Raw genomic sequence first — 144,179 nt, 5'->3', positions numbered from 1 at the left:
ACGATTACTAACATCAAAAGAGAACATTCTAGGAGGACTTCAGTTCCTCTGCAAATTAAAAAAAAAGAAGTCAGGTGTGTTTGATGAAGGATGAACATCTATATCAAATGATATTTTTGCTAGTGTTTCTCTAATTTTAAAAAAGATATGTCATTCCTATTTTAAAAAAAAAACCTCACTTGGATTCATTTTTTTCTTTTTTGAGATGGGGTTTTAAATTCCACAATCCATGTTGAGCAGCATCTTAGCATTTGGCATCAGGCTCAGAGTCTTGAGTAACTGCCAAAGTCCAAAAAAAAAAAAAAAAAGACTTCCTAAGACTCCTTATATTTTTCTCCCTTTCAACACAAAATAAGCCTGAACTTTCATTCGGGCCCAAATTTAAGCTCATGGTATTAATGATATAACATCCTGCTGGAGAAGGTGAGCAAACACCAAATCACCCAGTTTTTTTATAGAGCTCTGTAAGGTCCAGATAATTTAATTTAATTTAATTTTCTCTTAAACGAGGCTCAACCCTGCATTTGAAATAGGTTGTTTTCCATGGAGTCCCTCTTGCGTCAGTGGGATTACACCTAGTAACATTTTGGTATCAGGATAGGATTGGTGGGGCAGGGAGAAAAGCACAGAATAAATGGTAGTTGGAAATGATTTATTAGGCTATTGTCCCAATCCAATTCCACTGAACAGCAGAAGGATGCACAGATGCTAAAGCATCTGTGGAGCTGCTCAGTGGCAAATGCCAATTGTGCAAAACTGCTGAAATGTACAAGTAACACTTTAAGATCTACATGTGTTACACCACTGGATATGGTCTGTGGTGTTCCAAAATATACAACTACATTCTGAACACATCTGAGCGAAGCACCTGGTGCAAATCAGAGTATATGAATAGTGCAAAGAAAAAAAATCAGAAATCAGAAGAGAATCAGATCATTCTCAAAATAAAATTTGATATGCAACACATTTAACACAAAAACAGCCAGATTAAACTTTGCTTAATAAAGATGCTGCAAGGGCAATTTGATGTCTATGCTTTGAATTACCACTCCTGGAAGGAAGAAGCTTTATCACAATCTTTATAATTTGACAGAATCAGCCTCTATCTTGAGAGAAGAAACTATCTTAGTCAGAATATGAACTTTGAAGATCAACAAGAAGGGCTAGCTATAATGATTGCAAAACATTGCAACAAGGCCTTACGCACCATTGTGTGTCAGTGGGACAAAAACCATCAATCATCTATTGGAACTTATGGAGGACCCAAAGCTGTATTCACTTTAGCATGCACTGCACACATACACCAAATATATATATGAGGTAGAAGTGGGTTACTCCCGGTTTAGCCCGGATCAGACAAAACAGTAGCGGCAGTGGTGGGAGGTTCCGCCTACCTGCTTGGATGCTTTTGTGCATATGCAGAAGCATTGCATGCGTGCACGCACATGCGCAGGAGCAAACCAGTAGTAAAAACAATGGAAAACCACCACTGATATGAGGGACCTAAAACTGATTATTACCTTTCACGACCATTACATTTCTCACTTTGAATAGAGTTAGTAAATATTATGTACAGGGACATAATGTTTATATAAACCTGCACCTAAAGCTAATCACAAATTGCTCTAATCCATGGGTATCAAACTCGTAGCATCACGTTGCTGTCACATGACGTTTCACAATATTTTTTCCCTTAGCGGAGCTGGGATGGGTGTGGCATGAATGTGACACATCTGGCCTGTGGGCCGCCAGTTTGACACCCCTGCGTCTAGTCTATACTATTTATCTCTTTGACTGAGATGCATAGTTGCCTTTGAGATAAACATTCATTCAACTCATAATCATCATCTTTGTGTGATGTACAATAATACATGAAAAGAATTACAGATAAAGAATAAGCTTCGGTTCAGTTCCTCCTAAATAAGAGAAAATAAACCTGAGTTCTCCCATATAGTCTATCCATCCAACATGCTGCAACATTAATGACTTCCTACATTTTGAAAATCTTATGATGTGAATCCCAATTGTGTGTTACTGGGGGAAATGTTTTGTCCTCTGCCTTAATACCCCCTTCAACTGGGAACTGGGGACAACAAAAGCCCTAACCACCTATGAAGCAAGGGCAGGGCAGAGGAAATCCAACAAATATTTGGTGATCAATAGCACTGTGCAACAAAATGCAAAAGAAAAGGTCTCCTCACTTTATCTTAAAGTTGGAATTATATTACACTGAGAGTTGGGGGTTGATAGGTCTTTAGAAAAATTAATAAGCCAGCTTTCAAAAAAAAAAAAAATCAAGGGGAAGCTGAAGCGGGGAAGCTGGTTTCCAAAATTGAAAATGTCAGAGCTTGATGGTCTCTCCAGCTTTCTGATCACATCAGGAGGAAAGACTGTATTTATTCCCATTTACAGAAGATGCTTCCTGCTCATTTGCTAATAAATAGATTCCCTTGTCTCACCGAGAAAGGGGGGGGAGAAAGTCCTCTAATTTAAATTTAATGAGCCTCTAAAGCTAGAGCCTCCAATAACCTTTGCTCCAGCTTATCCAGAAAAGCAGCCGCTTAGAACAAACACCTAAGTCAAATCTACCATGCTTAGCTGTTAACAGGGAAAGAGAGCTAGCACAGCTGCCCACGCTCACTGCAACCATCTGCCTGGCTGAACTCCTTATAAAGGACAAGGAAAAAGAACAAAAACCAAAAATAACTGGGAGACCAAAGGGGAATATGTTTGTGTACAAGTGGGGAAAAAAACAGTAATTATGTGAAATGGAAAATTGGGGTTCACTTCTTTAAGATCTCGTACTTCTATATTCACAGCATTAAAGAATCAGCTTCTACTCTTCATGTCTGCATCCGACTAAAGAGGAAGACCACATCTGATCAAATCAGAGTGCTCCAGAGTGATTAAAAAAAAACACACTTTCAAGGTGCTCAGCCCAATGGGGATGAATTAAATTACTTAGAATTGGTATGGCATACAATTAGGTAGAGCTGCCAACCCAAAGAGGTAAACAGAAAAAAAATGTAAGACCACCATGACCAAGACAACATGTCTACTTTGCCTAATACTTTTTGATTCAGGAGCGGGTATCTTATTTTAATCTGGGATTTGCATTTTCAATTTCTTTCTTGCCTAGAAGATGCAAGGAGCTTGTCAGATAAGGAAGTGAGACCACGAGAGTAGGGATGAAATTTTTCAGCCCAGTTTTGAGCAGCATAAATCAAGGGTGAAGAACCTATAGTCCTGCAAATATTGATGAATTGCTATTCCTAGTAGCCAGTCAGCATGGCTAACAATGAAGGATGCTAAAAGTTCAGCATTATCAGCTCAACAACACTAAAAACATTGTTCCCTAATCTTTGTTCGGTTCCAGCTGACACAGTTCTACATGGTGCAAAAATACTTGTTATCCTTTGGCAAATTTAACTGCTTGCTTTCTATTTATGTATAGCTGTTATGCATTCAAATAAGAAAACAATATAGCTATGAAAAACTTCGGATAACACTCAGCCTCAACTGGTACTTTGTAACAGTAACTTTGTTTCTGCTTGTGACACCTTCCAATTTTTCCCTGTATCCTTTCTAATCTTGTTACTGGATTTTTCCCACTCTTCCTTGAAGAGCTCTTCTTGCTCAAAAATATTCTGACGTCTTCTTGCATGCAGAGTCTGTCAACCATGTCCAAATCTGGGAACTCTGAAAGCTATTCCCAAACAATTATTTTTCTTTCCTGTAAAAATTCTATGGTTAATTTGAAGACATGTTTTGGATTGTTGCCTTGCTGAAATATCCAATCTTTTTTTTTCATTTTCAAGTATTTGCTTGAAGATTGTGATAAAATATTTCCAAAATTACATGAAAACTGGTCAGAACTGCAAAGCAGAACCCATAGAGTAATGCAAGTGAGCTTCTGAAAAGTTTGGCTGGTGTTGGAATATGCTGTACGCAATTGCACAAATACTGTTTGTACAATTCTGCTTGGGTGAATCGTTATCAGAAAGAAATATTTTCTCTGACTTCATGAGAAATGTGACTGTCTAAAATATGCAAAGAAAAAATTCAAAACACTTGAAACAGTTTGTTGAAGAAATCCTTTGAACATATAGAACAAAAATGGAACTGCTCAGCCTCAACGGTAGAAGTTATATTTGGGGGGGGGGGGGAAAGGTGATGCATTTGAAGAAAAGAAATCTTGCCAGTTGTTAAGCATAGGGGTGGCTCTATTATGCTTTGGGTTTATGTGACAGCCTGTGGCACAGGAGATATTGGGTGGGTGGAAAGAAAAATGTGTTCAACTAAATATCAACATAACTTTGAAACTAATGTTCCAGAGTTAGGGAAGAAACTGAAATAGAAAAGAGAGTGGATATTTCACTAAAACAGTGATCCAAAACATGCCTGCAAATCAACCATGAAGTACTTGTAGAATATTCCAGCCTGAATATTATTGAAATTCTGGAATGATCTCAAACTTGCAGTGCATGCAGGAAAAACTACAAAAATTGAAAAATAAGATTAGAAAAGGTTTTAGCTGGTTACAGGAAATGTTGGAAGCTGTTAATTTTGCCAAAAAAAGGTATTACAAAGTATTGACTGAAAAGATTCCAAACTTTTGCATCTGCTATATTCACTCATTTCTTATTATGGATATGTAAACAACTGCACATAAATAATAAATATGCATTTGTATTTGCAAAATAATGTCACTTTATCATCTGGTGGTTGTGCTAGCTATTGTTCATACATAGATTCACTGAAACATATTGTACAATTTGACAGGGGGAGCCTAAAAGTTTACATATAACTACATAAGCTTTCTGTCATAATTAAACTAAATATAAACTTAACTTAGCGGAGTGAGATTTTCAAGAATATTTTTCTATAAAGCCAAGTGGTAGAAGATAGATTTCTGAATGTTAATAGTTTCAACATCCCCCAGCTAGCATGGCCAATGTTTCACAGATGAAATATGTTGTATTCCTATGGCCTTTGCAGAGCCATCATTTCCCCATCTCTGATGAAAAGCTTCCATTGATGAAATGCTATCAGCCCATTCAAGCTTGCAAGTTTAATAAGCTTATTAACCAAGTACAGAGTAACACTAAATAAAGCCCTAGCACTTCCAGGCAACAGTGTTATGATATAATTGCTCAATGTCATGCAATGAATTTTATGAACTAGTAATGTAGATAACCCCACCTATTTCCAATATTCTAATATTTTTTACAATAAATTCATTAAGGAGGAAGAAATATAATGTTATCTATTATTGTTCTGAGTGTTAGTATAGACACAATGGTTCTTGGAATTGGCTACATGGAGGGATATTTTTCCTCATTAGAAGATAAAATCTTTTATATAATACTACCGTATATAATATTTTGCAAGTGAAAATAGACCATCAGAGACATGCAAGATATTTATCCTTTTCTATAATGGAGAGACTCCATCCTCATTGGTGCTGAAACTCCCTCACACTATGGTAGGAGATTTATTTATTTATTTACATTTATTTTATTTGATTTATCATATTTATTTCCTGCCCATCTCTTGGCTCAGGTGACTTAATGCTCAGCTCCCAATATTATACAGTCCTTGACTTGCAACCACTCACTTTGTAACTTGAAAAAAAGGACTTCTGTCCTGGTTCCAAAGTTCCAATGGTCAGGGATCCATCCAGCAGTCACATGAGCACACATTGAGCACTTGACTTCACAACTGCATTTACGGCTGCTTGTGATGTCATGCTGTCACATGACTGCATTTTGTGGTGATTTTGCCATCAAAAACTGGCACTTATTTCTTGTTTTTGGCAAAACTATGTCATAGGTAACAATGGGTTCACTGAACAATTTCTATATTTGCATTTATGACTATAGTGTTCGCAGCTTTGACCATAATGATCACGGAAAAAAACATCATGAAATTGGGTAGACTCCATTTATGGTCATACAACTAACAATTGTAAATGAAATCACTATGTGCAGCTGTTCTGGGGGCTGGGAAGAAATTTGAGGTATGAGGTTGTGTAATTGGGCCTTCTGATCTGTCAAAGGACTGCAAGAGGACATATGATGACATGACATAATCACCAAAAGGGATTTTTTTTCAGTCTGTGTTTGGATATTATTATTATTTTTCCTTTAAGGGTGGGAATTGGAAAAGGAGACTTTGGTGAGGTAAATACTGTACCTCCTGAGCTCACTCTTAATACCCTTGCCCCCCACCCCCCAAATGATCCCATGAGGCACTTATTTCAGGTTGCAGTTTTATTGGTTTTTTCCCTGGCTTTTAAGAGAGTTTTTAAAGAGTGCTTTGCTTCCCAGAGATCTCCCGCTCACTTCTGAAATCTTGAGGGAAAAACACAATTGCCACAACAAAAACAAGGCTTCCATTGACCTGGAAAATAGCAATTTAGGGATTTGGGGGGAGCAGGGAATAGGAGTGATCTGAGGGAAGGAAAAAAAAAACTATGCAGCTGAAATGTGGACATTTTACCACCAAACTTCAGTAGTGCAAACTCAAGGACCTAGGGAGCTATCTGGAGATCTGGCACTAAGGATAGTAAGTAGCTTGTGGGTTGCCCACTTTTATGCTACTTGGATCTTTTCCTCTTTAATAGAAGTTTCTGCAATAGGGAAAAGACAGAGAAAGCAATGTCAAAATATTTGCTAGTAGAAGAGAGTATCTTATCTCCTCCATCATTGAAGTTGTATGATTGAGGCTGGGCAATGGCATGATAAGATTTCTAATCCGGAAATAATCCACCTGTAGTAATTATTTGATCCTATTACAATAGTGTGTTGTGTTGTGCACTTGTTTCTAAAGCAAGGCATGTTAATAAGGTTACCATAGTAGCATGGTTTAAATTTTCATAGCAGCAATTTGAGGGAAAGGGGTAAAAGAAATCTATGCCATATTATCAGTTTTATTTTATTTATATTGATTTTTGCTCAGATTTCTCAAAAAAATCTTTAATAAGGCAGTTTACAATAGCAATTCTGTAGTAAATTAAGCAAAGTGCACAATACAACAGAAGTAAATAATAGATTAATTATGATTATGTACCACGACTCATCTCCTAACATCCACATAAATAAGATTTTCTCTGTGATGTCCTACTCCTAACCTGGTCCTTCGGTTTATTCATTCTCATTATAATTTAGTCCATTGCCTTGCTGTAGGTCATTCTCTTCTTCTCTTTCCTTTCATCTTTCCCAGCATTAGAACATTCTCCAGAGAGCTGGATTTTCACATAATATGTCCACAGCAGGATCATTTGGGCCTGCTCAATTGGGCCTCAAGTGAAAAATCTGGGTTGATTTGTTCAGTGGTCCATTTGTTTGTTTTCTTGCTGTCCACAATATCCCCAGGAATCTTCACCAATACCAATGCTCCAAAGATGAGCATTCATTCTATCCAGCTGCTTTAAAAGGTTCACTTTCATAGACTGCCACTGAAAATACCATTGCTTACAGTGTTCTGATCTTTGTAGGTGGAGACTTATTACAGTATCTGAATAATTTTCCCAAGATCTTTCTGGCTGCTCAAGCAAGTGCTAGTCTCTGGTATATGTCTTGACTACTTATTCCTTTAATGTTGATGATTGATCTTAAAAGCCAGAAAATATCCAACATTTTGATATCTTCATTGTCAGTTCTAAAATTAGTTGTTATATCTGTTATTGTGCGTTTGGTTTTCCTTATATTTAATTTTAGTCCCATTTTTAATTGGACATCTTGATTTTTATTCTTAGTTTTACTAGATTATATATTTTAGAATCCGGAATGTTATATTAATACATAGCCTGTTCATTTTATATTTAATTTTCTCTGATTTTCCTCTTAAGAGCATTCTTCACCCCCAAGTGACCAGTAGCACCACCATCATCATAGATTTATGATTACTTAAAAACAACAGCAGCAACAACAAAACGTGGTGAAAGAGAGGACCAGCCTGCCAGTTTTCTTTGAGGTAAAAATTATCCCCTGTAGATCAACAAGATGGGAGAAGGAATTTCAATGTCTGGATTTCAATTCCCAGCATTCTCCAGCCATGCTGAAGCCCTCACATCTTAAAGTTGCTGAGATTGAAAAACACTGTCCTGGAATTCTAATGCTGAAAAATTCTGTGCACTATGTGTACACGTGCAAAATTATTTTAAAAATAAGGTAACACCATGATGAACAGGAAGAGCAGGAGACAATAGGAGCCTTCATTTTGAATATACCTTCATAGAAGAGACACTGGGAAGCAAAGTCTGCCTTCATTGTGACCTGTTCATTGTGAGCTATTTAGGGCCATCTGGCTCTCCACAGTTTGGAGGCCAAGTGCTGGCATATTCTGAGTCTTCATCAAAAGCAGCAAATAAACAACTACAAATAAAATAAAAATAAATCTCACAGGGAAAAAAAAAGCAATTATTGGGCAAGCGACTTGCCGAATAAGAAACTACTGCCAAAATAATATGTCATATTGCAGGGGAAAAGTTGAAGAAAAAATTATTCACCTCCACATCTGGGACCCTTTCATTTCTCTTCAAAGGCCAAAGAAGAGCAGGACAGAGGTGGGGGTGCCTGCACAAGTCTCCATGTTGACCAAAAAAAGAGTCATCTCTCACAGAGGGGGAAACTGGATAGCTGCCACCTCACTGCTCTCAGATTCCAATTTTGGCTGGTGCAGTTTGACCCTTCAAGAGTCACTTTCCTGGGGTGATGCAAAAAATAATAAATTCCTGTCGTGTCTCTGACACAGTGGTTTATTTTTGCACTTGTAAATGGAGCTTGAAGATAAGCAACAGCCATGTTGAATACTAGCTCTAAGAGATATGGCCACTGGTTAAGCTGACTGAAGAAAGAATATTTTCTCTTCTTACAGAACACTATTATGAACCGAAAGATATGTATTTTTTCAAAGCAGTTGCATCACACTCTTTACTTCTGAGACATTAAAAGTCTAAAAATGTCCTAATTTCCTTTGAAATGATGCTATTCTAGGCTGGTGGTGTTTCTGTGAGGCAAGAACTTTTATTTCCATGTATTATGCTGGCAGTGGGGAAGAGGAGGGATTCATATAAAGAATAGTTGTTGGAACTGGGTATGTCCAGTCTGATGAAAAGAAGGACTAGGGGAGACAGGACAGCAGTATTCCAATATCTCAGGGGCAGCTACAAGGAAGAGGGAGTCAAACTATTCTCCAAAGCACCTGAGGGTAGAACAAGAAACAATGGGTGGAAACTAATCAAGGAGAGAAGCAACCTAAAACTAAGGAGAAATTTCCTGACAGTTAGAACGATTAATCAGTGGAACAACTTGCCTCCAGAAGTTGTAAAGAAAAGTTGTAAATGCTCTAATATTAACACTCCAAATAGGTCATTTCTCCCCAGCAGTTCTCGTACGATGTTGGCCAAGTCATCGGTGTCTTTTTCCTCTTCCAACACCTTTTTGTTTTTCTATCATAAGCACATTGCTCAGCTAAAACTAAATATTGCTGACATCAAAGTTCAAGTGAATGGCTGGGACTATCAACACCTAACTTAACCCTCCCTCAACCCCAACTTACGCCATAAAGTTGTTATTGTGAAGATAAAATGAAAGCAATCCCCTGTGTGCATCATTTTAGAATTTTCAAAGCAAACATAGACTATGAAGGTAAACTTAGAATTAAAATAATAAACAAATAAATTCTGGAAGCTTCTCTTTATACACACAAATGTACAGGGATTGGGAAATACTTGTAAAGCTTATTACAATATTATATTATTTTTAGACTTCTCTAAAGAGGAAGCAAACAAGGCAATTAAAGTATTGATTCAAAGTCACGTCGAGAGGAACCTACTCCATAACTTAGCCTACAAAATTCACACCATGTTTTCCTTGGTTTTTTCCCTCCACGTTCCCATAGTGGCTAATTCACACAACATTCTCAGTGCAGTAAAAGGCCTAAAAACTACACCTGTACAATTTAAGCTTGATTAATTTTAACCACACAATACCATTTGATTATTTAATTATTAAATGTGTCTTAAGAACCTAGAAAATGATTTAATTCAGTAACCAAGTTAAGTCATTGTGGTGCAACCCCCGACAGTAACACAGAGCAAAAATCTTCTTTTTTAAAAGATAGCAATTAAAAAATGCTGTTCGAGCCAGGGGGAGTGTCTGTCCCTGTTTATCTACTGAGTTATCATTATTGTATTGGAGTTGAAATTAGAAAAAGGTTTTGCCTCCAGCAAACCTAAGCAGATTAATCCACACATAGATATTACAGAACCACCAACTGAGTTTTCTAATGTGTTTCCTTATTGCAGAGATGGATAACCTTCTGTGGCTTGGAGTCTGTATTTACATTTTTGAAAGGAATGGAGATCACATAAGTCTGAGGAAATGGTTACAGCATGAGAAACATCCTCACCAGGATGTTCGGCATTTTTCTGGGTTTCAGAGAGGGACTTTCTGAAGTCTTTTTGTGGCCATTGGTTAGTTTTCTAGCAATTACTTTAGGCAGTTTGGGGGATCTTCCTCCATATAGTTTTCGTAGCATCATTGATGCTATGTAGTCTTTATAGCATCACTGATGTTATATAGCCTTTATAGCATCACAGAGCCATTGTTGAGATTATACAAATCCTGTCTTCATTTCTGTCCTAGCGATACATTGATAGTTGCATGATACTAGACAGTATAACTCTCTGATGAGGAAATGGCTCGTTTTCATGCAACATAGTTAATGTGTCAATAAAGACAATGGGGCAATTTGGAGTTATGCACCCACTAAGTACAACTTAATTGACACATAGGTTGATGCAGCAATAAATCAATGAGGAAAAAGGCAATGTTTGATCAATCAGTAATAATTTAAATAAGAAACATAATTAAGAAATGCTAAGCTTGTTAGTGTTAATTGGACATATTTGGGGGTTTGGGCATATTGTGATAACTTAGTGCAGGGGTGTTAAACTCGATTTCATTGAGGGCCGCATCAGGGTTTTGTTGACCTCAGAGGGACCAGGGTGGGCATGGAGGCGACTGTGGTGGCCTGACACTCTGCCAGCAAAAATGGGCTTCCGAGCTCCATTTTTGGCTGTGACTTCCTCCTGCAACCATCTGCTAGCGAAAATGGAGCTCGGGAGGCCATTTTCACTGGCAGAGATACTGCAGGCTGGTCCTTTGCTGTTTTCAGGATGGCCCTACGGGCCACATCTAAGCACCCTGTGGGTCAAATCCAGCTCACTGGCTTTGAGTCTGACATCCCTGACATAGGCCATTCAATTAGCTTATGGTTTAAAGTAATGTACATATTCAGAACATGGGTTAATGCAGAACTAATGCCGATTCAATCACAGTTTGAGTTTCTCCCTCAAAATGGCAGAGCTCCATGCCATTCTTCTCAGCCCTCATTGCTGGAGTGGGTGGCAAGGTGTCAACATGAGGCTTTGGGGACATAGGTGACACTGTGTCCCCAGCTTCTCGACGGGGGAAGAAGTGGAAAAACATCATCATCATGCAAACAATGTCATTTATATGGTTTGTCCTCGGCACTTCCTACATCATTCCCTTAAAAATTATCTTCTTCATTCATCAAATAAATCACCCAAACCAAAGCCAGGGCTTATAACTCAAATTAAAGTGAGGCAAGAGGGCTATTCACCAAGTGTACAAGTACCCAAGGCACACTCCAAATGCAAACTGTAGCCTGTAATTACTATATAACGAGTTCAACTCAGCATGCTCTTTTCCTCCCACTCCTAATATATTAATAAGAGTCAGCAACACTGAAATGTTGATGGGGAGGAATGTGTGCACTCTCAGTGAAGGAACGGAAGCAAACAAAATCAAGGCTTAATTTGTATATAAGCTATGGGTCCAATATGGAATTCAAAAAGTGTAGCCCAACAGCCTCTAAACATGTGCAGAGTGGATTTTTTTACCATCAGGGAGTAAAGGAAAGCAGCCAGTCAGGCACTAATATATATATTTTTAGGATAATTACCCCAAGCTTGACATACAGAGATACAAATGGGCCCCGTACAATAAGTAGATAAATATAATCAGGTGTATTTTTATTTTAAATTCAAGAATTAACTAATCAGTACAACCACAAGTTATTTTTATATTTTGGTTGCCTTCACATACACACTTTTATTGAATATTTGACCTTAATAAAGAATAAGCAAGGAAAAAAAACTGATAAGTCTCTCAATTTTCAAAGGTCTCTTACTTAAACTTATTTTGGGCTTCCACACTGTGTTTTTTATGAAGAAGCTAAGAAAGCAATGATGACCTTTAGGATTGCTTATGATTTGGTCTCATAGCTCAAGTTTTATGAAATTAGGTATTTGTTACAATACAGGAGGCAGGGGAGGAAAATGTATGAGTGTATATATACATACACACTCTAGGACAGTGGTTCTCAACCTTCCCAATGCCGTGACCTTTTAATACAGTTCCTCATGTTGTGGTGACCCCCAACCATAAAATTGGTGTCTTGGTTCCTAAGACCATCGAAAACATGTGTTTTGCGAAGGTCTTCGGCGACTCCTGTGAGAGGGTCGTTCGACCCCCAAAGGGGTCCCGACCCACAGGTTGAGAACCACTGCTCTAGGAGATTGTGAAAAGGAGAGAATAATTTAGGGGGATTACAAAAAGCCAAAATCATTTAGCAACCATTCAGAATTATGTTACACCTCCCAAAAGATATTTATGACCTAGTTTCAAAGTTCTGATGGCCACTTCTCATGATCATTTGACAGCATTTCAAGCATTCAGCAAACAGCTCACATTTACTTTGTTTTTGGCAAAAGCCCATGTCAAACAATTGGCTCGCTTAATGACTATGGCATATGCCTAATGAACATGGCATGGCATATGTGGAATTTCTTAATGACCACGGATTCTTTAACGACTGTGACATTTGCTTAATGACTGCCACCAAAAAAGATTGTAAAATCAAGTTGATCACAAGTGGCTTCTAGATGGTGTTGAACTTAATTCCTGGCACCCCATTGGAACTGGAATTCTGGAAATTGTGGTTTAATTGCCTGGGGATTTGAGGTGTTGAAGTGCATACATCCCAAAGTTGTCAGGGTTGATCTAACAGATCACAAATGCTCTATTCTTGGTCTATTCTTGTTCCATTCTTCACCCAAAGCCTTAAAAAAAGGAATGAATTAAATAGCAATAGCACTTAGACTTACATACTGCTTCATAGTGATTTACAGCCCTCTCTAAGCGGTTTAGAGAGTCAGCATATTTCCCCCAACAATCTGGGTCCTCATTTGACTGACCTTGGAAGGATGGAAGGATGAGTCAACTTTGAGCCTGGTGAGATTTGAACTGCCAGATTCCAGTCAGCTGGCAGTCAGCAGTAGTTTGCAGTACTGCACTCTAACCAAATGGCTCAAATATCCCAAAGATGCAGCTACAAAGGACAGTTCTTTTTTCCAGGTAATTTGTATTCTTTGAGTCACCCATCTGCTCTACTACAAAAAACTTTCCCATTGCTAAAGAGGGGGGAGCTGAAATAAGGAAGCCTAACTGTAATTTCTGCCTTCTCCTTTCCACCCTAGCAGTGCTCCCCAAACCTTTTCCTTCAGTACTGAAGACTACTTATCAGAAAACACTTTTTACAGTTTGTCAAAAACTCCATTTTTAAACTATCCTGTTGTGATAATTGATTCATATATCATTATCCCCCCCCCCAAAGAAAAACACCCCAAAACAAACAAATCCTACTTTTACCCATTTTAGCCAATTTTAGAAAGCATGGAGTTAAATAGAAAAATGGTTAATTATTTCTTTAAGATATGCATATGAATGTCAAAGAGCCATTATAAATCTGGAATTATAATTGCTACAATTTTTTTCTGAATGAAGACTGAGGGAATTAATGGAGAAGAGAAGGGCAATGACAGATTTTGGATTGTTGAATAGACTATTTCTTGGTAATATTGAGAACAGATCTTTAAAAAAATGAATATGCTCAAAGAGAAAAGAGGTGAAAAAACTAAAGCAAAAGTAGAAGAACTATATGAAGACTAAGTAAGAACCATGAATTTATTATTTATTTATTTACCAGATTTATTTGCCACCCATTTTGTTTTGAAGAGACTGAGCAGCTTACAGCGTTAAAAGCATTAAAACCATAAAAAATGAGTATTCTTCAAATGATAAAGTTACTGAGTTACAATCAAAGATAGAATTATAGTTTAAAAATGTGGAGGGAAAGAGCAGGATGTGCAGGGGGAGGCAGAGCAATGGTACTTAGACTTATATACCACTTCATAGTGCTTTACAAAACTCTCTGAGCAGTTTACAGAGTGTATTGCCTCGAACAAGATATTAGAAGACCAATAGCTTAATCTCACAACAAAATGAAGGGAAGTGGACATAGAGAAGAAGGACCTGGAGGCTGTTTGGACAAAGCGAGAAAATATGTTCTACAATAAGAATGTTGTGAAAATGAGCAGATTTATGCTAATGGAATGAATGAAAAAGAAGAGTTCATGAAATGAGGAAATGAAAGGCAATATGAATGAAGAAATAATGCAAATAAGAGAATGCTGCAAAAATGAGGATGAAAGGTATTTTATAATATGTGTAAATAGAAAAAGGTACAGACCTGTATACAGTGGACCATTTGCACTTGATCAAACATCCACAGTGGTTCATGTCATTTGCACCTTGACATTATGCAAATGCAAATTACATCATTTGTATTGTGTAAGTAGCATAAAAAGATCCAAAACATATAAACTGTTGGTATGATGCAAATGAAATAAAAGGATATAAATGCTATAATTGTGTCTTTTGCATAATGAAATCATTACTTTTGCATTTAATGGTCATTTATAATGGACACACCTTCTTCTAGTTTACTTGTTAAAACAAGGTTTTATTATAGCTGCATAAAATGTAGTCAAAAAGAACAAGAAATTATTATTAATATTAAAAGGGCAGAGAAAATGCAACATATATTTAATGGAAATAAAACACTGCTTGGAAATAAGTAAAAAGGTCTAAACAAGAAGTCTTCAGCAGAGAGAATAAAATTAAAAACAATAACAAATTATTTGGGGTGAAACTGAAAGGAGAATTCTAAAAAAAAAACCATTTGAATTGGAATTACTGTCATACATCAAAATATAATTGCCCAAGGGGGAAAAACAGCAAATAAATAATACTCTGATTATTTTGAAGAATGGTAAGGCTGTGGATATAGATAGTATAACTGGAGAATATTAAAATATAGATGTATCTTGCTTATGGCTGCATGACTTTCCAAAATGTTTCTGAAGATTAGTGGTATGCATGAAATGATACATATGTTTATTCCATGCATGGAACACATATATAGGGATTCAGAATCATTTTAGAATATAGTCATTTCCAACTGAAGTCACAATTCAGCCAAAGAAACATTTGGGAAGATTTCTCCAGACAGGATTCATCCTCTGCCAATCTTAGTTGTTAATACCATTCCCACTCCTTCAGGGATGTCTAGCTTGCCATGTCCTCACCAAAAGTATTACAATCAAGAGTATAGAGATGGATTTGAAAAGGGAATTCAATGTCTCTGGAAAATGTCAACTTACCTGGATAGGCAGCAAAGAGTGAGGACAAAACTCAAGATTACCCACTTTGATTGTCTATATAGCATAAGAAAGGAGAGAAAGAATCCCTGGCAGATCGTCAAGGTTTTATTATTATAACCTAAAATAATAATCAAGTTTCAGTAATTCATACCATGCCTATTTCCTGATATGGTTCACCTCAAAGGATTTACATGTGGTATAACTAAATTTAAGATTTGCTTTTTTGTTTTCTCATCTCATGTATTTAATGATTTTGGGAGATCAGCTTCTAGAATATTTTTAGTTAAATTCCTTCATCTTCCACCCACACAATATTTCCTATGCTCCTGCCTACCACACAATATCAAAGCATTATAGAGTCACCTGTATGCTTAACAGCCAGCAAGATATCCTTTTATTCAAGTCTTCAACATTTTTGCCTCAAAATTTATCTTGAATAGTTGGAGCCTAAAACTTTGATTTTTGTCCCATCAATTCAAAGTATTTCATTGTTCCCAAATGTTTCACGTTTATTCTTTCTCCACATACTTTAGACAGTCACTTTTCTCATGAGGTTGGAAAAAAGATCTTTTCCTGACAATTCTCCAGAGCAGAATTATTATTGTATAAGCAGCTCTGTTTTTATATTTATAGTGTGCAGAATTACTCTGGGTTTTCAGGTCATTTGGAATGATCTAATTTGGAGATCTGACCAATTTTCACAGCCATTCTGAGAGATATTTTCTTGGTCTTCACTTTAATGTCCAACAATCAGTGAAGAAATTGACGTTGATATTGGATTGGTTGGATATTTTAACAAAACAGTGATCTAAAATATACTTCCAAAACAACCCACAATCCTTATAAGATAAACATTATGGAATTGTTTTTATTGTTCCTAGACTTCAATATTATTGATCTCCTGTAAGAAAACACAAGATCTAAGAAGATTCCTGAGCTAGAAGAATTCTGCTAGAAGAAAAAAATTCAATAACAAGTTTTAGCAGGCTTCAGCTAGTTCCAGGAAATCCATATAGTTCTCGACTTACTTTGATTTATTTAGTGGCCGTTCAAAGATAGAACAGCCACTTATGACATTTTTCACGCTTACAACTGTGGCAGCATCCTCATGACCAAGTGATCAAAATTTCAATCCTTGGTAACTGATGCATATTCATGATGGTTGCAGTGTCCCTGGGGTCATGGCGTCATCTTTTGCAACCTCCTGACAAGCAAACCCAGAACTAACTTAATAACTGCAGTGATTTACTTAACTTTGGCAAGAAAGATCATAAAATGGGGCAAAACTCACTTAACAAATGCCTCACTTATCAACATAAATTTTGGGGCTCAATTGTGGTCATAAGTCAAGGGCTACCTGTATTTGGAAGCTGTTATACCTGCCAAAGGAGATATTTCAAAGTATTGACTGAAAATGAGTCCGAACAGTTTATAAATGATTACACATAAATAAGTATATACGTTCACATTTGTAGAAAGATGTTTAACTTTCTGCCATTGTGGGCTGTGTCAGTATTTGTTCTCTTAGGAATTCATTGAAACAAACAAGTTTACCAGAAGTGTCCACATTTTGCATAGAACGATTACGTTCATTTTGGCTGAAGGAAAATTAGATACAGGAAATATTCAAAACATGGTTATGCTAAATTTCCCGGGCCATATTGATCCAGAACACAAATCCTCACTTTAGGGTGGGATTATTCTGAAATGCCTTTCACAAAACCAGATAAAATTAAAAAGAAAAGGTCAGGAAGTAGTAGCAATGATTATCTATCTGAGCCAGATATAAAGCCAAGCTGCCTTTGTTGCTGCTGTTTGTTTTGTTTAGTTTGTTAAACCATTTCAGCAGCTTCAGAGATTCATTCCTTGGCACATCCTTCCTCACTGGCTGAGTTATCTCTACTTACCTTTTCAGCAATCAAGCCTTCTGCTCCTAGCCTCCATTATGGTAAACACAGTATCTTAATTAAAGGACTTGGCTGGCTTGCACAACTCAAACAGATGGAGTCTTAATTTAATTAGTATACTTTAATTACCTATGATAATAAGACCTCCACCTGTGTCCAGGCCTCCCCTGTCCCCTAATTTTCCTTAAAATCAGCTATCATAAGCAAGTGATCTCATCAGCAATAAACTGTAAAACTGTTGTTAAAATGTTTAAAGGAGGCCTCCTGCAGGCAACAGCTTTTTCTAGCATGGCATCTTCCCAGCTGCGGTTTTCAAAAGGTGATGGGAATTGTAGTCCAACGCTACTGTGGATGCAGATTTCAAACTACTTCTTTCTTACAGAAGAAAAAAAATGCTTTTGCCCAAAGAATGTACATTCTGAATTTAAAAGGAAGAAAGAGAACTAATGGAAGAAGCAAAACAAGGTGTAAATACAATTATCTCTTGAATAGATTGATTTGTGGCAAAGGCTTCCTCATTATTAATTTCCAGTTCCAGCAACAAATTATTGCTTCAGTTTCTTATTCCTTAAATTCTATGCTCCATCTTCCAATCCCTCTGTATTTTATATCTCCCAAGGATGCCTGCTTTCCATTGGAGTATTTTGAGAAAGATAACTTTCCAAAGATTTCCCCCCCCCCCTTAACTTTTAATAAACCTTGAACTTCTGAAATGTTGTTATCTTATTTTTTTTTACCCCTCCTCCCATATCAGCACTCTTCTCCCATAATCAGAAACAGAAGGCATTACCAATCTGAGAAGTTTGCCAAGCAATGTGAAACTATTTTATTAAGGTAAAATTACTTCCCCTCCTTCATTTTTATTTTCCTTATAATTGTGTGAAACATTCAAGATGCAATGGCACCCATCTGTCCTCTGCACGTCTAATAACTTGAAGTTTAGAAAGAGACCAGCAAGTACAGGGCAAATGAAATCTGAAATGATCCAGTTTTAGCCAAGGTCTGTGAATCAATACAGGTAGTCTCCATTGAGCAACTGCCTCATACAGCAACCATTTGCAATTACAATGGTGAAAAAGCAACTTTGCAACCAATCGTCATATTTACAACCTTTGAAGGTTTGCAAAGCAAAAGAAAGCCAAAGTAATAATATTATAATTTTTAACACAACTATAGTTTTATTTAGCAACTGCTTCACTTAATGATTGAGATGCCAGTCCCAGTTATGGTCACAGTGAGAATCAGCTGCATTTCATTGTGCCTTGATGCAAATTGCTATGGCTATCACAGCCCTTTAGGACTGGAGAGAGATGACTACCAGTCCTATTCTAGCCACAAAGGTTCCCGTTTGGTCTTAGGCAATGGTGGGATTCAAATAATTTAACAACCGGTTCTCTGCCCTACTGACCAACTGGGTAGGCGGGGCTCGGTGGTCATGTGACTGGATGGGTGTGGCCAACTGAACATCACTCATGTCAATGAACGCTTTGCCTTAGCTGTTATAATGTAATAAGGGTTAACCGGAGAGGCAGTTTCTGTAGGCAGGCCAATAAAGATTAGGCTAGAAACAACCCCCGAATGTTTCCTTCCTGCCTTCCTTACAGGATTATCCCTGTAAAGTGGAAAATAACAAAATGAGATTTCTTCCAACAACCGGTTCTCCCAACTGCTTAGAAAATTAACAACTGGTTCTCCCAAATAGGTGCGAACTGACTGAATCCCACCACTGGCTTAGGCTAGTTTCTCCTCTCTGCTTAATACAGATAGTCCTCAATGTACAATATTTTGCTTAGCGACCATTCAAGGTTATGACTGCATTGAAAAAAGTGACAACTGGTCTTCACATTTACAATAACCGTAGTATAGCATTCCATTGACCACAGGATTAAAATTCAGGCACTTTCTAACTGGCATGTATTTATGACAATAGCAACACTCCAGGGTCATGTAATCACCATTTGAGACCTCTTTCCAGTTGGTTTCTGACAAGCAAATTCAATGGGGGAAGCTGAATTCACTTAAAGGCCACATGATTCACTTAACAACCATGGCAAAAGAGATCATAAAATCAGGCACAACCCACTTAACAACTGTCTTGTTTAATAATGGAATTCCTGGTCCCAATTTCTGGTCCTATTAGCTGAGGACTATTTGTATACAAAAGGCCAAAGGGATGCTGCAAAGATAATATGGGCATAGAAACATGAATGCTACTTTGAGCTCCATGAAGTTCATTAACTTTCATTGACTTTCAGTCAATGGCTCCTGCAGCCTAATTTTCCAGGTGAACAGTAGCAATTACGCTGAAGGAGAAGTAGAACGGTTAATCTTAAGGGAAATACTAATCCAGAAAGCAAATAATGATATTAAATAAACCAGAAAAAACAAAATGGAAGCCAAGTAATCTTGTTCTTTGTTTTGTATTGCAAATTGCCTTCAACCAGCCTTAATAGGCTTCATTATTTCTTTCTGATCCAGAAGTAATATATATATAATAAAATAATAATAGAATAGAATGCAATGGAATAGGAATGGAGTTGAATATAGTGGAATAGGAGTGGAATAGGAATAGAGTAGAGTAGAAGAATTGGAAGGAAGCTTGGAGGTATTCTAGTCCAGCCCCTTGCTTAGGCAGCAAACTCTATACCATTTCAGAGAAACAGTTATGCAATGTCTTTTTAAAAACATCCAGTGTTGGAGCATTCACAACTTCTGGAGGCAATTTGTCAGCTTGAAGTAGTTGTGTCATAATTCACTTCATACTTTAAGCATTGAAATATGTCTTAAATTGCCATAAGATTTAAGAGACCCATTTTGCCCATCATATTCCACGTACCCCCAATTGCAAAAAAAAAAAAAATCTGAAAAATTGGATTGATTAATTTAATTAATTAATTAATTTGAGGGTGGGTGCCCAACATAGAGATCTGTGAAGACCATGCAGTTTGGGGGTCACATCTTAAGATACTTTTGTCCCAATCATCAGATGGTAGGATGGAAGGCCAGGATTAGCCAGAGATTCCTCTGAGGAAAGGCTTTTCCCAGTTCTTGTTTCTTTCCCATGCTTCCTGCAGGATGATGAGACTAAGGATAAAAAAAACAGAGAAAGTGGGTGATAGTGAAAAGAGAGGTTTGGGGGGAGGGGGCTGGCACTGCCTGAGCTGTCTTGCTTTTGAACTTTCCATAATTAAGCCAAGTTGTCTCCTCCGTTCTGGAGAGACATCTTTTCAAGTCACATAAAAACCACAGAGAGCGCAACAGGGTGAAGCTTATTAAGGATCATTTCGACCTGTATTTGGGCAAACGTGCCCTGGAAGCATCAACAAAAGGAGCTATCCAGTGGCAGCTGCAGTAATCTTGGGGGTGGAAGGGGGGAGAATATATATCTGTCAGCCGCAAAGACCACCAAGTTATTCTCCAGAAGTCATTCAGCAACCCAACAGATGGTTAGGCCTCTCTGCTGCCACCAGGGGATTGAGGCTATAATAAAGTAATGAACAGCATACAAATGAAGGGTGTTATGTGTGTGCGCGTGTGTGTGTTTTGTTTGTGTGTGTGTGATGTATGTATGTGCGTGTATAAGTGAAGCCTTTTCCAATCATTCAGCAATCATCACTATGGCAATTTTTTTTCTTTCTGGCCAGAGCAGCTCCTTTTGAGAGAATCCAACCCATCTGTCAGAGATAGGGGTCTCATTCAACAATAGCCATCATGCCAGCCCTGATCAAATGCCACATACAATCCAACACGTGACATGCTATTTTCTATTAAGCCTGTGTACTCTTCGCTGGGGAAAACTTTTCCAGAATGCCAAAGAGCCGTGCCAAAGATCACAGAGAGCTATCTACAAAAAGAGGAATTTTTTCTCTCTCTACTTAAGAACATCCATTGTGGAACATCTCCAAATAGGTCTCTTTTGGACAGTGCTGACTGGGCAATGGGAGTTTCAATCACCTGTATTAAGAGTAAGAAAGGCTAATATACAATGACTGGCAGCAATTTTAATGTTGTAGGCAATGGCCTTGTTGAAAAAATCAGGTAGTAAATCTGGAAAGTTTTGCATCGTTTCACAAAATTATGATCCTTCTCACCAATAATGACCTCCTAGTGTGTTATGGGCACAGAGATATTAATTATGGCGTGCCTGACAACGAGGGAATTTTATTTTCTCTTAGTAGAGAAAAGGCAAAAATCCAGTACCGCCACCACAAGCTATTATTAGGAAGGGAGTCTCTGCAATGCTTTTGAATCCAATATGTCTGAGTTGAGAAATAGGTAGTAGCCAGCCTTGGAGAAGAGGGCAGGCAGGTCAAAATACCATCTGCAACAGCCAAGCATAGTCTGTTTCGCACAGAACCTTTTCCCAACCTATACTGGCACAAATATATAAATACACTTCACTATTTACCTTTCCAAATCTTCTCTACTAGAACAAAAGCAGCTCTGTTGCCTTTTGTAAATATGCAGACGAATCGGAGCTGAACCAAACAGCTTTCAGACATTTGGCAGCTTGGAGTAGAAATAGCAGCAAAACTCCATCTATTGGAGTCCATTGTCTCTTCCTCTCCTTCCCTCCCAGGTATTATAAGGCCTCCTGCAAATCTGCTCATACAAAAACATAAGTCACAGCACTGACTTTCAGGAGTTACATTCATTCAGTTCAGAATCTGAGGGCTCTCTATCCCCCTCATTTCTCTCTCTCTCTCTCTCTCTTGGGGGGGGGGGGCATTTCTGGTTTTCTACAGTTCATATGGGGTACAACTCCATATAATTTTGTCATGATTACTAGGATGACTTCTTCAATGTATATCCTGCCAGTCTACCTAGAGGAGATCATTGTCCTGGTTTCAAATACAATAATCATTGTATTCCAAACAAAACGCGCACACACATATTATTTAGAAAAGGGGTGGTATAAACGTAATTAATTTGATTAAAAAATGAGAAAAACTACTACAATCACATATATAATGTAGGTTAATCCTATGTTTAACTTTAGGAGCATCAATTGTTATTTAAACCTAAAACCCATATTCAATTTACTTGTTTCAAAAAATCTGGAACAGAATGGCATCAGGATTTTAAGACAATTCTTCCTTATAGCAGCTTTAGGAGGTTCATAATGGCTGAAAACTTCTCTGACCATCTGAAATCAGTGATATCACTTTTCAACAAGAAACATACCTGTGCTACCAAAGTACATGTCTTAAAAGAGACTTGTAAAGCAGAGATGCAAAAAATAAAATTTCTGTCTCCACTAATTTTTGTGACAAGTTCCTGAATCTTTTGTCCTCAGCAAATGTGAAGTATAGCCCTCAGCTATCAAAGGATTGCTCATTTCAAGGTCTACCCAAAATGTTTTGCTACCTGACCCCAGGATAAGAAGCCAACCTTTTCTATCCAATATGCAGAAACCGGGGGAGGGGGGGAGTGGAAATTACTGCAGACAACTCAAGGGATAATGTGTTTTGCAATACTGGATGAGAATCAGATATCCTGGAGTGGCAGATCAGGCATTTTATTTTATTTTTTACAAGCAGTATCACCTTCTGCAGTATTGTCCTCTTGAAAAGGCAGAGCTGATCTTTTAAGGCTAGGGTGATCATAGATTTTGGACAGAATGAACCATTCTGAAATTATCTACAAGAGGTTAATTGCTGAGATCGAGCATCCGTGTGCAAATGTATAAACACACATGGGATACTCTGCAATTAACGGAGTTCTTAGCCTTGGTTCATAAATCATGCTAAACTATGAGTTGCTTAACTATAGTTTATTGATTCGGCCCTAATTAGCTGGGTTCACATTAAACACTATGAAAAAAAAAGAGCATGATTTAAAAGCCACTATGAGCAATTGCGTACAAGGTCTAAATCTAAAGCTGAGTTATGCAAAATGCAACCCTCCAAATGTCATTGAGATCTAGCCCCTATCAACACTAATCAGGGGCTGACAGGGAGGCATAATTGGAGCTGTAATGCAGAAAATTCTAGAGGGTCATAAATTGTCCAAATTAAATATTCTTTTATTTCTTAACTCCATAGTTTCTTCTTTCTTATCCCTATTTTCTGTAGCATATCCTTTTATTTCCTTTTTGATTGTTCTAATCAAAGGTATCACTTAGTTGTGCATTCCTTCCATCCTCAGGAATTAATGTAATTATTATTGTTTTTATGTGCCTTGGTCTATCTATAGGGCTTGCATATTGTTTTAACAAGAGACTATTAGCAGGGTGGTTGTAGATATAATGCAGAGAAAAAAGTTATGCATTCACTATTAAGCTTAATTTTCGTACACACATACACACTGCCAAGGCAATTAGCTTGGCACTGAAGCCTGTGTTAGAAATTCCAAATGTTTTTCTTTTGAAAATGAAAAGAAACAAAAGAAGATAACAGTATTTTCTATTTGTAGATTCATGCAGACAAATGAAATAGGGTTCGCTTTTAAAGCATAAGGCAAAAGCTGAGGCATTTTAAAGAAAAACAGCAACTCCCTCTGCTTGGTTCGTTGTTTTGCTTGTGAACAGACAAGCTGTTGTCTTTCATAAGGTGAGAACAAACTGCTGAAAGGGAAAAAATAAAATAATCTCTCACAATAAAATGAGAAATATCTTGGCAGAATCCACCACCAATAATAATTTAAAGCCCAAGGGAGATTGAATGAAAGATCTCTTTAGTCAATAACGGTTGGTTCACTGTTAAGACTGATAGTTGGAAACAATCCACAAAGCTTCTGGGGTTTGAAGTTTGCTGTCCACATTTATTGTTTGCCTCGAGGAGGCAATGGACAACTTTTTCATTTTACTGGCAAAGAGGAAACCAAAGGCCTCTGAGTTAAGAACTCATATGCATAGATATGGGTTTTATAAAAGTAGGCATGGGGTGGAGAAAGTGAGTCATTCCTTTTCCGTTTACCCCTCTCTCATCGCACTAGAACTCATTAGTAATAGAAATTGATGAGCAGTAGGTGCAAGACAGAGAAAGGAATTTAACACAATCTAACATTCATTTATGGAATTCATTGCCACTCAGGAAGATGATTATGTTGCTTTAAAATGATATTAGATTCGGCAGAAAAAAATTGTCAAACGTCTGAGTGTCTTTTTAGAAAACCAACATTTTCTAGTCAATTCACTTCATAGAATAAGTTAACTTGAGGACAAAGGGAGAAGAATGTTGCTTTTGTGAATCTGGGAGAAACTTTTCAGAAATGGGTAGTTGGAGCACTAGCTCCACAAAACAACTGAACTTCACTTTTAGCCAGTTTTTAAATAAACTACAGCTGGTTGTTTGATCATGCTGATCCATATACATGGTAGTTGATTTCACACAAAATATGAAACCCAGTGAAGTCCATACTGTTTATAGAAATACAACAACATGACTTAATATTAAAATAGAATATTATTGCATTATTACTATTTCTTAATATTTATTTTTATTGCATTTATTATTGGACTGTGAACCACCAAGAGATGATTGCAAATGAGGCAGTATACAGTCTTATAAATAAAACAAAACAAATCACATATTACTTAGCATAATATGCAAACCACAGAAACAGAATGCCAGATGAAATTAAACTGGTCCAGTCTAGTCCATTTAAGGACTGGTCCATTTAAGGGGGATCTCCTTAAATGTGTGATTATTTCCTATAAAACAAATATAACATTTCCTCAAAAAATATTTCATTTGGAATAGCCAGCTTAAAGTAAGAGCATCTCTATTGGCCATAAGAACAAAAATCCATATTGTGGCAACATTTTTATGTGGACAACTAAAATGCATAATATAATGAGTGAGTAAAAATGGAGAAGAAACTATGGTTGATATTCAAAGGAGTGTCTAAGGTGGATCAAAATCTCAAAGTTGTAACCACAACTAAATCCACGAAGTATCTTCCTGTTCATATGTTGCTTCAATTCCAGTGTTTGGCCCATGACTGTATATTTTAATAAACTAATTTCCAGTCACACCTTTGCAACCATCTTGATTTTTTTTATTCCCTTGCAATATCTAGCCTCTATTGCAGTATCATTCTATTTGCCTATTTCTGACTTGACTCTGTCTATATTTTAAATTTCCTGCTTTTAAAATGGTGGCTTGATTTTGTTTGAGACACTGCATGGAAGGAAATAGAATTCTAAAACTTTGGCTAGCCAATTGCTACAGAAATTCAGTTCTGAGTTGTCTGAGTCATCTTGGTTACTAGTGATATTTGCAGGGATTTAAGGTTTAGAATATCTATTGGTTCCTCACCCCTTGTATATTGTAAGCTTTTTATATGCCAAATGACAATTTATATTTCCATGATATGTCTATGTGATTAACTTAGCCAGTGTTAATACTGGTACACTCTGCACAGCTCACAGGGGCTGAAATATATCACAAAACACTTCCAAAATAGCTTGGCATATAAAAGTTAGGCAGTAATACATGTTAGGCTCCAAAGTTCCATGGATACCAGTGTTTTCGCTAGACCTCCAAAAATATTACAGATCACAAATATAATTACATTCAAATTCTACTTCAAGACATTTTTCTTTAGCCAACAAAACTGCCATATATTTGTCAAAATAGGCTCTCTCTTTTTTAAAGCAGGCTTTTAAAAAATAACTAGAATTGAAATTAAGATTCCATTTATATTCATATTTGCTTCTGAACTGCCAAAGATCAAATCTGTGGACACCCACAGGGTTATTTTTGACAACACAAATTGCAAATGTAATATAAAGATTTGTTGGATTCTAATTTGGTCCTGATTTTACAAAATGAAAACCTGAAATCTGAGTTCAGTATATTCTCTTGGGAAGCAGAATTGGAAAAGATGAAAACTATTTTTACCGAATATCGTAGACTAGTTGGAAGAAAAGTGCCCTGAGTTTCCCCAAAGAATCAAATAAATAGAAAGAACATTGCTTATTACCATCTTTGGATTTACAAGTGGGTTGTTTGTTTGTTAGGTAGGTAAACAAATAAATAAGGAACTAATTTATGCTTTACATAAATAAACCCTCCCTTTGTTGTGGGATTCAGCTCTCCCAACTGTTCATCTGGCTTACACCACTCCATGGTAGCACTAGCACAACACAAGCCATACAGGGAGAACTGCAATTTGGCTTTTGAAGGCAGACAGGAGGGGCATTGGTGGGAGGTTTATGAACAGTTTGCTGCAGCCCTGATCCTATCATTGCCAGATGGCTTCAGCTGTATCAATTACTGCTTTTAAAAAAAGGTAACGAATCCCACACTCTTCAGTTGATAAATGAAGCTTAAGGATAATGCCACCACCAAATAATTATCCCTCTTCAAGGTAACTTTGATTAACCATTTAAAGGGATTTTGCAATAGTCAAAATTGTGCAGTGGGCTGCTAGAGTTTGCTTTGGCCATAAAGGCACATCCTTCACCATCCACAGATGTATTGTCCCCTTTGATGAGGCTCCAAGGATGATGGGCAAGATGATTAGATAAAATTTATTTCCACATGTGGATCAAAGGTAATGGCTATAGCACTTTTTTTGTATTTTTAGGGTTGGAATGAGCTCCAGATTTTTGGAATGCAGCTCCATCATCCCTCAGCACCATAGCTATTCACTGAGTATAATTAACACTAGATCAGAAATTGCCAAAATATGCTTTTATTGTTCATTTATTCTTGGATATTTAAGAATCTCCTTTCAAATTTATTTTGATGTTCTTGAACTTACTTATGGCTGGAACTACTACTTCAAGCATTGTTGCTTTGTTAACACAACTTTCTAATATTTGGAAACCTGCCTGCCTGCCAATACTTCTCAATCAGAAAAACTGCATCAAAATATATTCTTTTAATATTTAATTTGAACATGGAAAGCTAAAGAGCCTATGAACTACCAGAGAGGAGAGGTGACTGAAAAAAGTGAAATGCAGTATTTGCTCTTTGGTCAGTGCAGCAATGTCACACACTATATACGAAAAATTCTCCCAAAGTACTTTTTAGAGACATCTCGGAGTAAAAAAATGTATCAAATTAATTAAGCAGTATTAACAGAGAATTTGTTTTATGTGACACAAGCACAGGCAACACTGGGTTGCAGATCTATTAGAGTACATACATTATTCAAAGAACTCAAATATCTTTTTTGCTTGCTTTGTTGAACATGTCCTCCTTTCTCACTTAAATATTGATCTGGAGTTGTCCATGAGCAGTTCCTAAGCAGCTCGCTGAAATATAAAGATGCCCAGATGGATGTTCTCAGAACTACTGTACTGAACTTCTCCAACTTTGGATGCATTTTTCTCCAAAAGCTCAAAGTAATGCTACTTCTGGAAATATATCTCAAGGGTGAGATATTTTGTGATTAGGGGTAATAAACAGTTTACAGGAATTAACTTGTTTCTGAATGATATATTAAAATGTTAATCCTTTTAAGATGTGTGTGTGTGTGTGTGTGTGTGTGTGTGTGTGTGTGTGTGTGTATTCCTCCAGGGATATGGAAATTCTAATTTTGGCTGCATATCTTTTTATCCAGGTTCATCAGTATTCTACTGAAAACAAACCTTCTTCCGCAAGTCCCATTACTCGAGCTGTTTAAAGGAAAGGCTTAAGTTCAAGGGCAGAATCAAAAAGTCAGGATGATTTCTGTTTGTTCAGCCTGAATCTTTCACAATGGTACTTTTATCTCTAGAGAATATAGGAAATGTTGGCCTCCCATGATCTCATGGAGAGTGTTTAGGCTGAACTGACCTTATCCTTAAACCTCCCATTCCTGATACTATCTAACATGCTAAGTCAGCAGATGGGTGGTGCCACTCTTTCCCAATTGATTGATGAGGGATGAAAACCAACATGGGAAGAAAGGTACCAAGTTTGGGGAGGTTGCACTCTACAGATGTGATATCTTAAGATGACTTTACCAGAGTTACTGATCACTGCATGTTCCAAAGATCAAATCATCAAATGCCATCTTCCAGATGTCCTTACCAACTTGCTGTTTTGGTATATTTATTTTGCTTTTGGCTATTTGTATAATCTTGGATTGCTTTCTGACATTCTCCATGCCATTTAGAGAAGTTTGATTATGGATTGAATAGAAACAGAGTATAAATAAATATATGGAATGTGATCTAAGTAATATCTTTATATCTCTTCCTTCCCCCTTGCAAAAAATATATATCTATGTATTTTAACACTTAAGACATAAAACATCTGCCAAAGGAAATAGTAATACAGTATACAATTACTACTCAAAATTTGCCTTTTTGCCATATGAAAATGTATCTTCATCTATTGCCAGAAATGAGCCATAGAGCCACACTAAGTTCTTAGTGTCCCATGATCTGTTCATAGCTAAAATGAATAACATTCAATCCTTAGACAACACAATTTTTAAGATGGCTTTAAATGTGATTAAGCTTCCTGGAAAAGATCCATATTTTTTTAACAGAGGTCTAGATGGTACAGATAGATTTGGTGCACTTTGGTCAATATTAAAGCTATTGTCAGTCTTGAGTGATTTTTCTATTTTTTTCCTAATAACAATTGTAATATGAATAACAAAACCAAAGAATAGGGCATTCTATGTATCAAATATAAGCACAATCATATATACATACGTTATGCTATTGTTCTGATAATATGATGGCATAACTCTGGACAATTCTTGCCCTCCAACAGCCTATTCTCTATTTTCTACTTTAAATCTGGAATATCTTTTAGAAAAAGTCGTTTTTGTCATTTTGTTTGGGTTTTCATAAACATTTCTCTACAATGTTTAAATTTTAATTGCACTCCTTAAATTTGGTGAACAACTCTTAATATTTAAGTTCATTCTTCAAGAGCTAGAGTTCTAACAGTTCGATGGGGAGCATTTGTAGACAACAATGAATACCAGGTTTCCTTATTTTTACACTAAGCAAAAAACAAGCAAGGTTTTCAAGTCCTTCCCTGTGGCAAATTTCTTATACATACTTATGTGCCACCGACCACAGGTCCAAGGAAAATGGAACATCTCAAAAGCCTAAATGCACTATGAACAGTGAATCAGATATATTCTTTTTGTATGTTCCACTTGGCTAGTAGGTAGTTTCAGCTCTTATTTTTCTGTATGTTCCCTTAGAATAATGTAGCTGGAATAAGCCATTTAGATAGCAGAATCTCATTCTCTATCCAGCATCAGTAACAGATGGTGACCAGTCTCTGCTTGAAAATGAGTCCACCATCTCCTAACATAATTGGCTCTATTGTCAGACTGCTCTGATTGGACCTTTTCCCCCCTCCTGAGATCAATCATGTTTTTGCCTTCATTGTATATTATAATTTTAGCATCTAAAGTACCCCATTCATAAGAAACATTCTACTTCATAAGGAATATTCTACTAGATCATTGTTTTGTTGTGATTGACTTGGGATTATTAATCAGGACACAGCTTTCCTTATTTTGTTTACTAAAAATGTAGTTCTAAATGATGCCCCCTCCAATTCAGTGTTTGTTGCTACATGTATCTTCCCCTGGTACTTGCACAATGCACCCCATCAAGCCTTATTCCTGGTTAGAACACACAAAAGTATCTCATGCTGTGAATTAACAGAAAAGAGAGTTCAGAATAGAGCAAAAAATCAGCGTGAGGGCGCTAAAATAGCACCAGACTTATTTAAGCTTTGACTGCTTTACTTCCTAGTGTATTTTGTTAATTTTTTATGGCTATGACAATTTTCTAAGTAAGAGTCATAATGGGATAGGACAAAAGGTTACTTGTCCTAGGCTACAGCAGAACTGAGAAAACCAATACATTATTCTTGCTTGCAATTTAAGCATTTTATATTTTATGACACAGGGCATATTTTTTTTGGATATAGAAAAATAAGAAGCCTGGAAGCCTACAATTATTTTTTCCCTTTCCTGATTTTATCATTTAACACTCTTTCTTTATAGACAAGCTCCTGCCAGAACAGAAATAAGTGTCATTAATGAATCGGTGGACATGTTTGGTAGAATAAAACAATTTCTCCTCCTGTTCTGAATGTCATCAAACCCTTGCCATCTTAGCTTTTTCTGATTGAGAAATGGACTTAGGTTAAGAGAAACAAATATGGATTCAAAAGTATATTTTGGGCTATTTCCTATACTAATTGTACTTCTATTATCCCAGGCTCCTATACTTCTGTTAAATGAACCATCCATCACTCTCCCTGATTAAAATGTGTCTCTTCGCTTGAAGTCACAGAAATAAAATTTTCCTTCCTTGCTTGGAAGCAGTCTCCTAAGCTACTGAGGATGCACATTCTTGGTCTTCTTTCCTCTGGGGAAGAAAAGGCCACACAGGTCCCTGAAGAGGTTGCCTTTCTTGCCCCTGAGCCTATGGCTCCCCCAGGGAGGTGATTGCCAAAACCAGCCTCGCTTTCCAGTCAAACGCCTCCCTGAAGAGAAGGCAAGGCTGGTGATGTCAAAGTCCGTTTAACTTCTTGCAAGAATGTCTGCATCTTCCAAGTAGAAGCTGAGGCAAGAGACTCCCTGAGCAGTTATAGCTGCTCTTGCAAATCCAATGGGGATGAAATCTTTGTCAAGTAACAGCAAACCTTTTGGTAAACAACCCAGCTTCTTTTCTTGGCGTAATTACAGCAACCTTTTTATTCATACCTAGAGAAGCAGATGTGATGCATCACTAACAAATCTTGCTTTCTTATTCAAAATGCTGTTTAAGCAGGGAAACTGGGCTTACTGGAATCTTGTCGAACACGAGTAGTGCAAGCCTAATGGATAGGGCTTCAAGCAAATTTAAGATCTTAAAAATTGCTGTGATACGTAAAGTTTTCTTTCTCTTCCAAGGTCAAATGCAGTGATTCCATGTTAATCTGTCTCTTAGAATGGAAGATCCATAGTTGTAATCTAAACTGTTAGCCAAAATGCAAAAGCCATTAACTATTCCTTAAAATGCTAACAAGGGCAAATCTATTAAGAAAGATGCCAGGAAAAATGGTATTTTAGCTGGCTACTAAAGTCAGTTTTTAGGCATCTTTGCTGTGACTGTGTTGATCAGCCTGTCATAAGTGTGACAATTACTTTAGGCATCTTTTAAAAAAAATATTATGAAAAGGAAGTTGAACATTCCCACTTGAGTCACCACCACATATGTGTCATTTTTGGATCAAATTTTTTGCTGAGAAAGAATAAACAGTACAGAGCTATAAATTTGTGTGGGTGTGTGTGTTTAAGAAAAATCCCAGAACTCCTACAACACTGCAGGATAGATCAATATTATCCTCATCCAGTTCACAACAGGGATGATGGAAGGGTAATAAAACATAGCACATTTCTGTTAGAGGCAAGAATTTGCACAGGTTTCCAGAGTCTTAATCTACCTCTTTAACACTTTAACACTAGTAAGGATTATCATTTCACTCCTGTTTCCAGCATGGGCTACCAGTTCCAGCCTAAGTTAAGTTCAAACTGCTCTTCTTTCTTGGTATTTTCTATCTCAAGAATCTCCTTTCTCTCTATACTTCTGCTTGTTAGTATATAGATCAGTTGCTCATTAACTTCTTTTCTGGTTTGCTTTGCTTCATGATTAAGACTTGTCTGTTTTCACCTTCTGGAAAACATCTGCCAGATATAGGACCATTAACTGGCACAGTTCTCTATTAAGACCGCTTAAAATTGAAACAGTTCTACTTGAAGGACTGTCCCATTTATCTGAACATAAAGGTATCAGAACACTGGGCTCCACTTTCACTAGAGTTTACCCCCTATTTCCATTTTATAAGGCAGCCACAGTTTCTCAAAAGAAATTGACATTTTCTAAAGCAAAGTCAAGGGAAGAGCGGAATCAAAACTTAAAACCAAGCCACTGGTAAAATAAAAGGGAGATAACACAAAGGAAAATTATTTGGGACCAAAAGGCTAATTAAAGAGTCCAGTGAAAGCAAAGCATGTCCACAAGCTATAAAAAGTTTAATCAGCTTGAAAAGAAAGACTGAAAACTGAAGTTGGTGAGCGGAGACATTAAATGAAGCCCTAAAAAAGGAGCAAATTTAAATTTCTGTTCAGGTCCTCCTCATCACTGTGCCAACTAGGTGGCAGTATGTAACTGGCTGAAAAACTAGGTAGATTAAATCTGGTCAGTATTTGTGTGAAAGAATATCACAAAGCCAAAGTTTGTGCACAAAAAAATCTCCCAGAAACCATCTCTGTAATGGAGGGATATTTTACCTTTACTTCATTGCTGTAGTGTGGCTAGACAATATTAGGCAAAGGACTTTGAGGACATGTCCAAAAAAGCGCTGCATCAACTGCACTCCTGTTGTCTAAAATGCAAATCTTATGCTTATCAACAGAGTAAATTGTTATTATAATTAAATTGGGAAAGTGTTCCTCCATACCATATTACTTCTCTGCTTTTCTTTAGGGATTTTTTTTCCTCAAGCTTAAGAGATAAAATGAGGATCCCATAGGACAGACTCTATTAATCCCAAGTGGTATGCAGTATCTCTACTTGAGGTATCGATAGGTTGAGAGATTCAGATACTTATCTCTTGAGCCAATTTCCTTTGTAGAAAAGGAAAAAGATAAAAATACAAAAAATAAAATACTGAAGAACTAATACCTGCCTTCATGTCCCCAGAGAGGGCAACCCTCAGAGCAAGATCTTACCAAAGTATTAAACCAATACCTTAGCAGCTGCTGCTATCATCCCTTGGTGTGAAATATTTGCATCAATAAAACAGACACATAGAACTAAATCTAAACTTGGAGAAAACGTGTTTTAAAAAAAGAAAAGAAAAGAAAACCCATGAAGACAAGACATAGCAACACACAGTACAAAAGAGTAATTATACAGCCCCCTCCCCCCCCAAAAAAAAACTCAAAAGGAGAAAAAAAGCTTTACCACAATTTTGGAACATTTTACCTGTAACAGAAAATGGGCTTAAAATGAAACAGGACCAAATTTTCTACAAACCAGTAGATGAATACAAATACTCTGTTGTTTTTTAGCAACTCAGAACAGAAATCTTTGACACGAGTACTTATGAACATTTTTTTTTAAAAAAAAAAGATTTGTATGTGGAGGAGGAAGTTGAGAACCCCCCCCCCCAAAAAAAATTAAGCAAGGAAAAATAGGAGAGGCACAAAGCTCCCACAATATCTAAACAATTAACCATTGTTCTTGGATATCCCATTCCAAGTGAAGAGGAACCACAATGGTTCCTGAAAGCTGATAATGGCTGTCTCCATCCTACCCCTGTCTTCCAGAAAGTGTATCCTGGAGCAGTCCCTTTATCAGCATTTTTAAGAAGCTGTCATTTAGACAAGATTTATTCATATGCTTCTTTCTTTTCCATCCCAATTCATGTACAAGACACAGCAATCATCTCATCATGGCTGGACGGTAAATGCAGAAATCTCAGTAGGGTTGGAAGGTCTGTCCTTGTTTCAAAAATCTTTCAACAGAAATTCCACTGATGCTTCCTTTCATGGGATTTGGTTTGCCATGGCCAACTCATTTCCCCCATTCCCCACAATTGATTTTCCAAGAAAGGAAAATGTCTTCTTTGCTCCACGCATGCCAATTTCTTCTGTGCTATCAGATGAAGAAGCCTCTTGTTGTTTTTTTCACTTTAAATTCCATTTAAGATTGTGGAATTGTATGCCTAGTCAACTTTTAAGTTCTTGACTCAGCCATTCAAAGGAAAACACACAGAAAATGCAGCAACAGAAGGTTGAACAATCCCATTTCCCAAAGCGTATCCCTCCCGTTTGCCCCAAAGTTGACTTGGTACTGGTTTTTGTTTTGTTTAGAAGTCTGCATGTTCCAAAACACTCTTCCTCCCAACCCTCCCTGACCCACCCAAAACAAAATAAAAAACTCCACAGGTTGCATCATCTACCTGATGGTCAAGTTTGGAGAAGCAACTGCTTCTGTTGCTATTTCAATTTTTTTTTTAAAGAAAAAAACAGACAGAGGGTTGTGCAGTGGGGACACAGCCTTAGGATTGCTTCAGTCGTTTGCGTGGGGGTCCCAGAAAGGGGCACTGTGCAGAGGCCAGTGAACGATATGCCTCTGCTACCAAATGAGGGTGAGATACTACCATCGACTTCCAGCCTGCAGTCTCCATGACATCAGAAGCATGGCTGAAAATAATAATTAAGAATTCAGGATTACCAGACTGAAAAATGTTAATGAAAATCAACTATATCTCAGCTAAATATTACCTATTTAAAAATGTCTCTCGACACAAGAAACTGTATTTTGCACTACGCACCTTTGGACATTATTCTTTAATAAAGATGTTTCTATTCCTGTACAACTATTTTTGAGGCATATTTATTTATTTATTTATTTATTACATTTTTATGGCCATCCAACTCAAATATTTGCGACTCTGGCATACAATAAAACAAGGTAAACAAAAAAAGGCAAATAATCTCAGTTAAAAAGGATGAAAAGAATTAGTATTATTGCTGCTGCCATCTTCCTTGGCAAAAACAGTTGAATAAAAATGTCCCTTTCCAAAAAGGAGCTTCACTTATACGTGCAGTAAAGCTGTTGGATGATAAATCCTGAGAGCTGCAGCTCTGACACAACTGGACAGAACCATCTTGAGGAATGCTGTAGTAAGAATCTGTTTATTCAAGACAAGAACAAACATTCGAACATCTGCTGGCTATTTGCCATTTCTCCAGAGTTGACATCTTTAGGGTAGGAACAAATCTTGACACAGAACTTTTAGCTACTCTTAGACACAATCCTTTCCCCTGGTAGCCTGCAGAGGATCTGAATGCAGATTTCATCATCCCCCTTTGCTATGCTGAGAAGAAGAATAAGAGAATTCTAAGGTATCTCTAGGGTGCAGACTCTGGAAAGACATCTTAATTTAAATAAATAAAGAAAAAAAGGTTAAGGGTTTCCCCTGTCCAGTCGTGACCGACTCAAGGGGGTGGTGCTCATCTCCGATTCTCAGCCGAGGGAGCCTGCGTGGTCTGAGAGACGCTTCCGTCATCATGTGGCCTGCATGAAAGTACGGAACGCAGTAACCTTTCCCACCGAAGTGGTACCTATTTATCTACTCGCATTTGCATGCTTTCGAACTGCTAGGTTGGCAGGAGCTGATGTGAGTAATGGGAGCTCACCCCATTGCGCGGTGCTCAGGTCTTGAACCCAAGCAATCAGCTTTCCAGCTGACAACCCCAGCATCATAATCACTGAGTCATCGCTCCGCCCATCCTAACTTAAGTAAAATGCCAAACTTTGCTTTGAAGATTATCCTTGCTAGATTTAACTCACTAGAGTCAAAAAAGAAAGCCCACTTACTAGTTTATGAAGTCAACTGCCTGAGTTTTTAGCTGGTCAGCACTGTGTAGATCAGCCAGAATTAGGATCTCTGCTGCGTTCTCCACTGACAAATTGCTGCACAAAGCATCTTCACACATCACTTTCAAACGTTCCAAAGCATACTGCAAAAAAAAAAATGGACTGTTTAAACATGCATGCCAAGTTTTTAATAACTTTCTGGCAACATGAAACAGCATCAGAACCCAGGCCACAAAGCACAGTGAATTGGATAATCATACTTACAATATAACTAGTGTATATATATATATGTGGATTTAAGTGGGGCTTCAGTAAACATCCATTTGGAGTTAATCCCATGCCACATTATATAATAGGAATCTCTAAGAACTAATACATGCACAATCATACATGGATGCTAGGCATCAGTCAATGTTGCTCGTAAAGAATGAGAAGCCACATTTCTTAAAACAAATGACAACAAATTAAAAACAGAAACAATGCTGCACTTCCTCCTTCACATTGCTGTGTTTCTTTTTAACCACAAAATATTCAAATTAGGGCCAACTCTCAATCCCAGAACTAAAATTTTAAAAAAAACACTGATTAGTTAGCAGAAATTATTTTCTGGGCTGAACTTTGAAGAACTGAACACAGGGAATATGCATGCTTGCATGTGAACCTATATTAGTTTTTTAGGTACCACAGCATCTCAGGATCTCTTCCCATCCTCCTCATAAACATTGGAAAGACAAAAATGAACTCTCTAATCATATCTTCACCCAAGAGCCCAATGGCAGATCTCTGGGGTTTCAGATAGGCATTGCATTTTGTTTATAGAATAATTACGTATTTTTCCCACGAGATTGGAGGAAGACAGAACAAACTGTTCCATAACCTCTTGGGCAAGTATTAAGAGGTTTTATGTGCTGCCATAAAAGGTTTTGCTTTCTGTTTTCAAAAAGACACCCAGAGATGTTTAGAAAAGGGAACTATATAAAAAGTCACAAAACCTCTTCAACAATTAAAGCCCCATTCAGTACCACCACTCTACTCGCGTTATGTAAGTGTTGCTGCAGCTAAGTGGGTGTTAAACATATTTATTACAGAACCATACTGAAAAACCAAGGTAGCTTTTGCTGTGCAAGTACAAATGGATGAATGGTGGAAAAATATGTAGAAGGAAGGTAAGGGGGTGTTTGTGTTAAAAATGTTAACACCTCCACTGCCATATTCTAAATTCATGTGTGCTTTCTTCTCTTAAAATATGGCTTGGATCTCCAGGTTTTTTTTTTAACTGATTACTGGAGAATACGCAAATAATTCATGTTTTTGGAAACCATCCTTCTTAGTTATATCTGTGCTTCTAGCTCCATACCTGCAGCCTGGCTACTTCCTGATGTGCTGGGATACAATTAAGTATACAAGTTGGAAATTAAGGGAGAATATTAGATTGGAGGCAGATAGCCAGCGTGGATCTTGATTGGAACAATTTTAAGTTATTCACTGAAGTATATACAAAGAAAGAGAAACATAACTTGGTTTCACTGATATCCACCAATTTAATCTTAGCATCAGAATATTGTGCTACGTGAAACAATGGTTAAGTGGTTGCAGACCAGCACAGATGATTTGGAGGTTAGAATATGCTGTGATGGAAATTTTACATGTTTTTTTTTAAATCCCGACTGGTCTCTTCTGCCTATGCTATCCTCTCTGACAATAGACTTATGGGTTTGCTACATTCTACTTCAATAGGGTCAGCTTGTAATATTGGGGTTCCAAAAGATAAAAACATAAGACATGCCTACTCAAGAATATGAGCAGGTAGAGTTAAACAAGAGCTAAGATGGGTAATAGAGAAATACCCCAAATACATTGACATCATGATGTCTATTCTAGTCTCTCCCAATTTTTGTTTTTCTACAAGATAACAGCTAACTTTTCCTTTTACCTTGTCAGCAGCTGCAAGCAGATCGTCAGCCATTTTGTCAAGATTAGGTGCCTTCCCCGTATAAATGAAGCACATCATTTCTTTAAAAACTTCAGGTTCCACATCATTGATTTCAACTCGATTCTGTATCAGAGAGGAGAGGAAAATCATTCTCAGCAGAAGAGCAGCTTTTCCCCCAAAGTCACTTTGGAAAGGGAGATGAGCAGCATATAAATTTAATAAATAAGTAAACAAAATAAGTACATTTCCAATGTGTTATTTTATTTAGTTGCTATTTTAAAGAATTATTTGCATTTTTTCTTTTCTCAATTTCCTCAAGAGTTTACACCATAAATTATATTATGCTTATCTCTACCATATCCTATATATAACAAGGTAAATGTTTATATATTTATTTAGACCCTGACTCTATTCAGTTTCACAGAGACTACAATCTCAGATTAGCATCCACTGCTTCAGATCTAACTGCTCGAAATAAAGAACTTAAAATCAATTGCCCAATAACACTGACAGTTTGTTTTCATGGGCAATGATGGATCTCTTGTCAACCCACTATAGAAAACTAACTATCCAAGTTGCAATCTAGATTCATATCTTTTCTCTGTTCCCAGAGCAAAATGCCTTGTCAACCTTGACACGTTAACAAGACTATATTTCATTGTGCCTCTCTTGTCTGAGCGGGACCTTTGTGGGTTGAGGTCAAAAGTCTGCAATACTTTTCAGTTATTAGCTAAGGTTTTCCTCCACAATATCTTCCTGTCTGGGCAGCTCTTCTTCGTGACTTACCTTTTTGCTCTCTTCCATCTCATGTTCAAACATTGCACTGAAAACTGGAGAGCGGGCTGTATGCATGGTGGATTGGCATAAGGAAAAATGGAAAAAAATACAGTGTTAAACAGATATTCTTAATTTCTAGAGAGAAACTGATATATACCATCAGTTCTTCTAATTCAAGTAATGTATAAAATGGACAAGTAAAAAATAAATTGTATGGTTGCAAGAGAATCAAATCAAAATTTCTGCCCAAGGTAATATGCATATGCTTTCCCAGCAATTTATTCCCACCTTTGCAATGAGACAAAGAGGAACCCTGGAATTCAACTATTTCAATTTTCAGGTTTCCTCAATTCCATTTCTTCTTACTACAATATTAGAGATCCTTTGCATGGCTTTTGGATTGTTGTGCATTTATCACCATAAAATATAAAGGCTTTGTGATATCTGTACTAAATTAAGAAATAATCAAACACAATAAACATCCATATATATACTGTACCACAGTGATCCCCAACCTTTGCAGTTTGGCGGCCAGATGGTGGGAGAGAGGGGAACTGGGACACGCTAGTGGTGGGCCAACATACACGTGCAAGTGCCCGTCAGCCTGCTGCTCATGCAAGTTGAGCTGTGCATGTGCATGCATGTGCTCCATCCAGCCAGTCACACGGGCCGATTACAAATAAGCCATGGTTTAATAATGGGCCGTGACCTGGGAGTTGGGGACCCCTGCTGTACCAGGTAGAGATGGATTCTGCAATCTACATAAAATATGGAAGCTGAAACATCTATCTTGCAAAACCCATTCTTATTTTGCAGCCACAAGGATAAATTCTATATAGAACCTAGAAATCTTCCAATAACTACAAACCTTAATCTTTTGATCTGTGGAATTTCAGAAGAATTTAAAATACAGAATTTAAAATAGTTATGGCCAGTCCATAAAACTGAAGTGCATGTGTGATCACATAATCAAAATTTGAGTGCTTGGCAGCCTGCCTACACTTATGACTATAGGGGCACTTCAAGTCCTACCACCTACTTCCCTCCCATCTGTGGCCCCTGCAATCCGTGCTTCCTATAGTCCTGCACTCTGCCACCCTCAGTTGAAGTTTGCTGACTTCTTGCTCCTGCTGCTGACCATGCATGCCTGGCCTGACCTTTTGCGAAGCAAGTGTTGGACATGTGAGGCCTTCATCTTGTGATCACGAATAGTAGTTTCTACACGAATCCTATTTTTTTCTTCTGTTCAATTATATCCAATTCTCAGAGACTGTTGGACAAGCCCCTGCGGTTTTCTTGGCAAGGTTTTTCACAAGTGGTTTGTTTTCATGGGCAAAGGAAGCCATTGCTTCCTACTTAGGGTTGAAAAAAGTGACTGGCCCAAGCTCACCCAGCTGCCTTTCTACTCAAGGTAGAAACTCACACTCTCATGGTTTCTAGCCTGATGCCTTAAACACTATAACAAATTGTAGTCAATACCAACCTGCTAATATGGCTTTGTGAGCTTGAAACTCTTGGCCTGCTACACACAGGGAGCAGTCCGTGAAGCGAGAGTTTTCCCAGAGGCCTCCCAACTCATCAGCCAAGCGGCATTCAGGTACCTTCACCATGTTCATGGAATTCTGGCCGGAGATATTGACAGAGTCCTGTACTACACTCACCTGCAAGGAAGCATAGAAGACCATGCCCTTTATAAACATACTGGTAATAGCAGTAAAAATATATAGAAAAACTGAGCAAAAAAAATCCCCTATCAACAACAAATTCCAGAGCGATACAGACCTTTTTGTAAGAGAACCCAGGAACACACAGGAAAAATTTGAGTTTTCCTACCCCACTCTCCAAACCACACTGAAATGAAGACAAATTATCAACCACTTCAAGACAATATATGAAATAAATCTACGTTCATACAACATTGGGAAAAACTCAGAGGCAGCACAGAAAACCTATTTTATAGGTTTTACAACAACATATTCAGTTTGCTATAATCCTCCTCCACCTCTGCAACAGAAGACCTATCAGGTCTTCTATACTCCACCCCTAAATGGTCACTTAAAAAATAGGGGATTGGTTCACACAATGCACTAGGTTAGGCAAAATGAGTTCATGTAATTTATGGTTCAGGGTATTGTGGGAACCTACCTATTTATCAATCTGTGTGAAGAAGCCTTTCAATTTAAGCTATAATATAGTCTGTATGAGCAGAGCATTTGGAGAATATAGCTGTTTCTACTGCAATCTTGGATTTAGAATGTTGTATGAATCTAAATAGTAAACTATCATATGTGCAGATAAATGAAAATCCAATTTTATGCTAGTTTGGGCCAAATCTCCCAAATGATTGATCAGATGTGGATGTGCATATCTTAAAATTCTTCTCTATTAGGCAGTAAGTTAAAACTATAACAGCAGGCTGTGTTTATCACTAGTCACATGTCTTTCTGAGCTGGCGTACCATCTGATGGTCCCCAAGAAAGAACAAAACCCAGGCTCCAGTAATGGAACACAGATTCACAAATTAAAAGCTAACTCATTTTTTAATATACAGAGGAAAAAATATTACCTCTAATCAAATCAAAAATCCATTTAGTCAGAAATCAATCTGATATTTGGTTCTTTTACAAAAGTATACCCAAGAAGCAGATCTGAAAGTTATTGAAAAAGGTACCCACCTTGGCAATTGCAACTGAGACCAGAATTTCTCCAAGTAATGCAGTTCTAAAGTGCAAATCACTTGAATGTATTGCTTAGCCAAGGCAATCCCAGCAGTCCCTTATTATTTTAATTAAAATGGTTAGGCCAACTTCAAGTCATCTCCATGATTTTAGAACCACATCCACATAGTTTCCTAACAGCAATGTGGAAATGGCTTGCCACTGTATTCTTCCAGGATACTCTATCATTTTCCTTAGACTGGCATTCTCTGAATGAGTCCCCTTCAGTGCAAACCAGATCTGACCATCAGGGTTTCTGATGTTAGCCTTTATTTTTCTTTACTGGTTGAAGTTGGGGAAATGTAATTATTAGAGAAAGTATGAAAGGAATGATATATATTTATTTAGAGTGGCTGCTTAGACTTTCTAGGAGTGGGGCAATTTGTTAAGAGTGCTTTTAGAAATCAATGAAAAAGTTTTGAGTAGAGGGGAAAAAGCCTTAATGTAGAACATTCTTCTCCATCTTGATAAACTGTAGATATACTACTAGCCTGATATCTAATTCTGAGGCAGCATGAAAGCTGCCTTTGTTACCTTGGAAATTTTGGAAGATGCTATCCCATATATTTGTAAAGGGCAACAATAAAATATTATAAAATATTATATACTTTAAAACAAGCAAAATATAAAATATTTTGCTTGTTTTAAAGTAAATTTGTGCTTTAGAATACAACTTACTTATTTACTGCATAATTTACTTACGTGGCATGTGGAAACCTTCACAGAAAATGTATTTTTAAAGTTTTTTAATTATATATTTCAATATCTCAAAATATTCTGTGAGTACCACAGTGATGTAACTATCTTAAGTGTTTTGATTTTCATCTAAATATAGACAAAATTCAGCACTGAGAGGATGGTGATTCCAAATAAAAGTTGATCCATCTCAACACAGTGGAGATATTTGAAGTTCCATCGCCCCACCACCAAAAGCCAACTTTATCATGAACAAGTTAGATTTATGATAGGAGTTAAGACAACAAATCTTTTTTTATGAACACCTTCCCAAATGAAACCATGAAGTTCTACATCTTTCTTTACCTCACAGAAGAGAGTGAGCTTGTCATCTGGAAGGAGCCCATTCGCCTCATCTAGGAGAAAATCTCTTCTGATAAACTTCTTGAATCCCCAATCTTTGCCTTGCACAAACCGATAGGCTCTCTGGCTCTCTGGCAATATACAAAGAGGTTAGCAATTAAAAAATAGAATAAAAAAAAGAAATTTGAAGACACACCAAACAGAAGTCTTTATTTTCTGCTCTGTTTGGGTATAAGTAAAATATAAGTACCCAGTTACTGGCTATGCATACCCATTGCTTTTGTTTCTTCTCCTTTTGCATTCAAAATAGAGAACTTGAATTTGGCTCGGACTTCACTCTTTGGACAACTGACCAGTAACAGATAGAGTGAAAGATAATCTTTACTTTCTTCATCCAAGCCCTTTGGGTTCACACGCAAACACCTACAAAATCAAAAAAATCATGTTTAATCTCTATATAATAAATGATTCAACTACAGTGAAACAACTTTCTATCTACAGATTTTCTTTTCAAAAATTGTATCATGAATTATGATTATGCTTATTAAATTTTAGTCTGCATTTACTAAAGACTATTGAACAATGAAATTTTGATTTATTGCAGTTGATCATAGAAAATTGCTAAGCCACAGTTACAAATGGGTAACTAAAATTCAAAAATAAATGCAGCACTTTCTTTCCTCAACTGTTTCAAAATCAAGTTCATCAATCCAGTCTTTTACTGACACATTTTTACAGGTGACAGTTCTGAAAAGTAACATTAGTAAATTCAGCAATAGCTGTCAATGAATATGAACCTAAAGTATAACTTTAAATCTAGCTTTGAGAACCAGTGAATCTTCTGCTGCACCCTTCTGGCATTTAACTGGTCCTTACCATTTCAATTTATCATTAGCTCCTGATGAAAATGTTGAACTTTTGATGACCTCACCCATTTCCTCTCGACAAAAGCTGAAGTTATTGATGGTCCACATGTAGGAAAATTTGACCACTTTAATCTTTAAAAAGAATGGGAGAGAAGGGAAGTACTGGTTAGAAATTTACATACACTGTTACAAAAAGCAAGATCACCAAAAAGAACTCCAATGTTTGAGAATGAAGGAAAAATAAATTTTAAAAATCCATCCTCTTGAAATATCATAAATACCTCTTCAAGAAAATGTTATTTATTAAAGGCTTTCTACAATATTTCTATTCTTGTCCTTCTCTATCAGAAGTCTGGAGGAAAATTTACAAGGTTATTAAGTTAGTATATTTGTCTTGCACCAATTTATGTGGAAAAGGCAAGAGTATGTCCACTTAGAGAAAAGATTTGCTACTACTGAATTCTTTTGCAGTAGCCCTTTTTAATGACCTGTGATTTAGTGGCTGTTCAAATTTATGATGGCACTCCTTATAGTTGTAGTCATCACAGAGTCCCCATGGTCACTTGACTGCAATTCAGGTACCTGGTAACCAGCTTGCAATTATGACAGTCACAGTATCCCAAGGCCCCGTCCCAACTGGAGATGCCTCCTAGTCATAACACTCCAGGTGCAGGGCAAGATGCCCTTGACTCTCTGAGAACGGAATATTATTTAAACTATATATCTCCCATACTCCATATAATCCCCTCTCATTTTCCCACAGCATTTATTGTGGCAGGCCTGAAGGCCCAATGCAAAATATGGCTTCCAGGCCTGACAGGTCACATGATCACCAATTGCAATCTTCACTACCAGCTTCCAACAAGGACTAAGTCCCATCTCTATGGGACCTAATGCCATGTGGGCTTTACCTAATAACAGCAATTGGGACTGCCATAATAGTTGATGGGGTCAGATGTTGATGCATTTTATGATCACCTGTCTTAACAGAATTCCCAGTCCCTATTAATGTCAGTAAGCAAGGACAATCATTCATGAGGAGTACAATTTGATGAGTTTCATGTATCTTGATTCCAGAACAGAATAGGAAAAGCTTCCGTTCTGCCTGTCTCTTCACAACCTTTTGGTTAACTCTGTGTTAAGAGGAGTTCTGATTACAATGATTATTAATATGTGCACAAAAGATTACAGCATAACAATTGCTAACATAACTGCAGGTAGTCCTCAACTTATGACAACAATTGAGCCCAAAATTTCTGTTGTTAAGCAAGACAGTTGTTAAGTGTGTTTGTCCCATTTTATGACCTTTCTTGCCAGTTGGTCAATGAATCACTGCAGCTGTTAAATTAGTTACATGGTTGTTAAATGAATCTTGCTTCCCCAATGATTTTACTTATCAGACGATCGCAAAAGTTGATCACGACTCCGATACACTGCAACCGTCATAAATATGAGTCGGTTGTCAAATGTTTGCATTTTGATGATGTAACTATGTAACAACAATCATGTGTGAAAAACAGTGATAAGGCATTTTTGAGTGCTGTTATAACTTTGAATGGTCACTAAATGAACTGTTGTAAGTCAAAGACTACCTTGAACGTATTTTTAATGCTAGGCTTAGTAAATGTCAATGATAAAGAGGAAATATAAAAAGCAAACCTATCACATTGGACCTTTTCTGTTTCAGTGTAAAGTACATTTGTGTAATATTCTAGTTATAAGGCCCTCAAAAGTTGCTACCCAAGACAAAGATGGGCACAAAATAACCTGATCCTCATTTGATTTTGTTGAGTGGGTGGATGACTTAGCTATTCTAAACCTTATATTGTTGTTGCTCTGCAAGTCTGTTTTTTTGTGTGAATTTCCAACAATTTCATATGCCAGAGATTCTTTGAATTAGGAGCATCACTAAAACCTAACATAGCTTCTAGATGATCACATGGTTACCATCTATCCCTGAGAAATCTGGCAAGAACAATATATAAATTTGGGAGTTCCACACTTTCCAATTACAATTACTGTACAAATTACAATTATGTACAAATATTTCAATTTATCAAGTTCAGTTATTTTGAAATCATGCCACTCTGTAAAACACTTGCTTGAATCCAATTGAAAGAGAGGAAAATAAATGCCAGCTGATCTAAAGTCACTAGTTGATATTCCAAAGTGCAGGCATACTTGAGTATAACACCAGCTCTCAGCAACAGGTCCGCTTGACATCTCTGCCGGAGGAGGAGGACTCGGTACCCTTGACATCGCCAGCTTGGAGATCAGATAGGATTTCACAGGTTAAAGAAATATGCCTATGTAATCTTCACCCTGATTGCACAGGAAGTAGGAGGGGGAGAGAAAGAGTTTAAATATGCAGCAATTTCTGTTTATTTCTGTTTACCCAGCAAGATACCACACTTAGTTTATGGTGTTTCAGTTATGCAATACCTAATCACCTCCTTCTTGCTGTGTTTTTGTATGAAATGTACACTTCATTCTATAAATGCCCTGTCAAATTGTTACACTTAATGAAATATCATCAAAATCTGGTTGGCTGTTCCCCAGGCTTGGGACATTTTCCAATTTCCTAGTCCCTAAGGTTTTCCTCTAACTTATTTCTATGCCATATTTACTATCCTCATTTAAAGAAAAAACAGAATTTTTGTCCAAATAATACCATTAGAACTGAGGGCCAGGAAGTCAACTGCTAATTGCAAAAATTGAGAGAGACTATTTAAAGGAAGTGTCACTCTCACTTAAGAATGATGAATATAGTAAAAAGAATGTGGAATTGGTAGTGACCAAGGATGGAGTGGTTTGTCCACCCTTGGTCACTACCTAAGTCTTTTTCAATTCATCAGAAATGATGGTGACTTTTCTTCCATTCAGTTATCCATTTCCTTATTCTTCCATTATCAAATTCTCTACTCTCCATTACCAAATTCAGAATTATCTTCCTTTGTTGCAGGTATTTCCATGATGTAAATCCATGATAGGAGGGAAAACTTTGCAGTATTTACTCTGACACATTAGAGGTCAGAGTGACTTGGCCTTAAAAATGAGGTGATACAGAGATTCAGCAAGATTGCAGGATGTAACTCATTAACTGAACATAGAACACAGAATAATAGCATTGAAAGGGACCTTGGAGGTCTTCCAGTCCAACCCCCTGCTCTAGCAGGACACCCTGCTCCAGTTATGAAGCACCCACAACTTACAGAGGTAAGCAATTTTACTGATTGTTCCCAATGTCAGAAAATTTCTCTTTAGTTTTAAGTTGGATCTTTCTTCTAGCCGTTACTTCTTGTCTTGCCCTTAGATGCTTTGGGAAATAGATTAGCCACCTCTTACCTGTAACAGGCTCTCAAATATTGGAAGACTGCTATCAACCCTAGTTTTTCTCGTCATTAGACTGGACATACCTAATTCCTCAATCGTTACCATACCATTTAGCCTCCAAATCCCTTATCATCTTTGTTAATCATCTCTGTACTGTTTGTAGGGTCCCAACCTCTTTTTTAAAGAAGAAAATAATTTGAAAAGAAAAGAATAATATGAGTAAAATGAGTTTGGGAGCACATAAATGTTGGGCAAAGACTACCCTTCCTATGTATATATGACAGCTTGCAGTAACTTTATTACATTCCTTTCAATGTATGTTGGTATTTCCTATGATCAAGCAATCATCAGAAAGACTTTTGACATCAATAGCAGCTTAATAATATTCAATACATACTGAAAACAAAAGAAAGTTGACTTGAACATGGGATATAATCATATAGTACTACAGTGAACATTGAAACTTTGGCCCACACCCTAGCTTACTTTGGTTATCATAGTTAGAGGCATTCAGAAATAACTGTTTGTTGAACTTACATGACAAAACCTAAAATTGTTACCATTACCATATTATTCAATATTAACATAACCCATAGCTAAACAAAATGAAATAATTTGGTTTTGCAAATCAGAGCTGGGTGACATTTGAGGCCAATAACCTCACTGCTGCTGTTGCCAAAAAGGCCAATGCAATCCTAGGCTGCATCAACAGAGGGAAAGTTTCACAATCATGTGAAGTAATAATACTACTTTATACTACATTTGTGAGACCACATTTGGAATACTGTGCTTTAAAAAAAACCTGACTATTATCTACTATCCTCTCAGGTGTTATTACCATATCATTTCCAGGTAAGGTTCATCCAGCTCTGATAATAAAACTATTTCATTGGATTATGTCAATACTGAATAATATGGTAATGGTAACGATTTTAGATTTACTTCGTCATGTAACATCTAGCACACAAAACACTTCCAGTTACTGCTGAATACCTCTGACAAATATAACCATTGTGAGCTAGTGTGTGGACAAAGATTTTTGTAAGGTTTTAAGAGTTTATGGGAACCAGGGGGAGTTAATACAATAGGTGAATAAAGCCAACTAGAAATGAAACACCTATATAATCACCCATTTTTTAAAAAGCGGAAATTCACATCTCAGTAAAGCATAACTCAATGACTAAGTTAAGTAGGAAATTTTGAGGAGATTCTGAGATAATAAAAAAGGGATGGAACTACATCAGAATATGGGTAGCCACCTCTTTTCTAAAGCTTATGCAAAGCTCTTTCCATCCACCCGAAGTGGCAGCACATTTTATAGCTGTGTAAATTGAACCAATGCGAAATGAGTCCTCTTTGGTTGAAGATTGATTTTAATAGGCTAATTTAAGAGCTTTGCCAGTTCCTGCTGCATCTATAGTATACCCATGTGTACCATCAACCATATTTGTGAGAACTCACTGCACAGTGCAGAAAAAAAAAGTAGGCAAAGGGAAAACGCTGAATTCCACTGGCAGATGAGAGAGTAGACAGTCAGATACCTAAATGGACTAAATAGAAATACAATTATTCTGAGAGGAAAAATTAATGCAGCACTGTAAATAATAAAGGAAAGGGTTCTTTAAAATATCCTGCAATCATTATTCAACATTTCCTAACCTTGCAACATACATTTCTAAAGGCTTGGCTCTACGGAAAAGAAAAAAACTTACAGTAGAAGGTGACCACAGGGCTATTAGCTTAGGAGTACCTGATATCTGTTCCAGTTAGAAAGTGAAAACGTGTGCTGGATTCATGTATTTTAGATAACATTCCAGTCCCCCCCCCTCCCCATTCACATACTTTTGAAAAGTCTACACAGACACCACTACTCCCTCCCCCCCCCCCAAAAAAAAACCCCGTTCACTGCCTTGTGCAGCGTCTGGTAAGATATGCATATCCACCAGCCCTGTAAAACTCTAAAATTAAAAAAATAATAATCAAGAATATCACCACTAACATCAGAAGTGTGAGAGTTAAGCTAAGAAAAACAGATGCTACGGCAGAATTGTGCTTGAAAATGGGGGAGGAAAGAGAAGAGAAATAAATATTGCTTTTGGAGAGAAAGCTTAAATATTTCTGCCCCCTTCAAACGTGGAGGGGGGGAGGAAAGGGAATTCTTGTAACCTTTTCCAATATAATTTTAACACTTTTTATTTTGCACAACTCACATAAAACTTATCTTTTCTAAATAGTAAAAATAGCCTAAGCACTTGAAATAATAGACATACAGCTATACGACATTTACCGCTCCTTAAAAGTTTCATTATCAAAAAGGCTGGCCACACAAACAGTCAATATTTGTACAATTTTTAAGATATAAAAAAGCAGACAATGCAACAATTCAGAAAATTTAGGATTAGCTTCACACAACTGAATTAATTTCAAGTCTGAAAGTCAATCCCCATTAATTCTCTGCACTAATAGAAGGAAGAACTATACGAACCTTAACCATGTGCCACTTTTCCAACTTTAGTCTTCTAACTCTGATCTGTAGCGGTCTTGCATCTAAGTCCCATGTGAGCAGCAGATTCACTTTCCCTCATTTATGCCTTCACTAGCCTATCATTTCAGAGGTCAGTGAAAGAGTACCACCCCTTTTCCTTATTTCTGTATGTCTCTCCCCGCCTATTCAAGGACAGGAATTATTAGTAACTAAGTTTGCTATCTCCAGGTGTTTACAATGACCTTGGGAGTCAGTCTCTCATATCCATTCAGTGCGATTTAATTTCTACATCCATATAGAGGGAGGCTACAGCAAGGATGAATAACCTGTGTTTTTCCAATTATTGCTCAACTCCCAGAAGCCCAGCCAGCATGGCTAATAATGAGGAATGAGGCTAGCTGTATTTCAGCAACATCTGGACTACAAAGAAGATACAAAGGCATAAATTACACGACAATTACACAGTTTAATGTGGGTTGTTCAGTTCTGGTCTCAACAGTTATGTGAACTCAACCACTGTAGCTTGTAATGTGTGATTTAAAACTTAATGTGCAGCCTGAACTCATCTGACTAAGTTTATTCAATAAACCATAAATGAACCATGGATTAGCATAACATGTAAACTTACTGAGATATACCTTTATATGATGGCATCACAGCATTTATTCTCTGTTTTTCAAGATGCTTAACATAAGAAACTGCTGGTTCGTGTGTAAATCTTTATACTATAGTGGCTTAGTGGATGACTCTAAAAAGCTCATAAGAATGGATTGGAGTGTAATAATCTTCTTCTACTGTTGCTTCCCTGCAACCAGGTTTTAAGACAGCTGTCTGGGTTCAGCAAGTAGCAAAGAAACATAAATAGTAGTAACCACTGATAGCTTGATGCTCCATAAACCTCTCCAGTCCCTTTTTAAAACTTTCAAATCGGTTGCCACTGCAATTGTTGACAATGGATTCCAGTTTAACAATGCATTGTATGGGGCAAAATGTTTAGTGGTTCTTATAGTATCTCATATTCACTTCAAATGCACAACCTTAAGATCCAATGTTGGGAGAGCCGAAGAATCCTTCACATTAATCATTCCTTGAATATTTTGTACCTGTTGTATCGCCCATTATGCTCTTTTAAAATTAAAAAATGTCTTTCCTTGTATAGGACTATTCCACTCTCCTGATCATTTTAGTTGCCTCTTTTTTTTTTGTAACTTTACTAGCTCTGTAGCATTCCTAACGTACAGTGATCAGAACTTCACACAGTCCCACCAAGGATTTGTGAATTTGGTCTATTAATACTATATACTACTATTTTGATACTTTAATGAACTGTCCCTTGTGCTTCAAATCTCATTCTTGATCAATCGTTGTCACCTGCCAATTGCATGGGGGTATCTGCCCTCTTATCCCAGGCAATTGCTAAGGAATCTCTGGTATCAGAAGAATCGTTTAAAAAATTAAAATATTTTTCATTTGCTAGGTCACCCTTATCTAAATCCTTGTTGGTACATCTTTAAATCTACATTAGCAAGACAAGGCTTAATTTGTAGAAGCCATTTGGCTTCTTTTCTAACAGAGCTCATTTTTTGTTTGCTTATTTTCCTTTTAATGCTATTTTCAACTTTTCCTCCTAATATTAATCCAAATTAGCCTATAGTTTCTTGTTATCACCCCTTAATTCTTTTTTTTTTAAATCAGAATTTACACTGGCTGTTTTCTAGTCCTCAGGAATAGATCTCAAGCTCTTTGATGGAAACCAACGGGACTTAAAGAATTATTTATATGTAGTTTGTAAATTTTGCTTAGAATGTCATAGCTATCTATTTCAGTTTATTTATTCAGTTTTTCCCTCTTATGGGGAAAAAAAACTGGGGGACAGACAACTCTCCTACATACCAACTTCCACCAAGATCAACAGCAAAAGTTTATCCAATTTCTTTTCTAGTTCCTTATTCTCCTTTAGCATACGACTAATCTGTGTATGTTAACCCTTCAAAGCACCTTGTTTCATGTAAATACAGCAATATATTTATTACATTTTACTGCATTTTTAAAATCAATACTAACATGCAAATATGTTTAATTTTATCAACCATTTACATTTTTATTCCTGTGAGAAGTTATCATAGGGGCCCCAGTACACTGCTTTGCCCAGGGCCCATAATGCTGTTAAGACGGTCCTGCTTTGAATGATCTCCAAGCAATGTGGGAGGAAAATGTAAACCCTGATCCTTTCAACTTTCTTCGTACAAATTTCTTCCTTTTCTTTTTTGTTCTTCTGAAATCACATCACCATGTTCCACTTTCTTACTAAGCATCCATAGATATGCATACTGTTTCTAGAATTATAATTATTGTTGCCAAACAATTTATCATTTGAATTTTTGAATAAAATTTTGGACACTACTCAAAATTAATTCCAGGGCTGTATTTTTATTTGTTGGTTCTATGAACAGCTGTTTCAGAATACAATCATTTATTGTATTTAGAAATTTGATCTCATCATGCCCAGAATATACATTTCACAATCTATGTGAGAATAAATAAAATCAATCATTATTAGCACTTATCTATATAGAACAGTCTAATTTCTTTTTCAGTCAGATGATAATATTTTGTTTCTTGGATATCTGGTTTATTTGTATTATTGTATATCCATAGAATTAAGTTCACCTATTTCTAAGCTATTCTTTAGGACACTACATGCTGCCTCTGATGAATAGGGCAACTGTTCCTAGTATGCCCTTTCCTTTCTTTTTTAACAGAGGTTACAGGGAGTCCTTGACTTATGACTGTGATTGAGCCTGGAAATTAAGAACCTAAATCATGAAAGTCACATAACCAAACACATGTTTATGACCTTTTTATGACTCACTAAGTGAGGACAGCAGTCATTAAATGAATCCATTGTTCATTATAAGCTAGTTTTTGCCAAAAAGTGGAAGTAAATGCCAGTTTCCAGCAAAACCTTTGTAAATCGCAGTCATATGACAGTGTGTCTGTGTGTCTATGTGTTGCAAATGGGTCTACAGGCAGACCAATTGCCAAGTACCCAAAATGCAGTCAGACATTAAGGATGGCTGTTAGAAATTCAAACCCAAATCTTATATTCAGAGATAACTATACCCATTGGTTACTTCCATTCTACTAGGTTTCTGTAGTAGTAAACAATTTGGGATCCCCCCGCCCCAGCACCAAGCACTCCAACTTTCCCATCTTAGATCAGAGGCACCTACTTGCCCATAAGCACTTAAAACGATTCTCATCCTATTTATTTACAAGCTGTCTCCTTCACAGTGACCCTGTGGCAGCTTACACAATATGATTAAAACATACAAATTAATAAAAGAAAGGCAGATATTTCTTTGGCACCCTTTGACCGAGGTAGTATTCAGCAGGTTCTGACCAGCTGTGGAGAATCAGTAGCGGAAATTTTGAGTAGTTCAGAGAACTGGTAAATACCACCTTTGACTGGCCCCACCCCCATCTATTCTCTGCCTCCTGTTTCCTAGCTGATCGGGAGAAAAAGGGGATTTTGCAGTATCCTTCCCCCTGCCACGCCCACCAAGCCACGCCCACAGAACCAGTAGTAAAAAAAAATTGAATCCCACTACTGCTTTTGACCTTGCAATTTTCTTGACCAATAATAGCCATTTCTAAGATAGCAATAGCAATAGCATTTAGACTTATATACTGCTTCACAGTGCTTTACAGCCCTCTCTAAATGGTTTACAGAGTCAGAATATTGCCCCCAACAATTTGGGTCCTCATTTTACCCACCTCAGAAGGATGAAAGACTGAGTCAACCTTGTGCCTGTTAAGAATCAAATTGCTGAACTGCTGGCAGCCAGCAGAAATAGCCTGCAGTATTGCACTCTAACCACTGCGCCACTGCGGCTCATACAAATGGTTACCCTTTGAACAATTACAAAAATTCTTCCAGAAGTGATTTTTCCCATATTGGAACCCCTTTTGTCTTGTTGACAATCCCACTAAAATCCATTTAAAAACTGATTTGTTACATGTTTTACTATGAATAAAAGGATATAACCTGCACCACACAAATCTAAACTCCCTGTTCCTGGCCTTGTCATCTCATGCCTATACTGAATTATTCAATTAACTGTCCCTGTGTATGGAACAGATAGCATTTGCAACAAAAGCATTATGACATCCCTAGATTTCAACAATCCAAAGTTGCCCCCCTACACTTTCGACTCTACCTGTGCAAGAGTGACCCTTTGATTGGCTCCAGCAATACCGACTGGAATATCTAGATCAGGAGTGGGCAATCAATTTTTCTAAGGAGTCACAGGAGAACCTGGGTGTTATGTCATCTGATTTAAGGTCCTCAAACTCCATCACTTCAACTTCTTAGGCTGCTCCAGGTAGTATGCAGGTGCAGAAAAGCATTTCTTCCCTCACCCTCCTATGGCTGCCAGTTGACTGAAGGAACGCATACAGTCAGCTTCTTCTCCTGCCCCTTGCAACACACTTATTTACATTTGATTTCTAATTTCCAATTGACTTCATGCAGGCTGCACAAGGGCAGCCAAAGGGCCAGATGATGCCTGGAGGTCATAAAATGTCCACGTCTGAACTAAATTGTTTGTGATGTCTGTAACCTTGGCATCAGGAAAGCAAATTTATTTGAGCTAGAGTCATTATTAAGGCTTACCTCGTTACTGTGAAGGTTGCAAAATGTAACTATTTTTTCATCCTTGTTGCATCTGCCACTAGTTGCCAGTGTTCCTGTTTTGGTTGATATGCAATACTGAAGTTCACCTAAAGCAGTGCTTCTCAATTATTTTCTGTCATGCCCCCCCTAGGAAGAAGAAAACATTTCGCCCCCCCCCCCCCCCGCGCGACTGTAAATAGTATAATTTGTCTATAAAATTGTTATAAGTACACCTCTGCATAACATAGCACACCGGTCTTTCCTCGTCTCCCACCGTAGTCACATACTTCCTTTCCTCTTTCCCTCTTACTTGTCTATCCTTCCTTCCAGCCTCCCTTCCAGTTCCCTCCTTCCTCTTTCCCCCTGCCTGCCTGCCTTCTTTCCTCTTTCCCTATCCTCCTATCCTTCCTTTCTCCCTCCCTCCTTCCCTGCCTCCCTTCCAGTTCCATTCTTCCCTCCTTCCTTCTGCCTCCTTCCTGCCTGCTTGCCTTCTTTCCTCTTTCCCTCTTGCTTGTCTATCCTTCCTTCCACCCTCCCTTCCTCCTTCCCTTCCTTCCTGCCTCCCTTCCAGTTCCCTCCTTCCTCTTTCCCCCTGCCTGCCTGCCTTCTTTCCTCTTTCCCTATCCTCCTATCCTTCCTTTCTCCCTCCCTCCTTCCCTGCCTCCCTTCCAGTTCCATTCTTCCCTCCTTCCTTCTGCCTCCTTCCTGCCTGCTTGCCTTCTTTCCTCTTTCCCTCTTGCTTGTCTATCCTTCCTTCCACCCTCCCTTCCTCCTTCCCTTCCTTCCTGCCTCCCTTCCAGTTCCCTCCTTCCTCTTTCCCCCTGCCTGCCTGCCTTCTTTCCTCTTTCCCTATCCTCCTATCCTTCCTTTCTCCCTCCCTCCTTCCCTGCCTCCCTTCCAGTTCCATTCTTCCCTCCTTCCTTCTGCCTCCTTCCTGCCTGCTTGCCTTCTTTCCTCTTTCCCTCTTGCTTGTCTATCCTTACTCCCTCCTCCCTTTCTTCCCTCCCTCCCTGCCAGCAGCTCCTCCAGCATCCCAGCTGGAAGCAGCAGCACAACAGTCGCCGTTACCAGGGGCGAAGGGGTGGCGGTGGCAAGATCGGGCGACCGCCGCCCCTTTGTCCCTTCCCCAACAGCGGCTGTTGCGCTTCCGCTTCCAGACGGAATGCTGGCGGTGGAGCTGCTGGCGGGGAGGCGAGCTACCTGCATAAAGACGCCGCCGAGGGCATGGCAGAATATATCCCGGCTTGAAGTGGCAGCGCTGGGGACTGCTCAGAGACTCATCAGTCTGCTTGGGCTGGGGGGGGGGAGGGAGGGAAGCCTGGGACAGCCATGCTTCCCTCCCTCCCACCCCCGCCCGAGCAAGCTTCTTGCACAGCTCCAGCCCGCGGCTCCAATGAAAATCCACAGCCCGAAGTGCTGCCACTTCCAGGCGGGATATATTATGCCTCGCCCACGCCGCCGCCGTTGCACCCAGATGGAAAGGGAGCCTTCGCGCCCCCCTTTATGGAGCCTCGCGCCCCCCCAGGGGGGCGCGCCTCACTATTTGAGAACCGCTGACCTAAAGTGTTGTTGTGAAGAATATGCTGTGTATTAGGCAGACAAAGTTGGTTGCATTCATTCTATGTTGGACTCGTCTTATAGTAGAGTCAACTGAGGTGGCGGGAGTTACATTTTGCAAGATGAGATGAATCCCTGGAACCCAAGGAAGTGGACAGGGCCCTCTCCACTACTAGTTCGCAATGGTGTTTAGATCTGTGCCTCTCTAGGCTAATTTAGGTCATGCAGGAGAAGATAGATTAGTGGGTCTGGGTGATAGTTAACTCCTGCTTGAGAGGGGGAATTTTCCTGCCAGCCCTTAAAGGGGTTGGGTGCAACCCTCCTCAAAGGACCATTCCTTAACTCAGGTAGACAGGACAGATTTTATCTGGTCTCCAATCTTTCTTTTCTAGGGAAGGTGGTAAAGAGATGGCCACATGTCAGCTTCAGAGAAACCTGCATGAGGCAGATTATTTAGAATTAGACCACTTTCAATAATATATAGTAATTAATAAATAATTGGAATTCAGGCCTGGGTTTTGGACTGAGAGCATTGGGTGTGCTAGTGTGAGACCTCTAGTGGAAGCGGCACAGAAGTAGTGCATCCATCTTGGCTGTTCTCGACATCTCAGTGGCATTTGATACCATCAATCATGGTATCTTTCAGAGTCAGCTTCAGTCATTGGGGCTGGGCAGCAATGTATTGTGCTGATTCTCTTTCAACCTCCCAGGCCAGTTCCAATTGGAATTGACAGAGATAGAACTTCAGACAATGGCCCTTCTTTGCGGGGTGCCTCTGTTCTTTCTCCTCTTCCATTTAACATTCATCTGAGGCTGCTAGATGAGATGATACATTAATTTGGGGTGAGGTATCATTAATATGCAGATGATAGCCACTTTACATCTCTTTGAGTTATGTTATGGATGCCCTATCTCAGTGTCTGGAGGCTGTTGGGGGACTGGATGGGCTCCAGATCAACCTAGCAAGACAGATTGACTGTGGATATTTGGATCCTCCAGAAACAAGGTTCTTTCATTTAGTTTTCCTGGATGGGGTTGCAGCACCCTGACAAACCTAGTGTGCAAGCTGGGGGTCCTCCTAGGCTCGCAACTCCTTCTCAAAGAGTAGGTGGAAGTTACAGCTAGGAGGGACTTTGCACATCTTCAAGTGGTATGCCAGTTGTATCCTACCTGGGCAAAGAGTAATTTATGCCCTTGTAACCTCTTTAGAGTACTGCAACACACTCTACATGGGGCTGCTCCTGAAGAGTATTCTGGTGGGTAGTGAAAGGGGTTAGATATATGGCACACGTCATACCAATTCTGGATGAGCTGCATTGGTTACTGGTTTATTTCTAGGTGCTGGTGGTCATCTTACAGTGCTTCGGATCAGGTTATCTCAGGAATCAACTTTTCCCAAGAGTCTCTACTCATCCAACCCAATCTAGCAGAATAGGCATGTTGCAGATCTCATCAGCCAGTGTCAGCTGGTGGGACAAGGGCTTTTTCCTGTAGTAGCCCCTTTTCTATGGAACATCCTTCCTTCAGAGATTAGAATGGCTCTAACACTATTCAATTTTCTTAAGGCTCTAAAACCCTGGCTATGTTCCAGAGCCTGGAGTGCTGAAGGTGTTAAAGGTCCAGTTTTCTGGCTGTATTGTTAACTGACCAAGTATCTTGCTGCTATGTATATTTATTTTGAGTGTTTTTATTGTTTATTGTTTTAAAAGTGTTTTTAGTGTTTTGACTGTAATACTTTTTTTGAATTTTAAGATGCCCAGTGTCATTGATTCATATGAGAGGCTATAGAAATTAAGCAAACAAATGTATCATGGACATAGCATGCCCAGCACACTGTGCTATTTCTTTAGTCCCTGGGGATGGAGAGGAAGAGCTACCTCTTCATCCTTTAAATACTGTGGAAGGGATCCTTTTGCTCCTCCTTGAAGATTTCCAAATCACTTCTAGAACTGCAGAGGCATCACAGCTGCTGAAGGCATCAGAGACTGAGATCGGCTACCTTATCCCTGAAGGTTATCAACTTCTGCCTCTCTTTGTACCGCCAAGGATATAGGTCTCAAAGGAATGAATTTACTTCCAAAGAATCAGGAGCTTGCTGCAGAATCAGACAATAGTAACTTTCGGCCAAAGAAGAGACAGACAGGCATATCATATTTAGGGCCCGTTCCTGTTCCTGCTTCTAAGTTGATATTTGTTATGATTAATGCTTAATGTGAGGAAAACTCATTTTTAGTTATAAAGAAGCGTTGATGCCTTATCAGTCAGGATTCTCTTGTGCTTGAAAAACTAACTTCATTAAAAGCAATTGCAATAAATTTACAATAAAATTGTACTAAACCAATACAATTCAGTTAAACATTGTAAAAATAATCCTATAAAACAGCAAAGGTTGAAAAGTGAGAAATTGGGTATAAAAAATAAATAACATGGAAACCTTAGTGAAATAGATATATCCCCCGCATATAAAAAAGAGAAAACTGTAATGGGCAAATTCTACAATTTTAGGGTACCAAATTGATCCTCCTTCTGGTGTCTGTCTGTTTTATCTTCAGGCACCTCTGATGCCTGTCTCAAACAAGATATGGTCAAGGAAACTGGAAGAAGATGAGGGCAATCAAAGGAGTAACATTTAATAGATGGATCATTAATGTTAACTAATTGAAACATATTTAAATGTGTACTTCATTTTTGCCAATATCTGACCAGGGGCATAGTCTGACCCAAACAAATTTCCATTCTGCTTTTAACCACTCTGCAAATCAATAATTAAGTCATAACAGTCATCAGATAAAATGTTTGAAACCTTACATACTATTTCCAGATACTGTAGTTCCAGTAAAGCCAATGAAGTTGGTGAGAAGCATTTTGGCATCTAAAGCTAATGTCTAAATCTAAGGATATAACCAAAATAACATTCTGAGTTTTCAAAAGAAAGAGCATCCCATTTCAAATAAGTTATTTATATCTTGACTATTCCGTGCACAGTATGAAATTAAATTGCCGACTGCACAATGCTTGCTATATCAGGTGCTTTAAAGTATTCATCCTATTTACCTTCATAATAACCCTGTGAAACAGGTCATGATTATTTTCATTTTGCAAAACAGAACCTGAATAGGGAGGAAGTGCTTTCAAAAAAGACAAACAGGGATCCAACAACTTTAACCTGACTTTTCTATAGTCAATTTCAGAGAGTAAATATAATTCCCTTTTACACTAGAAGCTTCTGATTTTCCAAAACCAGCCTCTTCGTTCCTCCATCAACATCTTTGCTGCCAATGAGGAGGCTGACTACAGATGAAATCTAATGGAAGATTCAGTATCTGATTTCACTACAGGATGGATTTACTGATATCAGTGAAAAAATATTTATATAAAACTGAGTTTTGACAATTGCTAATTTACATAACTTCATGAAAAAATACATCAATAAAATGGGTATCTCTCAGCAAACTGTAAAAAAAAAAATCAATGTCAACAGAAGGTGTTAAAAAACATAACAGAACAAATCTGCACAGACTGTAGCCAGTAAGACAATAAGAGTATTATCAATACAACTCTGTATTGCCAAAAGAAAATTGAATAGATTTTTCAAAAGGCAACAAAGCTTTCAGAAACACTGCAGATATCAAGATTAGCCTAGCACAGAGAGATTAACATCATGTTTTGTTTCTCCCCCCCTCCCTTCGCATGCTCTCTCTCTCCCTCCCCCCTCCCTCTGTGTGTGTGTGTGAGAGAGAGAGAGAAAACAACAAGTTTTTATATACTATTACATTAGGGTATGACAACTTTGAAAGAATCATTAATTTGATTTTTCCTGTGGAGAACACTTCTAAAGCAGCAGTCTTAGCTTTTATACAACATTATGATATACAATTTATGGACACTTGCTGTGATTCAGCAATGAAGAACAAAACTTGTATAAGCTCAGAGGTTAATCTCCTTGTACATCCAAGGTTCCAAGTGTTTCATGGTGCTGACAAAGAGTTCCAATAATGACTGAAAATCTTTATAAGTACCAGAACACAGTTTGTTTGTAAGTGACTGTTCTCCATTCCAAATCCTAACACACATACAATACAAAAAAATGATGCCTACACTAAGCCATAATGTTTATCTGACTTTAACTCAGTGATTATTTCATTTTAAATTAGCATTATAAACGAAGCAGGCTTGTTTAAAAAAAACACAGTTAAATGTGCAATGTGAAAGCCAGTCACCCACAGCAATTTGGATTGCAGCCCTAAAATTCTATAGCATAGTACAGTACAGCATCTATAGTAATGTTTACCAGCTATGATGGAGCTGCAATCAAAAATACCCTGAAAGCAAATAATTGCCTATATTTGGGCAATATTTTATATCTGGGCATAAAATTCACAGAAAAATTCTAGATCAAGAATGCAGTTATAGTGATTGTCTATACTCACATACCCATTTACTACAGATACTTTAGTATACAGGCTTTCAATTTGAAGCATTTATGCCAATCTGAATGGGACTCAATTGCAAAGCAACTGGATGGTCTCTGAGCTGAGAGTCTATAGAAACACCGTACTTTATTGTTGACAGAAAGGGCGATAATGTATTAAAAGAGAACCAGCACATCTTCAAGTGAGGAACAAATGTAAACATCTTTGGTACCTAATATAAGTAAACATTTATTTGATTCATATTTTCTTCCTTAATGTTTCACTGTTGGCTTTTACAATCATACAAAAACAGCTTCTCAAAAAAAATAGCACCTAGCACATAGCCTTATATACCATTTCATAGTGCTTTACAGCAGTCTCTGGGCATTACGATGTCAGCATATTGCCGCCAACAATAGAAGGCTGAGTAAACCTTAAGCCCCATTATGATCGAACTCCATTCTGTGGGCAGAGTTTGCTTGCAATATTGCATTCTAACCATTGTGCCACCAGAACTCTTCTTAGGGTGTGGAAGAAGAATATTCCAACTGCGCAATGCTCAAGCTATTTCAAACACAATGATTTACCCACCTTCCCTGTTCTTCCACCAAGACAGGGATCGGGTGACTTCTGCTGGAAGAAGTACCTTGGACTGAGAGCAGCTCATGCGCCTCTGCTGGAAAGGTAAAAGGAACCATTGGAGGACTCTAGTGTGGAGGCGAGCCCACGGGACGATGCCAATGGCTGAGACCATGGTACCCAGCAGTTTGGAAAGGATGGCTAAGGATACCCTCTGCTCCCTGGCTACCACGGTGACTAGCTGCCTGAGGACTATCTGTCTTTCTGGTGACAGATAGACCGTGCCTGCCTGGGTATCTATTAGGGCCCCTAGGTGGATCAGGCTAGTAGAGGGGTGGAGGAGCCTCTTGGCCATGTTCATCGAAAACCCGTGGTCTCTCAGAACTTTCATGGTGATATCTAAGTCCCTTAGGGCACCCTCAAAGGAAGATGACTATGATAACAGGTCATCTAGGTAACATTGAAAACGTACCGGTACCTGTCTCAGGTGTGCTGCCAGAGCCGCCATGACTTAGTGAATACCCTAGGGGCCAAAGACAGCCTAAAGGGCAGGGCCCGGTACTGAAAGTGGTGCCCCAGGTAGCAGAACCTGAGATATCTACGATGCTCCCTGGCAATGGGAATGTGCAGGTAGGCCTCCGTGAGGTCCATGGATGTTAGAAGGTCCCTCTGCCTAATCCCTTCCAATATGGAGTGCAGAGAGTGCATCTTGAACCTCCTATATCGAATAGAGCGGTTCAGGCGCTTCAGATCCAGGATCGCTCTCCAGCCCCCCAAAGCCTTGGGAATGACAAAAAGGATGGAGTAGTGCCCCTGACCCTGCTGCTCTGGAGGCACAGGCTGAATGGCTCTAATCTCCAACAGGTGTTGGATGGCCTCCTGCATCAGCAACCCCCGGGTTGGGTTGTTAGAGACTGGACATATCCGGAAAAAACTCGGGGGGTTGGAAAGAAACTCTAGCAAAAGGCCATGCCTGATGGTGTTCTGCACCCACCTATCGGAGGAGAGGTCCCAGCGGTCGGCGAAGGACGCCAAGCGCCCCCTGATAGGAGGATAGCTGGACCTAGACTTAGTTTTTGTGGAAGGAGCGCCCCCTCTGCCTCCTCCGCCCCCTCGAAAGGGCCGCTTTTGCTGCCTGCCTCTCTGTTGCCTGTCTGGGTATCTCTGCCTGGCAGAGAATCCCCCCTGGTACTGCCTGTTCCCTGAGTACCCCGCCTCTGATCCCCTAGAGGAGTCCTGACTCCGAAAGAAGTAGCCAGAGTCTTGACCCCGGGAGCTGTCTTGGCCTTGAAGAGCAGAACAGTGAAGGCTGGAACAACCCAGTGAATGTAAGCTTGGGAGGCGGCATGCCTTCATGCCTTCATCATCAGACAGCTTGCTCTCCCTGATCTCTCTCTCCTCACTTTCCAGGTCGCTGTCCTCCTGGGATGAGGCTGAGGAACTGGGAAGGTCTTCCTCCTGGACATCCAGGTAGTCCCGGGCCCTAGGAGGGGAAGGAGGGGCCCCCTGTGGCTGTGGCTGTTGGAATACCGCTGCCATGCATTGCTGAAAGGCCCTTATCATCATCTCCTGGAAATTGGGTGCCCCTATGGGAGGGGGCTGGCTCATGCCTCCCTGTGCCAGAGGAATGCCCAGGCCTGGAGATCCTGTGGGCAGGGCTGCTCCCACTGCAGAAAGTGAGGGGGATTGCTCCCCCTGAGCAGGGCCCCAAAGGCCAGAGGTGTCTATAGGGATCCTAGCTTTAATGGCTGGGTTCTCCTCTGTGGCTCCAATGGGGGAGGGAGTTCCTGGAGCCTGCCCCTCTGTGCCCATGCCTGGGTGCTCTTGTGACCGCTTGCCTTCTTGCAGAGCCTTTCCAAGGTCTGATGCCTTCGCTCTCGTACTTGGAAGGAGGCTTGGGAGGTTTCTGCCCCTCCTTCCCTTGGATCTGCCCTGGGGGAGAGGTGCTTCTGTTTTGATTTAGCCTTTCCTCCCCCCCTCCTATGGACAGTCTCTGGGAAGGCCACTGACCTGGTTGGATGCTCTTCTGCCCCTCCGGTGGGGCTGCTGGCTGGATTAGCAGCTGCCTGGCTTCCTTCTTCCTCGGACTGCTGGGCGCCGCCATCTTGGACCACATTTGCTCCCGGCTTCAAAATGGTGCCGCGCGGCTTAAAAGAAAGGGCGCGACTTTTAAAATGCTCACCTAGCCGCTGGGGCCTTCCGGAGCTGCCGCGCACCCTTGCCGCTTGATTCCGAGCCTCCTGCCTCTGTCTGGTGCTGCTGTGGCTAGGGATCTCCTCTTCGGCTCTTCTGGCCACATGGAGGGAGCGCGGCCGCTCCGCGGCGCTTGGGAAGGCTGCGTTTCACTGCTCAACCCCTGAGGGGAGAGGCGGAGCGGAGCGCTCCTGCATCTGGCAAACCTCCGTGGCAGGGCTTGCCTCCAGGAGGCTTGTGCCCTCTTTTCCTGCTTGCCCGGCAACAGTCCTCACTGAGTAACTCCGGTCTCACTCAGTGGCCAGGGCAGCGTGCCGTCCCAGGGGGGCTTGTGGCAGTCCTTGCTGGGATCAGATATAACGCGGCACTGAGAGGCAAAATTCGCGAATCCAAACCTTTTCCTTGCTTTGATTTGAATTTTTTTCTGGAGTATCAGAATGGTCAACCGTCCAGTGAGTGGACTGAGTCAATAACTGGGTAGCACCTGGTGACCAGTGGGCGTTCCCAAAGAGCTTATCTGACTCAGTCCAATCAATGAGAGGACAAGGTTAACCCAGTCTGGATACTCCTCTCCCTCACTATGGAGAAGAACAGATTCTAGAAGGCCGTATTTTAAATATTAAGCAAAAATCAAGAACACAAGGGCATAACCCCAAATTGACAGAAGGGAAGTTCAGAAATAATGTTAGAAAGTATTACGTCACAGAAATAGTAGTGGAAGCTTGGATCCAATTTCCAGTACAGGTAGTCAATCAACATTAACTAAGTTCAAATGTGCTTGGGATAAACAGTTTTGTGTCATCACAAAAAAAGTAATGAATGAATAAATACATTTTTTTAAAAAACACCTCAAAAGGTTGACTTGATGAACTAGAAAACTTAAAAAACTAAAAAAAAAATTCTGCAGTTACCTTTCAATATGTCTGTTTCTAGATTTCACTACTAAAATAACCAGGATTGGAAAAAATATGAGATAGTCCAGTATGACAGGAATTTAGGCACATGGGATTTTCCAACTCCAACCAAAAAGCTGCCCTGCTATATTGTTGTCAATTAGCCAACATAATTCCCTATTTTATGCCAGTTTTATATGTTTTTATTTCCCTTAAAATTGACAACAAACTATTTCCAGCACAGACCGCTTGGCGGTGCATAATTTAGTCCAAACTAGTATCTTCATCATCTTGCTCAATTTTTTATCTTTAAATATGCAGCTATCTACTTTAAATTAATGATGCCATAATATAACAGATCCAATAAACACAGAACCAGTAGCTTGGCAAATGTGCTCCTTAATATCATGTTGCCCCAATTCAAAGATTTAGAACATAAGTACAGGGTGTAAGTAGTTAGACCTTTCCTATATTGGAAAAGCTAATTATTTACCTATAACTGGAATTATTTGAATTCCACCTATGGATTTATACATACAAGTATGCTTCTGGAAAGAGACTGCTCAGAATCTACCAGAGTCCCACCTTCCTTGTTACGTGACTAGAGATTGCCACTTCTGGAATACTCAGTTCCTATGAGATCTACACTGTAGGAACACAGACATCACTAACACCATGAGGTAGGTGGGCAAGATGTATGAATTCACAGACGATCACATCAAGTAGTTTAGCTGCAAAAATTCTCACCAAAGTTTTTGCAATTCAACAGAAAGGATGGTGATAGTATTTAGTTTATTATATGTAAAGTCTCATAGACATAAACTGATCTTTTTAAAAAGGACTGTCGTCTCAAACACTGTATTCCTCTGGTAGGAAAGACAAAGATAATAACATGGACTGCAAGTAGATGCTAAGCCAAAATAACTGTTTGGCAAATAGATAATACCATGAAGGAAGTTTTTATTTTTGTGAAATTTGACAAAGGTTTTAATCCTAGTTGTGTAAAAAGCTCTTACGAAGGCCTTGTAACAAGCCAAGAAGACCTCCTTTAGTTTGGCTGTCAAGATTTTGAGACAAGATCAACCTCAGTGTTTATTTGTTTTTGTGAGTTATAGCCAGTCTTTTGTACAAGAGCTATAGTGGAATGCCAACTAGTAATAAAATATTGTTGAGACTCTTCACAAGTGGTTCTGGTTGCTTTTTCCTGACATTAATTTCAGCTCCTCTTGATCTCTCTCTCTCTCCAGCCTAGTTGAAGAGTCTCCCACAGGAGCTCAAGGTGCCTACATAATGCCCCCTCCATTTTCCCCCAACAGACTTTGAGATAGGTTTGATTGAGAGAAATACAGAGAGGATAGACTAGAATCTGTGTCTCTACACTCCTGGACCAATATCTTAATCAATACGTGGCTTGGCTCACAAAGGCACTTGGTACAAAAAACAGCTGTGAACTGAAGTCTTCATTCATGAGTGACTGACTGGGTACAGTTGAGCTGGTCAATCAGAACACTTATGGTCTATTGTCTATAGTATGCCAAAATAAAAATGAAATGAGGAATACATCAGGGCCACATCTACAAAGTGAGATGTAAAAATGAAGCAGATTTTACATCAATTTTTTTTTATTGACTAGATAACCATAGCATTGGCTAATGCAATCTGGGCAGTTTGATCTCAGAGGAAGTTTTCAAAAACTTTGAATGCCCTAAAACCATTAATAGATCCAGCCATTCTGCAATGCTCCCAGAACAGAATAAGCTCCTTGGAATAAGGATTCCCTTCTTGGATATGGAAATATCAGTAATATCAGACATATATCAGAGAGGAAACACAAAGGTACAGCCAAGCCTTGATAAGATTATCTGTTAATTATTGACACAAAGTTGAAGAAAGATACAAAACTATGTGATAACTGAATTTAAAGAGATGGTGTGCATGTACCAAACTTGTAAGGGGCAAATCTGAAGATGGGTCAAACAGAAATAGTTGGAAGTCAATGTAGTCCTTCTCCTGTTGTTGAGAAGATAAACATGGTAGAAGGAAAGTGATTGTCCTGGAAGCACAGAAGCACTGCTCCTAAAGCCATTAGATTTCAACAAGGAACTTTATCAAAGGCTTTTTGGAAATTCAAGTATACAGTTCTGATGGAATTATCTTCATCCAATTGTATATAAACACTTTCAAAATCTCAAAAAGTTTGGTCACTCTAGATTTATTTTTGTAGAATCCATGATTTTTCTTCAGAAACACTTATTCTAGCAATTTATATAGAAGACACACTAACCTAAACAGCCTGTAATTCTCTGGGTTTTTCTAGGTCCCTTTTTCAAAACTAATGCCACACTATCTTCCAATTCTCAAGCTCTTGAGAAATATTACCCAAGCAACCATTTTTAGACAGATTGTGACGCTAACAATTGCCCTGCCAGTTCTCATTATAGGACTAGACCTACAGAGTTACCATCATCTGCTTCCTAATTACAAAAGGAGCCTCAGATCCTCTTCAGTAAGACTTCTTGGATGGATTTTATGTCTAAGCAATAGAGGACAATAAAGAGATGACAGAACTGCTTCATTTTTTTTATTTCGTTAATTGCTTGGGACTATGAGATAGAGTGAGATGGGGAACATATATCAATGATAGGTGAGTGGAAGAGATTTGATGGGAGGGTGGCAGTTGAGGCACTGGCTGAAAAAGTGGGCAGGATATAGGCTGACTTCCCTTACTTTCAGGTGGCCTCCTAACCCGGGAAGTCAAAGTAGGACACCAACCTAAAGGCAGTGCTTTGTAACTTCAAATTCAGCTGCTCCTAAAATATGCTTATATAGGATTTAATCCTGAATGACAGCACTGACCATCTTTATTGAGATCTGGCTGAGTGAAGAGAAAAGAAATACCTTCTTATTATAGAGGCATTTGGAATCTGCATTTCATCATTCCCCTTTTCCTTTTTTTCTTTTTTCTTTCCACAATTTCACCCTTTTTTACAGCCAAAAGGTGAAATTCAGGAAATGCTAGACGTCTGAACATAGCTGAAGCTATAATAGTTGTAGAATCTGCTGCTTAACAACTTGTCCCAAAGACTGACTCACAAATGGATGAATTATTGTAATGAGTCTGTTTAGCAAATGTTTGCAGGGTAGACAGCAGTCTGCTGCACATTCTTTCTGAAAGTAGAATAAAGGGATAAAGATTGCCCATCCAAAGAAGGAATTATATTTTCTTCCCTGCCAGACTTAGCTTGGCAAAGCAAAAAAATATGGAAGCTTGTCACTTGATCTCCCTTTCCATTGACAAACAAGTCAATCAATAACTATTAAGCACAATAACTAAAGGAACTTGAAAGTTCAGAGGCAACACCCAGATACTAAAGACAAACAATATCCGGTTAGTTCTATTAAGACCCATAGTAGTGTGCTTTCAGGCCTTGAGCTGCTATGGATAGAAAGTCTGGCCTAATTCAGTAACACACTTTTACAGGATATGGATAGCGATATGCTCAACTTTTATACAGCTATTTCAACAGCAAGAAAAAGTTCATTGGTTATTCTGCAGGCAAAAGATACAGTTCTTGGTCTGTTCATGACACTACTTACCTGTTAGATTGCTCAACAGTCTGATTCATAAGGCTATCTACAGATTCTGTCTTCTAATGACCCTCCAATTTTCTTCTTTGCAGGTACAATTCCCACAATTCAAAAGGAGGAAGAAGGAAAGTCCTTATGAAGGAAAATTGTTGCTAGACTCTCGATTGATATTAATAACTATTGGCTAGTGTTGGATAGTTGATACTTAGTCAAGGTAAAAAAGCAGCGCTCCAGCTGCAGCTCTCAGATGAAGAGATTATCTTGATCTTTCCCAGTTTCAGTTTAAATTTCAATATGGAAAGCAGATGTGCCCTTGAAGACATTGTTGAAAAACAGAACGAGAAAAGAAAGGATTCTGGAAACTTCAGCTTTTCACCATGACCATGTTATATTGTAGGAATACGTGGGAGGTCTTCAGTTATTCTGTATTTATCTTTCTGGTTGTAAACAGAAAACGAAAGACAATTTTCTCTATATTTTGTGAAGCAACCTGGGAGGTTCTATCTTCAAGGCTCTATCTTGCCTCCACGTTATTCTCCTTCTAATAAAGTAACTAGGAAAGATCATTTGCAGGTTTGAAAGTAGTTGTTGTCAATATGCCAAAAGCACTCAGGTTTATTTTTCCTTTTCTGTGGATCCAGAGCTGGACATCTCCAAATTCTCATTGTCTCTAAACTAGAAAGAACTCCTAAATAAATGGACAGGAGAGTTCAGGGAGCAGTTTATGAAGCAGTCCATAGCAAATTAACAATTTTCTTAATAAATAAATGATTTAAACCATAAATTTATATCTCCTGAGGGAAAAAACAAAAGGAAGTATAAGCCTTTAAAATGATGTGCCTTTACAAAACCAATGAATAAACACCAGTATGAGTTACAAAGCTTGTAGCACATTTGTGTTCTTATCTTAGAACATTCAGACATATATTTGCAGGATCCCTTGAAAAAGAAATCAGAAGACTGGAGGAATAAGTGCTCACATTTTAACTTGTAAGAGAAAATGAAGTTTTATCTATTCAAAAGAAGGAGACTTACAATAAAAACCAATAGTGGAAACATCATTTCATAAGGAAGACAATTCAACAAAAGAAGAAGCCCACTGAATATGAATGAGAAAAAGATGCAAGAGATAGGCAAGATACTCTGCACCACTGGACTTTTGAAATGGCTCTAAGTCTTTGCAGAAGAAGAGATAGGAGAAGTACCATATTTTTCGGAGTTAAGACGCACCAAGATTTTAAAGAGGTAAAAAAAAAATTTAAGTTTTTGCCCTCCCTGGCCCCCAGGAGCACATTGCAGGCCTCCCAAACCCTCTGAAAACTGAGGCATGCAGAGAGTTTGGGAGGTCTGCAAAGTGCTTCTGGGAGCCGCGGAGAGCAAAAATGCGATGTATGGGGGCTCAATCATCTTAAAGGGTAAGCTTTTATCTATCTCAAATCCGCTTTTCTCTACCCCTCACAACGGCAGGGCAGGACTAAACATATCTCTCCGTGCTTTATTTTTTCCTCCCTTCCCCTTGACCAGCGACCACACAGAGCCGCTTGGCCCAAGGAGCGGCAGTCGTCTTACTTCTTCTCTTCAATGAGGAGAGAAGGACACATGGGGGCTGCTGAATGGCGGCTGCTGCGCTCGACCGGGAATTTCCCATTGGGCGAGGAGGGGTGGGGATCCCTTCCATTTGGATTAAAGGTTCCTCGTGGTGGTGCCAGAGCAGCAAAAGGGAAGCCCAAAGAATACAACCTGGCAAGGCTGCCTCCTTGAAAAACCGAGCTTGTTCACAGCCCTCTTCCAAACCCCACTTTCTTAGTCTTGGTGTAAAAGCAGGTGCCAGGCTCCCAGCTACCATATCTCTTTGCTGCATGATAGATCCGGCAGATTGGAAGTGAGGGGGGAGAAAGAGAAGAGGAACAGTCTCCTCTCCATGAGGCTTTTCTCAGGACACTAGATTGGGAAGTTAAAAACTTGGAATGGGATACAATTAAGCTCCTGAGATCGCTTCACTGCCACCTCAAAACACTGTTACCACGATCTCTGCTGCCTGGAACTGCCCGAGAAGGGACAGGTGAAGTGGGTTCTGCAGAGATCGCTATAACAGCATTTTTGGGTGGCAGCACAATGATCCAAAGCCAAAGCCTTTGAATCAAGTTTGATTGTACCCCATTCCAGGTTTTTAACTTCCCAATCTAGTGTCCTGAGAAATCTAGCATCTCTGAGGCACCTCTCATTTGCAGGAGGAGGAGGAGGGCGGCAGCAACTGGGAAAGAAAGCTGCGCTTGCAATCTGCCGAAAACTGCCGCCTGAAAAGCACGGCTTTCTTTCCCAGTTACTCAGCGGCTTTTGTATATGCCACCCTCCTTCTTCTCCTGCAAATGAGAGGTGGCTCAAATATGTTAGATTTCTCAGGACGCTAGATTGGGAAGTTAAAACCTGGAATGGGGTACAATCAAGTTTGATTCAAAGCCTTCTGCCCCATGGAAAAAAGAGCAGCTCCACTTTCACGCTCTCCCCACTGATGCTGCTCAGCCTGAAACATGAGGATCATGAAAGAAAGCATTTTCAGGCCGAGCAGCAGCAGCAGGGAGAGCACACACACCCTGAGCTGCAGGAAGCGGCTGCCAGCAATTCAATTCAATTCAATTCAATTCAATTTATTTGTGCTTCTAGACCGCCCCCTCTCCCAGAAGGGACTCGGGGCGGTGTACAGTCCATAGAGAATATCACAAAAATACAATAAAAAATTAAATATGTACAGTTTGGAGGAGGTTAAAATGCAATTAAAAGAACTGTACAAAGCTGAATAAATATAATTTTTTAAAATCCCTAGAACAGACACAACAGATTAAAAAACCCTAAAATAACCAGATAATAATACATTTGCCAGGAGGGACAGTTGTAATTATGCCAGGCCTGCTAATCGGAACAGGTGAGTCTTCAATTTTTGCCGGAAGGAGCGGAGGTCAGAAGTGGTTCTAATGTCGGGGGGGAGGTCATTCCAGAGGGTTGGGCCCATCACAGAGAAGGCCCTACTCCTTGGTGTCGCCCGTTGGCATTGCCTAGTGGACGGCACCAGGAGAAGTCCGTCCCTGTGTGAGCGAATTGGCCGCAGGGATGTATGTGGGAGGATGCGATCCCGCAAGTAACTAGGTCCCGTGCCATGGAGCGCTTTAAAGATGGTAATCAGCACCTTGAAATGCACCCGAAAAACCACAGGTAGCCAGTGCAGCTCGCGCAGGAGAGGTGTTACGTGGGAGTACCTCGTACTCCCCATCACAGCCCACGCGGCTGCGTTCTGAACCAACTGCAGTCTCCGGGCGCGTCCCAAGGGCAGCCCCATGTAGAGAGTGTTGCAGTAATCCAGGCGGGACGTCACCAGCGCATGAGTGACCGTGCGTAGGGCATCCCGATCCAGTAGGGGGCGCAATTGGCGCACCAAGCGAACCTGGTGGAACGCCCCCCTCGCCACGGCTGCCACATGGTCATCCATTGACAGCCGGGCATCAAGGAGGACGCCCAAATAGCGCGCCCGTTCCACAGGGGGCAATTGTTCGCCCCCTATGGCCAGCGATGGAATCAGCTGGCTGAACCGAGGTGCCGGTAGCCACAGCCACTCGGTCTTGGAGGGGTTGAGTTTAAGTCTGTTGTTCCCCATCCAGACCCCGACGGCTTCCAAGCACCGGGACATCACTTCAACAGCCTCGTTGGGGTGGTTTGGGGTTGAAATATACAGCTGAGTATCATCAGCGTAGAGGTGATACTCAACCCCAAAACCACGGATGATCTCACCCAGCGGCTTCACATATGTGTTGAACAGGAGAGGCGAGAGGACCGACCCCTGTGGCACTCCACAAGTGAGTGGCCTCGGGGTCGACCTCTGTCCCCCTGTCAACACACATTGCCTCCGGTCGGAGAGGTAGGAGCCGAACCACCGCAAAACGGTACCTCCGACTCCTATCCCCTCCAACCGGCGCAATAGGATACCATGGTCGATGGTATCAAAAGCCGCCGAGAGGTCTAATAGGACCAGGATAGAGGAACAACCTCTATCTCTGGCCCTCCAGAGATCATCGACCAACGCGACCAAGGCTGTCTCTGTGCTGTGCCCGGGTCGGAAGCCGGACTGGCGTGAGTCTAGATACTCGGATTCGTCAAGGTGTTGTGGAAACTGCTGCGCCACCACATTCTCGACAACCTTCGCTAAAAACGGAAGGTTGGAGACTGGACGATAGTTAGCTAGCTCCATTGGGTCGAGTGCAGGCCTCTTAAGTAAGGGTCTCACCACCGCCTCCTTCAAGGCGGCTGGTAAGGATCCCTCACCCAATGAGGCATTCACCAGGCCCAGAAGCCAGCCTCGGGTCACCTCCCAAGATGCCAGTACCAACCAGGAGGGACACGGGTCCATTAAACATGTGGTGGGTCGCAGCCGTCCACGCAACCTATCCAAATCCTCGGGGGCAACAGAATCAAACTCCTCCCATGATGGTCTCACAAGACTCGCTGTTGGCGGCCCGTCCGGTCCACTGAGGGGGGCCCATCCGCTCCGGATCTGAGCGACTTTATCCTGCAGATATTCCCCAAACTCCTCTGCTCTGCCCTGCAAGGGTGCCCCTTGCGTCCTCTGTGACAAGAGGGAGCGGGTCACCCTAAACAGGGCGGCAGGGCGGTTATCCGCGGACGCAATAAGAGCAGCGCAATATCTACGTTTGGCCGCCCTTAATGCCACAAGGTAGGTCCGTAAATAGGCTCTTACCTGTGTTCGATCAGATTCGGAGCGTGAGGACCTCCACCTGCTCTCCACCTGCAATGACCTCAGAGTGAAGACGTTGTGAGTGGAGAAGGCTCAACCCCCTCAGGAGCCGCCAAGCCCTTGCCACCTCTCTGATACCCGTGAGGATCGTGGAGGAAAGCATTTTCAGGCGGAGGATCCCCTTCCCGATTCAAAAAACAGTGCATGTGGAAGGCACTGCCACCTGAAAGCTCTTTCCTCCACGATCCTCACATTTCAGGTGGTGGATCTGGCCAGGAGAAAATAGAAGGCGTGTCTGCGGTGGGAGGAAGCTCAACGGATGTCAGAGGAGTGGCAAGCACTTGGCAGCTCCTGAAGGGGCCTTCAAAAGGCTTTCAATGCAATCCCTGGGCCGCTTTGGGAATCAGACTCTATGTGGAAGTGAGGATCCACGCCGCCTGGAACCACCCAAAAATCCGACGCACGGACAAGATGGGCAGGGCTACATTCGGAATATAAGACACACCCAGATTATAAGACACACCCAGATTTTCACCCTCTTTTGGGGGGTAAAAAGGTCCATCTTATACTCCGAAAAATACAGTACATTGCTGAAACATACTAACCATCTAGGACAGTAACAGATTCCTGGTTAGATGAAGACATCATGTCATCTTTCAGAGGCATGAAATTGTAATAATAAGAAACTTCAACTATGCCACCAGCTTTTTGAAAACAAATGTGTTCTTTAGACAAAAATTTTATCTTAATGATAAACCTGCCTCACATATGTACCATATTTTCCTGCAAGTAAAACATTTCAATACTGTTATTTGTAGCATATCATTGAAACTGAATTACAGCTAGGAACTGCATAGATGATAATATCATAGTACCATAAAAGCAATATACTATGTACTTACATAAAAGCTCATCCACCATGGATGCATATGCATAAAATTTACAAAACCACTCCAAAACTGTGAATAAAACCACTTAAAATGGACAAGATCTGGTCAGTATTTTCCAAGTACGAAAATGGGAAAAGCTGGATAACAAGATCATGGACACCTAAGGCAAGTTATGTATCAACTGCCAAGTTCTATTTTTCATTGTGTTGACTTAAAATTGCTTATTGGGAAATTCTAATTCTTCCACTGCCCCTGTAATAATGAAAACAAGTTTGTCAAACATTTAACTATTTGGAATCCTAGAATACTGTTCCCTACAGTATGGACTGATTCCTATCTAAATATTATTAATAAAGAGTTTCTGATAATTTAATGAAAATAAACAGATAAATAACAAACAAAAAAATCCAATTCTTCACTGAACACACTGAATCAATATTTACTGGCCTTTTGTGAGTATACAAAACTTAAGATTTAATAACCAGTGGTACTTGGCCTATTGAACAATTCCTGCAGATATTTTGGCATTCCTATTTAGACTATCCTACTTAAAATGCTTCATTCAAATTATGCCATAGATATCAGTTAGCTTAAAGTTACAGTTTTGCTTTGGCTTTTGCAAATGCAGTTTCTTCTGCTACATCCATTCAGTTTGATGAATTTGTGTATTTAAAATTATTGTCATGTCAAAGGAGTCACATTTGTTTCAAGTTTACCTTTCAGACAATTACCCTGACATTCTCTTGTAGAATTTATTGGTGCAATCCATTAATTAATTATTCAGTTGGGAAAATGACAGAGTGGACAAAGTTGTCATAGCTTGGTACAAAAGCAGCAGTGAAAAGCCTCTATTTCCTTTCTTCTTATATCTTTTCCAAACAAAAATTTCTAAGTACTACATATATCTGAAAAAACTTTATTAATAAATGCATACACAGCAACAAAATTATTATTGTTCCATGCATTTCTTCCAGATGCTTAGTTCGGGTTTGATATTTCTGTCCACTTCCTTCCCAAACATCTTGGATTATTAAAGATTCTTTATAAAACACTAATAAAGATGGCCTTTATTCCAGTACTAAATTTAATTATGATGTTTATCACGTCAATAACATTCCAGTAGAAGATAATATTTGTAGCTCAGGACTAAACTGTGGAGTTTTTGGTGCTCTCTGAGCTAGCTGTTTGTTTGCAAATATTTCATTACCAAATGAAATTGATGAAGTTACCTAGTTGGGTAATAAAATATCTGCAACCAAGCAGCGAAGCTAAGAGCATTAAGAATTCTATCAATAACATTTTTGGCTTGATAAATTCAGAAGAATTAGCCCCTTGATTCAAGATGGATTGTGTATATATAGTACTAGCAAAAATTAAGGAATTTCCTTTTGCGAGGAATGTTCATTAAAAACGAAAGATATTCAGAAGTTCTAAACATGTTTAAAAAAATGGGAAAAGATGGTTCCCTAAATTAAATCCACATAGTCACTTTTTCAATCTTTATGTTTTAGCATGCCTTCTATGATGAGTAAAATTAGATAATATCAGAATTGCGGAAGAAAATATGCCCATTTAAAAAAATATATGGTGGACCTATTTGGCTAAATCCATCATCTAAGACAGGTGTGTCAAACTCAAGGCCCGGGGGCCAGATCCAGCTCACAGGGTACAGTGAAGGACTGCCTTGCAGTGCTTCTGCCAGCAAAAAAAGACCTCTGTTTTCGCTGGCAGAGGGTTGCAGGAGGACATGGCAGCTGAAAATGGAATCGGGTGCTTGTTTTTATTGGCAGAGTGCTTGGGCTACCACAGGCACCCCCGACATAAATGATGTCAAGCTGGCCATGCCCATCTCAGCCACACCCACCCTGGCCCTGATGCAATCCTGATGTGGCCCTCAATAAAATTGAGTTTGACACACCTAGTCTAAGAAGACAAAGGAAAAACATTAATAAAATTACAACATTTTGAAGACGACGTTTTAGAATGGATTTACAACAATATAGGAATTAAATATAAAACATACCTAGTATGATTTATGCTTATCCAACTGCCATAAAAAAGGAAGAAATTTGGTTTTAGCAAAAAAATAAAAAAACTCATGGAAAACATTTCATAAATGTTATTTAATATCAAGAAAACTTAACATGGTAAATTCTACTGTAAATTTCATGTAATGGAGGAAATGTAAAGTAATAGATACATATACGGTAATCTTGTAAATGTCCAACTGTTTGGGACTAAAATCTTTATTAAAGTAAGACAAATTGCAACTGAGAATATTAAATCAAAACCTAACTTTATTAAACTTTTTGACAATCCAAATGATACGTATAATTTTTAGATGGTTTTATTAATTGAGCCATAGAGGCAGTCTATGTGAAACACAGGGAAGAATTTCAGGACCTCCATATGGTGGCAAATACGTTGGAAAACCACTCTAATTCAAAAGCTACCAAATAAAAGATATCAATATTATAAAAATATAGATAAGAGTTTAAACGTATTTTCTCTAGGCAAAATGAATGACTAGTATGCACTTCCAGTTTCCTAGATCAGTTAAACAAGGCCAGATGCATTTTGCATTCTTCACAGTGTTGTAAATAAAATATTTAAATATTTATATATATGGAGGGAAGGAGGGAGGGAGGGAGGGAGAGAGAGAGAGAGAGAATGGGACATACCCAAGCTATATAGTCCCAGGGTGGGAAGCAGAGAGATCTCATTGTTCTGGAGCCACCAGGACCTGCTGCAGGACTCTCCTCCCAAAAGAGACCTCCGCAGCTGCAAAGGAGTCCAATTTGCAGTTACAAATAAATGGGGATGGCAAGGTCCAAGCCGCTGCCCTGCATATTTCCTCAATGGGCACCTGCATTGCCTATATAGCTGAGGTCGTGGCGCTCCTCGTGAAATGGGCATCGAAGCGGGCTGGAAGGAAACAAAGAAGGATTCGGACTTGCGGAAGGAGGCTGTTCCCTTCCTGTATAGGCGTATTGTCCTTCATACGTCCAGTTTGTGCCAGGCTCGCTCCCTGGGATGCCTGGAATGCGGGCAAAAGTCAGGGAGAATCACCTCTTGTGGCCTATGAAACAAGGTGTTAACTTTTGGGAGGAAGGAAGGGTCAAGACGAAGAATGACCCTGTCCAGATGCACAATGCAGAGGTCCTCCCTGACAGATAGGGCCGCCAGTTCAGAGATTCTGCGAGCCGAAGTGATTGCAATTAGAAAGGCAGTCTTAAATGATAAGTGGCGCAAAATGATGGAACAAAGTGGTTCAAATGGAGCTGAGGTCAATGTCTGCAGAACTACCGCCAGGTCCCAAGTGGGGTACCAGTGGACCGTCAGGGGACGTAAGTTGGTAGCTCTGAAGAGTGTTAGGGGCAAGACCTTTATCCCATCCGTCAAAGTCAAGAATCTGTGGAATAGTTGTTGCAGTGGCGACAATTCGGCACGGCAGACACCAGGATGAAAAGGCCGTCCAGGTCGTGTGATAAATGCGCACCGTGGAGGGACGTCTGGATGCCTGGATGGTGTGGATGACCTTATCCGAGAAATCGTCTTGCCTTAGGAGGTCCCCCTCAAGTGCCAGACGGCCAACTGGAGCCACTGAGGGTCCAGGTGCTGAATGGCCCCCTAGCTGAGGGAGATCTGCTCCTGAGGAATGCGTCAGCATTTGGTCACTGACAGGTCGACAAGGTCGGCGAACCAGGATCGTCTCGGCCAGTGGGGTGCGACCAGCAGCACTTCGGAACCTTCCAACAGAATCTTCTTGATCACCTGGAGAATGATATTGAGAGGTGGGAAGGTGCAAAGAAGAGCTGGAGGCCAGCGGCATCAAAGGGCGTCCGCCCCTTCCACTCCGGGGCACTGGAATCGTGAAAAGAACTGGGGGAGCTGCGTGTTCGAAGAACTGGTGAACAGATCTACCGCCGGAAAGCCGAATCTCTTGGAAAGTTGATGAAAGAGAGATGGATGAAGTCGCCATTCTGAGTTGCTGATCGTAGTTCTACTCAGGCAGTCTGCAGTTATGTTCTCCTCCCCGGAGATGTGATCCGCCTTCTATGAGCTGAGGTGGTGTTCGGCCCAACGCCCGAGAGCCTCTGCCTCCAACATCAGGGCTTTCAATTGAGCGCCACCCTGATGGTTTATGTACGCCTTGGTGACAATGTTGTCCGTCAGTATTAGTACGTGTGCGCCCTCGACATGTTGTCAGAAGTGGCGAAGCGCCAGCCTGGCTGCCCTAAGCTCCAGCCAACTTATATTGTGGGCGAGCTCTGCTGGCGACCATCTGCCCTGTGTCATGTGAGTCTGAAAATGGGCGCCCCAGCCATACAGGCTGGCATCCGTCATTATGACAAGGTGCTCTAGATCCTTGAAGAGGGAGCCTCTTTGCAGAGCTGGCGACTGCCACCACCTGAGCAATGTGATGACTCTCGGCGGGACATTCACAATCCTTTTGGAATTGTTGGCCTTGCGTCGTTGAACCGGGAGCAAGAACTACTGGAACTCTCGTGCGTGCATTCGAGCCAAGGGAACTACCGCAATACACGAGACCAGCTTCCCCAGCAGCTGGGATAGAGTCACGATGGAAGCTGACCTGGACGTACTGATGCGTAGAACAAGAGATGTAATGCTGTCCGCTCGTTGCTGCGTGAGGAAAACCTTGCAAATGTTGGAGTCGGTCACCATGCCCGCATGTTGAATTCTGGAGGTTGGAGTCAGGTGAGTTTTCTCCCGGTTGACGGAAAAGCTGGGCCGTTCGAGGGTGCGCATGGTGAGATTGAGGTCCCTATGTCCTTGTGGGACGGGTGACGACAGCAGGAGTATGTCGTTCAGGTAGCAGACAAGTCGTACAGGTCGGGATCGGAGATTCGCTGCAACTGCAGCCAGTAGTTTGTGAATGTCCTTGGGGCCAATGAGTGGCCGAAAGGAAGGGCCCTGTACTGGTAATGATGGTCTGCAAACTGAAACTTCAAGAACTGGTGATGCCCTGGGTGAATGGGGACGTGCAGGTACGCCTCCTTCAAGTCGAACGATGTCATGAGATCGCCCTGCCTGATGCAACTCAAGATGGTCTGGAGCGATTGCATCTTGAAGGGCCTATATGCTAGGTGGATGTTGAGTTTCTTGAGGTCCAGTATTGCTCTCTCACACACACACCCCAATGCCTTGGGGGCCAGGAAGAGGATCGAGTAAAACTCCCTGCCCTCCTGACCCAGGGGTATCTGCTCGATGGCCGCTACCTCCAGTAAATGTCTGATCTCCACCTGCATCAACTGGTGTTTGAGGGGCGATTTGGGAATGGGACAGCGGATGAAGGTCCACGGGGGCATCAAAAGAAACTCTAGGGTTAGACCGTGCTGAACCGTGTTCTGAACTCAAGCATCTGTCGTCATCTCCTCCCAATGGTCGGCATACAACTGTAGACGGCCCCCAATGGGAGGGACCGGTGATGGTCACTTAGTCCGCCCTGTTCTTGTCCCTGAACGAAGACCTCTTGTGGGAGCGGTCCTGCGTCTGGGCGTAAAGTCTGGTGTATCCCCCCGAGGAAGAAGGGGCGTCAGCATTACGAAAGGGCTGCCTACGAAAAAACAACTGTCCCTTCCGGTCCGGCTTTTTGGTAACAGCCAGCAAGACCTTGCGCTTATCCTTGGACTCAATTAAAACCGAGTCCAAGGCCTCCCCAAAAAGCTTGCCGCCTTTGAATGGGGCGGAAGCAAGCTTCCACTTTGCCTTCATGTCCGCCTGCCAGTGACGAAGCCACAGCAGGCGACGCGAGGTCACATTGGAGGCAAGGGCTCTAGCTGAGAATTTGGTGGCATTAAGCGAAGCATCGGCCGGATACCCATTCGCTGCAATTATTTTTGTTAACATCTTGGTGCGACCTAATGTCACCAACCGGGAGGTTGGACAGCAATTTGTGCAGCCAAAATAGAGCCGCCCTACTGAAGTAGGAAGAGGAGGAGGAAGTCTTCATGGCCCACACTGTAGCCATATGAGTCTTGTGACAGGCCTTCTCTGCCCTCTTATCCTAAGTTTTGAGTCCTTCCAGCAGATCAGCTGGGAGGACCGAATTCGAGATTAGGGCCACTATGGGATCAACAACCTGGGGAAGGTTCAGGAGATCCTTCATGCCAGCTCCCATAGAATAAAGCTTCTTATCCACCCCACTGGGATTAGCCATGGAGCCCAGCTGGGTCCATTGGCGTTGTGTAAAGTCCAGGAATAACTGGGGAGCTGGCACCAGCTCCTGAGGAGGGGTAGTCTCCTTGAACAGCCCAGCACCTAGATCCTGAGATCCAGCGGTTAGCTTATTGCCCTGTTTGGTAGAATTCATATCAGATTGCGCGGGAAGCCCCATCTGAATAGAGGAGGCCCTAGCCTTGGTAAGAATGGCCTGAAACGTAGAGAGCTTGAATAACCCTGAGAAGGCGGGAATGTCGGATGCCGGATTCTCGTCCTCCGACAAATCTGGGGCATCCTGACCGCCCTCCTCCATGTCAGATGCCTCGCTGACGGCTGAGGAAGCAGGAGGGAAGACCCTGCCCTCTTGCTGTGGGATATCAGCAACCCTCGCTTTGGCTTTGGCTCTGCCTGGGAAAGCTAAGGTGAGGCCCAATTGCTGGATACCATCAGCAATCCCCTGAGAGATAGCCCTTGCAATCACCTCCTTCATAGCTGGGGATAGCTCAGGAGTGGAATCTTGGCTCTGGGGCAAATCCCTAGCTATAGGCCCAGGAGGATGAATTCCCTCTTCCAATAGGGAACAAGCCTCTTCCATGTATTCCTCCTCTAGAGATGAGTCTAAGGATCTGGGAGATGCCCTAGGTTTAGGGGAGAACCCAAAATCGCCCTCTACTACAGATGGAGATTCTTCTGGTGGAAGACCTAAAATGGAGGGGTTAGCAGGAGCCTCAGCAGGCAGAGCGAGATCCTTTTCAAGCCCCTGGTTGCTCCGAGCCTTCTAAAATTGCTTTTCTAGGGCTCTCTGGCGCCTCTCAGCCAGCCTCTCTTCTGTCTGGACATCTTCTTTGTCTTGGGCTGTTTGCCTTTAGTTGGGCATGCTGCACTAACACCTTTGGCCGCAGGATTGGGCCTGCTGTGCTTACTGATGGTAGGCCCTTCTCCAGACCTTTGCTGGCCATGGTGGAACTTCCAGCCCCCAAACCTCGTTATCCAGAAAGGGTTGGTTGGAGAAAATGGAGACCCAAGTTGCGATGAAATCCTGAGGCAACGGCTCCGGCAAGTGATGCAGCAACAAAATGGTGCCAAGAAGAAGCTCTTATGGCGCTCACAGATCCGCGCTGGTAATATGAAGACAGGGAATGGCCTGGAAAGCCAAACTCCCTGTAGCCGGCAATCAAGGTCTTCAGGGGAGGGGGAGGCCTGCCTAGAGACTCAGAGCAAGGCCACTTGATCAACACCCCTCCCAGAGGCTGATCTTCTAAAGGACCAGGCGGCAGCACAGAAAAGAGAAAAAAGCGGCTTGGATTTAAAGTACGCACTTTTTTTCTCTTCCAAAATGGCCGCTGCAATCTTGGAGCGACACCGGGCTGCCGTCGGTGACCGGAGTGCTCAGTAGAGCCTCCGGGACTAAGAGGGGTCCTCAGACGGTTCGCAGGGGCTCCTGTCTCTCCTACCTGGCCCCTAGGCTTGCCAGCAGCCGCTGACCAGCCTCCCGGTGCTGTCAGAACTGCGTGGAGACGCGGGAGGCTGGAACGCTTCAAGCAGCCTGATCCGCGCTGAGGAAGGTTAATTAGGCAAAATAACTTCTTTCAAGGGTAAAACAAAAAACCTAGGTCTAACTAAGTCTACAACTGTGGAAACAAAAATAAAAAAGGCTACATTAAACTAAGTAGGAGAAATCCAGCTTGCTATCCAAGGACGGGAAATCCCAAATACATCCTTTTAGGGCGACTGAGTTTTTCAAACTGAGCTCCAAAGGGAGTGGGAGGCATGGCTATACTAAATATTTAAACTCAGTCCTTGGGCAGCAAGCTGAAGTTAACCAAGGCTTGCTTGGACACTCCAAGCAGCGCCTAGGAGAATTTGCTTTCTTATTTCTTCTGATTTTTGACATACATATACAATAAATGGGTATGTAGCACCCATTTTTTTACACAAAACAAGGCCCTAGTATAACATGAAATCATGTCAGAACACAAACAATCACTACCTTCTTTCTTACATGACCTTGCAATGTTAAACTTCTATCAATAAATTTAGCTACATTTCAAATTTCAATAACAAGGGAATGGAGGGAAAATTTAACAGTTGGCAGCATTATGTTCTTCTCCTATGGAGGTTTGCCAAAGTTCAAGCGACAATATGTTGCCTAGAACATTTGAGAAAATCAACACAAGGCAAACACCTATAATGTAAATTTTATTTAAAAAACATTTCTTTTCAACTTGTATTATGCAATAAGATTTTAGAATACCGTATCTTGTTCTGTACAACTATAACATAGCACATGTGCTAGAACATCAAAGTTTTTACATTTTATTGTGGAAGAGTATAGGGGGGAAATGCTGCCTATTTTAGATAACAATTGTAACTTGAGTCACTGCAGTGTAAGGTCTGTATTTTGTATCTTATCTGTAAGATCTGAAGCAAAAGAAAAACAAGAAAGCCTTGATACCTTCTGCACCTGGTCAGCTGGGTCCATAGAAATGGAAATGGATCAGGGAGACACCCACGCCAGAGACAGCGATGTCACCTGTAATATCAAACCTTTAACAAAAGAGAAAGGTGTTAAAGAGATTTTAAAAATAGAAAAAAGTAGGAAAATTGCAAACTAACTAACTGCTACATACTACACAACCAGTAAATAAAATGGCAAAAAATGTGAATATAATTTGTAGAAAATGTATACAGGGTAAAATAGGACAAAGACTTTGAAAATCAAGCTCTAAAAAATCCTGGGGCAGGGGAAAAAGAACAGTCACTTAATGAATTAGAAAGAAAAATAGTTATGATTTAAACAAAAAAAGAATTGCCAGAGCTTTATTAATTGCTTCTGGGCAACTGTATATTAGAGTAAGATAAAGTACACACACCTGGGTGCTTAAATGGCACTGAGGCAATATTCTGGAAGTTTTCTATGAAAATAGCAAACAAAAAAGTTTAGCAGCACTAAAGAGTTCTGAACTGAAGAAAACTAGATGATGCTCAAATAATATAGCCTTCCTGGGTAGACATTCAACTCCAAAATAGAAAGAATCAGAGTCAGACTGAACAGAGAGAAGCCAAAAGCAGTGAGTCAACTGCAAAGTACAACATTTCAAAATACATGCACAAGAATGAAGAATTGCTTTTTTAAGATTTTTAGAATTTGAGTCAATTATTAATATAATTAAATATACCACCAAATATCTTAATTTACAGCAGGAGAAGACAAGTGGGAAATTCCTTTCTTTACAAAAGGTATTCTTTTAATCTCAGACATATATCCTATCAATACAGTGAAAAGGGTGTTGGTACTTACCTGATACGCCTCTTCTCATAGTGGGGGAGGAGTATCCAGACTGGGTTAACCTTGTCCTCTCATTGATTGGACTGAGTCAGATAAGCTCTTTGGGCACGCCCACTGGTCACCAGGTACTACCCAGTTATCAACGAAGAACTCTATCTGACTCGTTGCACCATTCACTCCAGACTTCTTATTCCATATATTATCTTTTATTGTTTCAAACAACAACATAATCTTATAAACCTCAACATAACATTTTATCAAAACAACATTGTCAGGGAGGGGCTGGATACTCCTCCCCCACTATGAGAAGAGGCGTATCAGGTAAGTATCAACACCCTTTCTCCATAGTTAGGGGGAGGAGTATCCAGACTGGGATGTACCAAAGCCTACACGTCCCTAGGGAGGGAGACCCCAGAGGCACATGCCCTGCCAACTCATGCCTGGTGAAGCGTGGCCCCCGCCCTATGGACCACTTGCAACACCCTGCGGCCGAAAGAAACCTCTGCCGAAGCAAAGGAGTCCAGTTTATAGTTCCTTACGAAAGGTGAAGGAGAAGCCCACATGGCTGCCCTGCAGATTTCGGCCAAGGAAGTGGCTGCGTGTGGAATGAGCAGTGATGTGACCTGGCGTTTACAGGCCCTGTGACTGATAGGCAGTGGCAATGCAGGATCGCAACCACCTGCCTATGGTTGTGGAGGTTATCTTTTTTCCCAGAGTCCACGGCTGGAAGGAGACGAACAGGGCTTCAGATTTCCTGCATGGCCTGGTTCTCCTGAGGTAAATCCTCAGAGCCCTCCTTATGTCCAGAGTGTGCCATTTCTTCTCTAACGGGTGAGAAGGGTCTGGACAGAAGTTGGGCAAGATCAGCTCCTGTGCTCGATGGAAGCAGGTGCACACCTTGGGGATGAAGGACAGATCCAACTGCAACACCACTCTGTCCTGGTGGAACACGCAGAGGTCCTCCCTGGTGGACAGTGCATGCAGTTGATATCCTTCTGGCGGAGGTGATAGCCACCAGACAGACCACCTTAAGGGCCAGGAACTTAAGGGAAACAGTGCTTAAATGCTCAAATGGAGCACCTGTCAGAGCGTCCAATACCCTGTGTAAGTCCCAGGCCAGGATGGGTACCTGTGTACCGTGGGCGGTTTGAGATTGGAAGCCCCCTTAAGGAATTGCTTGACCATGGGGTGGTGAGTCAAACTTTGGTTCCTGCCACACAGGAGAACTGATGAAATGGCTGAAACCTGCCTCCTGATCGTGTTGGGAGCCAGCCCTCTGTCCAAGCCCGCCTGGAGAAATTCCAAGACCTGTGGCACCGTGACCTGGATTGGATCGTGCCCCCGGAAGCTACACCATGAAGAGAACGCACGCCATATGGCGCTGTAGATGCGCTCCATGGAGAGTCTGCGGGCAGCTTGGATGGTCTGAATCACGCCAGGGAAGAGGTCTTTCCTCAGGATGCTCCGCTCAAGTGCCAGGCAGTCAACTGGAGCCATTGGGGACCTGGATGCTCCAGAGACCCCTGGCTGAGGGATATCTTCTCCTGGGGAATTCTCCAGGGTCTCTCCACTGACAGAGACGGGAGATCTGCAAACCACAGCCGTGTCCGGTACCTGGAGAAGAACCTCGGGAGTTGGGCTTTGAGAAGAGTGGCGAATAGGTCGACCTCCGGGCGTCCGAAGCGCTCCGCCATCTCTTTGAAGATCGCCGGTTGCAGCCTCCACTCCGCGTTGTCCACCTCGGCCCAGCTGAGCCAGTCGGCTCTGTTGTTGTCCCCCCGCACTATGTGCTCTGCCCTCAGAGACCGGAGGTTCCTTTCGGTCCACAGCCCCAGACGCTTGGCCTCCTGCACGAGAACCCTCGATCTGTTCCCCCCCCCCGTCTGTTTTATGTGGGCCTTGGTGGTGATATTGTCTGTGAGGACTAATATGTGAAGGCCCCTGACTGAGCGATGGAAATGTAAGAGGGCCAGGCGGACCGCCCTGAACTCCAGCCAGTTGATGCTGTGAGTCCCCTCCACCTGAGTCCAATGTCCTTGCGCCATCTGAGCCTGCAGATGGGCACCCCAACTGCTCAGGCTGGCGTCCGTTGTTACCGTTATGCGGTCTGGTGTCCAAAAGATCACAAAGGCACTTTGTGATCGCCAGGAACTTCTACCAAGACAAGGAGCGAGTGACTTCTGCTAGAAGAAGTACCTTGGACTGTGAGCAGCTCATGCGCCTCCGCTGGAAAGACAAAAGGAACCATTGGAGCACTCTCGTGAGGCTCTTGGCCATGTCCATCGAAAACCCGTGGTCTCTCAGAACTGTCATGGTGATATCTAAGTCCCTTAGGGCACCCTCAAAGGAAGATGACTGTGATAACAGGTCATCTAGGTAACATTGAATACGTACCGGTACCTGTCTCAGGTGTGCTGCCAGAGCCACCATAACTTAGTGAATACCCTAGAGGCCAAAGACAACCCAAAGGGCAGGGCCCGGTACTGAAAGTGGTGCCCCAGGTAGCAGAACCTGAGATATCTACGGTGCTCCCTGGCAATGGGAATGTGCAGGTAGGCCTCTGTGAGGTCTATGGATGTTAGAAGGTCCCCCTGCCTAATCCCTTCCAATATAGAGTGCAGAGAGTGCATCTTGAACGTCCTATATCGAATAGAGCGGTTCAGGCGCTTTAGATCCAGGATCGCTCTCCAGCCCCCCGAAGGATGGAGTAGGGCCCCTGACCCTGCTGCTCTGGAGGCACGGGCTGAATGGCCCTAATCTCCAAAAGGTGCTGGATGGCCTCCTGCATCAGCAACTCCCGGGTCGGATTGTTAGAGACTGGACATGTCCGGAAGAAACTTGGGGGGTTGGAGAGAAACTCTAGCGAAAGGCCATGCCTGATGGTGTTCTGCACCCACTTATCATAGGAGGAGAGGTCCCAGCGGTCGGCGAACTACGCCAAGCGCTCCCCGATGGGCGGAGAGCTGGACCTAGACTTAGTTTTTGCGGAAGGAGCATCCCCCTTCGCCTCCTCTGCCCCCTCGAAAAGGCCACTTCTGCTGCCTGCCTCTCTGTTGCCTGTCTGGGTATCTCTGCCTGGCAGAGAATCCCCCCTGGTACTGCCTGTTCCCTGAGTACCCCGCCTCTGATCCCCTAAAAGAATCCTGACCCCGAAACAAGGACCCCAAATCTTGACCCCAGGAGTAGAAGCGTCTGGGATATGGCGCCATCCTGAAGCTGCCCTTCTTCGGGGCTATGGGAGGGACCTTCCTCTTGTCCTTGTTCTCAATCAGGAACGGCTCCAGTGCTGGTCCGAAGAGGGCATCCCCTGTGAAGGGAGCTGATGCCAGTCGCCACTGGTGACGGACGTCTGCCTGCCAATGTCGTAGCCACAGCAGTCTGCGGGAAGCCACCGAAGAAGCGATTGCCCTGGAGGCAAACTTGACGGCAGCTAAGGTGGCATCCGACGAAAACTGGATGGCCACCACCAGCTTGCTGATGTCCTGATGGGCTCGGACATCTGTTATAGGGCTGCGTTGCTGTAGTTCCTGCAGCCACAGCAAGGATGATCGGTTGATGAAGGAGGCTGTGGTGGCTGCTTTCACCGCCCAAGCAGCCGCCTGATGACCCTTCTGCAAGGTGAGGTCCGCCTTCCTGTCCTCCAACTTTAGAGCATCTTCTGGTTCCCCGGGCAGGGTGGTAGTCGTGTGCAGAGCCACGACCGGAGCGTCGATGGAAGGTTGTGCCAGCTTCTGTGCCATCTCCTGGTCCATGTTAAAGAAGACCCTGTACGTGGCTAAAGGTGAAGGGCCCGAAGTGGGGGATGCCCAATGGCACTTGACCAGGGTAAGGAAGGCCTTGGGCATAGGTATCGTGTCAGCCTCGATAGTCTGCTCATCAAAAATGTTCTCCGCTGAGAAGCACTGGCGTGGAGGTGGAGCCTCTGTAGCTTTGTTGCCCAGCTTGGCTGCTGTCTTGGCCTTGAAGAGCAGAGATTTGAACAGCGAAGGCTGAAACAACCCGGTGAATGTATGCCTTCACCATCAGACAGCTTGCTCTCCCTGATCTCTCCCTCCTCTGTCCAGGTCGCTGTCCTCCTGGGATGAGGCTGAGGAACTGGGAAGGTCTTCCTCCTGGACATCCAAGAAGTCCCGGGCCCTGGGAGGGGAAGGAGGGGCCCCCTGTGGCTTTGGCTGTTGGAATGCCGCTGCTATGCATTGCTGAAAGGCACTCATCATCATCTCTTGGAAACTGGGTGTCCCTATGAGAGGGGGCTGGCCCATGCCTCCCTGTGCTGGAGGAATGCCCAGGCTTGGAGGTCCTGTGGGCAGGGCTGCTCCCACTGCACAGAGAGAAGTGGATTGTCCCCCCTGAGCAGATCCCCAAAGGCCAGAGGTGTCTATAGGGATCCTAGCCTGCATGGTTGGGTTCTCCTCTATTGTTCCAATGGGGGAGGGAGTCCCTGGAGCCTGCCCCTCTGTGCCCATACCTGGGATGCTCTTGTGGTCACTTGCCTTCTTGCAGAGCTTTTCCAAAGTCTTATGCCTTCGCCTCTCGTACTTGGAAGGAGGGTTGGAAGGCCTCTGCCCCCTTCCTTTGGATCTGCCCTGGGGGAGAGGTACTTCTGTTTGGATTTAGCCTTTCCTCCCCCCCTCCTTTGGGCAGTCTCTGGGAAGGCCACTGACCTGGGTGGATGCTTCTCTGCCCCTCCGGTAGGGCTGCTGACAGGCCTTGCAACTGCCTGGCTGCCTTCTTCCTCGGAGCCACTGGGCACCTCCATCTTGGACCACATGGATCCTCCCGACTTCAAAATGGCGCCGTGCGGCTAAGAAGAAAGGGAGCGACTTTTAAAAGTGCTCACCTAGCCGCTGGGGCTTTTTGGAGCTGCCACGCACCCTTGCCGCTGGATTCCTGCCTCCTGCCTCCTTCCGATGCCGCTGTTGCAGGGATTTCTTCTTCTGCTTCTCTGCGATCATCTGGCCACGTGGAGGTAGCGCAGGCGCTCCGCGGCGCTTGGAAAAGCCGCGGTTCATCGCTCGACCCTGAGAGGAGAGCTCCTGCGCTTGTCGAACCTCTGTGGCAGGGCTTGCCTCCAGGAGGCTTGTGCCCTCTTTCCTGCTTGCCCGGCAAAAGTCCTCACTGACTCCGGTCTCACTCAGTGGCCAGGGCAGCGTGCCGCCCCAGAGGGCTTGTGGCAGTCCTTCTTTTGCAGATGGGAGGCTAAAGCGCAGTGCTGGGAGGCAAAATTCGCGGGTCCAAGTCTTTTTTCCTTAAAATTGTATTAAATTGCTGGAGATCCAGAATGGTCAACCATCCAGTGAGTGGACTGAGTTGATAACTGGGTAGTGCCTGGTGACCAGTGGGCGTGCCCAAAGAGCTTATCTGATTCAGTCCAATCAATGAGGGGACAAGGTTAACCCAGTCTGGATACTCTTCCCCCTCACTATGGAGAATACAACAATCCTTCCACTCCAATATCAACAGGCAAGGCAACACTATTATCTTAGAAAGGTAGCAGTTAATATTCTATACCAATTAGACATCTTATAAAAATGCAGATGTATTATATGTAGCATATATATGTGTGTCCTTTTAAGATGCCATAGACAGAAATCAGTATATTTTAAAATATTCATATTAGAACACAAACCAAGCCAACATAAAGAGACAAATATTATTTATACAAAAGCATTCCCACTTCATAATCAATGTGCCAATCTGACAATGAAATGGATACACGCTCTCAAGTTAACTCAGAGAACAAGTTTGAACTTGTCAAGATTCCACTTAACATAAAGATCATCAGCTCTTATCAATGACTACTGTACTTTGTTAACTTCATATAAGTATATATGCAACTAAAATAATAATGCACATACAGTATGTACAGTGGAATCAGTAGCTATATGCATGCCTGAAATCTCTAGTATACGGAGTAGCAGAAATATATATTATTATTGTTAAGATCTTCAAGTTAAAATATCTGCAGTATTTAAATTTCGAGTTTCTGGAGTCACAGACTGTAGTCTTAAATCATGCAATATTAAATTCTACAGAACCACCTTCTCAATGGCTGCAATTATTATTTGGTAGCATTTGCATCAATTTTCCCACCACCACCACCAAATCCCACACACTAGCTTTAGATCAGAGGTGGTATTCAGCAGGTTCTGACCAGCTGTGGAGAACTGGTAGCAGAAATTTTGAGTAGTTCAGAGAACCGGTAAATACCACCTCTGACTGGCCCCGCCCCATCTATCCTCTGCCTCCCGAGTCCCAGCTGATCGGGAAGAAATGGGGATTTTGCAGTAACCTTCCCCTGCAGTGGGGAGGGAATGGAGAATTAACAGTATCCTTCCCCTGCCATGCCCACTAAGCTATGCCACACCCACCAAACCATGCCCACAGAACCGATAGTAAAAAAATTTGAATTCCACCACTTCTTTAGACATAATATAGATTATTTACTGGAGTAGTCCTCCATTTATTATCATAATGATGCCTGCCCATAACAGTTGTAAAGCAGGACACTACATGATTGGGCCCATTTTTATTACCGTTTTGCAGCAGTTGTTAAACAAATGCTTCAGTCATAAAACAAACCCATTGCTCACTATGCAGTGTTTTTGATAGAAACTGGAAGTAACTGCTGGTTTTCAGTGAAAACACAGTAAATTGCATCATGATGAAGGTATCTTCAAGCTATAAATGAAAAATGATTATTAAGTATCCAAAATGAGGTCATGTGACTGCTAGAGGCAGCCATCAGAACTGGATTATAAATACATGGGGAGGGGGGTGTCCAATGTAACTTCAAGATGTCACTAAGCAATCCATCATAAATTGAGGATTACCTGTAGTTTTATTCACCAGGAATTTCTTTACCTGGTAAATATGGCCTGTTGCAAGAACTTCTTGCACTAAGTATATATTAATAATCACTGAATCCTGGCAGGTACCACTCAACTTTCTGAGTTACAATACCAGCTTTCCAAGGGACAAGGTAAATAAGCATGCCTAGGGTAACAAAGAGTAACAGAGTGTAAAGTCCTGCCTCACCAGTCTTCTCAAGAAAGCAGAACTCTTGAAACAATTATCATTTCAAAAGGAACTTTTATTGAAAGACAGTGATAGCAAAGGAGATGCAGTATCTGAAGTTTCCCGCTCAAAGCGTTAAACCACTATAAGCAAAGCCCCTCCTAATGTCCAGGTCTATATCGAGTCAATCTCAAGGTGCAAAGATGTTTTGAGAACCTTGGGTAGAGAAAATGATAACTGTTAGTTCCCAGGCACTTCGGTTTCGCTTTCTCTGGTGGTGAGATAAAGCAGATGGTTCAAAGCACATTCTTCTCTCCTTTCCTAACATAACCCGAGGCACATTCCTTTCCCCTCCCTATTTCCCACCAGTACAGCAAAGCAAAGCAAATGAAATCCCATGCAGAGAATCTCCCCAAGTTTCCCCCTCCCACCAAAATTGCAGCATCCTGATATGGAACTATGGGACCTGACGCAGAGGCAATTTAACGAAGGCAGTCATAGGATTTCAGTTTTCATTTCCTATTCAACTGTCAAAAGGAACCACTTATAAAATTACTTTTTTGCTTACTTGGGGATAAAAAAAGGTTGATTAGTGCACTATTGATTTAGCAATGCAAATTAGTTATCCAATAGGAAGCTCCTAACTTAGAAAAGCAATTGTTAGCTTCTATGTAAGATAAATGATTCTTGGATTTCAGAAAATTCTCAGGCTTTTGCTGGGCCCACAATTAAACTTATGAGGTATAAGAAATCACATCAAATACTTTAGTTTTTAGAATAAGGGAAGCAAGGTACCTGTATGAAATTCATAAGCTTTTAGTCTCTGTCATAGTATAAAGCATAATAAAATGAAATTACCATTTCCAAACCCAGTGACAGCTGGTAGTCAAAAGATCACTCTGTGCAGAAGCAGATAGGGTCACTTTGGAACTTAAAAATAAAGGGGAATCAGAATATTTTGAGGTATGGAATAGATTTTATGATTGGTATAAGTTAAGATGACAAGACTGGAACAAATATATATATTGTGATCAAACAGAAGGACAGACAATGTATTAAGTAGATTAACTGTTAATGGTTGAAACTAGCTGTACATAATGTGAATATACGATCACTCCGACTCCGCGGCATTGCATTGTTTTAAATGTAAAAATTATATATATATATATATATATATATATATATATATATATATATATATATATATATATATATATATATATATATATATATATATATATATATATATATATATATATATATATATATATATATATATATATATATATATATATATATATATATATATATATATATATATATATATATATATATATATATATATATATATATATATATATATATATATGATCACCCTGAAACTGAACACGTTCCCTCTCTGAAAATATCTCAAACAAACATCATTTATTTCCAGAATGTAGATTTATCTTTAACAAAAACACTTTTGTCATATCCAGATTTAATTTCAGCTTCTACTCCCTCATCCAGCCATTATGAAGCTTAGGCAATCAAGTAATTGCTTCCATATAGCTAGAAAGGAGGCTATACTAGTATTAGGTTTCATCAGCAAAAGTTCTCATGTATATATCAAACAGCACAAAGACAAGTTGGGATCCTATGAAATACTGTGTAGGACAATAATGTAGGTATCAATTAATTAAAGACCCAGTTTGATCTAGTGGTTAAGGCACCAGGCTAGAAAGCAGGCAACCATGAGTCTAAGTCCCACCTAAGAAAGCCAGCTGGATAACTTTATGTCAGTCACTCTCTTCTCATCCCAACTCCCCTCACAGGATTTCTGCTGTGGGGAAAAATGAGGAAGAAGGTATGTTGGTATCTTTATCATGTTGTGATATTTTAAAAATAATAAAAGACAGGATACAAATAAATTAATATTAAATAGAAATCACTGCTGAGGACAGAACTTTTGCATTGGATTGGAACCACTGCAAAAGAAGGTTCTCAATGCCCAATCAGACAGTCTAGAAGGATATCCTAGTTGGCAGTATCAAAACCCACCAAGACATCCTGTTAGTTCTAACTCTCCTCTTTATTTCTAGCACAGATCATCCATCCAGATGGTCAAAGTAGTCTCAGTACCATATGTCGGAGGAAACAACGTTTGAGGTTGATCCAGAAAACTGGAATTGCGAGGCAACCACTTTCTCAAACAACTTCCCCAAGAATGGAATATATGAGATTAGTCTGTAATTAGAAAATCTGAGTCAAGGAGAATTTTTTAAATAAATATACCATAATTATTTCCTTTTAGCTAGAGGGAGCACACCATGCACTTAAAAAGGCACCTCACTTAACCATGGCCCTAGTAGCCAACCCCAAACAAGCTGACTGAATCAGAAAGGAGGGTCAAAGGTTAATCAAGCTCTCATCTCTCTGCCTTCACAATATGGAGAAGTAGAAAGAATCAATATGAATAGGTTATCCCCGATCTGTTATCCTCCACAATTCCATCTTTTACATATACAGTACAATATACAGTATATCATAGAAGCGGGTACACACCCTCACATTTTGTAAATATTTAAATATATATTTTCTTGTGACAATACTGAAGAAATGACACTTGGCTACAATATAAAGTAGTGAGTATACAGCTTGTATAATTGTAAATGCGCTGTCCCCTCAAAATAACGCAATATACAGCCATTAATGTCTAAACTGCTGGCCACAAAAGTGAGTACGCCCCTAAGTGATAATGTCCAAATAGGGCCCAAATAGCTGGTTTCCCTCCCTGGTGTCATGACATTCATTAATGTTACAAGGTGTCAGGTATGAAGGGAGAGAAGGTGTGTTAAATTTGGTGTTATCGCTCTCACTCTCTCGTACTGTCACTGGAAGTTCAACATGGCATCTCATGACAATGAACTGAGGATCTGAAAAAATGAATTGTTGCTCTACATAAAGATATACTTAAATACTTACAAAATATGAGGGGGTGTACTCACTTCTGTGGTATACTGTATATATTGGTACATCATTTTCAAGAATTTTTGCAAGACTCTAGTACACTAATCATTTTCTCAAGTTTTTTTTTTAATCCAGAACAGCCAGTTCTTCTTTTCTTGAACTTAATATAGCACCTTCCTTCTGTAAATCTAGTACTCAGGCTACGGGACAAGTGTCTGTTTCTATGAAAATGTCACTGCAGGACAAAACTTTAGTTTAGGAAGTCTGGCTAATTCCTCCTTTGCACATCTTTGTTTTATGAACAATTTTTACCTGAGCACAGTGGATCATGATTTAAGATGCTATCTTAGCCGAGTTTAGGTATCATATTAAGCCAAGCAATCTCAAATTATGTGTCCTGAGCAAATTGAGAGGACTACAAATTGGGGGGGGGGGGGGAAAGGCTTGAATACGTAGTTATCCAAGCAAAACCTGAAGCAAGTACTGACACGGTTCCAGTTTTGTATGTGCAAGCCTTTTGGCTTCCTCCCCCCGCCCCCCCGCATTATCCAGAATAAATGCCCGTCAGACCAGATCCACAAAGTTTACACTACTCCATGTTCTCCCTACTAGTAAACACCCATAGAAGATCTTAAAACAAGCTCCCTTTTGTCTGATTCCCTTTGCTTATTCCATTAGCAGTTATATGGAGATATGGAGGTACGAAAAAGAAAAGAAAAAAGAGCTGTGATCCCAATGCTTAGCAACTGAGTTAGAAGGAAGCTGCATCCAAAGCAGAGGCATTAGCAGCAGTTTTGAGGGAAAGATGGGAAGAGAGCACAATGATGGCCCAGTGGCAAACAATGGACTGTCACTACATCTGATTGATTTCCTCTGCTTAGGCTGGAAAATGGATGTTCAACCCCAGTCTGATTTCTAGGAATATTAAACATTTATAACTTGAAATGCCCCGTGTTTATAGTACTTCCCAATGTACTGAGGTGCATCCTTCAATTTCAGATCAAAAGTTTCCACAATATGATTGTTCCCCATCCTCCACATACCTATATTTTTCCAGTGTCAAAGGAGATACAGTATATAATCCAAATATAGGTGCAAAATGATGGGGGTGGGGGGGAGAGAATCCAAATATTGCAATCACCTGCTTATTTTCACCTTGTAACCTAGAATCCTGCTCTTTTTTTGCACATACACACATAAAATACACAACTAGATATCCAGATCACAATAAGATGCAACACTGTTCTAACTAGAGCTAACACTAAATGATAGCTATGGCATTGGGCTAGGTTTCACTCTGACCTTAACGACAGAAACCCACTGGATGACTTTGGATCAGGTATTCTTTGATAGCTTTTTTGAAGCTCAGATCTGGCAGCCCTAATTCTTATTCACACCAAGATCCAGCTATTTGGGACTATTTGGCCTCATAATCAGGCAAATCTGTTAAAATATGCCAGCCAGCCAGTGCTTGTCATAGATAGAGAAGGTCCTTGTTGGTTGCAGGTCAAAGATAGTGCTTTACTGCCAATTTATGCTTTTTTTCCTGTTGGAAGTTGCTGCAGCAAGCAGTTATAGAAACATTGAGTTAATTAGCTGTTTGCTATCAACTGGCACAGTGCATTATCAGTAGAAGCAAATGTAAACCTTACTGTCATTCTTTTAGTTTTATGAAAGAAAGAGGGAATACAAGTTTCCTATAACCTAGTCCACCAAAAAGATAAAAAATATTGATATGAAGTGATCCATTCTGGGCCTTTGGAAAGGACCTCTGGTGGTAGATAGGCCTATCCTACTGAAGGCATTATTGAGTGGTCCTTCAGTCTTCAATCTCCTTTGCAGCAGCAACTGTGTTTTGCTAAAAGGTGCATAGAAGCATTCCATACTCATGCACTTGTTTGCACATTGGTTTGACTATTGCCAACGCCAACAAATCTTTTTAACAGAGCAACTTATTGAAGTTGTTTGGGAATTATTACCCTAGACACAAGAGGTCTAAACTTCCCTTGAGCTTTCTGGGTTTGCTTTTCCCTAGGCAAGAAGCCTGACAGATTTCTCTGGCTTTGAGAAGCCTGATGGCTTGCACACACAAAGCTGAGTTGCTATCTAAATTCGCTTTAGTTCTGCATTGACACATCAGATTTAAAGTTAAATTTTCTTTTTACAACTGTTCCCATAAACAACAAACATCAGTCCAAAATAAATAAAAATAAAAGCCAGATTCCTTGAATTATGCAAAATTAGTAAGTTTATCTTTCCCATTAAAAATGTTTTAAATTGAATTGTTTTATTGTTTATCTCACACTTGTGAGATTTTATCATTATTTCATCTGCTAAATATTAAAAACCAATTATGAATAGTGGTATATTTATTTAATACAAATGAATCATTACAGATTCATTTACCAATTTGAGGATTCGTAGTCCACATAATTTTAGAACCTTCACATTAAGCCATAATCTAATTTGACTGGTTTTGGTTTAGATGCTGTATGAACTACATATTGTGTGAATGCCCCAACCAATTCTAATTTATTCAGTAAGGCATGCAACTTAATGCAGGATGCAACCTTCATGTATATAGTAGGGAAAAGATAGAATACTGTAGACAAAGCAGAGAAATAAGGATGTTTTAAAAATACTGCCATGAGCCATGGTGGCGCAATAGAATGCAGTACTTAAGGCTTCTTCTGCTGATTGCCAGCTGCCAGCAATATAGCAGTTCGATTCTTACCCACTCAAGGTTGATTCAAACTTCCATCCTTCTGAGGTTGATAAAATGAGTTCCTAGATCAGTGATGGCTAACCTTTTTGTTGTCATGTGCTGAAAGCAGGTGTGTGTGTGACAACACGCACACAGGTCTGGATCCATAATGCAATGTGCATGCAACCCCCCTCACGCCACGCCCCCTGCACATGCATGTGTGACTCCCCGCCCTCCACCCGCCCCCCTGCATTTTGGGCCTAGTAGGCCTCCCTGCAACCGCCTGGGAGCAAAAATGGGTCATGAGCCACACCCACACCCACGCATGCGTGCGCACCCTCCCTTTGTGCATGCAGATGCAATCCCCTGCCCCCACACAGGCACCCCAACCCCACATGGCAGAGACCTGAAAATTAGCTGGCCGGCGGAAGGTGAGCAAGCATGCACGGTGGAGCTGAGGTGGGCGACAGCTTGCATGTCCACAGAGAAGGTTCTGCATGTCACCTGTGGCATGCGTGATATAGGTTCTCCATCACGGTCCTAGATTGTTGGGGGTTGACTCTGTAAACGGCTTAGAGAGGGCTGTAAAGCACTGTGAAGTGGTATGTAAGTCTAAATGATATTGTTATAAGGCATATTTATTTATTTATTTGTATCCCGTCTATTATTTTTACAACTAACTCAAGGTAATACACCTTTCTCCTATATTCCTCCCAACAACAACCCTGTGAGGTGTGTTGGACTGAGAGAATGTGACTGGCTCAAAATCACTCATCTGGCTTTTCTGGCTAAGGCAGGACTAGAATTCATAGTCTCTTGCTTTCTAGCTTTGTGTCTTAACCATTAGACCAAATTGGCTCTTAGCTAAAAATGTTGAAGAAACTGATAATTATAGTTAAGGTATGTAACATGCAATTCTAGGAAAGATGAGCTAAATGTATTGGTTAAAGGTAATGGGGAAAAGCCAATAAGAAGGCTATTTTATTTTATTTATTTATTTATTTATTTTCGGAATTGTTTTTACTTTAAATGCTAATGCCTGTTAGAGAGCCCTCACAATTGTCTAAATTAATCTCAACCAATGTTTGTTCTGTCTGTTGATTAACTGGTCTCTATGGAGGAACTACTTTGGCTCTTCAGTATAAACCTGAATGAAAGCATAGCAGAAAAGATATTTTAATTAAGGAGAAAATAAATGGGCTTCATCACTTCCCATTTTAAAGCATAATGCAAATAGAACTATGGAGGGCTGATATGAGTGAATTATTTTCAATACATTCTTTACAAGTAGGTGTATGATTTGGCTCTAGTTTAGCTTTCACAACATAAAATACATTTCAAATTATAGCACTGCACCAAACTCTTTCCTTCCTAAAGCCTCGATTTTGGAAATGCAAAAAAGATAAACAAAACAAGTAGTCAGTGCATTGTCCCCAGATTGGTTAAAATACTGTCAATATTTTTGAGGAATGGATATGCATACTTTCCCTATGATTAGAACTATATACACTTCTACCGTGTTTCCCCGAAAATAAGACACGCCCTGCTAATAAGCCCAATCGGGCTTTTCAGAGCATGCGCCATAATAAGCCCTCCCCTGAAAATAAGCCCGCCCCAAATATTTAAGCACATGCGCAACCAGTCCCCACCATTAACACTGTACCACCTACCGGCTTCCGGGGCAAAAAGAGGGCTCGCGGCAAAAACAGCGGCAGGCCAGCAATGTGATCAACCCCTCCTGCCTGTTCCTTCTCGTGCAAAAAAACACCGCCCACCCCAACGGCAAAGGCAGCCTACCTGGTTCCCTTCCTCGCGTTCCTCGCCATTATGCTCAGGGAAGCGGCTGGTGAAAAAAAAACTTCTCACGAGTTCAATCAAACATCTTGAAATCACGAGATGGGGTTTTTTTTTACCAGGGGCTTCCCTGAATACAATGTCGAGGAATGCAACAAAGCTAGAAAGGTAAGAGGCGCGCCCTGCAGCCCAACACCGCCCACTTTGCCCCAATGGTAAAGGCAGGCTGCCTGGTTCCTTTCCCCGCCGTCCCTTTAACGAGGGGCGGCAGGTAGGGGGGGGAGAAGCGAGGCACGCCTCCTACCTTTCCAGCTCCGTTCCGTTCCTCGCCCTTTCGCCGATTGAATCCCCTTGTAAAAAAAACCTCATGAGTTCAACTCGCAAGATATTTTTTACAAGGGGATTCAATGAGCGAAAGGGCGAGGAACGCGATGGAGCTGTCAGTCTCTGGTAGCGCTAGGACATGCGTCGCGCTTCTCCCCCCCCACCTCTCACCCCTCACTAAAGGGACGGCAGGAGAGGGAACCAGGCAGGCTGCCTTTACTGTTGGGGCGAGGTGGGCGGTGTTGGGCTGTGAGGTACACCTCTTATCTTTCCAGCTTCGTCGCGTTCCTTGCCCTTTCGCTCATTGAATCCCCTTGTAAAAAAAATCTTGCGAGTTGAACTCATGAGGTTTTTTTTACAAGGGGATTCAATCGGCGAAAGGGTGAGGAATGCGATGAAGCTGGAAAGAGGTGCGCATCGCAGCCCAATACCGCCCACCTCACCCCAACAGTAAAGGCAGCCTGCCTGGTTCCCTCTCCTGCCGTCCCTTTAGTGAGGGGGGAGAGGTGTGGGGGGGGAGAAGCGCGACGCATGTCCTAGCGCTACCAGAGACTGACAGCTCCGTCGCGTTCCTCGCCCTTTCGCTCATTGAATCCCCTCTTGCGAGTTGAACTCATGAGTTTTTTTTTACAAGGGGATTCAATCGGCGAAAGGGCGAGGAACGGAACGGAGCTGGAAAGTTATGAGGCATGCCTCGCTTCTCCCCCCCACCTGCCACCCCTCGTTAAAGGGATGGCGGGGAAGGGAACCAGGCAGGCTGCCTTTACCATTGGGGCGAGGTGGGTGGTGTTGGGCCGCGAGGCGTGCCTCTTACCTTTCCAGCTCCGTCGCGTTCCTCGCCATTGTGTTCAGGGAAGCCCCTGGAAAAAAGAAACCTCCTCGCGATTTCAAGATGTTTGATTGAACTCGCGAGAAGTTTTTTTTTTTTACCAGCCACTTCCCTGAGCACAATGGCGAGGAACGCGACGGAGCTGGAAAGGTAAAAGGCGCGCCTTGCTTCTCACCTGCCCCAGAAATAATAAGCTCTCCCCTATAATAAGCCCAAGGCCATATTTTGTGGGGCAAAAGAAAATAAGCCCCTGTCTTATTTTCGGGGAAACACGGTAAATGTAACACAGAAGGCAATTAAAAACTGAAAAATATATGTAGTAAATACTTTTTGAGCTTTTCTGAAATAAGCATAAATCAAATTAACAATGTTTTTATTTGTTTTGTATGTTTCTCTTTAAAAAAAGAATATCAAAGAATTTGCCTTGTGCTAAGTGAATTCTGGATGGGCATATTTGATTTTTTTTTAGATCTCATATTTTTATTAGAACAACTTTAATCAAACAAATTGAGAGTTAAACAGCAACAAATAGTCTCAGGTTGATAAGCAACAAAAACTGATAAAAGCTTCTGAGAACTAGCAGCACAGGACAAAGAAAGTTAAAATACCCTCCCAACACTGGAGAGGCCAAGTTCTAGACCAGCAGCTCACTGGATGACTTTGGACCAATCATCAATTCTCAGCCCAACCATCCTCATAAGTTAGTTATAGTGAGAAAAATAATGATTGCGTAGGAATTCTGTAAAACCTACTACCATGTTTTCCCGAAAATAAGACAGGGTCTTATTTTCTTTTTACCTACAAAATATGGCTTGGCCCTTATTATCAAGGAAGGGCTTATTGTTTTGGGGTTGCCAGGTGGCTGCTCTCTTGCAAGGAGGCTCCCGAAGAGCCGTGCACAGCCTCAGGGGCAGCGCAGCATAGCAGCCATGAAGCGACCACGCTCACGAGCAGTCACCCGGCAAACCCCCTTTCCAGCCGGGCACAGCGCCATTCACTGACCTAGGGGTATTGCCAAGCTGTGTGAGTGCCTGTTCGCCACCACCTGGCTCCTGCTACTTGGCACCTTCGAAATGCCAATGAATGGCGTTCTGCATGGCTGGAGGAGGGTTGCGTGAGCAACTGTTCCGCTCCTGCTCGCGCGCCTCCCAGCCTCACGATGCCTTGGCCCAGCTCTCCCTGCAGAACCAGAGCACCTCCACTCCCCCGCCGACGCAGCCATCCCAGTATGGCTTTTTCGGCGGCTTCCAAACTGAGTCTTCCGGCAGTGGTCGCTCTGGGTGTACGCTCTATGGTTGTACACTCTGGGAATACACTCTGCCAGCAGCCTGACCACAACCATAGAGCGTACACCCAGAGCAGCCACTGCCGGAAGACTCGGTTTGGAAGCCGCCAGAAAAGTCATGCTGGGATGGCTGCGGCGGCAGCGGGAGTGGAGGTGCTCTGGCTCTGCAGGGAGAGTTGGGCCTGGGCATCGTGAGGCTGGGAGGCGCGCGAGTGGGAGCGTAACAACCGCTTGAACAACCCCCTTCTCCAGCCATGCAGAGCGCCATTCACTGGCATTTCAAAGGCTCCAAGCCATGGCAGCCGCAATGAACAGTGCTCACGCAGCTTGGCGATACCCCTAGGTCAGTGAATGGCACTGTGACCGGCTGGAAAGGGGGTTTGCCGGGTGGCTGCTCATGAGCGTGATCACTTCATGGCTGCTGTGCTGTGCTGCTGCGACAGCGCAACACAGCCGTTCGCCCAAGGCTGTGCCTGGCTCTTCGGGAGCCCGCTCGCAAAAGAGAAGCCGCCCGGCAACCCCCCTCTCCAGCTGGGCACAGCAGGGCTCACCAGCCTAGTGGTATCCCGAAGATGCCAAGCAACACAATCACCTTTGCCCACCCCCCGTTCCAACGGCTTGGCACCTTTGGGATACCTCTAGGTTGGTGAGCGGCGCTCTGTCTGTCCGTAGGTGGAGGGTTGTCTAGGGGGCTTATTTGCGGGGGGAGGGCTTATATTTTTGTCCACTAGAAAAATGTGGCATGGCCTTATTATCAGGACATGTCATATTTTCGGGGAAACACGGTAATTTAGGAAGGCAAATTTCATAAGTATTTGAAACAAAATATTTATATACTCACAAAGATATGTAAATGTGTTTCAGAGTAGCCTAAGTTGTTTTAACAAAAGATTAGATTGGTCTTATGCATGAAATATAGAAGACTGTGAGTTCTAGTCCAATTTAGTCATGAAAACTGGGAGACCTTGGGCCAGTTATTCTCTCTCAGTCCAAAACACAAACACACACATACCAGGTCTATTGTTGTGGATAAAATAAGAGGAGTATGTTCGCTGCCTTCATTTACTTATAAAAATAATAAAGGTGGGATAAAAATAGATAAATATATCAATGAAATTGACTTTTTTATTTTCTGGTCTGGAATAACTTGCACATGGATATACAAATCTTTAGCCTTAAAGTCTGATTTTCTTTGAGAATGCTAAACAAAAACAATTTCCTAAACAGAACAATACCAAAAAAAGATATAGAATATTCATTGATATAGTTGTTTTAGATCTCACTCTGGTTTCTTCAGAAAACATAAATCGATTATTCCCAAAGAAAATTAAAAAGTGGATAAAATACTTAAGTATTCAATTTGCATTATTCAATACTTCTTTGATTAAACAATTAAGTTGCCTTATACTCTGATCAATTACTGTAGTCATCAAAGATGAAGATGAAAATTTGCTAAAATATTTACTGCTTTACTCTACAGGACAGGCTCAATGTTTGAATCTCTCTTACTATATTCAGAACTATCAAGTTCAAGGAAAGATTCTAGCTTAGTACAGGTATTCCTCAACTAATGACCATAATTGAGTCTGGCAATTATGATGGTAGTCGTGACAGTTGCAAATCATGATCAACCAGATTTTATAACTTTTGTGGTGTTTAAGAGAACATAATGGTCATTAAGCAAACATCACAGTCATCAAACGAACCTATTGTTTACTACAGGATGTTTTTGTCAGAAACTGAAGTAACACCAGTTTTTGGCAACGACATCATAAATTGCAATCACGACTGCAGCCACCGTGGGACATTGCAAACAGCCATAAATGTGGGCCAGTTGCCAAGTGCCCAAAATGCAGTAACATGACCATAATGTTCCTGGCAGTTGGAACTTCAGAACTGGATTGTTATAAGTAAAGATTTCTGTTGGTTCTTCTAACTTTGAACAGTCACTAAGTGACCAGTCCCAAATCGAGGACTATTTGGCCAATTGACCTCGTGACCACTTTGTATAGAATATGCCAGTCTTATTTCAAATGGGATAACAGTGTAAAATTCCATCTGTTATCTAAAACAGTAAGACTTAGCCAAAAAAATCCATCTGTTGGACCTTTGGTTTAATTTTTCAGACAGTATTTAAAAAGGAACATTGATTTGTATAGGTCCGGGATGGCGAACCTAAGGCATGCGTGCCACAGGTGGCATGCAGAGCCATTTGTCAGGGCACGCGAAGCATTGCCCTGTCAGCTGGCTAGCTGAGTTAAGCCTTTTTTAACACCATTTTTCACCCTCCCCAGGCTCCAGAGGCTTTATAGAAGCCTGGGGAGGGCAAAAACAGCCCCACCACCACCACCGGAGGCTTCAGGAGCTTCCCTGAAGCCTCCGGAGCGCAAAAAAACGGCCATATGGGCAAACCGGAAGTTTGGGAACAGACTTCCAGTTTGTTCGTAGGGCCGGTTTAAACTCTCCTGAGCCTTCAGGGGCCTTCAGGAGGCTTCCCTGAAGGCTCCGGAGGACTACAAACGACCCTATGAAGATAGGGGGAAGCCTCCTGAAGGTCCCTGAATGCTCCGGAGGACTAAAAACGGCCCTAGGAGCAAACCGGACGTCCATTCCCGAACTTCCGGTTTGCCCATAGGGCCGTTTTTTTGCACTCCAGAGGCTTCAGGGAAACTCCTGAAGCCTTCTGAGGGCCTCCGGAGGAGGCTGTTTTTGCCTTCCCCAGGCTCCTATCAAGCTTCTGGAGCCTGGGGAGGGCAAAAAAAGCATGCAAAAAATGGGGAGAGTGCCTGTCATACGCGCATGTGCACTGGGAGGTCACACATTGCATTATGGTTGTGCCATGCCCACGCACAACCCCCCTGCGCTCCCCCCACTTATGGCAAAGGTTCGCCATCACTGGTATGGGTCATATCAAGTCCAAAAGTATTATTTAATAATACTTGAAAATAAAACAGCCCTCGATCTATTTCACCTGTGTTTCTCTGATGTTCCAAAGGGATATCCAGATATTTAAACCAGTTCATGCCACAGCTCAAATTAAATGCATTATGCAGTTTCAGTCTACTATTTCATAACCAATTGTTTTAGAACAGGGGTGTCAAACTAAAGGCCCGCAGGCTTAGATCTGGCCTGCGGGACTATACTGGAAATAGCAAAGGACCGTCCGTGTTGCCTCTACCAGTGAAAACGAAGCTCGGATGGGCTGTGTGGGGCCCTCCTGAGCTCTGTTTTCACTGGCAGCGGGTTGCAAGAGGCCGTCCCAGCTGAAAAGAGAGGTCAGGAGCCTGTTTCACTGGCAGAGTGCTTGGGCCCCCACAGGCACCCCTGACTTGAGTGACATCAAGCAGGCCATGGCCACTCTCCCCTCCTCCCCCCCTCAGGTGCTCCTGAGGTAAACCGAGTTTGACACCTGTTTTAGAACATACCTGACTCATTATCTCTCCATGCAGCATGCAATATACCAGGGGTGTCAAACTCAAGGCCCACGGGCCAGATCCGACCCACAACGTAGTCAGATCCAGCCCGCGGGGCTATCTTGGTTTACCCAGTGTGAAGAGAAAAGATCAGGCCAGTGTAGCTTCAACCCGAATTACCCAATGTGAAGAGAAAAGATCAGGCCATCATGGCTTCAGACCAGTCTACCCAGTGCAAAGAGGAAAGATCAGGCCAGTGTACTTTCAGCCTGGTTTACCCAATGCGAAGAGGATAAGATCAGGCCAGCGTAGCTTCGGCCCAGTCTACCCAATGTGAAAAGGAAAGATCAGGCCAGCATAGCTTCTGCCTGGTTTACCCAATGAAAAGAGGAAAGATCAGGCCAGCAGTTTGGGGAGTGTCGTCAAGCTGGCCACAACTACCCAGTTGGCCACGGCCACCCGGTCAGCCACACCCACGCGGTCGCCCGAGGTCAACCACAGTCCTGATGCAGCCCTCAATGAAATTGAGTTTGACACATCTGTAATATACCATTTCAAAGTGGCCATTATTAAATTTTCAAAAATTACTAGTATATTAGTGCGTCCGTGCGTGCGTATAGATAGATAGATAGATAGATAGATAGATAGATAGATAGATAGATAGATGATAGATAGATGATAGATAAATAGATATAGATATATAGATATAGATATAGATATAGATATATAGATATAGATATATGTATTTGTACTGATAAATAAATAAAGGGAGACTGATTGTTCCTGATTGGGACTTTATAACTAATGTCTAAGAAATAAGCAAAAAAGAGCAATTTAAAAAGGTTTCCTGATGAATAATTTTGAAACAATTCATACCTATTATATTTTACCATTGAGTAGTATTTTACTTTTAAAGTCTTATCACTTCCAAACAAACCTTACTGCTATCTCTACCTTCAGTGGATAATGTACTTTAAGACTAGCAAATTTGAACTCAAAAACACAGATAATTTGCGACCGCAAAGAAACTTAAAAAACTCAAAAAGAGATAATTTGTGGACCGCAGAGAAATGCTAAAAATGTCTGTTCTTTGATGCCTTCCAGTTGTTATCCAGAGTTTTGCAGCACTGTTGTATTACTTTTAACCTATTCAGAAGTCTCCTCATCGCACTCAAAATTGCTTACAGCTTTATATGTTTCATATCATTCCAGTTCTTGAAATATTTTGCCCTCTAACTCTTTTCTTCTACTCATTATCAATGTATGAATAGGATTTGAGCAACTTCCCCCAAAAATTGAATTATTACCTTCCTTAACAGTTGTAATAAATTGCTGATAAACTCACATCCACCAGCTCTAGAACAGGGGTGTCAAACTCGATTTCATTGAGAGCTGCATCAGGGTTGTGTTTTATCTCGGGAGGGAGGATCAGGGCCAGGTTCGCCTGATGCGCCAATTGCGCCCCTTATTGGACCGGGATGCCTTACGCACAGTCACCCATGCGCTGGTGATGTCTCGCCTGGACTACTGTAATGCTCTCTACATGGGGCTTCCCTTGAGATGCACTCGGAGACTGCAGTTGGTCCAGAATGCGGCCGCGCGGGTGATTATGGGGAGGACCAGATACTCCCCTGCAACACCTCTCCTGCGCGAGCTGCACTGGCTTCCTGTAGTCTATCGAGTGCGTTTCAAGGTTTTGATTATGATCTTTAAAGCGCTTCATGGCACAGGACCTAGTTACATGCGGGATCGCATCCTGCCCCATACATCCCTACGACCAATCCGCTCACACAGAGGGACTTCTCCGGGTGCTGTCCACTAAACAGTGTCGGGGGGCGACACCCAGGAGCAGAGCCTTCTCTGTGATGGGCCCAGCCCTGTGGAATGACCTCCCCCGTGACATCAGGATTACTTCCGATCTCCGCTCCTTCCGTGTAAAGCTTAAGACCCACCTTTTTCAATTATCTGGCCTAGCTCAACCGTAGTTTTTCTTATTCCTCCTGACAGTCCTTTTAAATTTTAAATTGTGTTATTATTAAGGGGTATTTTAATGGTTGATTTTTTAATATTCTTAATGTGATGTAATTGTTACCTCCTCCGTGCATGTATGTCTCTGTATATGTGTGTATTTGGATGTTTATGTGTTTGCACATATGTTTTTATGTTTTTATATGTTTTATTGTACGCCGCCCCGAGTCCTTTGTGGAGAGGGAGCGGCTAATAAATTAAAATTATTATTATTATTATTATTATTATTATTATTATTATAGCCAGTTTGATATCACTTATGTTGGGGTGGCGACCTGAGCACTCTGCCAGCAAAAATGGGCTCCTGAAATACATTTTTGGTTGCAACGGCCTCCTGCAATGCTCTGCCAGCGAAAACTGAGCTCAGGAGAGCTGCATGCAGTCCTCACAAGTTCCATTTTCAGCTGCAATGGCCTCCTGCAACCCTCTGCCAGCAAAAACAGAGCTTGGGAGGGCCATGTACAGCCCTCCTGAGCTCCGATTTCACTGACAGAGGCACCGCGGGCCAGTACTTTGCTGTTTCCAGGGTGGTCCCGCAGGCCAGATCTAAGCAGCCCGTGGGCTGGATCTGGCCCCTGGGTCTTGAGTTTGACACCTCTGCTCTAGAGCTTGCCCCAGAAGCACATTCAAGATCAAGCCTCAAAATACACCAATCAGGGAACACATTTATTGAAGCAAGTTACCATGAATAACTAATAGGCAACTTCTAGCAATATTTATGAAGAGAGAAAGACATAAAAGAAAACCAGTTTGCTCTAGTGGTTAAGACACCACACTAGAAACCAGACAACTGTGAGTTCTAATACCACTTTAATCATGAAAGCCAGTTGGATGACTCTGGGCCAGTCACTCTCAACCTACAACATCAAGATTTAGCAATAATCTGGTCATTCAATTCTTGTCATAACTAATGGATCAACACTCTATAGGTAATCTTTGATTTACAACCACAACTGAGCCCAAAATTTCTGTTTTTAAGTAAGACAGTTGTTGAGTGAGGTTTGCCCCATTTTATGACCTTTCTTGTCACATTTGTTAGTGAATCACTGCAGTTGTACCATGGTTACTTAGTGAATCTGGTTTCCCCGTTGACTTTGGTTGTCAGAAGGTTGCAGAAGGCGATCACATGATCCCAGGACACTGCAACTGCCATTATTGAGCTAACTGCTGAGCATCCAAACTTTGATCACGTGACCATGGGAATGTTGCAAAGATCGCAAGGCTGTAAAACAGTCATAAATCATTTTTTCCAGTGCCATTTTAACTTTTGTCACTAAATAAAAGGTTGTAAGAATAGGATCACTTGTATTGATTTTTTAAAAGCACTTGCAAGAAATAGCCCTGTTGGAACAGTTCAAAGCCAGATTTCTCAGAGACCCCAACCATATGACTATGAATTATTGCAAATGAGCAACCAAGACATTTTATTTTCCCTGTGCTGATCCCCTTCCACTAGCATTGGGGAGCATGTGAATTCAACCAGAATTAAAAGTGAGCCTTTAACTTGTATCACTTGATAAGACTCATTCTTCATGAATTCAGCCCTCTTTTAAAGCTATACAAAAAGTGGCCATCACCAGTCTACTGGTAATGAGTTCTAGAGATTAATTACTTGTTCTGTAAAGGGGTTCTTGCCTGTTCTAAAACATCTAAATCAGCATCATCAGATGATACCTTGTCATAATATTTTAAAAGGGAAAAATTTTCCTGTCTATTTTTTCAATATCTTATCTCAATCATAACTCTACCCTTGGGTCAAGCTGAAATCTGAAATATTCTAATCTTTTCTCACATGAAGAATCTTGCCCTGATTAGTCATATTTTTGTATGTCTTTTTGTATTTTTTTGAGTTTATATTTGTACCTTAAATGTGGTGAACAGAACTTGTGTACATCATACTAGGTGCAGATTTGCAGCAGATCTATATAATGTCATTACAATATTAGCAGTTTTATTTTCAAATTCCTTTCCTAATGAATTCTACTATAGCATTTGCTTTCTTCATCACTGCTGCACACTGATATCTTCACTGAGCTATTTACTATATACCCCAAGATTTTTTCCCTTGATAACTGAGACTCAGGTCCTAGCTGTATAAATGCAAAATTAAGAGTAGCTATTGTTCTAATATGCATCACTTTACACTTCTTAAATTAAACTGCATTTATCACTTGGTTGACCATTTACCATGCTTAAAGAAGTTCTACTGGAACTTTTCAAATGACTTTTGGATTTTACCATCCCTATTGTCCAGAAACATAATCAGTGCTTAGCTTTAAATCAAGTCACTTTACTTTTAAACATTTAGCCATTTTAAATGCTAATCAATCTAAGCATTGACAGTTTATGTACTCATTTGTTAGACTAATATCATATTTATTATTCAGGAGCAAAAAGCAGTATAAGTAGCATCCTCTCCAAGCTTTTTGCACAACAGGTAATATTTGCATGATACACTCACAGTTATCTATATTAGGCTTAAATACATTGCCTAACTTTTTTAGTTTGTATGGTATTACTGTGCCATAAACTATCCACAGAGGCTGGATTCATATAACATGCTCAGTTGATAAGTTTGTGACTCAATGTGTCACATGATACAGACACTATCTGGTCACATGAGCTTCTATGCTAAGAATGGATTTGAACTATATTCTAATTCAATACTTTAATGCTTATAGTCTCTTGTAATCAGATGCCCTTTAATTCAAATCTATACTTTTGATTTTTTATTGGACTTTGATTTAACAATGCTGGAACATTTTGTTTGCTAAGTTACAAATATGCTTATAAAACATAGGGGGGGGCATTAAGCAAGATGATGGACAGCATCTATGTTTAAAGAGCTTCTCTGCCATTACTACTAGCAAGTTCAAAACAAGGTCCTCATGATTTCAGTCTGCAGAGCACGAGATTGTGGCAGGCAAAACTGCAAATTTTTGACAACTTTGTAGTGCTGTCAAGTTAACTACACCTGCTAGTTCTCTTCCAAGGCATATCACACAAGCCACATCTCTTAATCTAGAAACCCACTTACCTGTTATCTAAGATAATTTCTGAATAATAACTATGTACATCAACAAATAGCTACTGTCCCTTTCAACTGTCTACTTTTCTGCAAAATCATTAATATTGCACCCATTGAGCATTCCAAAAAGTTTTACACATTTATGGCATCTCAGACTGAAAAGCCAAGGCACTGAATATGGACAGGTGTTTAGACTACTAACATGCTATATATTAAAAGGTTTTCAAGTGCAAATTTAAAGGAACTATACATCCTGTGAACAGGAAAAACTGTATAGAAATATTTAAGAATCATCTTGTACAGATCACATATGATTTCTATTCCTTTCAACAGTATTAACTCTGAGATAAAGTTGCTTTAAGCTTACGAAATGTGCAAAACTTATTAAACTTATTATTTTACTGATGAGAAAACAGCAAGTTTCTTGCCTATGGCCTGCCCAGGTTCGATTCTCATCAAACTTCATCAGAATATAAAGATGCCTTCTTTAGTCACAGTTATCATATTAGACTGATGAGCTTTAGCATCATTTCACCTTTTACCAATTATTCAACCTAATTCTTTGCCTTCCAGAAAGGGGGTCAGGATGAAGACTCTTACCTGTTGGCCTCAGTAAATAACTTCTGCCACTTTGTTCTTTATCAAGATAAATAGGAGTAAATCAATGACCCGGACAGTATAGTGGGCAGGGATCATTACAGAAACAGAATAAGGTAACACCTCTCCCCACTCCATTGCCATTCTTGGTCCCTTCTACTTGTTTTCCCCTTTGAAAAGCAGCAACAGCACTCACAGCTCACTATTTGGCAGCATCTCTCCGTCTTGCAATCCTTTCCCCCTTACGCAGCTGCACCAGGATCATTATTCCGCAAGGCCCCTGCAGCAACATTATACGCAGGCGCAAGAGAAGAGGGGTGGGAGGAGAAGGAAAGAAAAGCCAGGAAGCTGCAGGATGTGACTGTTCCTCTTTCATTCCCTTCAGCGCAGGCGCAAAGGAGCGGCATGCCACAAACTTTTTGCACCGCATGCGTGCCCTAGAATTAACCTGGACCTCCCTCTCTCCCTCCCACAACGATTTCAGCAAGGCGCCTGCGCAATCTGTCAGCCTTTGAATGAAGGCGCATGGGCTGCACTCCGAACGGACGAGACTACATCATGGCGCATGCGCGACCCTCAACCGAGGTTTTTAGCCTTCCGCCCCGCCCCTTCTTCTTGCGTCAGGGCCTTTGGCTCATTATTTTGCAATCAGTTGCGTATCAGCGTTATATATTGCTCCTTTTGTCCCTATGATGTGGTGAGTTATACCTGTCACCCGTTCCACCTCACCTGCAAACGATACGCAGTAGCTGCAGCCGTCCCCTTGTGGTCTCTCCATAACGCCCTGACCTGACACATCCGGGACTTTTAGTGACGTTACCACGACGCCTCGTTCATTCAACGGCAGACGGGGGAGGAGACTGGAAGATGGTGCCATTGCGCAGGCGCAAGAGGGATCGGTCGCACCAAAAACGGCGGGAAAGAAGTAACGTCGAGGCTTCTCTTTAGGGTGATCAGCACGCTATTTTGAATAGTACAGAAGATACCAGGAACGAAGGAAAATAATCAAAGGTGGGGTCATGTTTCGGCATTATTATCGAAAGTAGTATTCAACAGGCCTATTAAAAGCACATTAAAAGATTTTAATGCAGCGGTTGCTATGACGCTAAGTTACAAATAAGGTGCTCTCCAAATACAATTCATAAACACATTTTTAACTATCTTCCAATAACATTTCAGATGCCAAATATGCTGCCACCGAGAAGTGAAGGGGAACAAAGCAAGCATAGTGTTACCTGAGACAACGTACTTTTCTGAGATCCTGCCTTCCCTATGGAACAGCCTCTACTTGAAAGAGGGCAGTCCCTATGCCATTGGCTTTTGGCAAGGCTGTGAAGACCTGGCTCTTCTCCCAGGAATTTGTGCCTGGATATTAGCATCTGTAACTAATAGCTTTGGAGTTTTATTGAACCTTGGTGTATTGTCCTAAATTTTAGGCTTCATTATTAGCATTTTAAAAGGTGATGGTAATTTAAACACGGCTGTCTAAGCCCTTTTTTAAACTTCAGAAAAACATGCATTTTTCTTGCATTGTCCTTGCAATCAGAAGCCAATTGTAATAATCTTACGACCTTTTTGTTATAGTTTGACTAAGAAGCAAAATTAACCCTTTTAAGAGTACTTGAAGAAACATCATTGTTCAGCATTCTGATGAAACTTGTGATCCATTTCATACCAAGGATTGAAAGAATTTTCAAGCGTGCAGAGCTTAATATTAAAAAGTGAAAAAGACTTTAAAGCTATAGCTTTTTCCTTTTTGTGAATAAATTTGTCACAGACATTTGAATTTTTTCCTTAAATATTGCTCAAGTTGGAGTAATAAGCCAAATGAAAACAAGACTAATTTGATGCTAATAGAAGATTTGGTATCCAAATGCCACTACTGTGATACCATGCTGTTACAATCACAATCTTTGTTTTATTTAAGAATAAATTTTGTTTACCTCTCTACCTGTTGAATGATTTTCTTGAATTCCACATAAACATTCCTACTTACGTAATAGAGTCATATTCTTTTCCCAGCTGAAAAGTGAGGAGGAAAAATTCCTGTGTCCCCGTAGGACAGGGAAGAGGTTTTGTTGTTACATTATCAATGTTAAGGCATCACTGCTACAGTTGGACCCTGTTTCATGTGAAGCAGTAGTTGCCTAAAAGCTTTGGCTACTGCTGTCCTTTCTGTTCAAATATCAAAAGACTTGGTTATGGATTTTCCACAAATTAGGTTTTGGGTGTTTGTTTTTTGTTTCTCATGGTTCTATCCTGAACAGAACCCTTGTTATCTTCCTTGGGAGCCTGAATAGCTGAATTTACTGTCTTAATTCATGTTTGTTGTATTGCCACAGACAAAACTATCAATATCTTCATTGACTCTGTATGATTTTGATGTTTGCCATGCTACAGATGCCTTATGGTAGCTGAAAGGAATCTTGATCTCAGGCTGCCAAATAACTCACACAGACAGACCAGGTGGTTTTATTATTGGATGCACTTCTCTGTTTTATGAAAGGCAATCAATGGAGCTAGCTAATTACCGTCCAGTCTCCAACCTCCCCTTCTTGGCGAAGGTTGTTGAGAATGTGGTGGCGCAGCAGTTTCCACGACACCTGGACGAATCCGACTATCTAGACCCACGCCAGTCCGGCTTCCGACCCGGGCACAGCACTGAGACAGCCTTGGTCGCGTTGGTTGATGATCTCTGGAGGGCCAGAGATAGGGGTTGTTCCTCTATCCTGGTCCTATTAGACCTCTCGGCGGCTTTTGATACCATCGACCATGGTATCCTATTGCGCCGGTTGGAGGGGATGGGAGTCGGAGGCACCGTTCTGCGGTGGTTCGGCTCCTACCTCTCCGACCGGAAGCAATGTGTGTTGACAGGGGGGCAGAGGTCGTCCCTGAGGCCACTCACTTGTGGGGTGCCGCAGGGGTCGGTCCTCTCGCCTCTCCTGTTCAACGCATATGTGAAGCCACTGGGTGAGATCATCCGTGGCTTTGGGGTTGAGTACCACCTGTACGCTGATGACACTCAGCTGTACATTTCAACCCCAAACCACCCCAACGAGGCTATCGAAGTGATGTCCCGGTGTTTGGAAGCCGTCGGGATCTGGATGGGGGACAACAGACTCAAACTCAACCCCTCCAAGACCGAGTGGCTATGGGTACCGGCACCTCGGTTCAGCCAGCTGACACCATCGCTGGCCATAGGGGGCGAACAACTGTCCCCTGTGGAGCGGGCGCGCAATTTGGGCGTCCTCCTTGATGACCAGCTGTCACTTGGGACGCATCCGGAGACTGCAGCTAGTTCAGAACGCAGCCGCGCGGGTTATCATGGGGAGTACACGTTACTCCCACGTAACACCGCTCCTGCGCGAGCTGCACTGGCTACCTGTGGCCTTTCGGGTGCATTTCAAGGTATTGATCACCATCTTTAAAGCGCTCCATGGCATAGGACCTAGATATCTGCAGGATCGCATCCTACCACACACGTCCCTGCAACCTATTCGCTCACACAGGGAGGGACTCCTCCTGGTGCCGTCCGCTAGGCAGTGTCAGCGGGCGACACCTAGGAGTAGGTCCTTCTCTGTGATGGGCCCAACCCTCTGGAATGACCTCCCCCCCGACATTCGAACCACCACCGACCTCCGTTCCTTCCGTCAAAAGTTAAAGACTCACCTATTTCAATCAGCTGGCCTGGCACTTTCTTAGTTTTACCTCCCGGGGATTTATTTTAATTGGGTTTGGGTTTTTAATTGGGGATGTTTTTAGGGTTTTAGAATATATTTATTTCTTGTACAGCCTATCTCCTCCATCCAAATATATTTAATTGTTTTATGATTGTATTTTTATCTGCATTGACTGTACACCGCCCCGAGTCCCTTTTTGGGAGAGGGGACGGTCTAGAAATCCAAGAAATAAATAAATAAATAAATAAATCACTTTGCTGATCTAAATGCTAATTAATCTTTTCATCTATGTTTAAAGTTATCTCTGCTATTGCTTATGGGAAGTTTTTTTCAGATGCTGGGATTGTCACTTGCAATGTCTTTAGAATAGAATAGAGTAGAATACTTTATTGGCCAACTATGATTGGACACACAAGGAATTTTTATTCGGTGCATAACCTCTCAATATACATAAAAGCTATATGTGCATCTTGGTATGGTTCTGCATGGTTCTCAATTCCCCTATATACTTTCGTTCATCTTCTGACTTATCAATTAAGTGTGAAAGGGCATTTTGGTAATGAACCTATAATAGACTGGCTTATTCCTGGAACCTTTGTGGAAATTTCTAGAAGCTTCTAGACGAAGTGGGGGGGGGGAGCTGCTTCTCTGCTAGTTCAGTGCATCCATGGCTGAGGAAATAAATTAACTGCCAAACAGTTTCTATCCTTACAGAAGCAGCACTGAGAGCTGTGGACAGTAATAGGAGCTATAGTTGCCCTGAGTTCCATCAGGGAAATTTCCATCACAATCCAATCTTGGAGAGTGCACTCCAGATTTTTTCTACCCAACGCACTGTCCTTGTGGAAGAAAAAGGTCCTTGGATTCCTCACAGGTGGCGATTGTCAGATTCTTGGAACTTGCAACAAATAATATTTGTGGATTTATTACTTTAAAAAAAATGGTTTCCTTGGACCTTTGCTTATGTTGCTACTTTTACAATAGTTTTACTTTTTCAAATGGGGATAGGACACAGAGGTGGTAATCAGCAGGTTCTGATCAGTTCTAGAGAACCGGTAATGGAAATTTTGAGTAGTTTGAAGAACTGGTAAATACCACTTCTGACTGGTTCCGACCCCATCTATTCTCTGCCTCCCGAGTCCCAGCTGATCGGGAGGGAATGGGGATTTTGCAGTAACTTTCCTGTGGAGTGGGGAGGGAATGAAGATTTTACAGTAGCCGTCCCCTGGCATGCCCACCAAGCCACATCACGCTCACCAAGCCATGCCCACAGAACCAGCATGTGATTGATAATTCTGGCCTGTAAAATAGAATTGTATTACTTCTTAGAGGTGAAATATCTTCTCTTTCCCGTGCTGTAAGTACTGATTGGTGGGTAAATCACATTATTGCATTTGATTTCAATATATTGTAGTTTTCGGAGTATAAGATGCACCGGAGTATAAGATGCACCAAGATTTTGAAGAGGCAAATTAAAAAAAAAAGTTTTTGCACTCTGCAGACCTCCCCAAAATGGGCTGTTTTTCACTCATTTCTGCCCTCCCCAAGCCCCAGGAGCACTAAAGGCTATGCATGGGAATTTTGGTGAAGGGGGTGAGGTTTCAGGAGGCAAAGATGCTGTATTCAGTATATAAGATGCACCCAGATTTTCAGCCTCTTGAGGGAAAAAGGTGTGTCTTATACTCTGAAAAATACGGTAATGCAGGAAAACTCCAATGCCTCATTTTATTTTCAAAGGACATCAGTTGCCCAAATATGCAAAAACTTGTCTTTGTAGAACTAAACAATAGAGAACTTCTGAAAGTCCTTGTATATACTTGCAAGTTTTAAGAAAGATAAAACTCAGCTGGAAAAGAGTATTGTAATCCATAATTTGTGTCTTGTATATGTTATCTAGAATCATGTTTTCTATTCAAGTCTTAATGCAATGAGCATCTTTTACTGTTTGATTATTTGTTTTCTGACTTATCACATATACCAAATGTACATATCATTATTTCTGTACATTATAAAAGGACTTGGCATCCCCTTTATTAAATGCTTTGCTTGAATTACTTCATAATTATATATTTTTGGGTGTAAAATGTCCCTTTGAGTAGGCCACTCAAATTTAGGGTGCCTGAGTTTGGATGCACCAGGGGCAGTTTTTGTTTTAATGAAATTCTGTTTTTATTTTGTTTGAGGCCATTTTTGGATCTGTGGATGGCCATATAAATTGGATAATATGCAGGAGTAGTACAAGTTTACACACGCACATGCACACATGAATTTTACGGGAAATGTCTCTGGCAGTGACTTACCTGTACAGCAGTGGTTGTCAAGGTTGCTTAGTGAAGTTCTTTAACTAGAGCACACCTTGCCTTCATTTTATGACTGCAATGGGATTTTCAAAGCGTGCAAATGAATGTATTTAGTGTGTACTCTGAATCCAAGCCATGGATTTCCAAATCACAGTTTATGGTGGGGCTACTATATTGACTGCAAATATTCAGAGGACTGTTAGAAGGCAGCAGTGACTTGGGTTTACAGTATCTGCTGCCATTCACTGACTGGATTTTTGTAATAATGAAAGCCTCCACTCATGTTTATTTAAATTCGTACTAAATCAAAATATGAAATATACCAGAGTTATATTACTGCATGTCAATGTAGAATTAAAGTTTACCATTTAAAAATAATTAAATGACGACTGATGGGAAAGTGTTTAAAACCTTAAAGACCATTATAGATGCCATCTTCTCACATAGTATTGGAAAGAAAGTTCCAGCTGACATTGGCCAACAACAGAAAATTCAGTCGGATGGGGCAAATTCACCCCTTCTATGCCTGAAAGAGACCTAGAACTCACCATTTCTTAGTTTCTAGGCCAGCATCTTAACCTTTACAATACACCAAATTACATCATTCGCATCAATTTGTATTATTTGCATAATTGACATAAGAAACATCATAGATAGGAGAAATCTGTTAAATGAGAGTACAGTGATACATGTGTGTGTGTGGGGGGGGGGGGGCACACACATACACTATATAACATTTGGAAAAAAATTGGCATCCTGTGTAAAGATTTCAAAAATCTGGACAAAAGCATTTTGCTTTAGTTGCACTTTTTACATCCTATATAACAACAACCTTACATTAAGCACAATGTAGAAATCAATACCCCATATTTCTATGTTATTTATTCCTTGTTTAATTGTTTGAATTTAATATACGCCTAAGTACAGAAGCAATTCTATGCTTATTTACTTTGGAATAAGTCTTGGGTAAATACAAGTACTCCACAACTTAAAAAAGTTTATTTAGTGATCGTTCAATGTTACAACGGCACTAAAAAGAGTGACTTATGACCGTTTCTCACACTTACAACCGTTGCAGCATCCACATGGTCTGTGATAAAAATTCAGATGCTTGGCAACTGACTCATTTGTATCAATTTCAGTGTCCTGGAGTCATGTGACAAACTTGCAAATTGACAAGCAAAATTAATGGGGAAGCCAGATTTATTTAACAACTACTACTAATTTAACAAGTGCAGTGACTCATATTTATGACGGTTGCAGTGTCCCAGGACCATTCACCTTTAGCAATCACCTGACAACCAAAGTCAATGTGGAAGCCAGATTCACTTAACAACCGTGTTCCTAACTTAATAACTGTAATGATTCACTTAACAGTTGTGGCAAGGAAGGCCGTAAAATGGAGCAAAACACACATTAACAAATGTTTCACTTAGCAACATAAATTTTGGGCTCAGTTGTGATCATAACTTGAGACCTTACCTGTATGTAGGCAGACTGACAAATCTGATATTTATCTGATTAAGAAGATAAAGACACTCCCAAGTTATGTTTGATTCCTGGCAACCATATCCAAACAGTTTTCTTAACAGTGTTATGGAAATACTGTTCCATTGGGATATTTTTCTTTTCTTTTTTAATGACTCCAATTCTGACTAAAAGTGCTGAGGAATTGCCAGGCCATCCCAAGTACTAAAGCTTATGCCACTTGTAGTTTATGAGATCTTTCAGATCTGGCTGGTCCTACAATTTGCTAAGGCTATTTACCTAAATAATTGTCAACAGAGAACCTTGTTATCTCTATTTATAGGATTTTGACAGGACTATAATTGTCATAACCAGAAAAAAATCTTTCAGTTCAGTAGTGATACTATAATTGTCATAACCAGAAAAAAAATCTTTCAGTTCAGTAGTGATCAAAGGAGCAATTCTTTACCCATATCTGTTTATAGTAATAGAAACTTCTACTGAATACAATGCAACTTGCTTCTATATAGACGTGTGTTGGATTGAGTAATTAGTCATCATGCAAACAGAAAGTTCAAGTGCCATTTTTATACTGAATAATGAAAAATAATTTTGACGTACCCAGTTTTTGTGCTGCACTGCGCCAGTTTTGTACTTTACTGTTTCTGTCTTTTTTATGGAAGTATTAAAAGTTCATCTAGAATTTAAATTAGGATTATCAGATTTAAATTTGCTTGAGACTAACCTTTTGCTACTCCACAATAAAATGTTACAATAAGACAACTGAGATGTATTTCATTTTTATAAGAATGTATATATGATTTGACTTAAGGATTCGCAAACTTCCAAGATGAATTGTTCCAGAGTCTTGAGGAAAAATGATATAATTTCTTCATTAATGGATAATTTGTCACTAGAATCTAATGATGATATGTATCACCAAGTCATTTTTGACTTCTGCAGATTACATAGGATTTTTCCATGATGATCAATCTCTAACCTGTCCTTTCAGGTCTTTCAAAAATGTCAACAACAAGGTTATTTATAGTACTCAATCAATTGTTTTGACCATTGGTTGAAATAACCTGCTTAAATGGCAAACATTAATTAAATATATGAAAATGTAAAAACATTAAAACAGTACTATTGTTAGATACTAGCATCAGCTATAATGGTTTTCACCAAGGTCCTCTGTTCCGGCGGACCTTAAAACAGAGGTTTAATCTCATTGGTCAAAGGGTCTGACAGCTCCCTATAAAAGGGCTACTGTCAGACTCAACCTTCGCTGGATTGTACATAGTTGCTACTGACTTAATAAAGAGCTGTTGTTACCGTTAGCCTGTGTGTGCCTTTCCATTACCTGATCTAACCCTGGCGAAGAAGGTAGGATTGGAAGGCAACTAGGCGAACCAAAAAGAGCGGAGCAAAGCAGCAAGTAAATCCAGCCCGGAGCTCAGCGTGGCTTCGAGCAGCCATTTTTGAGCAGCAAACTCAAAACACCCTCAGGATACAAAATGGCCATGCATGCCCCACCGACTCCATATGACCCAGTCACCGAGCACTGGGACTCGTATATGCTACAGTTTGACTGTTTCCTCGAGGCCAACGACCTCATGGGCCTTTCTGAAAGCTGCAAGAAGAGCATGTTCCTCGGTTACTGTGGATGGGAAGTATTCGAAACTGCCAAAGACCTCTCTGAACCAACGCCACTACAATCAGTTGCTTGGTCCGTGCTCCTGCAGACACTGAGGACCTACGCTCCCAAGCCATCCAAGCATGTTCGCCGGCATGAATTTAACATTCGCAACCAAGGGGAAGGTGAATTAATGAGTATGTTGCTGCGCTACGAAAGGCCGCAGCATACTGCGAGTTCCGAGATCTAGACAAACTCATTCTTGACCGCATAATTTGTGGTGTGCGGGACATTAATTTACAGAGGAGGTTACTTGCCAAGTGTAACCTCACTCTACCAATTGCCTTGGACGAGGTCAGGGCGTCAGAATCAGCCGTCAAGTCCACAGAGACACTGCAGCATCAAAACACTCTACAATACGCACGGAACAATACACACGTTCACCGCGAGGCTGCAGAGGCAGAGAACTCTGAAGGCAAAGAAGATGACAGTTGCCGCATGCGCAGTAGTCGCGCCAAGCCGGTGTGCAAATTAAAAACAATGATTCCTGCCTTGCGCTAGCTGTGGGAGACCATGTCCGATCAGTTTGCCGTTTCCGCGATGCTACCTGCCACATTGTGAGCAAAAGGGACATAGGTGTGCAGAAGCGAGCACCCCACGACGATCTGGCAGCCGAGAAGCCAATCCAACCGCCAGCAGAGGCTCAACCAAGGGGCATGGCAGAAGCCACCATGGCGCTCAAAGGGTGACACCAGAGTCATCTATCACACCTCGATTGGTCAAGTCCACACTAGGCGGCCAAAAAAGCTGAAGGTCACAATCCTCATCGAGGGCTCTCCATGTGAGATGGAGATTGACACAGGGTCATCACTGACCATCATGCCATGGTCTACACTCAAGCAAGCTATCCCTAGCCTGAAGAAGCAGCATCTACATGCCCCAGACATCCACCTTCGCGATTACCAGGGAAACCGAGTCCCCATCGTGGGCCAGGGCACCTTCTGGATGCAATTCAAGAAGTACAGTGGCCAGCTCCCAGTGACGGTGGTCTGCGGCAATCTGCAGAGCCTCCTGGGGCTTGACTGGTTCGAAGCCCTGGGCCTAGAAGTGACCGGTATCAATGCCTTGAAAGACGAGAGCGCTGAAGCGATTTTTAAGGAGTTCGAGGACGTCTTCGGCACCAGTATGGGTAAGTATGTGGGGACTCCAATCTCTTTTAATTTGGACCCCAACATAGTCCCAATAAGGCTAAAACCCAGGAGAATACCTTTTGCTCTCCGGCCCAAAATTAATCTGGAAATTGACAAGCTCTTAGGCCAGGGAATTCTAGAGCTGGTTAATCACGCACGCTGGGAGACTCCTATAGTGACACCTGTCAAATCTGACGGGTCTGTCCACATCTGTGCGGACTACAAATGCACAATCAATAAAGCGCTACAACAAAGCGCTTACCCTCTACCCATTGTACAGCACCTACTACATTCTCTAGGCCCCGGCAAAGTATTCGCTAAATTGGATATGGCACAGGCATACCAACAATTGCCTGTAGATGGCGCTACGGCGGAGGCCCAAACCATTGTGACGCACAGGGGTGCATTCAAATGTCACCGCCTGCAATTCGGCGTTAGTATCGCCCTTGGACTGTTCCAAAGTGTTATGAAACGGCTTTTGCAGGGGATTTCAGGAGTCGTCCCCTATTTCGACGACATCTTGGTATCAGCTGCAAATGAGGTACAACTTTTCAAATGTTTACGAACTGTTTTGGCTAGAATTAGAGACAAGGGCCTCCGTCTCAAAAAAGAAAAATGCCAGATTAACGTGCCAAGGGTTGAATTCTTAGGGTACCTAATCAACGGCTCTGGGATTCACCCGACCACGAAAAAAAATAAAGCGATTCAGTACGCCCCTACACCTCGCAATCAAACCGAGCTACTGGCGTTCCTCAAGCTCCTTAATTTCTACAGCATCTTTCTTAAACAGAAAGCCACAGTTGTTGAGCCCTTACATTGTCTCCTGGCGAAGAACGCGAAATGGTCCTGGGGCATTTTCCAAAGAGCTAGATTCTTGCATGATGTCCACATTAGGATAATTTAAGCCTAGCCATTTGTGCCTCAATTGAAAAATCTGAGTTGATTTATTCAATGATGCATTGGTTTGTTTTCTTGCTGTCCATAGTATTCCCAGGAATCTTCACCAAAACCAAACTTCAAAGCACTTTCTATTCTGCTGTCTCAAAACTTTTGCTTCTATAGACTTACTGGATATACCATTACTTACAATATTCTGATCTTTATAGATATAGGCTCATCACAGCATCTGAATATCTTTTCCAAAACTTTCATGACTACTCTGCCAAGGGCTAGTCTGCTGGGTACTTCTTGACTAAGTCAGGCTTATTTTCAGTATACAATACAATATAAAGCCAGTATCTATAGTATCTCAGTCTCCAGTGAGAATCATTGCAAACAGTACTTTAAATATGTAAAAATAAAATGATCCCAAACAAAGACTTTTCACGTTAAAAATGGAGAAAATGTGCATTTCTACACACGTTGATACAATACATATATTAGAGTGTGCCATGTATTGGGAACTTTTTAAGCTATTCATGCTTGTTCAAAAGGCAGACTGAGAGGAAGTGATTAACTCCTACCTTCCTGACAGCAAAATCCTTGCAAATCCTTGAGGGTAGAACAAGAAGCAATGGATGGAAACTAATCAAAGAGAGAAGCAACTTAGAACTGAGGAGAAATTTCCTGACAGAATTAATCAGTGGAACAGCTTGCCTCCAGAAGCTGTGAATGCCCCAACACTGGAAGTCTTTAAGAAGATGTTGGATAGCCGTTTGTCTGAAGTGGTGGAGGGTTTCCTGCCTAGGTAAGGGGTTGGACTAGAAGACCTCCAAGACCTCCCTTCCAACTCTGCTATTGTATTGTATTATTGTATTAAATCGCTTTTGTTTGCTGTACATGAGGTACGACTAAATGGAGATGCCTATAGGCCAGTAGGAGAATGACAAGGTCCCCTTTTCCATACTGTATGGGAATTTTCAAAAAAAAATAATAATCAGGCTGTGGAACTTAAAAAAGAAAAAAAACCCACCTCTCTAAACAAGCAGCAATGAATCATTATGAATAGAAACAATCAAGAAATGGACAGAGGAGCAGCTGCTGAATGTTAGGTGACAAGACTGGATGTACTTTTGAGAAACTGCTGTGGACAATTGGTGTCCACATGGGAGCCAACAAAAGCTTCTATTTCCTGCTTCCTATCCTATGACTGGCATTTGTAAATGATCATCTAAGCAATATGAGGCATGTACTGTAGTTGGTTTGAAAAATTGCAGCAAACTTTGTGAACTTTGACGTGTCTCCAGTTATAGCATTTTGACAGCTTTTTGTGTCCTTAAATTTATTTCTAAATCAATGTCCTTGAAAGCTATAGTATGCATGGGTTTTTAAAATCTTCTTAATATTCACTTTCTCTTCAGTTTTTAATTATTTTCTTTCTCCATTTTTCTCTTTCAATTTGCTAAAAAACGTAGAAATGTAATTAGATGAAGGCTGGGCTGCAAGAAAGCTGCCAGCAGTTCTACATCATGATTAAATATATCAGCCCTTTCTTTACTGACCAAAAAAAAGAAAGAAAGAAAAGAATTCAAACAGATTTCTTGCAATTATCTCCCTGTTATCCAGGAAAGAATCAGTAACACGTACAGATAGTCTTATTGAAAATGCAGCACTAATTAAAAACTCATATAAGCTCCTGATGATCAAGGCAATACAAAAACTATAGTTATTTAATTATTTCCTCTATTTGCTAATCTTTGTTTTAGCAAAACAGGGGGGGAAATCCAAACAAAACCACACTGCTTTCACTGGAGGGACTTGATAGGACTTTTATCTATGCAACAGTCAAAACAGACAATGGAAGCTCAATTTGATTCATCTCTTCTTATGCCACTGGGAAATTTTTGCAGATTATTTTCTGAAGGTAATCTTAAAAAAGGAATGTTTTGCTATATTCAAAAACAGCTTTCAGAAGACATTTTCATTTTAGATACACTTCCCTCCCCATCCTAGTGCTTAATTTCTAAAAAGAGGTGCAATGTAAGCCATATTATAGGTGCCTAAAGGACCTCACCTGGTTTTTTTTTTTACTTTCATATGTTACAAAACTGATTATCAAATAAACCATATCTCAGATTAGCTGTACTTTATTTCCATGACATTCCATGCTAATGTCAGATCAAACCTAGACATTTCAAGGACTTACTGTAGGTGTACTCTTACAGAAATTGCAATCTGGATAATCCCATGACATTGGGCAATGGGCATTCTGAGTGTTCCGGGAAAGGTTCAATGTCAGAATGACCCATTTGGGGAGCATTCTGTTTACCCTTATTTGCAATGGTTCAGGCAAATTCTGATTTCTCAGATTTTGCTGAGCTGTGATTCTCAGTATCCATTACTGTCAACTACAATGAGAGGATTTGCTGGGAGTCAAAGTTCTTCAACTTTTACAGAGCTGTAGCTGCACTGACTGATGATAGATCTTCTGGATTTCAGAATTGAATTGTTCCCAATCCTATCTGCTAGAAATTGAATAAAAGTCCTGCTGTAGCTAAAAAGTTTTTTTTCATTTTCATCGTTGTTAAAAGTAGCCTTTTGATAACAACTATTATTCCCTTTAACCCACATATATTGTTATTTTTAATATTGTAGTTATTTTCTATTTTAGTTTTGTTTCCACAAACCCAAACATTTTACAGATTGATTAGTCAATCTGTACAAATATTGTAATTAATATGTTTATGTGTAAGTACACACACACATACATATATACAAACACATATATCTTGGAAGAATTATTTTGCATAATATAGCCCACAACATATTTTCAAAATTCCAAATGTGCCTACCAGCCAACTAAATTTAGGAATATTAGACTGAGTTCATCTAATATGTTTTTATAGATGTTGCTGTCTTCGGTCATAAATGTGGCTTTGATCCCCAAAGGCTAAGCAGGATCAGATCTGGTTAGGATTTGAAATAGAATCTACTAGGGAAAAATAGAATGGAAAGGTTAAAAGATAGCTTTTAAGAGAAGACAATTATTGCTTTATTCCTGTAATTACCAATAGTTGTGCATGATTTGAAAGAATATTTTTTTACAGTTCACTTGAAATTTATGTCAATGACTCCGAAAATAACAGAAAGATATGGGAAATTGTGCACTTTTTTGATTAAAAATAGATTGATATGAATCTGGAAGGATTCCCATTTTCTATCAATTATAATATTTTCTAGAGGTTGCTTTTTGTATTTCAACAAGTATTTAGCAGTAAGGGTTTCATTTAAAAAGCTGATTAGAAATTTGGAATAGTCTACATGCTCAACTTTCCTTTTTTCTTTTTTGTTAAGTAAAATAACTTTTAATTTTAGTAATGTAATTATATAACGTAATCTGAGATTAATTTTATATCATAGTAACATTGCATTCTTTTTTTTTACCCATTACAGCAATGTTTAAGAAACATGTGGCCAAAACATATTATCAATTATTGGTTTGACTTGTCATGTCTGAAGGCAACCAATACCTACCTACTTCAAAATCCATTTTCACAACTGGGTCTATCAATATTAAAGCAAGAAAGTAGCAAAAAAATTGCAAGACAGAGCCCCAAACTAGATGTTTACATTATGCAAGATTATAATATGGTTTGTTTGGCTTTGGGTTAGTATATTGTGAATGTAACTTTTGTGATTCATTCAGAAAACCATTGTTTTCATGCGAGAGGTAGAAATTCACATTAAAGAATCGGTAACTGGATTGACACATTGCATAAATCTAGGACCAATCACTGGTCTTGAATCCAGGTTCAAATCTCAGTTGGGCATGTTTGCAAATTTGGTGAATATAATTTAGTATTAAGAATAAGAAACATATCAGTGCTGTTGGTGGAACACATTATTTTTAGCGGATATGATTTGCTTGTTCCATCCTCTCCAAATAATATACCAGGCATCTTCTGTGGATTTTTTTTTCAAAAGAGAAAAGTGGGGGGATGTGGGGGGAGGGATACAAGCATATTTGTTTTCTAGCAGGCTATTTGCTTAACCATAATTAGCTAGCATTCTGGATCAGACAAGATATAGACCTATGTTTGATTGATTAAGCCATGCCATTTCTACTGATTAGGGTCTGGGCATTCTGTATTAACACAATCTTGAGGAAGCTATAGATTTAGTTTATGGACAAAACCCATTAACAATGCAATTTAATATAGGTATAGCCATTCTTTCAATCTGTATGTTGAACTAGTCTATGCAGAGTGGATGGCAGGATTGATTGAGTTACTCTTTATTTAAAGCATGGGTGCTTTGAACCCCTCCTTCACCACACACTTGAATTAATCCTGCTGAGCCCAAGCCACAAGCACTGATGAAAAGGGAGGTGAGCACAGTGAGCAAACATCTTATTAAACCATCAAGGTCAGCATTTCCAACTGTGGAACTTTGCATTGCAGATGCTAAGATTAAAATGTCTAGAACGTATTGCCTGCAGGCATGGCAAGAGATGAAACTGGCTTTGTTAAATTGACCCATGAGAAATTTGGGTTCTTTATTTTTATCATGCTTAATATGATCTGGGGATTTTAATTGGCTGTGGTTCAGATGAAATCTTTAGGTACACCTATGGGTTGCGGACATTGAAGACTATTTTTTGAGAGAAATGAAAATTAGACTTTAAAATGTGTAATTCTGAGGCATTAACTCTTATGCCTCAGAGTCTGTTTCTTGTTTCTCATTAGAAGCATCTTTATCCTCAGTTCCCTGGTGAGCCTGTCTCTTGTTTTCAGTGGCTAGTTGCCTTGAAGATATGTTTGATCCTACATTCATTAAAATTTGATCCTGCTGTTTCCCAACAGCTCTAATGGTATGTGAAATTATTTCCTTTTCCACCCCGAAAGATACCACTAACTCGGTCACTGTCCAGAGGGCCAAGGAACACAACGAGCATGTGCTTGCTCACTCATGCATACCGTACTGTACTTGTCAAAAGCCTCCCTGATTTATTCAAATCTGCTTTCCACCACAGAAAGAGAAATTAATCTTCGGACTTATCTGGGCAATTTGCTTTCCACAAAGGAGAAGCAGAAGATGACTGGAAGTAGTCTGAAGGCTTTTATTGGGAAGTTTTCCTTCCATCCAGAGCAGGATAATTGGCCAAAAAGCATGGTAGTTGAAGAAAAGGGTGATCTATCTAGTATGACAAGTGGCAAGAAATAATGAAAGCACAACAACTACTGCTGCCGCCACAGCAACAAATGAAGACAAGGAAAAAGTATGCCATAATGGAAGGACAGATGATGAATGAACGAAGGCATGAATGGTGCAAGCTGGAGACAGCTACTACTTTGCAGATGCCAGGGAAAGAAAGAGAAGCATGTTTATAAAAGCAACATTTATTTTAAAAGCTGTGTACTCAAGAGTATTATTAAGAATTACAGAGAAATTTGTATGCCACATGCCTCTGCAAGAAAGATGCCTTAGATACCTTCCAGAATATATTCTACTGTATCTGCTGCGTAACTAAATCTCATTGCTTCCATTCCTTTCTAAAAGGACTATATATGATGCATATAATAACATGAAATATGTTCACCCTTCATATTATGTTATGGTCAGCTTAACCATGGTTTATTGAATCACCAATGCTTGGCTGAGTTTGCATAGCATAGCTGTCAACAGTGTTTACAAACAGCAGGGTTTAACATCTCCTTAAACCAAAACCAACAGATTCCTTGTATTATTTTTATACATACCTTCAACTAACTTGTTGCATAATCGGAGTTATAGTTTGACAACATTTGGAGGGGTACTGATTCATTCTGCCTCTAATTTGCTCCATGGTAGTGTTTTACAAGATGCTTTGCTCCCTCAATGCAAAAGAGGAAAGGAGAAAAGTTAGGGTTATTATTTAGCAGCAAGGGAAATGTCAAGTGTAATCCTTGGTTGCTTACATAGAAATGTGTTGGGTTTTATGAGCTTTATTTTCAGTGAAGCATGTTTCAGATTAAATATTCCAAAGCATTATTATTATTTTCTTCCACACTAAGTGGTAATTAACCATAGCCTTTATTCTTTTCATTTATTGAAATAATTTGATAATTGGTGAATCCATATGTTTTGATGATGTTTATACGGTTTTTGACTGCCTCCTTCCTTCTCATCTGTAAATAATAGTGAAAGTATCACTGCCTGGTGATTTACCCATTTTGTCTGGAAACATGGTTTGAGTCTAATGGAAGAGACAAGCAATCAATAATAGCAACTGGCAGCCTAGGCTACACTTGAAAATTGGATCCGGTTAAGGTATATGATAGGAAAATGGTAACCAAATTGTTTGGGCAGATAGGCAGAAAAAATCCACAAGCCAAAACAAACAAATAGGATTTAAAAAATTTATACCCAGTCAAGACAGCTGTCTATCATTACATCTGTTCTGTCCTTTAAAAAATATTAGCTTAGTGTAGTGATTAAAAATGCTGATCTAGAAACTGGGGGAGCATGAGTTCTGCCCACTTAGGCATGAAAGTTGGCTGGGTGACTTGGCCAGTCATTTTCTCTCAGCCCAACAGCACCTCAAAGTCTGTTATTGTGAGGAAAATAGAACGAGGAAGGAGTATTATGTATCTTCATCACCCTAGGGTGTTTATAAAGTAATAGAGGCAGGATAAAAAATTAATAAATAAAATTACAGAAAATAAATGTGTAGATTGCTACTAAGAATAATTATGTTTTTCATTGCCTGTTTGTGAACACACGTCAAAATGAACTTGCTTAAATTGCAATATATACTTTTAACAATAAGGCTCAGTGAAAACAGGTAAAGTTTCCTGAGGGGGAAAAAAATTACAGAAAGTCTACTCATACTGCTTATCCACAGTTTTTTTTTTTTTTTACCTTTGGTTGCACCCATAATTAAATTTGTAACATGACTATTTGATTGTCAGTATGAGAAAAATGCCATTGGGCAGTGGCGGCAGTATTTTCCTAGGTTTTACCTGATTTAATGAAACTATGTATTTCTTCCTGAAATTAAGTGAACAAAAATAATTACGACTTTTCTCCAAAAGTTTCTACAGCATTTTGGTCAGCAAACATTCTTTCTGGAATCTTCTTAGCATGTTGTGAATATCATTTCCTCGCCAATAGGCATTCCCAATATAACATCCACTTGTCTGCAGAGAAAATCCAAGTCCTTAAGTGTGGCTCCACTCTTGGACATTTGCAAAGTCAGATTGCCCACCTCATCCCTGTGTTGGAGATAAGAAAAGTAAAAGTTAAGTCTTTTGAAAAACAAAGGACAGAAATCTATGAATTGAGTCTATGGAAGGGTTTGGTTCATTGTTCTCCCCAGCAGCCGATTAAAATGGATTTTTTTCCAAAACCTGGAGGAAGTCCATATAAATGGAGCATAAAAAATTCTGCTTCAAAAAATTGCTGTTTGGAAAACTAATCTAGCTAATATTTCCATTTTCTTTCATTTTTCTGTGTATTGGTAATATAATTGTTTCTATTTCCTTTTGCAGCAGGGAATAATAGTATGTGCTTTCAACCAATATTGCATATTTCATTTTCATGATTTTATTTTTAGAAAACTTAGAATCATATATTTTTCTAAGACTCTCTCTGTACTCTTAAATTCTAAATTGAGAACTCTGCATTTTTATTTTATCCTTCTTTTTTAATCCTCACTGTCCCCCCCCCCCTTTTTTTTTTTTTGAGCAATTCTGTATTATTTTCCTTTCACCAGTGATGTTGTCACCACTGGTTAAATTTAAATTTTAACAAATTTAACTTTAAAAAGGACTTTAATCTTTTTGAAGTTTTGAAATTTTGCGTGTCTCTTGTGATATTGGCCAATCTCCCAAGGGTAGCAGGGAGGAATCTTCTAGCCAGTTGACATACTAGAATTGATTCATTTCTTGTGTGTGTGTGTGTGTTTGTGTGTGTGTGTGTGTTTGGGCGTGTAAATGTGCCTTTAAGTATTGACGCCTAGTGACTGCCTGGGCTAGTTCTTGTAGTTTTCTTGATAAGATTTTGGGAGTGGTTTTGCCTCTTTCCTACAGCAGACAAGTGACTGGCTCAAGATCACCCAGCTGGACTAGAACTTGTGGCAACTTATTTCCTAGCCTCATGCCTTAGCCACTCCACCAAACTGGGTGTACTTCAGAGGTAGGTTCCTACCAGTTTGGACCGGTTTGGCTGAGTAGGTAGTAACTCGGCCTGCCACGTCCCTGAACAAGTTCTCTCCGTAGGCGCCACCATCTTGTTTTTTTGCTTCCGTGCATGTTCAGAAGCATTTTTTTAGTACTGCGCATGCGCTTGTAGCGCATCCCTGAGCAAACCGGCAGTAGCAGCAGCCGGAAACCACCCCTGGTGTATTTACATTGTAATTGCCAAGAAAACAGAACAGGGTGCTCTCTCATGCACACCGGATGTAGTGGAAGGATGGAAGGTTCCAGGGGGCTATTGATATTCCACCTTCCACTTTAAGGACACAGTCATTCTGGTACTTTTGACTATTGCTTTAAGCTCCATGATAATGCAACAATTAATTTAAGCAATAAAGTACCCACAGGCCTTCACTTGCAAGCAGTTTGGTCCCTAAGTGAGGCAGACATTAAATGAGACATGCCCAATTGTATTACCTTTTGGTTGCTGTTGGTAAACGAATTGCTAAATGAATCATATGGTGATTAAACAAATTTAGCTTCCCCAATTGACTTCACTTGTTAGAAGTCAGTTCGAAAAATCATAAATGTCAATTGCTTGTCCCAAGGACACTGTAGCCATCATAAATGTACAGGCCAGTTGCCAAAAGCCCAAATTTTGATCATGTTACCATGGAGACACTGCAACAGTCTTAAATATGAGAACTAGTTATAAATCATGTTTTTCACCGTCATTATAACATTGAATAATCATTAATTGAATGGCTCTATAAGTTGAGAACTACCTATATAAATCAGTTTCTTGCTACGGATCTTAAAAACAAAACAAGAAAATACAAGAGCACAAGGGCTGTTTTTAGCCCAACAACAGGGGAAAACTATAGAGTGTACAGGTAGTCCTTGAGGTACAACCTTAATGGGGTCTGCTCATTAAGGTCGTAAGTCAAAAACTTTACAAAATGAATTACACTAATTTTTATGACATTTTTTATCACGCTCATTAAGCAAATCAACGGGGCTTGCTGTTTGCTTCAGTTTGTTAAATGACCTCTGCCATCATTAAACTGAACTGAGAAGCTAGAGGATTTGCAGGAGTCTCCAGCTGGAGCCTGTGGAGGGAATGTTGCCAACATACTGGCAAGGCCAGGCAGCTCTCTGCCTCCAAGACATAACTGTGTGTTTCTGTGTGTGCATGCTCAAGTGTGTCAGTGAGAATTTGCAGATCTCCAGGTGGAGCTTCTGGAGGGAACCACTGCCATCCGCCCATCAATTGTTCTATAAGCAATCTATAAGTAATAAACTAATTCCCAAAGCAAAAGCAAATAAACACAGCACAGTAGAATGCAAGGATCTTTCTGCAAGCAATTTCGAACTACATGCAAACAAACAGTCCCGAAGATGCCTTTTCAGAAGGCAACTGGACTTCCTTTTCCAGAAAAAACAAGAAAGTCCAGTTGCCCCCTGAAAAGGCACCTTTGGGACAGACCATGACCTGGGTGACTGAGAATCTCTATAGACTTTTATGCAAATAAACAGTACAGTACAGGGGTGGGTTCTGGCCAGATTTCTGCCGGTTCACTCATGTTTGCGCGTTGCCACAAAGAAGAAGGAGTCAAACTATTCTCCAAGGCACCTGAGGGCAGAACCAGAAGCAATGGGTGGAAACTAATCAATAAGAGAAGCAACTTAGAACTGAGGGGAAATTTCCTGACAGTTAGAACAATTAATCAGTGGAACAGCTTGCCTCCAGAAGTTGTGAATGCCCCAACACTGGAAGTCTTTAAGAAGATGTTGGATAGAAACAGTATAGGGTTTCCTGCCTAGGCAGGGGGTTGGACTAGAAGACCTCCAAGGTCCCTTCCAACTCTGCTATTGTATTGTATTGTATTGTATGCGCAGTTCAATTTAAATTGTTCTGTGCATTCACAGAACTCAAAAACAAGATGGCAGTGATGGCGGTGAACAGGGAACCAGTTCGGGATGTGGTAGGTCTGGGTCACTGCTGGTTCCAGCGACCCAGGCCGCCATACCACTACTAGTTCGGCCAAACCGGGCCGAATTGGTAGGAACCCACCTCTGGTACAGTAGAATGCAAAGTAATTTTACAGTATTAAATTTGCTTTCTGTTGATGCTGGCTAGTAGTGCTGCAAGCAATCCCAAAGCAAACACAAACAAACACAGTAATGAAAAAAAAACCTATCTTTGTAAAGTACAAACAAGCATAGCAGTTTATAAAGAACTGGCAAACAAACAGTACTATAATGAAAAAGAAAAATCTAAGGTACTTACAAAGGCAACTAGCAATATTCCCGTTCTCAAGGCAACAAAAGAAGCCACAAGGCATAAATGAGAGATTTAGTCCTCTAATCCTCCACCTGGGAGCAATGAGGAGTGAAAAAAAGTGAGGCCTGCTGGAACTTGACTGTCATATGACCGGGGGTGGGTTGGGGGAACATGCACCATATGGACCTCAGAAATTGCCTGTTGGAACGGTGGGCAACAAAATGTTTGTACGGGACACGGGACAAAAAATGGCCACTGCTTCAGGAGTGACTGAATCCAGGTCCCATGACTGCAGGGGCCTCTTGTGGTCGCAATTTTGAACCCTTGTTGTAAGTACACTTTGGGAACACATTTGTAACTTCAAACCGTTGTTAAATGGCTGTTCGGATCTTGAGGATCCCCTGTAATAAATTCACTGTGCCTGAATATATCTAGTATATTATATAGCAAATGTCGTGTCCTGAAATAAAATGAACTCTTTAATATGGTCTTAGACCAGCATAAGGTAGGTGGAATAGGGTAGTTGAAAAGCATAAAAGATGCATCAAGAATAAAAACAAAAATCTAGAATATTTTGAAAAACTAGATGCTATAAAGGATACCTAAATTAAAGACAAAAGAAAGGGTTGGGGTTTACTGTAAATGAGTTTGTGGAGCATAAAAGCTTAGTACAGTGTGTGGAAGACTATATCACAGTACAAAGCAGTAAGGTGGTTAATTAATTGCTCATTAAATTTAATTTAAAGCACAGACCATCAACTGACATATTTTGAGCAGTACTATGCTGAACCTGGCATCATTGTATGTTGTAGCAGGACTTGGTATTTGAAAGCTAAAGGGTAGTGTAAAATTGTTCTGTATGCCTTGTGCATCTTTAACTTACTTTTGTATAGATTTTTTTACCACGGGAATAACCAATACAGTTGATGTTCACCATCCCATGAAGTTTCTTAAGGTCAGAGTCATCAAAGACAAAGATGAATCGCATAGCTGATAAAAAAATATTAAAAAAGGATATCTGTATCCAGTTAGCTGACATCTTGGCTGATTTTGAAAAGCTAAACTATACCTGATCTAGTTAGTATTGGGAGACTTAGGAAATCTCAGAGTTAGGAAGCATACTAGAAGAATGCAGTCACAAATTATTTCATTGATTGATTTATATAGCCTTTATGTATTTATAGCTGCTATGTCCACCAGAATCACCAGAAATGATGCATATCTCAAAGGAGCTTGATGGCAATTGAGAACCAGCCACTGTATGAAGCACAAGGCAGCTTTATTTTCCTCTACAATTATGCTAATCATGAAACACCTTTCCCATTTCCCATTGTCAAAAACAGCTCAAGACTGTTGCAATCCTAATATTCACTCTAAGTCACGGATGACAAACTTGATCGCATCGCTGGCCAGATCGTGATGTATCGCAACTCTTTTGCCTTTGTAGAGCCAAGGATAGGCATGGCCTGCTCTAACTCATGCCAATCCTCCTCTGCTTTGTGTTTTCTTTTTTCCTCCCTTTAAAAAATTCTGACCACTTTTATTTATTAATAAAATGCATCTGCATTGCGAACTAGTTGAGACAGGAAAAAAATGAAAGAGGGATGAAATGCACTGTGATTCTTTCCCCCCCCCACACACAAATATGCATCAAGTGGAAGAAAAATTTCAGCTTTTTAAAGCCAATTTATCAAATGGCCTTTTTCTAACGGTCAATAATATCAAAGTGTCATTATCTGCAGATCGGTTTGGTAGTCATGTGAATAACCCACTCTTATTTCTGAGAACTGAGAAGTTGCTTCAAATGGATTTCAACAGGAGTGCCTTTTCAATAATAAAATACTGAACACAGCAAGTATGAACAGCATCTCAAAATAACACCTTTTATACAATAGAACTGGCTGGTGTAATACAATTGACTAGTCTTCTTCAAGCACTCCAAGAACTACAACTGCCAAATTTCAATTGACTTATCTTGGCTGTGAATTCTGGGAACTGTCATTCCAATATTTCTAGAGAGAACCTTGGGTGCATAGAAAACCGAATATAGACAAAACGAGCATTTATCTACCTGAATGAAATATTCATCAATGAAAAACTATCAGGGTATTTAAAAACTGGCTTAATCAGCTTCCTGCAATCCTTGAATTATCTAGTACTTTAGAATTTGTAGCATGGATACCAGAGAGGTTCCAGGACTGGGGAGACTTCCAATGATGAAATGGCGAACTGACATCCTATGATCAGTAAGAGACAACTGGAAATGGCAGCTGAATCATGGATTTTGGACCATCAAAATCTTTTAGAAGAAAGGAGAGATCTTGTGATCAGCCCTATGTATTCTGGACAGCTGGGGTGTATGTGTTTGTGTGGGAATAGAGAGCAGAATTTTATTTTTTTTACAGTTGCTTGCAAACAGTTGGGAATTGTGGGATTTCACGAAGCGCATAGCCATCAATGAAGCCTTCACAGACTCAGGTTTCAACCTCTTCTGAATCACTTTGGATTTTACTTTTTGTTCTGCCCCTTTTTAAAGATAGAGGACCTTCAAGTTGATCATATTCACTGTGTGAGTTTTCTTCAGTCCTTTAAGGAAGGAGTTTTATTTAGAAGTTTAACATTTTGCAAATATGTATATATTTATGTGTTGTGCATATGCAAAACTTTACACTTCTAATTTAATTGTGTATATACGATACATACAAAAGGATGTTTACCATGGTGATTTTCAAAAGTTTAAATGGATTGGGGTCAGATGGACTTGAATTAGAAGTATCCTCATGGGAAGCTTGTTATGTTTACATCTGGAACTGATGACCTTGAAAGTTGGTCACTAAAGGGTCCAGAAGGAAATAAATAAATCAGTAGACCTCTTAATTGAGATTTGTGATTTAGAATTGGAATTGCTTTAAAGATATCTGCTCTTATAGAAAAATTAGATGATGTCATCCGAGAGGAACAAATTCCATTGAATAAACCTGAGATTGATTTGAATGTGGATTTTAAAATTACACCCTATAAGAAGGTGATGGGAGAAGATGAATTATTACATTTACAAATGAAACCAATGGATTTCACAATTAAAAACGATATGCAAATACTAAACTTGAAGAGTGATGTGGATAACATCTTTGCATTGGATTTACAATAAGGACTTTTTGAAGTTGTCCGTGATTTCACAAGAAAAGACAGTGAGAATGTGAACAGTGATTTGGATAAGCTTTTTATACTGGAATTACAAAAAAGGGCTTATTAAAAATGCAAACAATTCTGGGAGAAGAGACAAAGCAAGCATGAAAAGAAAGCAAATGTTAGGATGTTTTGAGGGAACCAAAAGATTGCTGGGAGAAAGAGAAAAGAATATAAAATCTGTTTATTTGACTAAGGCTAAAATTAAGAGTTTGCTATTTTTGATAATGTTTAATGAATTTTTATTGATCAGGAACAGATAATGTTTCAAAAGTTTTGTTTCTTTGAAGAGAGGAGATGGGGCAGTTTCTTTAAATAGAAAAGGAGATATAAAGGTAAAAGGAAGGATTCTTAAGAGAAAGAAGGACTAGGGGAGACATGATAGCACTGTTCCAATATCTCAGGGGTTGCCACAAAGAAGAGTGAGTCAAGCTATTCTCCAAGGCACCTGTGGACAGAACAAGAAGCAATGGGTGGAAACTAATCAAGGAGAGAAGCAACTTAGAACTGAGGAGAAACTTCCTGACAGTTAGAACAATTAATCAGTGGAACAGCTTGCCTCCAGAAGTTGTGAATGCCCCAACACTGGAAGTCTTTAAGAAGATGTTGGATAGCCATTTGTCTGGAACGGTATAGGGTTTCCTGCCTAGGCAGGGGGTTGGACTAGAAGACCTCCAAGGTCCCTTCCAACTCTACTATTGTATTGTATTATTGTATTGTATTATTGATTCAAACTGCCTATATCAGACATTGTTTACAACTGTTTTGTTATTTCAGATAACCATTAATGGGCATGTGCTCATTAAGAGGGAGGAGAGTGAAACTTTAAAAATTGACTTACCGAAAATTGAGATATGAGATGAAGAAATGGTTAGTTGTATTTTAAAAGATAGTGATAAATTGTTCGTGTTATTTACATTTGATGGGAAAGAAGGGGGACGTTTCTTTTTTCTTCCTTTGCACTTTTCTATTTTTTTCTTTTTAATATTTATATAGTATGTTGATGGTATTGGTTTTTGTTTTTATAATCTTTAATAAAAATTACTAAAAAGGACACAAAAAAGTGCCGGGAATGAAACAAACAGCACAATTATTTATATTGTCTCCATTAATTACTTACAGCACCCAAGAACCCTTCCTCAATGTGCTATGGTGGGCCCAAATGGTGAGGATGGTTTCCAGAATTTGATTCACAAAGGGGTTTTACTTTAATTGAGCAAGTCCTAGGGCCCTGCAGCTTGCAAATTCTCATCCTCCTGCCACCCAGTTCCTCAGTTTGGGTATCAGAAAGGGAAGGTTACGTATTAATGAGTATTAAGTGCCTACCAGGCATTGGACACTTGTTATGATAAAGAGGGAAGTAATTATCAGTTTGTGGCTAAAGCTGGAAGTTTTGCTATCACACAGCTTGCAGGAGTAAATAGGAGGAATTAGCTTGTCTAAGCAGCCTCTCTTCCAGGTGTTAATTGAAAAATGCAAGTCACTTACAGGACACAGACTTCCTCACATTTCTTTTTATGCTGTTCAACACTCGCATACCCAGTTGTGACTGCACTAGGCAGCTCTTCTGATTGGAGAGATCTTTTGGAGACCAGGGCACAATGTAACAATTGTGGATTAGAGGACCAAAATGGGAGATGATACCAGAAGCTGATGGAAGTGGTACACAAGTGAATAGAGGTAGAATTGTTGTGTTTCTTAAGTTATAACTATTAAGGAAGGCAAATTGATGCCAATTTTCTGCAGTTGAAGAAAGAGAGAGCTTTGAAGACTACCATTTGTAACCAGAAGCTAAAATGGTATATTGATCCAGACACATTGCAGCAACTAGTAGTACAGTAGTATAGCTCTAATCAACAGATGCAAGTAGTGTTGGATATGTCCATTCTGGAAATGGAGCCAAGTTTATGGCACTCCAGTTTTTGGCTAGAAGCCACTCAGTGGTGCAATGAAGTAATTTTGATAGTATTATGGCAGAAAGTGTTTTCTAGATTGGGACTGGTGAAATTTACCATTAGTATCACCATACTATCACAGAGGCTGGATGGCATCATTGAGGACCCTCTAACCAAACTCTATCCTTATAGGCTGTTATCTCCCTAACTAAGGAGGCCAGGGGTCATAGCCCAGTGCCAGTCCTCAGACTCTGAACCTGAAGAAGCTGCCGGAATGAGAGCTATAGGAATTATCAAACCAAGAATCACATGAAGTTGACCAAAAACAGACAATACCTGGACAGTTGGAGCAGTCAGATCTGGATGATATAAAGCCTACCAGCTCCCACACCCATTGAGTAGAGAAGAGAACAGAGCTATCCTATGAATTATATTATGAATATTCGATGAAGATGTTTTACGAATATTTGTTTCTTGTCAAACAAGGCAGTGCGTTTCTTGATCAGCAACAACTGATTGAAGTCTGATTTAAGAGGTAGCCCTGATCTACATTCCTTTGATGGAAACAATTGTTGATCTTCAGCTCTTGCATATATGTATGGGTTCCGCCTGTGAAACTCTGTTTGGAATGGCTGACATGCCTAACCTGATCTTGGAACTTTGGACTGATTTTGAGCTATTCTATGCAGTTCAGTTATTCATGCAAGTATCTGTCAAGATACTGTTTAGGTTTGCACGCTCTGACCATTGTTATCTCTTTGACCTTGACTAAACTGTGAACTTTTAATTGGGCCATAGTGTTGTCTATGGAGATTCTCAGTCATTCAGGTCATGGTTGTCCCAAAGGTGCTTTTTCAAGTGGCAACTGGACTTTCCGGGTTTTTTTTTTTTTTTGGGGGGGGGGAAGATGTTTTGCTTCTCATCCAAGCGAAATGTCTTCAAAGAAAAACCAGGAAGTCCACTTGCCTCTTGAAAAAGCACCTTTGGGACTACCATTGCAATTGTGTGTGAGTCAGTGTTTGGAACAAGAAGCAGGATACTAGGCTGTAGCTAGATGGATAGGGAGCTTTACAGTTTGAAACTACCCATAGTTGCGACATTAGTTCGGCATCTTATAGTGAACACCTCATGTTCTTTTTGGTGAAGGGAAGCTCTTCCCAGCTTTCTCCTGAAGAGCTCAGTGAAATGCTGGCTGATGTATTTTCCAAGTTGATGAATGTGCCATGCTCTTTTTCTTCCAACCTCTGGGAAATAATTGACTGACTGGGAGTCAAATGGTGCATGAAAGATCCTTTCACATAGCACGCCTTTCCCAGCTGCTTACCAAATGAGCCACTGAGAGTCTAGCAGCACATGCTGAAGCTGTTCAACATGGGATTTTCTTTGGTAAGTACTGGGAAGAGTGAAAGGAATCTTCTATAGCACTGGCTAAGGGCTGTTCCAGATTTAGCAGCTCTTCTCTTTGCAGGGGATTATGCTGTCATGCTTCATAGGATGGAGATGCAATAAAAGATGTCTATCTTGGTCATGTCCAGGTAATTCCTTATTTATTGGATTTGTTACTGAGATTTAAGAGGATTTTGCAAGGTAGTTGCAGTTTAAAGATATTAATGTCCAAATGTGGAAGATATTAATTTATTTAGCAGCACAGTAGTAGAATCTGAATTTGCAAGAATTCCAAAATGTAATATTTAAAGCAGGGTTTGCCAATATTGACACCAAGGGTCAATGGGATTATCCATTCTTTTTATTATTATAACTTGTCACACAGCCAGATGTTTAGGCTGGACTTGGCATTTTTATCTCTGCCTATACCTATGGAGCTCTTCCTGAGGACTTGGGATAGGTTGGTACTATTGTTTAATAATATTAAAGATATTGTTCTACAATGGAAAAAGCTGCTTTTTGCAAATAACTGGTGTTGCCAGTCCTGATGGTGTTCAAGGGATGCTTCAGATTATTCTTATTTGTAGTACTATTAGTTAAACTGGTATTTAGAATGCAGTACTTATGGTGTTTGGCAGCTCAAGGTTGACTCAGCCTTCCGAGGTCAGTAAAATGAGGATCTAGATTGGGGGCAATATTCTGACTCTGTCAACTGTTTAGAGAGGGCTGTAAAGCATTGTGACATAAGCGGTATATAAGTCTGGGTGCTACTATTATTTATTACATTTTTGTCATATAATAAATATTTAGGAAATCAATGAACAACCTTACATTTCATTACTAGGTCAATGAGGTGGAGCGTTTGGGGACCCCTGATTAAAACAATTGTTAGATTAAAAGCAAATGACCTATAAAAACCACCCAAAACCTCTCTGGTATAATACATTTTTAACTCTCTTAGAAAAGGGCTTGGAGCCATCTGCTGCCTTTGGTAAGGTATTCCATAAGTGGGAGACACCACCAAGAAGGAGTCCATCTGCTCTGTACTCCATGTGCCTCATGAGGGGGGATACTGAACAAGACACTTTCTAGAGGATTATACAAGAAGAGCATATTTTCTTTTGGCAATGCAATTCCTGGTATTTATAAAGAGGTCTGGACATATTGTGACTGAACAGCTGCAGAAAAAATGATTATGTATTCCTGGCAAGATACCTGGATACCAGATTCGAAAAACTTAACAAAATATGCCAACACTGCCTTTGAATTGGCTCTTGATCAATGCAAGGGAAAGGCCAGGCAGCATGATCCTGTGTAGTCAAGGTTCAATTTATTGTTAAAAAATAGTTTTTATACAAAACAATTTTCTTGTCATCTCCTCCAGTTATGTTAGTTCTTGTCTAGGTGTTTGTGTTAATTGCATTTCAACTCTATTCACAAGACTTTAAAAAAAAAGCACCCATCTACATTTCATTATTTCTCTTCAAACAACATTATTGTTATTATTATTTCACCTGGTGGACTGTCTATTAAAAAGCCTCTCTAACCAATCTACTCAGTCATGAAGCCTGGAAAATTGCTACAATATCAATTAAAAATGGTTGAGACAGGAGGAGGAGGAGGAGATGATGATCATGTTGTTGATGATGATGATTGCTAGAAGCTTTAGGCTGGTATTCTTCAGCCCACAGTATTGGGTTTCTTAATCTCTTTTGTACCAACAGTTGGGAGAAGGCAAGCAGCATGAAACAAATTGCAGGCTCTCTATGGCACAGTTCTCCAGCCTCAGAGACTTCTTGGCATGATATAAGCAATCCTGAATCCTCCAAGATAGGAAGGGCTTTGTCCAGCAGTAGGAGAACAGCTTGAGAGCAGCCTTCTTCCATAACACTGGCCTGAACTGATTAAAGGACACACCATTTGCTTCTTTGAGGCAAAGCCAGTCGGATCACCTCAGGGCTAAAACCACTTATCACTTACTTCACAATGTGGATAGCCAACCCTTCCTCATGGGATGACCTTCAGCTCATTCTTCTAAATGAGAATATGCCTAATAGTTGTCTGATGGCTTTGCTGGAGCTGCTATAATTCTTCTGGCTATTCCAGAGTCATGTAAAAGCAATGAAGAAAATTTGTAATAACTAACTTGCGTGATGCTTAAAATTTGTGAACCCTTTTGGATTTTCAATGTTTCTGCAAAAATATGACATTAAAATGATATGTTCTCCACACAAACTCTAAAACTAGATAAAGTGAACCTCATTAAATAAGTGAATCAAAGACATACTTGTTCATGTATTGAGGGAAATGATCCAAAGCTACATATTCGTACGTGGCAAAAGTATGTGAGCCTTCAAAATCATTGTTATTAATTTCTCACATGAACTGCTTGCTTCATGTCTTCTTACACCATTTCTATAGGATTAAGACCAGGACTTTGATTTGCCCATTCCAAAACATTAACTTTTTTCAGCTATTATCATTCTTTGGTCATGACAGTATTACATGCCTCACACTTGTATGGCCTTGATTGGTCAACCACACCCTCAGGGAGAGTAGCAGTAGGGTTGAGAATTGATTGATGAAATGCAAACTCTTTGGAAATAGGTTTGTAACTTTTTCCAGCCCGCTGAGCATCATCAGCTTATATTTTGGGGGGAGGAGGGAATTGGAGGTCCCCAGAAATACGCTCTTTTTGAGCCATAACACACATTCACATACCTAAGGTATGAAGATCAGCCTTTGATTGTGAATATCCCAAATTCTGTTTTTTTAAATAAAGCAGGACCTCTCGTATTCATACCTGATTGATTGAAACCCCTGAGTCTAAATTTCCCCTTCAAGCGCACTGATAAACCTGGAGAGTTCGCATACCTTTTTCAGTAAAAAATATGTAGTTTGAAATAATTTTCTTCTTCAATAAATGAAAGAATATAAAGTTCTTTATTCATTTTTTAAAAAAGAAATTCTCTATACCTAGTTTTAAGACTTGTGAAGAGAATAAATCACATTCTTGACTAGACTTATGTACAAATATTGGACATTCAAAGGGATTCAGAAACAATTAAGCATCACCGTATATATTTGGGTTTGGTTTGACTTTCCTTGGATTTTTGCTATAAACTGAGTGTTTCAATAATAACTACATAAAATACCCAATCCTACTCTTTTGAATTCCCTCTGCCCCTCCTTGGGAAGTCAGTGAAAATCCATCGCTGCTCTTATGGCTGAAATCAGAGATGAGAAATAAATAATTAGATCAAATTTATCAGTGAGTTTTTATTTCTAATATTCTAAATTTAAAAAGGACACTTAGGACATTTATCACAAAACAACAACAGACAGGTTTTTAAAATCACTTCAGCTAGACAATTTTGAATTTAAATGTGTTTTCTTTTTGCAAGTATACCCACTGTAGCCTTGCTAAGAAAAGGATGACGCTATTTGCATGACACGCTGAACCACAAACTAACCAACTGCATTTTAGACCAACATGTCATGCAAAATCAGACATTGTGGCTAACACACAGTTCAGTATGCAGTAAAAGACAAGCAACAGGTACAGCCATATAGTCTAGCCCTGTGATGGCGAACCTATGACATGCGTGCCAGAGGTGGCACGCGGAGCCCTCTCTGCGGGAATGACCATCGCCAGATGCTCTTCTGGTTTCCGGCACGCACATGCACACCGACCAGCTGGTCTTTGCAGGAGCTGGAGCACCAGAAAACAGCCTGAAAATGGTCCCCCAAAACAGGCCATTTTCCAGCCATTTTTGGACCATTTTTTGGCCGTTTTGGGGGCATTTTTCGGGCTCGAAAAATGGCCTGAAAAACAGCCAAAAACTAGGCATGCACGTGCCAGCCAGCTGGTCTTCGGGTTTCCAGTGCTCTGACGCATGGATGTTCCTCTGTGGGCACTTGGTGCTGAAAAGGTTCTCTATCACTGGTCTAGCCTATAACCATGTTGTGCAGAGTCAGCTAGTAGATTGGATTCAGTTCTTAGTGCAAGGATCAGTGGCATAATTTCTAGCAAAAATGTTTGGACAGCTGAAAATCAACACAAGAAAGGAAAGTAATCCTAATTAAGAAAAATTAAGGACGGGAGCTTGTACTTCTGTACAAGGGAGCTTGAGGAGAAGAAATATATAGGGCAGTGATGGCGAACCTATGGCACGCATGCCACAGGTGGCACGCGGAGCCATTTGTCAGGGCACGCAAGGCGCTGAGTTCACCCTTTTTTAAAGCATTTTTCACCCTCCCCAGGCTCCAGAGGCTTTATAGGAGCCTGGGGAGGGCGAAAAGAACCTCCCCCGCCCCCCTGGAGGCCCTCCAGAGGCTTCATGAGCTTCCCTGAAGCCTCCGGAGCGCAAAAAACTGGCCCTACGGGCAAACCGGAACTTCAGGAATGGACTTCCGGTTTACTCGGAGGGTCGTTTTGACTGCTCCGGAGGCTTCAGGGAAGCGTCCTAAAGGTCCCTGAAGCCTCCGGAGGGGCGGGGGATGCTGTTTCCGCCCTCCCCAGGCTCCTATAAAGCCTCTGGAGCCTGGGGAGGGCAAAAAAAGCATGCAAAAAATGGAGGGGGAGCGCCTGTAGTACAAGCATGCGCACTGGGAGATCGCACATTGCATTATGGGTGCGGCAAGCCTGCACACACGACCCCCCCTGCGCTCCCCCCACTTATGGCACGCGAGCCAATAAAGGTTCGCCATCGCTGATATAGGGTATACCAAAAGCCAGGCCCTATAGGCCAATTATAATGATTTATAGGTAGACCTTGATTTACAACCATTTGCTTAGCGAACGTTCAAAGTTACAATGTCACTAAAAAAAGTGATTTACAACCAGTCCCCTATACTTAACTACTGTTGCAGCACCCCCAATTTTGGGCGCTGGGAAACAGGCACGTTTTTACAACAGTGCCTGGAGTTATGCAATCACCATCTGTAATTTTTTTAGTCAGCTTCCAACAAACGAAGTCAATGGGAAAACTGGATTGGCTTAACAACCACAAGATTCACTTACAACTGCAGTGATCTACAGTGATCTTAAACCACTTTAGCAAAAAAAAGAAAAAAGAAAGGTCATAAAATCAGGCATGACTCACTTAATAATGACCTTGCTTAAGTAACTGAAATTCTGGTCCCAATTGTGGCTGTAAGTTGAAAGATTTTGTGTCACATGAATAGGAAAGTGTTTAGAAGAAATAACCCATTCAAGCATTTAAGGTAATGTATGTAAGGCATTATCTATATGGGGGCTTGACTTTTGGTAGACCCTGTATTATTTATCTTTGCTTTCCTAAATGGCCATGTAAAGCTACAAATACAGCTTCAGGAATTTGATTAGTTGGGTAATCAATTCATACTCTCTTAGATGGCTTTCTTTCGTATCCAACTATTGAGTGACCTTACAATGAGGACAGTCCAGCTGCAGGTTCACTATCATTTACCCACTCAGACCCTCCTTAAGCCCTTCTCTGGTGGAGGAGATAGAGGTAATCCTCAACTTAGAACAGTTCATTTAGTGACCATTTAAAGTTACATCAGTCCTGAAAAAGATGGCTTATGTTTACCACGCTTATGATCATTGCAGCATCCCCACCATCCTGTGATCAAAAAGGCAGGTGCTTGCAACTGACTCATATTTATGATTTTTTTGCAGCATGCCGGGGTCATGTGATCACCTTTTGCGAACTTCTGACAACAAAGTCAATGGGGAAGCCCGATTCACTCAACAACCACATTGCTAACTTTGCAACTACAGTGATTCTCTTAACTGTTGCATGAAGTCATAAAACGGGGCAAAGTTCACTTAACAAATGTCTTGCTTAGCAACAGAGGTTTTGAACTCAATTGTAGTCATGAGTCAAGGACCTGTAGTTGCTCCTGCCCTCTTCTCTACTGAACCGCCTTCACAGGATTGTTGTGGGGCCGAACAGCAGGCTGTACTATTGGATTTATTAGAAATAAAAGCTCCCTGGCATGATTGTGTTCTCTCCCAACAGATGCTTTTTATATGTTTGATCACTTCTGTTTTGTCTATATGTGTTTGATCACTTCTGTTACAAATTTTTAAAAAGAATAACAAATGTCTTTTGTATCCGTTATTGGAATTTGCCAGCATACAAGTTTTTTTTAAAAAAAAAACACCACACAGGCTGGGCATGACAAGAGCTATCTCTCTCCTCCAATTGTTTTTATAATTTTATATAAAAAGTGGGTTGCTTTTACATCCACTCCAAGGAAGCCACTATTTGCAGAATTCACTAAAGAAAGAAATTGCCTTTCCCCCACCTCTGGTTGACTTTTAGGAAAATAAGGAACAGGATTACAATAATGCCTCCCGGCCCAATGTTCCAATATTGCAAAAGGTCTAATTTTGGAAAGAAAGAGGGGAGGGAAGGGGGTGGCAGAGAACAAGCCCATCCAAAAAGATCAATGTAACCATCAGTTGAAGGCTGAAGAGAAATTGGAAAAGATGGGGACCAGAGAGGAAAGTGCATATTTGCCAGCACCACCAAGGAAAGAAGATCAAGGTCCCATCTGGAAGGGCGAGAGGCCAAAAGCACAGAGCAGATGGAGCCTGGTTTTGACAGCTGGTGGAGACGCGCTTTCATGTGTAAAGTTTGCTCCATGGAGACCTCAGTCTATGAGCTTCCAAGGCAGCCTTATGTTAACTGCCCGCCCTCTTCCCATGCTAGGAAACTCAAAGGAGTTTGCCTGGCGCAGCTCTCGGGGACTACTGCTTAATTAAAACAGGGGGCTTTTTAAACATTTTATAATGCAGGTCTTAGAAGTTCAGGGAAGCATCGCTGGGAAGGAAAAGAAATGAGTTTCTTTAGCAATACAGTCTAACTATTCCTCTAGGCAAGATGAAAATGGTGGTGAAAAGCATCGCCCAATATAGAACAATATTATTGATTTCAAGCAATCATCTTTAAACTTTCCCACATTAGTTTATATTGTTAAAGGGATGAATGTTAGGCAAAATCCTTAAGACGTTTGCCCTCCTTCAAGTACCCTATTTATCATGAATAATAGTGCCTGCACTTCCCTTCATTGCTGCAGGTGGCAGATAGGATCTAGAAAACTGATCTCACAAGCCACTGAGTATTTAGATAAGAGACCTTCGTTATCCCCCTGGTGGTAACTCAGATTGGGAAGAAAGTTCGTTTGTTTTAAATTAGAAAAATAGCAAAGTATTTCAATAAGCAATGAAGTTGTCATGAGGCACCAAGCTGAAGGAAGATATGACCTCTCTATGCTTCTGTAACTTGCCTTTCTTTCAGATACAGAAAGAAAACTTTCATAGTTGCTATTTACCAATATTAGGAAAGCAAACATTCCCTGTGGTTTCATGATTAATGACCTTTAGAAAATGATTTTTTTTCCATTATGAGCTTCATCAGCAAGTTCCAAATTCTCTTATCAACTCATCCTTTTAAAGGAGGCTAGGCCAATTACTACCTGTTTTTATGCCAAACAATCCAAGCACCAAATGAACATTTTTGGAACTAGCCAGTGCAATTCCTTCCTGTGCCCAGCCAATTCTGCATATGCGATCGTAAGAATCAATATATGACTTAGTCAAAAGAAAAATCTATGACTCCTCTTGGCACGCTGTGACAGTTCCTGAGTACAGAAACCAGAATCATGAGCAATCTGTGATAAGATGCAGAAAATCACAGCTCCCAAAAGTGGCTGCTTATTATTGTGTCATGCCAGTTCAGTATTAAGTATTGGAAAATTATACCCATGATGATTTCACCCTTTGTTTACAAAAATATCTCACTGTTTTTATTTGCAACACAAATCTGGAAGCAAATAAAGGGAGATGTGCAAGATGAAAATTGCTTGTGGCTCTTAAATTCTACCAAGTTCTCTCTGATTCTGTTTATATGCCCCCAGTCCTGTTATCAGAAGCTTCCACTTTAGCATAATAATATCCCCTCATAGAATATGAAATTGACATTCCCTGACCAGGCATATTCTGCCAGGCTGCCCCTCACAATTTCCACATGACTACACTTTCCACACTCTCCTGGTTCTTGAGTTTTCCCTGTTTTCCCTGACCCAATACTATATTACAGCCCTGGACTAAAATGTTGAAACAAATGTATTGGTTTGAGCATGGACCATCCAAACCCAAGCATACTTTCAAATGTTGAAATATATTTTGGACATTTTG

At 40.6% G+C, this 144,179-nt stretch overlaps 1 protein-coding gene across 11 annotated transcripts; it reads right to left on the bottom strand.

The window, feature by feature from the left end:
• Positions 1 to 33,353: 33,353 nt before the first annotated feature.
• SPOP (speckle type BTB/POZ protein) lies at positions 33,354 to 108,780 on the bottom strand. Of its 11 annotated transcripts, none has more exons than XM_081932078.1 (11): positions 108,644 to 108,775; positions 81,113 to 81,204; positions 45,307 to 45,447; positions 43,136 to 43,257; positions 42,531 to 42,682; positions 42,263 to 42,390; positions 39,988 to 40,165; positions 38,514 to 38,569; positions 37,728 to 37,850; positions 35,795 to 35,937; positions 33,354 to 34,614 (listed from the first exon to the last, which is right to left on the bottom strand). In XM_081932078.1, exons 3-11 carry the CDS (start codon positions 45,382 to 45,384, stop codon positions 34,470 to 34,472), a joined length of 1,125 nt encoding a protein of 374 aa, XP_081788204.1. In that variant the 5' UTR covers positions 45,385 to 45,447; positions 81,113 to 81,204; positions 108,644 to 108,775; the 3' UTR covers positions 33,354 to 34,469. The 11 variants fall into 11 exon arrangements, with proteins under 11 accessions (XP_081788204.1, XP_081788205.1, XP_081788206.1 ...); XM_081932079.1 differs by lacking the exon at positions 108,644 to 108,775 and adding an exon at positions 108,111 to 108,257; XM_081932080.1 differs by lacking the exon at positions 108,644 to 108,775 and adding an exon at positions 107,918 to 107,936.
• Positions 108,781 to 144,179: the final 35,399 nt, after the last annotated feature.

This window comes from Natrix helvetica (genome assembly GCF_964273705.1).
Source record: "Natrix helvetica genome assembly, chromosome: Z".
NCBI classification, from domain to species: domain Eukaryota; kingdom Metazoa; phylum Chordata; class Lepidosauria; order Squamata; family Natricidae; genus Natrix; species Natrix helvetica.
Note: the sequence above shows the minus strand (reverse complement) of the source record. Positions and strands in the feature narration are given on the sequence as shown.

What these genes read in the sequence shown, in the direction of transcription:
- SPOP (XM_081932084.1), bottom strand. Translation starts at nt 45,384, where the DNA reads ATGTCAAGGGTACCGAGTCCTCCTCCTCCGGCAGAGATGTCAAGCGGA. An exon ending in AGAGCTGGTGTTATACTCAA is followed by an intron (nt 43,258 to 45,306) that starts GTATGCCTGCAC and finishes TTCTTTTTAAAG; the next exon opens with ATTAAAGTGGTCAAATTTTC. An exon ending in TGCTTGCAGCTGCTGACAAG is followed by an intron (nt 35,938 to 37,727) that starts GTAAAAGGAAAA and finishes TTTTTTTTGCAG; the next exon opens with TATGCTTTGGAACGTTTGAA.